At 51.8% G+C, this 109,628-nt stretch overlaps 3 protein-coding genes across 7 annotated transcripts; 2 read left to right on the plus strand and 1 right to left on the minus strand.

Annotated features, from left to right (window-relative positions):
- The first annotated feature begins 29,144 nt into the window (after positions 1 to 29,144).
- On the plus strand, positions 29,145 to 84,584 carry SNX8 (sorting nexin 8). 2 transcript variants are annotated; one of them, XM_003895660.3, is made up of 11 exons: positions 29,145 to 29,287; positions 63,427 to 63,632; positions 65,488 to 65,605; positions 68,909 to 69,030; positions 71,554 to 71,634; positions 75,016 to 75,176; positions 76,454 to 76,586; positions 81,794 to 81,862; positions 82,081 to 82,230; positions 82,566 to 82,715; positions 84,418 to 84,584. In XM_003895660.3, exons 1-11 carry the CDS (start codon positions 29,194 to 29,196, stop codon positions 84,529 to 84,531), a joined length of 1,398 nt encoding a protein of 465 aa, XP_003895709.1. In that variant the 5' UTR covers positions 29,145 to 29,193; the 3' UTR covers positions 84,532 to 84,584. The 2 variants fall into 2 exon arrangements, with proteins under 2 accessions (XP_003895709.1, XP_009200770.1); XM_009202506.4 differs by lacking the exon at positions 29,145 to 29,287 and adding an exon at positions 35,549 to 36,105.
- A 3,752-nt stretch (positions 84,585 to 88,336) lies between these two features.
- Positions 88,337 to 101,665, minus strand: NUDT1 (nudix hydrolase 1). 4 transcript variants are annotated; one of them, XM_003895661.5, is made up of 4 exons: positions 101,596 to 101,665; positions 99,030 to 99,193; positions 89,468 to 89,613; positions 88,337 to 88,653 (listed from the first exon to the last, which is right to left on the minus strand). In XM_003895661.5, the coding sequence occupies exons 2-4, from the start codon at positions 99,179 to 99,181 to the stop codon at positions 88,481 to 88,483; spliced, it is 471 nt and encodes a 156-aa protein (XP_003895710.1). In that variant the 5' UTR covers positions 99,182 to 99,193; positions 101,596 to 101,665; the 3' UTR covers positions 88,337 to 88,480. The 4 variants fall into 4 exon arrangements, with proteins under 4 accessions (XP_003895710.1, XP_009200767.1, XP_009200768.1 ...); XM_009202503.4 differs by lacking the exon at positions 101,596 to 101,665 and adding an exon at positions 100,945 to 101,304; XM_009202504.3 differs by lacking the exon at positions 101,596 to 101,665 and adding an exon at positions 101,136 to 101,156.
- On the plus strand, positions 101,614 to 109,309 carry MRM2 (mitochondrial rRNA methyltransferase 2). Its single transcript, XM_003895657.5, has 3 exons — positions 101,614 to 101,690; positions 104,277 to 104,566; positions 108,734 to 109,309. The coding sequence occupies exons 1-3, from the start codon at positions 101,683 to 101,685 to the stop codon at positions 109,174 to 109,176; spliced, it is 741 nt and encodes a 246-aa protein (XP_003895706.3). The 5' UTR covers positions 101,614 to 101,682; the 3' UTR covers positions 109,177 to 109,309.
- Positions 109,310 to 109,628: the final 319 nt, after the last annotated feature.

The raw sequence follows: 109,628 nt of genomic DNA on the forward strand, positions 1-109,628 counted from the left end.
CACGGGGGGCAGACTCCATGCTAGGTGAGCCCCAGCCTCCACTCCCTTTTTTTCTTTTCTTTCCTTTTCTTCTTCTTCCTCGTCGTCTTCTTCTTCTTTTTTTTTTTTTTTTTGAGATGAAGTCTTGCTCTGTCACCCAGGCTGGAGTGCAGTGGCACAGTCTCGGCTCACTGCAACCTCCGCCTCCCAGGTTCAAGTGATTCTTGTACCTCAGCATCCCAATCCCTGTAACTGGGATTACAGGCCACCATCACACCTGGCTAATTTCTGGATTTTGGATTTTTTGAGACGGAGTTCCGCTTCTCTGTCTCCCCAGGCTAGTGCAGTGGCGTGATCTCAGCTCACTACAAGCTCCCACCTCCTGCCTACCATTCTGCCTTGCCTTCCTGGAGTAGCTGGGACTACAGGTGCCCACCACGCACGCCTTCCAGCTAGCTTTTAGTAGAGACGGGTTTCACCCCGTGAGCAGCTTGTGATGATCTTGATCTCCTCGCACTGCGATCCACCCATCTCGGCCTCCCCAAAGTGCTGGGATTACAGACGGAGTCACTGTAATCTCGGCCTCTAATTTTTAATAAAATAGAGAGGAGATCTTGCTATGTTGCCCAGGCTGGTCTTGAACTCCTGAGGCTCAAGCCATCCTCCCACCTTGGCCTCCCCAAAGTGCTAGACTTTCTTTTTTTTTTTTTTGAGACGGGAGTCTCGCCTGTCGCCCCAGGCTGGAGTGCAGTGGCACAATCTCGCTCACTGCAAGCTCCGCCCCGGTTCATGCCATTCTCCTGCCTCAGCCTTCCCGAAAGAAGCTGGGACTACAGGTGCCTCGCCACCGCCCAGCTAATTTTTCTATTTTAGTAGAGACTGGTTTCACCATGGTCTCGACCTCCTGACCTTGTGATCTCACTTCCGGCCTCGGGCTCCCAAAGTGCTGGGATTGCATGTGAGCCACCGCCCGCCAGGACTTTCTTTTATTTTCCTTTTCTCGTTTTTGAGACCGAGTCTTGCTGTCGCCCAGGCTGGAGTTCAATTACATGATCATGGCTCACTGCAGCCTCGAACTCCTGGGTTCAAGGGATCCTCCCGCCTCAGCCACCCAAACAGCTGGGACTACAGGCACTGCCACCACACCTGGCTAATTTTTTTTTTTTTTTTGAGATGGAGTTTCGTTTTTGTTGCCCAAGCTGGAGTGAAATGGCGCAATCTCGGCTCACCGAAACCTTCCTCCCCAGTTCAAGCGATTCTCCTCCCTCAGCCTCCCGGGTAGCTGGGATTACAGGCCTGCACCACCACACCCGGCTAATTTTGTATTTTTTAGTAGAGATAGGATTTTTTCCATGTTGGTCAGGCTGATCTCGAACTCCTGACCTCAGGTGATCCACCCCTTTTGGCCTCCCAAAGTGCTGGGATTACAGGTATGAACCACTGCATCTGGCTCATATCTGGCATTTTTACCTTCTACAGTGGGAAGATAATCTTTTATTTTATTTGTTTATTTTTTTGAGATGGGATCTCACTGTGTCGCCCAGGCTGGAGTGTGGTGGCACAATCTTGGCTCACTGCACACTCCACCTCCTGGTTTCATGCCATTCTCCCACCTCAGCCTCCCGAGTAGGTGGGACTATAGGTGCCCGCCACCATACCTGGCTAATTTTTTTTTGTCTTTTTAGTAGAGATGGGGTTTCACCATGTTAATCAGGATGATCTTGATCTCCTGACCTCGTGATCCACCCGTCTCGGCCTCCCAAAGTGCTGGGATTACAGGCGTGAGCCACAGTGCCTGGCCTATTTTTAATTTTTTTTCTCACTCTGTCACCCAGACTGGAGTGCAGTGGTGCGATCTCCGCTCACTGCAACCTCCAATTCCTGGGTTCAAGTGATTCTCCTGCCTCAGCCTCCCAAGTAGCTCGGATTACACACCCAGCTAATTTTTGTATTTTTAGTAGAGATGGGGCTTCACCATGTTGGCCAGGCTGGTCTTGAACTCCTGACCTCAGGTGATCTGCCTGCCTCAGCCTCCAAAGTGCTGGGATTACAGGCCTGAGCTGCTGTGCCCGGCCCATCCTTGTTTTTAGTTTTTGGTTTTTGCTTTTGAGACAGGCTCTTCCCTCTATCACCCAGGTTGGAGTGAAGTGGTGAGAACGTGGCTCACTGCAGCCTCTAACTCCTGGGCTCAAGCAATCCTCCCGTCTTGGCCTCCCAAAGTGCTAGGACTGTGGGTGTAAGTCATGGCACCTAGCCTTCAACCTCATTTTTGCTTTTTTTGAGATGGAGTTTTGCTCTTGTTGCCCAGGCTGGAGTGCAGTAGTGCAATCCCAGCTCACTGTAACCTCCGCCTCCTGGGTTCAAGCGATTCTCTTGCTACAGCTTCCTAAGTAGCTGGGAGTACAGACACATGCCACTGTGTCTGTCTGACTTCTGTATTATTAGTAGAGACGGAGTTTCACTATGTTGGCCAGGCTGGTCTTCAACTTCTGACCTCAAGTGACCCTCCCTCCTCAGCCTCCCAAAGTGCTGGGATCACGGGAGTTTTGTGATCCCGGCCTAGTTTTAGAGTTTGACAAATAAAGTGTGCATGCAGTAGTCCCTAAAGAAACCTGTAAAAATACAGAGTGTCCTAGAGTAACCATTAAAAGAACAGAAACAGATGCCGGGCGAGGTGGCTCACGCCTATAGTGAAGCCCAATCTCCACTAAAAATACATAAAAATTAGCCAGGCGTGGTGGCTGGCACCTGTAATCCCAGCAACTCGGGAGGCCGAGGCAGGAGAATAGCCTGAACCCAGGAGGCGGAGGTTGCAGTGAGCTGAGATCGTGCCATTGCACTCCAGCCTGGGCAACAGGAGGGAAAACTCCGTCTCAAAAAAAAAAATAATTAAAAAAAAATAAAAGAACAGAAACAGGGAAAAATAGAATTTTAAAAATTCAAAAAAAAAAAAAAAAGGCAAGAAAAGAGAAAAAACAAAAACAAAACCCTTTCCCACTCTGTGGTCATAAAGCTATTTTCCTCTAAAAGTTTTGTAGTCTAGGCCGGGCACGGTGGCTCACACCTGTAATCCCAGCACTTTGGGAGGCTGAGGTGGGTGGATCACCTGAGGTCGGGAGTTCGAGACCAGCCTGAGCAACATGGAAAAACCCCGTCTCTAATTTTAAAAAATTATGAAAATTAGCCGGGCGTGGTGGTGCATGCCTGTAATCCCAGCTACTCAGGAGGCTGAGGCAGGAGAATTGCTTGAACCCAGGAGGTGGAGGTTGCAGTGAGCTGAGATCATGCCACTGCACTCCAGCCTGGGCAATAAGAGTGAAACTCCATCTCGAAAAAAAAAAAAAAAAAAAAGTTTTGTAGTCTAGCTTTTCATATGTAGATATATAATTCAATTCAAATTTTTTGTTTGTATTTTTGGTGTGCAAGATGGGTCGAATTTTTATTATCTCTTAAAATGGCCAATTATAGAGCACCAGTTGTTCCATAAATAGTGTTTCCAGTGATATGGAAGTGCCAATCTCTGTTATCTAGCAAATGCAGAAAATACATGGTTCCGTTTCTGGGCTCTCTATTTCTGTTCTTTCAAAAATAAATCTACATGTTCTTATTTATCTGTTCTTATATATCTAGTTCTGCCTGTTTTAAATATTATAGCATAATAATTTCTGATATCTGGTAGTGAAAATTCTCCTTATCTTTCTTCTTCAAAATTGCCTTGGCTAATCTTGATTCTATACTCTTTCATATGGATTTAGAATCCGCTCAGTAATTTCCTGATGAGATTTATTAAAAAAACTGAAATTACATTAATTTTCTACATCAATTTGAGGTCAATTGTCATTTTAGATATATTGAATCTTTGTTATCTGTGAACAGTTCTAGGTCTTCGTTTCTTTAGATCTTCTTTTAAGTCTTTTAATAAAGTTTTATAATTTTCTCCCTAAAATGTATATCTTGTTTTGGAGTTATTCCTAAATACTCGATAGTTTGTTGTTATCGTGATGGATATTTTTTACCGATTATGCACTATTGATTTTTGTATGCTACTCTTCAAAAAAAAATTTTTTTTTTGAGACAGAGTCTCGCTCAGTCGCCCAGGCTGGAGGGCAGTGGCACCATGTCTGCTTATTGCAAGCTCCGCCTCCTGGGTTCACGCCATTCTCCTGCCTCAGCCTCCCAAGTAGCTGGGACCATAGGCGCCCGCCACCACACCTGACTAATTTTTTGTATTTTTAGTAAAGACGGGGTTTCACCGTGTTAGCCAGGATGGTCTCGATCACCTGACCTCATGATCCTCCCGCCTCGGCCTCCCACAGTGCTGGGATTACAGGCGTGAGCCACCTTGCCCAGCTGCTACTCTTCAAAATTTTTTGCTGGCCGGGCACGGTGAAGTAGGTGGATCACCTGAGGTCAGGAGTCCGAGACCAGCCTGGCCAACATGGTGAAACCTCATCTCTACTACAAACACACAAAAAAATTACCTGGGTGTTGTGGCACACGCCCAAAATCCCAGCTACTCGGGAGGCTGGGGCAGGAGAATCGCTTGAACCTAGGAGGCAGAGGTTGCAGTGAGCTGAGATCATGCCACTGCACTCCAGCCTGGGTGACAGAGCGAGACTCTGTCTCAAAAACAAAACAAAACAAAAACTGGCCGGGCGCTGCGGGTTCACACCTGTAATCCCAGCACTGGGAGGCCGAGACGGGCGGATCACTTATCAGGAGATCGAGATCCTGGCTAACATGGTGAAACTCCCTGCCTCTACTAAAATACAGGGAATTAGCCAGGCGGTGGTGGCAGGTGCCTGTAGTCCCAGCTACTTGGGAGGTCAAGCAGGAGAATGGCGTAAACCCATGAGGCGGAGCCTGCAGTGAGCTGAGATTGCGCCACTGCACTCCAGCCTGGGCGACAGAGTTAGACTCCATCTCAAAAAAAAAAAAAAAAAGTTTTAATTATAACAGGCATACTTTTCCCCCCCCGATTTTAAAGGGAATAATTTTGAAGTTTAAGCTTTTGATATAATGGTTGCTCTAAGGTTTTTCTTCTCCTTTTTTTTTTTTTACGCGGAGTCTCGCTCTGTCGCCCAGGCTGGAGTGCAGTGGCCGGATTTCGGCTCACTGCAAGCTCCGCCTCCCGGATTTACGCCATTCTCCTGCCTCAGCCTCCTGAGTAGCTGGGACTACAGGCGCCCGCCACCTCGCCCGGCTAGTTTTTTGTGTTTTTTAGTAGAGACGGGGTTTCACCATGTTAGCCAGGATGGTCTCGATCTCCTGACCTCGTGATCCGCCCGTCTCGGCCTCCCAAAGTGCTGGGATTACAGGCTTGAGCCACCACGCCCGGCCTCTTCTCCTTTTTTAAAAAAATTTTTTTTACAAGATACCCTTTTATTTGCTTCAGGAAGTTCCTTTATATTCCTAATTAGCTAAAAGAGGTCTTTTGCATAGGTTTTTTTTTTAAATGTAATAAAGGGTTGACTCTGTGATTCTTTAACATCTAGAATCGACCCTGAGCTAATTAATTTTCAGTCTTTCATGTTTTCTCATATGTGCGTTTCAGAGTATATGTTTCCCTCCAGGCATTGCTCTCTGTCTGCTTCTCTTGAGTTCTGATAAGTAGAACTTTCATTGTCAATTTTAAATAGGCTGTAATTTCATTATGGATTATTATTATCATTACTATTATTACTTTTGAGATGGAGTCTCGCTCTGTCACCCAGGCTGGAGTGCAGTGGCGCGATCTCAGCTCACTGCAAGCTCCACCTCCTGGGTTCACGCCATTCTCCTGCCTCAGCCTCCCGAGTAGCTGGGACCACAGGCGTCCGCCACCGCACCTGGCTGAGTTTTTGAAGTTTTTAGTAGAGACGGGGTTTCACCGTGTTAGCCAGGATGGTCTCGATCTCCTGACCTTGTGATCCGCCCGCCTCGGCCTCCCAAAGTGCTGGGATTATAGGCATGAGCCACCGCGCCTGGCCCATTATGGATTATTTTACATTACCAAATACATCAGAGATTTTTGGCTAGAAATGTATTATTGATTTTTATTAAAGTGTAATTTACATAAGGGAAATGCACAGATTTTTTTGTTTGGTTTGGTTTTGAGACAGGGTCTTGCTATGTCACCTAGGCTGGAGTGCAGGGGTGCAATTACACAGCTCACTGCAACTTCTGCCTCCTGAGCTCAAGTGACCCTCCCTCCTCAGCCTCCCAACTAACTGGGACCACAGTTGCACACCACCACGCCTGGCTAATTGTTTTACTTTTTAGGGTCTCCCTGTGTTGCCTTGGCTGGTCCTGAACTCCTGACCTCAAGCCATCTGCCTGCCTCGGCCTCTCAAAGTGCTGGGATTACAGGCATGACCCATCACACCGGGCCGAATGCACAGATCTTATGTGCTACAAATTACAGAATCTTGACAGCCATACACAGTGGTGTGACCCTTATCAAGAGACAGAACATTTCTGTCACTGGCAAAATTCCCTCACGACCTCCTCCACAATAGGCAACCGCTATACTGATTTCTTTTCTTTTTTTTGAGACAATGTCTCACTCTGTCACCCAGGCTGGAGTGCAGTGACGCAATCTCGGCTCACTGCAACCTCTGCCTTCTGGGTGCAAGCGATTCCCGTGCCTCAGCCTCCCGAGTAGCTGGGATTACAGGCATGCACCACCACACCCTGCTCATTTTTTTGTATTTTTAGTAGAGACTAGGTTTCACCATGTTAGCCAGGCTACTCTCGAACTCCTGACCTCAAATAATCTGCCCTCCTTGGCCTCCTAAAGTGCTGGGATAACAGGGGTGAGCCACTGTACCCAGTCTTTTTTTTTTTTTTTTTTTGAGAAGGAGTCTCACTCTGTAGCCAGGCTGGAGTGCAGTGACACAATCTTGGCTCACTGCAACCTCCGCCTCCCAGGTTCAAGCAATTCTCCTACCTCAGCCTCCCAAGTAGCTGGGATTACAGGTGCCCACCACCACGCCCAGCTAATTTTTTGTATTTTTAGTAGAGAAGGGGTTTCACTGTGTTGGCCAGGCTGGGTTCGAACTCCTGACCATAATGAAACCAAGTCTGCCCACCTTGGCCTCCCAAAGTGCTACAATTACAGGTGTGAGCCACTACGCCCAGCATTTTTTTTTTTTTTTTGAGATGGACGGAGTATTGCTCTCGTTGCCCAGGCTGGAGTGCAGTGGCGCGATCTTGGCTTACCGCAACCTTGCCTCCCAGTTCAAGCGATTCTCCTGCCTCAGCCTCCTGAGTAGCTGGGATTACAGGCCTGCACCACCACGCCCGGCTAATTTTGTATTTTTAGTAGAAACAGGGTTTCTCCATGTTGGTCAGGCTGGTCTCGAACTCCCGACCTCAGGTGATCCGTCTACCTCAGCCTCCCAAAGTGCTGGGATTACAGGTGTGAGCCACTGTGCCCGGCCCTTTTTTTGTTTTGTTTTATTTTCAAGATGGAGTTTCACACTGTCACCCAGGCTGTAGTGCAGTGGTGTGATCTTGGCTCACTGCAACCTCCACGTCCCGGATTCAAACGATTCTCCTGTCTCAGCCTCTCAAGTATCTAGGATGACAGACGCCTGCCACCATGCCCAGCTAATGTTTTGCAATTTTAGTAGAGAAGGAGTTTCACCATGTTGGCCAGGCTGGCACTGTACTGATTTCTTTCACCACAAATTAACATTCATTTTTCAGAAATTCTATAAAGTTTTGCCTATATAGAATTTTATATAAATTTATATAGAATTTTATATAAATTTTTTTCTATATAAATTTATGTAGAATTTTATATAAATGGAAACATATATTTATTTTATGTCTGGCTACTTTCACTCAGCATATTGTTTCTTTCTTTTTTTATTGAGATGGGCTCTGGCTATGTTACCAAGGCTGGTTTCTAACTCCTGGCTTTAAGCAGTCCTGTCGCCTTGGCCTCCCACAGTGGTGGGATTATACGCGTGAGCCACCGCACCCGGCTAGCATGCTGTTTGAGAGGTTTCTCCTTGTTGCCTGTATCTGTAGTTTGCTCCTTTTTACTGCTGAGTAGTATCCATTGTATGAGCATAGAACAATTTGTTTATCTGTTGGCTGTTCATGAACCTCTGGCTTGTTTCCAACCTCTGGCTATTGTTTTTTTGTTGTTGTTTGTTTTTTGTTTTTTTCCTTTTTTCTTTTGAGACAGAATCTCACTCTGTCACCAAGGCTGGAGTGCAGTGGCACAATCTCAGCTCACTGCAACCTCCGCCTCCAGGGTTCAAATGATTCTCCTGCCTCAGCCTCCTTAGTAACTGGGATTACAGGCGCACACAAGCACACCCAACTAATTTATGTATTTTTAGTAGAGACGGGGTTTCACCACTTTGGACAGGCTGGGCTCGAACTCCTTACTTTAGGTGATCCATTCGCCTTGGCCTCCAAAAGTGTACCTCCGGGTGTTGTAAATGAAGCTGCTGTTTCCATACTTGTACAAGTCTTTTTTTTTTTTTTTTTTCCAGAGATGGAGTCTTACTCTGTTGCCTAGGCTGGAGTGCAGTGGTGCAATCATAGCTCACTGCAGCCTCAACTTCTGGGCTCGGGTGATCCTCCTGCCTCAGCCTCCAAGTAGCTGGGACCACAGGCATGTGCCACTACACCCAGCTAATTGTTTTTGTTTTTTGAAACCAAGTCTCACTCTGTCGCCCAGGCTGGAGTGCAGTGCCTCGATCTTGGCTCGCTGCAACCTCCACCTCCTGGGATCATGTGATCCGGCCACCTCAGCCTCCTGAGTAGCTGAGACTACAGGTGCCCGCCACCACACCCAGCTAATTTTTTTTCTGTATTTTTAGTAGAGATGGGGTTTCACTGTGTTGGCCAGGCTGGTCTCAAACTCTTGACCTCAAGTGATCCACCCTGCCTTGGCCTCCCAAAGTGTTGGGATTACAGGTGTGAGCCACTGTGCCCAGTATTTTTTTTTTTTTTTTGACGGAGTCTTGCTCTGTCATCCTGGCTGGAGTGCAGTGGCACGATCTCGGCTCACTGCAACCTCTGCCTCCCGGGTTCAAGCGATTCTTCTGCCTCAGCCTCCCAAGTAGCTGAGACTACAGGCGCCTGCCACCATGCCTGGCTAATTTTTTGTATTTTTAGTAGAGGCGGGGTTTCACCGTGTTAACCAGGATAGTCGCCATCTACTGACCCCGTGATCCACCCGCCTCGGCCTCCCAAAGTGCTGGGATTACAGGCATGAGCCACTGTGCCTGGCCTGCGCCCAGTGTTTTTAAAAATTATTTGTAGAGACCAAGTCTCCCTGTGTTGCCCAAGCTGGTCTGGAACTCCCGGGCTCAAGGGATCCTTGCACCTCGGCTTTCTGAGTAGCTGAGACTACAGGTGTGTGCCCCTCTGCCTGCTAATTTTTAAATTTTTGTAGAGACGAGATCTCCCTGTGTTGCCCAGACTGGTCTCATACTTCCACTCTCAAGTGGTCCTCCCGCCTTGGCCTCCCAAAGTGCTGGGATTATAGGCGTGAGCCAGTGTGCCTGGCCAACTTTTTTGTTTAGACCTATGACTTGCGTTAATATTTGTTTATGGTATCCGGGAAGAGTTGAGGTTCATTTTTTTCTTCAAATCGACATTGATTCATTCAATGAGATGAATTGAATTAATCCTTTACACAATTAAATTACCTTGGCATGTTTATTGAAATTCAATTAACCATATGTGAGTGAGTTAATTTCTGGGCTTTCTGTTCTGTTCCATTGATCTATTTGCGTTTCCCTATGACATTACCACATTATCTTGATGGCTGCTGCTTTATGTATATATTTATTTAGAGACAGGGTCTCACTCTGCCACTCAGGCTGGAGTGCAGTGGCATAATCTTGGCTCACCACAGCCTTGAACTTCTGGGCTCAAGTGATCCTCCTGCCTCAACCTCCCGAGTAGCTGGAACTACAGGCGGGCACCACCATGCCTTTTATTTTATTTTATTTTATTTATTTTGAGACAGAATCTCACTCTGTCGCCAGGCTGGAGTGCAATGGTGCAATCTCGGCTCATGGGAACCTCCGCCTCCTGGGTTCAAGTGATCCTCCTGCCTCAGCCTCCTGAGTAGCTGGGACTACAGGCATGCACCAACTCACCCAGCTAATATTTGTATTTTTAGTAGAGATGGGGTTTCACCATGTTGGCCAGGATGTTCTCGATCTCTTGACCTCATGATCCACCCACCTCAGCCTCCCACTGTGTTGGGATTACAGGCGTGAGCCACCACGCCCGGCCAAATTTTATTTTTTGTAAAGATGGGGCCTCACTATGTTGCCCAGGCTGGTCTCAAACTCCTGGGCTTGGCTGGGTACCGTGGTTCACACCTGTAATCCCGGCACTTTGGGAGGCTGAGGCAGGAGGATTACTTGAGGTCAGGAGTTCAAGACCAGCCTGGGCAACACAGTGAGACCCCATCTCTATTTTTTTAAATGTAAAAGAATGCCTGCCTCACACCCTCCCACCTTAGCCTCCCCAGCAGCACCCAGCCACTGTGCCCAGCCCACTACAGCCAGGTCTTGAACCAGATAGGTGACCCTCCATGTTTGTTCTCTCTTCTCTCTTTCTTTTTCTCTCCTTCTTTCTCCCGACTTTCTTTTTCTTTCTTTCTTTCTTTCTCTTTCTTTTCTTTCTTTTCTTTCTTTCTCTTTCTTCCTTCCTTCCTTTTTCTTTCTTTTCCCTCTTCTCCTTCCTTCCTTCTTTTTCCCTGCCTGGCGGTCGGCCTGTCGGCTCAATACCGATCGGAGCGGTTTGCCTGCCGGTCGCATCGGCCTGCCCGGTCGGCCGGTTTGCCCACCGGGTTTTGGTCGGTCGCACGGTTTGCCGGTCATTTGCCGGTCGTCGGTTTGCGCGAATTTTCTCTCTCTACCGGAGTACAGTGGTCCCATTATAGCTCACAGTGGCCTTGATGTCCCGGGCTTGAGCAGTCCTCCTGCCTCTGCCTCCTAAATTACTGGGACTACAGGTGTCCACCACCACGCCCAGCTGATTTTTAAATTTTTGGGTAGAGATGGGGTCTCATTATAGCTGTCCAGGCTTGTCTCAAACTCCTAGGCTCAAACGATCCTCCCACTTCGACCTCCCTAGGTGCTGGATCACAGGCGTGAGCCACCGCACCCAGCCTTCTCTAAGACTGTGTTGGTTTTCCAAGATGATTTTCTTGTCCGTATCAATGCTAAGGAAATTTGGCTGTTACTACAACATTCAGGGAAAACATGCTAGGATTAGGATCTGGAACCGTAACTGGAGGATACAGATTCATTTCCAAAATTGTTTCTCGACATCCTAATATGTCAATATAAATATGTCATCTTTAATTTCAGCAATGTTTTGTAATTTTCTTTATTTTATATATGTGTGTATGTGTGTGTGTGTATATATATATATATATATTTTTTTTTTTTTTTTTTTGAGACAGGATATGGCTCTGTCACCCAGGCTGGAGTGCAGTGGCGTGATCTTGGCTCACTGCAACCTCTGCTTCCTAGGGTCAAACGATCCTCCCACCTCAGCCTGCCAAGTAGCTGGAACTACAGGTGCAAGCCACCATGCCCATTTAATGTTTGTTTATTTTTTGTAGAGACAGGGTCTTGCTATGTTGCCCACACTGGTCTCGAACTCCTGGTCTTCAAGTGAAGTCCCTCCTGCCTGTTCTAAAGGCGATTGCAGACTGAGCCACCATGTGTCTCAAATCTTTGTAATATCTTTTAAATTTTTATCCTAACATTCCTGTTGTTGTTGTTTTGTTTTTTTTGAGACAGAACCTCGCTGTGTCACCCAGGTTGAGTGCAGTGGCTCTTTGACTCACTTTAACCTCCACCTCCCAGGTTCGGGCAATTGTGCCCCTCAGCTCTGAGTATCTGTATTCCTGCTGTGGTATTTGGCCATTTTGACATTTATTTGTTTACCTATTTTATTTTATATATATATATTTTTGAGATGGAGTCTCACTTCTGTCGCCCAGGCTGGAGTGTAGCAGCTGACCTCGCTCACTGCAAGCTCTGCCTTCTGGGTCTCACACCCATTCTCCTGCCTCTGCCTTCCTCGGAAAGTGGCTGGGACTACAGGTGCCCGGCCACCACACCCAGCCACTTTTTGTATTTTTAGTAGAGACGGGTTTCACAGTATTAGCCAGGATGGTCTTGACCTCGATCCGCCTCCCTCGCCTCCCAAAGTGCTGGGATTACAGGCATGAGCCACCGTGCCCGTACTCCATTTTATCTCCCCTTTTCTTTTATACTGGCATTTCAAGCTTCATTCTCTCCAACAGTACACGCCAGCATGAAGATCGGCATGCCAGGGAAAGCCAAGCTCGTCTCTGAAAGACTTTTGGGAGGTCGGCAGGAAGTGATCATTTTAGCCGAGAGGTCATGACACGTGAACCCCGCTCTCTACTAAATAAATTGTTGGCCAGTCCTCAGTTGTTGGAGCTGAGGCAGGGGAGAATTGAATTGCAGTGAGTTTTTTAGTGAGCTGAGATCTGCTGTTGCACTCCAGAAGTCAGAGCACTCGTTTCAAAAAAAAAAAAAAAAAAAAAAAAAAAAAAAGAAATATGACCAAATTCCATATTTGATGTTGTATCTTGTAATCTGGCTAAATCAGGTTATTAGTCTAGTAGCCTTTCTGGATCTACAATTTTCTATGTATAATATTATATTGATATTGGTTATGAATTAATTCTTTCTTTTCTTTTTTTTTTTTTTTTTTTGAGACGGAGTCTCAGCTTCTCTCTGCTGCCCAGGTTGGCGCAATGGCCGGATCTCACAGCTCACTGCAGTCTCACCCCGGTTCACTTTGCATTCTCCTGCCTCTCAGCCTCCCAAGTAGCTGGGACTACAGGCACCCGCCACCACCGGCTAGTTTTTTGTATTTTTTAGTAGAGATGGGGTTTCAATTGTGTTAGCCAGGATGACCTGATCTCCTGACCCTGTGGATCCAATCTGCCTCGGCCTCCCAAAGTGCTGGGATTTCAGGCTTGAGCCATACCGCCTAATTTTTCTTTTCTTTTATTTTTATTTATTTTTTTTTCTGAGGCAGAGTCTCATTTGGCACCCAGGCTGAGTGCAGTGGTGATCTCACAGCTCACTGCAAGCTCCATCTCCCGGGTTCACACCATTCTCCTGCCTCAGCCTCCAGAGTAGCTGGGACTACAGGGGCCCACCATCACGCCCGGCTAATTTTTAAAAATATTTTTAGTAGAGATGAGGTTTCACGGTGTTAGCCATAATATCTCGATCTCCTGACCTTGTGATCCGCCCGCCTCAGCATCCGAAAGTGCTGAGATTACAGGCGTGAGCCATCGCGCCCAGCCTTTTTTTTTTTTTTTGAGACAGAGTCTTGCTCTGTTGTCAGGCTGGAGGGCAGCAGTGCAATCTTCCTCACTGCAACTTCCGCTTCCTGGGCTCAAGCGATTCTCCTGCCTCAGCCTCCCGAGTAGCTGGGATTACAGGCACCCACCACCACGCCTGGCTGATTTTTGTATTTTTAGTAGACATGGGGTTTCACCATGTTGGCCAGGCTGGTCTTGAACACCTGACCTCAACTGACCCACCCACCCCGGCCTCCCAAAGTGTTGGGATGACAGGCGTGAGCCACCGTGCCTGGCCTCTAGGAATTTTCTTTTTCTTTCTTTTGAGACGGAGTCTCGCTCTGTTGCCCAGGCTGGAATGCAGTGGCCGGATCTCAGCTCACTGCAAGCTCTGCCTCCCGGGTTCACGCCATTCTCCGGCCTCAGCCTCCCGAGTAGCTGGGACTACAGGCGCCCGCCACCTCGCCCGGCTAGTTTTTTTGTATTTCTTAATAGAGACGGGGTTTCACCGTGTTAGCCAGGATGGTCTCGATCTCCTGACCTCGTGATCCGCCCGTCTCGGCCTCCCAAAGTGCTGGGATTACAGGCTTGAGCCACCGCGCCCGGCCAGGAATTTTCTACATATATTACATTGGTTATGATTTAATCTTCATTTTTATCCATATGCATTCTTTTCTTTTTCTTGTTTCACTGTTGTTTTGGGAAAAACTTTTTCCTGCGTTCTCACTCCCCCACAGCAATCAACACAGAGGAAGTCTTCTGTGCCCAAATGTGTGGGGTTTTTCCCACACACCAAGCAGCAGGCACAGCTGGGTATCCTCCACTCAGCTCTGACACTGTCTGCCTGGAGATAGAGTTGGATACCATGGGTTCGGGGCTCAGTTCCCAAGACTACCTATCCCCCCAGACCCTAATCGCAAGTCTGGGCCTCTCAAACTTTTGACTGACTGGCTTCATGTTGAGGTTCCCAGGACCCCCTTTTGGGGTTCCATTAATTTGCTGGCGTGGCTCACAGCACTCCAGGAAATGCATACATTTACTGGTTTATTAGAAAGGATATTGCAAAAGGGACGGGTGCAGTGGCTCACACCTGTAATCCCAGCACTTTGGAGGCCAAGGCGGGCAGATCACTTGAGGTCGGGAGTTCGAGACCAGCCTGGCCAACACGGCGAAACCCCGTATCCCCGTAATTTTTGTATTTTTGTAAAAATACAAAAATTAGCCATGATGGCGCACACCTGTAATCTCAGCTACCTGGGGCAGGGGGGTTGGAGGTGGCGAATTGCTTGAACCCGGGAGGCAGAGGTTGCAGTGAGCCGAGATCACACCACTGCACTCCAGCCTGGGGAACACAGCGAGACTCCGTCTCAAAAAAAAAAAAAGAAAGGACATTGCAAAAGATATGGATGAAGAGCTGACTAGGGCCAGGTCTGGGGCGGGGGGTGGAGCTTCCATACCCCTCCGAGTGCCACTTTCCAGGAACCTTCTGTGTTGTGCATCCGGAAACTCCACCACCCAGTCCTCTTGGATCTTTATGGAGGCTTCATGACGTCAGCATTCCTTCCCCCAGGGAATAGGGCTCTGAGAAGGGTCTTAAGACCCACAGTCGGAGAGGTAGGGGAAGGTTAGACTCCTGCCTTGGGGCAGGCGAAAGGAGACCAGGAGAAGGTCAGAGGCTACCCGAAGCCTAACACAGGCAACGTCATCACGAAAGACTGTAGCAAGGACCATGGAGTTATGAGCCAGGAACCCCGCACGGAAAACGACGTATTTCATAACACCACAACTGTGTGCGGACTAGGCCAGAAATAGTGTGCTGACTATGCGTGATAAGACGCTGTATATCTGATCTGGCCTTGTTGACAAGCATTCAGCATTTCCTTTTTTTTTTTTTTTTTGAGATGGAGTCTTGCCCTGTGGTCCAGGCTGGAATGCAGTGGCGTGATCTTGGCTCACTGCAACCTCTGCATCCTAGGTTCAAGCGATTCTCCTGCCTTGGCCTCCTGAGTAGCTGAGATTACAGGCGCCTGCCACCATGCCTAACTAATTTTTTTTTTTTTTTTGAGACGGAGTTTTGCTCTGTCGCCTAGGCTGGAGTGCAGTGGCACGATCTCGGCTCACTGCAAGCTCTGCCTCTTGGGTTCACGCCATTCTCCTGCCTCAGCCTCCCGAGTAGCTGGGACTACAGGTGCCTGCCACCACACCCAGCTAATTTTTTTGTATTTTTAGTACAGACAGGGTTTCACCGTGTTAGCCAGGATGGTCTCAATCTCCTGACCTCATGATCTGCCCGCCTTGGCCTCCCAAAGTGCTGGGATTACAGGCATGAGCCACCGCACCTGGCCTGCAATTTTTTGTATTTTTAATAGAGATGGTGTTTCGCCATGTTGGCCACACTGGTCTCGGACTGCTGACCTCAAGTGATCTGCTCACCTTGGCCTCCTGAAGTGCTGGGATTACAGGCGTGAGCCACTGTGCTGACCACATTCAGTATTTCAATTCATATATTGAAAGCATTCAGTGGTTGGGCGTGGTGTCTCACGCCTGTGATCCCAACACTTTGGTAGGCCAAGGCAGGAGGATACTTTGAGCCCAGGAGTTCAAGATCAGCCTGGGCAACATAGTGAGACCCTGTCTCTACAGAAAATAAAAAAACAGGCCAGGCGTGGTGGCTCACACCTGTAATCCCAGCACTTTGGGAGGCCAAGGCAGGTGGATCACTTGAAATCAGGAGTTTGAGTCTAGCCTGCCTGGCCAACATGGAGAAACCCCTGTCTCTACTAAAAATAGAAAAATTAGCCGGGCGTGGTGACATGTGCGTGTGCCTGTAGTCGTAGCTACTTGGAAGGCTGAGGCAGGAGAATCACTTGAATCCTTGAAAGACAGAGGTTGCAGTGAGCTGAGATCACACCACAACACTCCAGCGTGGGTGACAGAGTAAGTCTCCATCTTGAAACAAACAAACAAATAAATAAATAAAATGAAAATTAAAAAAAATAAGTTGGGCATGGTGGTGTGCACCTGTGGTCCCAGCTACATGAGAGACTGGGACAGGACGGTCTGTTGAGCCCAGCAGGTCCAGAAAGTTGCAGTGAGCCATGATCGTGCCACTGCACTCCAGCCTGGGTGACAAATGGGGACCTTGTTTTGAAAAAAAAAAAGGAAATAAGAAAAAGAAAATGCCTTGTGAAAACAGACATACAAGGAGAAGGCAGCTGTGTGATGACAGAGGCAGAGACTGGAGTGATGTGTTCACAAACCAGCAACCCCCTAGGAAGCAAACACCAGAAGCTGGAAGAAGCAAGAAAGAATCTTCCCCTAAGAGTTTCAGATTTAGCATGGCCCTGCCAGCAACTTGATTTCAGACTTCTAGCCTCCAGCACTCTGAGACAATATGTTTCTGTTGTTTCAAGCCACCAAGTTTGTAATATTTTTTTTAAAATAATTTTTATATACATATATATATATATATATATATTTTTTTGGAGACGGAGTCTCGCTCTGTCGCCCCAGGCTGGGAGTGCAGTGGCCGGATCTCAGCTCACTGCAAGCTCGGGCCTGGCTCCCGCTTTATTCTCCTGCTCCTCAGCCTCCCGAGTAGCTGGGACTACGCCTGCCACCTCGCCCGGCTAGTTTGTATTTTTTAGTAGAGACGGGTTTCACCTGATAGCTGTGGATGGTCTCCTGATCTCTGATCTTTGATCCACTGGCCTCGGCCTCCCAAAGTGCTGGGATTACAGGCTGAGCCACCGCCTCGCCTATATATATTTTGAGACGGAGTCTCAGCCTGTCACCCAGGCTGGAGTGCAGGCCGATCTCAACTCACTGCAAGCCCGCCTCCCGGCTTTACGCATTCTCCTGCCTCAGCCTCCGGTAGCTGGGACTACAGGCGCCCCACTACCGCTAGTTTTGTATTTTTAGTAGAGACGGGCTCACCGTGTTAGCCAGGATAGTCTCTGATTCTGACCTCGCGATCCGGCCCGGACCGGGCCTCAAAGTGCGCTGGGATTACAGGCTTGAGCCACCGCGGCCCGGCCCATATTGTTTTTGTAGAGACAGGGTTTTACCATATTGCCCAGGCTGGTCTCGAACTTGTGAACTCAACTGATCTGCCTGCCTCGGCCTCCCAAAATGCTAGGGATTATAGGTGTGGGAGCCACGGCTTCAGCTCCCTTGCGGTACTTTTTCTATGGCACCCCAGAAAACTAATATATGGTGAATTACCTTGATTTATTTTGAAATATTAAACCGTTTCTTGCATTTCATTTGGTCACAATATTTTATCCCTTTAATTAAATTAATTAATTAATTAATTATTTTGAGACAGAGTCTCACTCTGTTGCCCAGGCTGGAGTGCAGGGTGTGGATCTCAGCTACTGCAAGCCCGGGCCCCAGGTTCTCATGCCATTCTGCTGCTCAGCCTCGCATGGGACTACAGGCCCGCCACCACGCTAATTTTTGAATGGAGTCTTAGCCTGTCAGCCCAGGCTGGAGTGTAGTGGTGTGATCTCGCCTCACTGCAACCTCTGCCTCCCAGGTTCACACCATTCTCCTGCCTCAGCCTCCCGAGTAGCTGGGACTACAGGTGCCTGCCACCACACCCAGCTAATTTTTTGTATTTAGTAGAGACGGGGTTTCACCATGTTATCCAGGATGGTCTCGATCTCTGACCTCGTGATCCACCCCGCCTCGGTCTCCCAAAGGATTACAGGCGTGAGGCACCGCGCCCAGCCCCTTTTATTTTATTTGTTAAGAGACAGGGTGTCACTCTCTTGCCCGGGCTGGAGTTCAGTGGCATGATCACAGCTCACTGCAACCTCCACCTCCTGGGTTCAAGCAATTCTCTTGCCTCAGCCTCCCGAGTAACTAGGATCACAGACATGTGCCACCATACCTGGCTAATTTTTGTATTTTTTGTAGAGACAGGGGTCTCACTGTTTTGCCCAGGCCGGTCTTGAACTGCTGAATTCCTCCCAGCTCAGCCTCCCAAAGTGCTGGGATTATAGGCATGAGCCACCATGCCTGGCTGATTTATCTCTTTCCTCTTACATTTACTATAAGCAGCAAGAAGAAACCAAGCCTCACTTTCAATACTTTGCTTGGAAATCTCAGTTAAATATCCAAGTTTATCATTTATGAGTTTGGCTTTGCATATAATTCAAAGACACACTCCCACTAAGATTTCTGAGACTTAATAGAGTCCCTTTTTCTCCAGTTTCCAAGACCATAATCCTTATTATCTTCTTTTTTTTTGATTTTTATTAAAAAATTTTTTGAGACAGAGTCTTGCTCTATTGCCAAGGCTGGGGTGCAGTGGCACGATCTTGGCTCACTGCAGTCTCCGCCTCTGGGTTCAAGCAATTCTCATGCCTCAGCTCCTGAGTAGCTGGGATTACCGGCGCTTGCCAACACATCCAGCTAATTTTTTAAAATATATTTTGTAGAGACGGGGTTTTGCCATGTTGCCCAAGCTGGTCTCGAAGTTCTGAGTTCAAGCAGTCCGCCTACCTCAGCCTCCCAAAGTATTGGCAGTACAGACATGAGCCACCCCACCTGGCCTGATATTCCTCATTACCTTCTGAGCCCTCACCAGCAGCACCTTTCATGTCTGTATTGTTACCAAGAGTCTGTTTGTGACCATTTAGGCATCTTCTAAGATGATTTAGGTTTTCTATACCACGTTCTTCATTTCCTTCTAAAAGTCCTCACTAGTAGGGTTTTTAACTTCCCTTTTCCTAGTAACAACCAATTCCAGGAAACCTAAGCTTTTTCTCTATCCACCTCAAAACTTTTCCACTGCCGCTGGCGGGATGGTGCACGCCTACAGTCCTAGCACTTTGGGAGGCTGGGGCAGGAAGATTGCTTGAGCCCAGGAGACTGAGGCTGCACTGAGCTCCGACTGCACCACTGTGCCCTAGCTTAGTCAAGAGAGCAAAACCTTGTCTCTAAAAAAATTTTTTTATAAAAACAGTGGGCCAGTCATGGTGACCCATGCCTGTAATCCCGGCACTTTGGGAGGCCAAGGCAGGAGGATAGCTTGAGTTTGAGACTGGCCTGGGCACTACAGTGAGACACCATTCTACAAAAAATAAAAAGCCTGTAGCTGGGACTACAGGTGTGTGCCACCATGCCTGGCTACATGGCCAATGCCTGCAGTCCCAGCTGCTCGGCAGGCTGAGGAAGGAGGATCTCTTGCCCCCAGGAGATTGAGGCTGCAGTGAGCCATGATCCTACCACTGCACTCCAGCCTGGGTGTCATAGCAAGACCTTGTCTCAAAAAATTAAAAAAAGGAAGAGTGTTGGCCGGGGGCAGTGGCTCAAGCCTGTAATCCCAGCATTTTGGGAGGCTGAGACGGGAGGATCACTCAGGTCAGGAGATCGAGACTGGCTAACACGGTAAAACCTCGGCCTCTACTAAAAATACAAAAAAAAAACCAGCCGGGCTGCAGGTGGCGGCTCGTGTCCCAGCTACTCGGGAGGCTGAGGCAGGACATGGCTGCAAAACCCAGGAGGCGGAGCTCTTCAAGTGAGCTGGAGATCTGGCCACTGCACCCAGCTCACATGAGCCAGACTCTGCCTCAAAAAAAAAAAAAAAAAAAAAAAAGGAAGAGTGTTGAGAAGAAATTGGTAGCTTTGTATCATTACAAGTAAACACTGGTGGGCTTATGAGAATGGTGTCTTGCAGCCTAGGCTAGAATCTCAGCTCTCGGATCTTAGGGGGTTGAACTTTTCTGGTCTTGGTTGTCTGCAAAGTGCTGATCATACCACTTCCTAAATTTTTTTTCTTCTTAGTTATTTTTATTTTTTTTTAAAAAAAGGTCAGGCACAGTGGCTCACTCTTATAATCCTAGCAGTTTAGGAGGCTGAGGTGGACGGATTGCCTGAGCTCAGGAGTTTGAGACCAACCTGGCAACATGGTGAAACCCTGTCTCTACTAAAATACAAAAGTTAGCCAGGCGTGGTGGTGCATGCCTGTAATCCCAGCTATCTGGGGGGCTGAGGCAGGAGAATCGTTTGAACCTGGGAGGTGGAGGTTGTAGTGAGCTGAAGTCATGCCACTGCACTCCTTTTTCAGACGGAGTCTCTGGCTGGGCCACTCCCAGGCTGGAGTGCAGTGGCCGGATCTCAGCTCACTGCAAGCCCGCCTCCTGTTCACGCCGCCATTCCCGCCTCAGCCTCCCGAAGGTTGGGACTACAGGCGCTTGCCACCTCACTCGCTATTTTTGTATTTTAGTAGAGACGGGTTTCACTGCAGTAGCCAGGGATGGTCTCTCACCCCTCCTGACCTCGGATCCCCCATCTCGCCTCCCAAAGTGCTGGGATTACAGGCTTACCGCCCACCGGCCACTGCACTCTAGCCTGGGCCACACAGTGAGACCTGAAGAAAGAAAGAAAGAGAGAGAGAGAGAGAGAAGGGAAGGAAGGAAGGAAGGAACTTAACTAACTAATCCTAAAGAAGAAAGAGATGGGGCTCACTATACGCCCCAGGCTGGTTTTGAATTTGTTCAAGCAGCTCTCCTGCCTTGGCCTCTCAAAGTGCTGTGATTACAGACATGAGCCGCTACGCCCGGCCAGGATGAGAGAAATTCTTTTTTATATAAATTTTTTTTTTTTTTTTTTTTTTTTTTTTTTTTTTTGAGATGGAGTCTTGCCCTTGTTACAGGCTGGAGTACTGTGGCATGATCTTGGCTCACTGCAACCCTCTTCTGGCCGCCTGGGTTCAAGGATTATCCTGCCTCAGGCCTCCTGCTAGACTAGAAGGCAACCACCACGCCCCAGCTGATTTTTGTATTTTCAGTAGAGACAGGTTTTACCATTTGGCTAGGCTGGTCTCAACTTGACCTCAGGTGATCCACCTGCCTCTGCCTCCCAAAGTGCTGAATTACAGGCTTGAACCACTGGGCGCCTCTGGCCAGGATGAGATAAATTCTAAATGGAAGCACTTGAAGAAGGCTCAGTCCTGGTATCGGGGTGGCTCACGCTTGTAATCCCGCACTTTTGAGGCCAAGGTGGGCAGACCACTTAGGTGAGGGAGTTCGAGACCACCCTGGCTAACATGGTGAAACCCTGTTTTACTAAAAATATAAAAAATTAGCTGGGTGTGGTGGTGAGCTGCTGTAATCCTTAGCTATACTTGGGAGCCTGAGGCAGGAGACCGCTTTGAACCCAGGAGGCAGAGGTTGCAGTGAGTCGAGATGGTGCCACTGCACCAAGCCTGGGCAACAGAGCAAGACTCAGTCTCAAAAACAAAAAACAAACAAACAAAAACCAGGAAGACTCCAGTCCCTGGTAGGCATTCAACACGTTAGTGTGGTTAGTGCTTCTGGTGCTTTCCTGGCTTCCTGACGCCAGGCACGTGGTAGTACTGCACTTCTGGTCCTTCTGAGGTTGGAAAGTGGGAGACCCCACATGACTGGTCCTGGCCAATGAGTTGTGAACAGCAGTGTGTTACTTGGCCATAGCATTTAGTGGAAGCCCCCGCAGCATCCTCCAGATCCTTTCTCTCTGTCAACATGGCAGAAATGCAGGATGGTGGCTGCCTGTGATCCTGATCTCTGTGTGCCGGGTGGACAAACATGAACCCCTTTGTGACTTTTAAGCCTCTGAGACTTGAGGATTGTTACTGCAGCACGATACAGCCTATCCTAAACAACTCATTAGGCCATTATTAGTATTTTTTCAAGAGACAAGAGTCTCGGCCTGTCACCTAGGCTGGAGTGTGGCCAGATCTCATGCTCATCAGAACTTCTCCCAGGTTCAAGGCCATTCTTCCCAGCTTTTGTTCCTCCTCGAAAGTTGGGACTACAGGCGCCTGCCATCGCCGCCCGGGCTAGTTTTTTGTATTTTAGTAGAGACGGAGCCACTGGCGGTGCTAGCTGATGTCTCGATCTCCTGACTCCAGGCCCGGCCTCGGCTCCCGCCTCCCAAAGTGATGGGATTATAGCCAGCGAGCTCACCGCGCCCGCCCATTATTAGTATTTTAAGATAAGAATTAAACAATGCATTACCCGCCGGGCGCTGCGGCTCAAGCCTGTAATCCCAGCACTTTGGGAGGCCGAGGTGGGCGGATCACAAGGTCAGGAGATCGAGACTATCCTGAGCACACGAAACCTGCCTTCTAAAATACAAATCTAGCTGGCGTTGCGGGCGCGCTTCTGTGGTCCCATATTGAGGCCGGTGGCAGGAGAATGGCGTGAAACTCGAGGCGGAGTTTTGCAGTGAGTTGATCCGGCCACTGCACTCCAGCCTGGGCGACAGTTATCTCATCTCAAAAAAAAAAAAAAAAAAAAAAATGCATTACCCATTGTTAGTTTTTTGTTTGGTTGCCAGTTTTTTTTGAGATAGACTCTCGCTGTGTTGCCTTTGGCTGAGCGCAGCGGCACAATCTCAGCTCGCTGCAACCTCCAACCCCCAAGTTCAAGTTTTTCCATTCTCATGCCTCTTCAGCTCTCCTGGAGTGATGTGGGATTACAGGCACCTGCCATCATGCCCAGCTAATTTTTGTATTTTTTAGTAGAATGGGTTTCACCATATTGGCCAGGCTGGTCTTGAACTCCTGACCTCAGATGATCCACCGGCCTTGGCCTCCCAAAGTGCTAGGATTACAGGTGTAAGCCACTACACCTGGCCCATACCATTTATTTATTTAGAGATGGAGTCTCCCTCTGTCGCCCAGGCTGGAGTGCAGTGGCAAGATCTTGGCTCACTGCAACCTCTCCCTCCCAGGTTCAAGTAATTCTCTTGCTTCAGCCTCCCAAGTAGCTGGGATAACAGGCGCCCACCACCTCACCCGGCTAATTTTTTAATTTTTAGTAGAGACAGGGTTTTACCATGTTGGCCAGGCTGGTCTTGAACTCCTGACCACAGGTGATCCACATACCTCAGCCTCCCAAAGTGCTGGGATTACAGGCGTGACCCACAGCGCCTGGCCCAAAGCATTTATTTTATTTTATTCTATTTTATTTTATTTTTATTTTTTATTTTTTATTTTTTTTGAGACAGAGTTTCAGCTTCTTTTGCCCAGGCTGGACCGCAGTGGCGCCGATCTCGGGCTTACCGCATCCTCACTCCGGTTCAAGCAATTCTCCTGCCTCAGCCTCCTGAGTAGCTGGGATTACAGTACGCCACCACCCTGGCTAATTTGTATTTTTAGTAGAGACGGGGTTTCTCCATGTTGACTGCTGGTCTTGAACTCCTGACCTCAGGTGATCCACCTGCCTCGGCCTCCCAAAGTGCTGGGATTACAGGCATGAGCCACCATGCCCGCTTATTCTATTTTATTTTACTTTGAGATGGAGTTCCATTCGTCCCAGGCTGGAGTGTAGTGGCACAATTATGGGCTCACTGCAACCTCCACCTCCTGGGTTCAAGCCATTGTCCTGCCTCAGCCTCCCTGAGTAGCTGGACCATGCAGCACCACACCCAGCTAATTTTGTATTTTTTAGTAGATGGGTTTCAAAGTGTTAGGCCAGGCTGGATCTTCAAAACCCCTGACCTCAGGTGATCCCACCCACCTTGGCCTCCCAAAGAAGAGTTCAGGCGAGCCACGGCACCGGGTCACATTTATTTATTTATTTTATTTATTTATTTATTTTGAGACAGAGTCTCTGTCAGCCTAGGCTGGAGGCAGGGCTGGATCTCAGCTCACTGCAAGTCTGGCCTGGTTCATGCCATTCTCCTGCCTCAGCCTCCCAAGTAGCTGGGACTACAGGCGTCTACCCACCTCACGCTTCTGGCTAATTTTTGTATTTTAGTAGAGACGGGTTTCACCCATGTTAGCCGTGATGGTCTCGATCTCCTGATCTGCAGGATCCTCCCGCCTTGGCCTCCCAAAGTGCTGGGATTACAGGCGTGAGCCACTGGGCGCCTGGCTTTTTGAGACAAAGTTCACGCTTTGCTCTGTGGCTGGAGTGCAATGAGGCATCTTGGTCACGTAATCTCCTCCGGCCTCTGCTCAGCTATTCTCTTGCCTCAGCCTCCCAAGTAGTTGGGATGACAGGCACCTGCCGCCAGGCCCGACTAATTTTTGTATTTTTAGTAGAGATGGGGTTTCACCATGTTGGCCAGGCTGGTCTCAAACTCCTGACCTCAAGTGATCTGCCCGCCTCGGCCTCCCAAAGTGCTGGGAGTACAGGTGTGAGCCACTGTGCATGGCCTTGTTTTTATTTTTGGAGCCAGGGCGTCACTCTGTCATCCAGGCTGGAGTGGAGCAGTGCAATCATGGCTTACTGCAGCCTCGACCTCCCAGGTTGAAGCGATCCTCCTACCTCAGCCTTTGGTGTAGCTGGGACTACAGGCACACACCACCACTGGGCTAATTCTTTTGTTTGTATTTTTTGTAGTGTCAGGGTCTTGCTGTGTTGCCAGGCTGGTCTTGAACTCTTGGGCGCCTCATCCTCCTGCCTTGGCTTCCCAAAGTGCTGAGATTGCAGGTGTGAGCTGCCGTGCCCAGCCACTAGCCAAGCAAATTTTGATACATAGTAAATACTCAGGAAATGTTCACAGGAATAAGACAAATTTTTCAATTTAGAGCGGGGTCTTCCAACTGGGCTGCACATTTGAATAATCTGAGGAATTAAAAAAAAAAGTCCTCCACCACAACCTCCGCCTCCCGGGTTCAAGCAAGTCTCCTGCCTCAGTCTCCCAAGTAGTTGGGATTATAGGCATACGACACCACGCCCCGCTAATTTTGTATTTTTAGTAGAGACAGGGTTTCTTCATGTTGGTCAGGTTGGTTTCGAACTCCCGACCTCAGGTGATCCGCCCGCCTTGGCCTCCCACAGTGTTGGGATTACAGGCATGAGCCACTGTGCCTGGCCCTAGCCACTATTATTGTACTTTTATACTTGTATAACGATTTACCTTTTTTTTTTCTTTTTTTGAGACGTAGTCTCCCTCTGTCGCCCAGGCTGGAGTGCAGTGGCGTGATCTTGGCTCACTGCAACCTCCGCCTCCCAGGTTCAAGTGATTCTCCTGCCTCAGCCTCCCAAGTAGCTGATCATGCGGCTCTGTCACCACATCTAGCTAATTTTTATTTATTTATTTATTTTTGAGACGGAGTCTTGCTCTGTCAGCTCGGCTGCGTAGTCACATCTCAGCTCTCACTGCAAGCTCCACCTCCTGGGTCTGGCCCTCCTGCCCCTCAGCCTCCCCACAAGGCCTCGCAGTCCACCACCATGCCCAGCTAATTTCTTTCTTTTTTCGTATTTTTAGTAGAGACGGCTCACCTTGTTAGCCAGGATGGTCTCATCTCCTGACCTTGTGATCCACCTCCCACCTTGGCCTCCCAAAGTGTTGGATTGTTGTATGTAGTTTCCTGTGCCCGGCCCACACCCAGCTAATTTTTGTATTTTTAGTAGAGATGGGGTTTTGGCTGCCAGCCAAGCTTGTCTTGAACTCCTAACCCCAGGTGATCCGCCCGGGCCTCTAAGCCTCCTCCCAAAGTGTTGGGATTACAGCATGAGCCACCATGCCCAGCCACATTTATAGTTTTATTTTGTTTTATTTTTTTTTTGAGGCAGGGTCTTACTCTGTCACCCAGGCTGAGTGCAGGGAGTGATCTCCAGTTCACTGCAAACCTGCCTCCCGCCCATGGTTCTCCCAGCTTCCCCCCAGTAGTTAGATTACAGGCTAAGGCCCACCACACCCAGCTTATTCTTGTATTTTTGTTGAGATGGTTTCTGTGTTGACCAGGCTGGTCTGAGTCCTTGAACTCCAGTGATCTTGCTGGTCTTGGCCTCCCAGTGCTGCTGCCAGGTATTGTTTCACCGCATTCGCCACTTTTATTGTTTAGTGCAACAATTTTTTATTTTTATTTTTTATTTTTAGACAAGTGGACTCGGCCGGTCACTCCAGCCTGGAGGATGCGACCAGCTCACCACAGCCTTGACATCCTGGGCTTAAGCAATCCTCTTGCCTCAGCCTTGATGGTAGCTGGGACTAGAGGTGTGTGCCATTATGCCTGGCTAATTTTTTTTTTTTTTTTTTTTTTTTTTAGAGATGGGGTCTCACTATGTTGCCCAGGCTGGTCTAGAATTCCTGGGCTCAAGTGATCCTCCTGCCTCGACCTCCCAAAGTGCTGGAATTATAGGCAGGAGCCACTGTGCCCACCTGAGTACAATGAATTTAAAAAAATTTTTTTCAACGAAGTCTCCCTCTTTTCGCCCAAGCTGGAGTACAATGGCACAATCTCAGGTCACTGCAATCTCCGCCTCGTGGGTTCAAGTGATTCTCCTGCCTCAGTCTCCCGAGTAGCTGGGATTACAGGTGCCTGCCACCAGATCCAGTTAATTTTTGTATTTTTAATAGAGACTGGGTTTCCCCATGTTGGCCAGGCTGGTCTCAAACTCCTGACCTCAGGTGAACTGCCCGCCTCAGCCTCCCAAAGTGCCGGAGATTACAGGTGTGAGCCATCAAGGCCCCAGCTGTAATTCTATTGGGCAAATACCATAATCTTAATTTGAGACCAAAAATATGTAGCAAACAGCTGGGCATAGTGGCGTGTGCCTTACTCCCAGCTACTTGGGAGGCTGAGGTGGGAGGACTGCTTGAGGCCAGGAGTTTGAGGCCATAGGGAGCTATGATTGGGCCACTAAAGTCCAGCCTGGGCAACACAGCAAGACCCTGCCTCTAATAAAAATATGATCAGGAAATGAGCAGAGTATATATGTGTGCGTGGCATCAGGGAAAGTGCTGAGTACATTATTTGATGGCAACAGCAGCTGGAAGGAAGCGAGGGTGGAGGAAGGAAGCAGCTATCAGATATTGTGGGGAGGTCACAGGATCCTGCCGTGTTCCACTGTGCCTTGGGAAAGCTGTTATGTATCCACTTCAGAAGGACATCTCCATCTTGGCTCACTGCAACCTCAGCCTCACAAGTTATGGTGGAGAGAGCATCACTGGTGTGCCTGCTCACATGGAGGTCCTGGGGTGCTGGGACCCCACAGTGTCCTAGGTGCCGTCATCTGTTACCGAGGCAGGGTCCAGCAGCTATAGCCAGAGGAACTACTTACCTTGTGAGAAGGGGACGCTTCCTAGGACCTGACATGGTTCTGGGCTATTCGTACTGTAATCAACTCCCCGGACATTGTGTGACATCAGTGTTAGATGGTCCAGGATGGCCGGGCGTAGTGGCTCAAGCCTGTAATCCCAGCACTTTGGGAGGCCGAGGTGGGCGGATCACTTGAGGTCAGGAGTTCGAGACCAGCCTGGCCAACATGGTGAAACCCCATCTCTACTAAAAATACAAAAGTTAGCTGGGCATGGTGGCACACGCCTGTAATACTAGCTACACGGGAGGCTGAGACAGGAGAATCGCTTGACCTGGGAGGCGGAGGTTGCAGTGAGCCAAGATCATGTCACTGCCCTCCACTCCAGGCAACAGAGTGAGACTCCGTCTCAAAAAAAAATAAATAAATAAATAAAAAATAAAAAAATAAAAAGAAGGTCGAGGACCCTTTCTTTGGAAACAAGCCCCTTCCTGATGCAGGCCTATCAATCTCCATGCCAACCCCCACACTTTTAGCCTGGAATGACCACAGCATCTGCAGCTGATGTCTCAGAGCCTTCGTGCCCTCCTGCTTAACTCCTCATTCCTCCAGCCCTGACTCCGGTACCACCCATCCAGGGATCCCTTCACCCATGTAGGGAAGGGATTGCCCTTCACCCTTCACCCTCTTCTGCGGTGTGCCCACAGCCGTGCTCCCGTTTTGGAACAGTCAGCACACTTGCTCCACTCTGGCCATCTGTGCCTCCTCCAGATTGAGGAACGCACAGGAAACATCTTTGCATTCTCAGCACCCAGCACAGGGCTTCCTGACCTCCTGGTGGCAGCCAGCAAACCTGAGTGGGCCAGTGGGTGGGTGGATGAATGCAGGATGCAGTGAGTGAGTGAGTGGGTGAATTAATGAATGCAGGATGCAGTGAGTGAGTGAGTGGTTGTGTGAATGAATGCGGATGCAGTGAGTGAGTGAGTGGTTGTGTGAATGAATGCGGGATGCAGTGAGTGAGTGAGTGGGTGAGTGGATGAATGCAGGATGCAGGAGTGAGTGAGTGGTTGTGTGAATGAATGCGGGATGCAGTGAGTGAGTGAGTGGGTGAATGGATGAATGCAGGATGCAGTGAGTGATGTCATGGAATGAAAGCAGGATGAGGAGGAGTGGTGAATGGAATGGAATGGATGAAGTGGGATGGAATGGAATGGATGGAATGGAATGGAATGGACAAGTGGAATGGATGGATGGAATGGAATGGATGGAATGGAATGGTGGATGGAATGGAATGGATGGAATGGAATGGAATGGAATGGAATGGATGGAATGGATGGAATGGAATGGAATGGTGGAATGGAAAGGGAGATGCAGTGAGGAGGAGTGGGTGGAATGAATGCAGGATGGTGAGTGAGGAGGGTGAATGAATGAATGGTGGACAGTGAGTGAGTGAGTGGATGAATGGAAGGATGAAAAGGAGAGGTTGAATGAATGAATGGTGGATGGTGGAGTGGAATGAGTGGAATGAATGGAATGGATGGAATGGTGGTGGAAAGGAATGGAATGGGGTGGACATGGAATGGGACCGGAATGAAGGGAATGGTGGACAAGTGGAGATGGAGTGGAATGGAAGGAAAGAAATGGAGGTGGAAAGCCTGGAGGTTCAACGGAGGGACAAAGAAGCCGTGTCCACGTGGACGGGGAGGGGAATGTGGGCGTGGCTAGGCGAGTTGTAGGCGAGGCGAGGCCGGGCGAGGAGCGTGGCGAGCCCAGCAGGGGCGGGCTGTGGGCGTGGCGCGCCGGGGACGGGGCGTGGCCAGGCGGGGTGTGGGCGGGGCGCGGACGCGGCGCGGCAGGGCGGCGCGGCCGGGCGGCGCGGGAGGAAGTCACGTGGGAGCGCGGGCTCACATGACTGGCCGCGCGATGGACCCGCTGCCTGCGGCTGCAGTTGGGGCGGCAGCTGAGGCGGAGGCTGACGAGGAGGAGGATCCCCCGGCGGCAGGTAGGGCGTGGGGTGACGGTAGCCCCCACCTGCCCTGGGCGCGCGGGCCGACCACCCTCGGCGGACGGGGCTCAGCCGCCGCGCTCGGCCCCCGACTCGTTTCCTGCCCCCGCGCCCCACGTTCGGCCCCGCGCCCCAGTCCCTCGGGGGTCCCCCTGCCCTCCCGCGCGCCTGTCCTTTGGGGGTCCCCGTGCTCTCTCGCGCCTCCGTCCCTCGGGGTCCCCTGCCCTCCTGCGCCGGGAGAGCCCTGTCCAGGTTACAGCTGGCCACGTTCCGAGGCGCGTTCCCTGGGCTCTCAGAGGCGTCCTCGGAGACAGTTTCCTCCTCGCCCCGGTCCTGGGGCTCTGCTCTTCTGCCCTTCCAGGTCACGCTGAGCCATGGCCCTGGGGGCCACTTCCCCGGACTTGGGCTCCTTTCCTAGCCACCTCCTCTCTCCCAAGCTCTTGTCAGTTGTGTGGTCTTGGGCCAGTGATTTCACCTCTCAGGACCTCTGTTTTCTCATCTGTGAACCGAATCTATAGATGTGTAGCTGTTATTTCTCTCTCTTTCAAGTGATCCTCCCGCCTTTGCCTCCCAAAGTGCTGGGAATACGGGCGGGTGCAGTCACGCCCGGTAATTTTTTTATTTGTGTAGAGATGGGATCTTGCTATGTTGCCCAGGCTGGTCTGGAGCTCCCGGCCTCAAGCAGTCCTCCTGCCTTGGCCTCCCAAAGTGCCGGGAGTACAGGCATGAGCCACTGTGCCTGGTCTGTATGTCTTTTTTATGTCTTTTTTTTTTTTTTTGAGACAGATTCTCACTCTGTCACTCAGGCTGGAGTGCAATGGTGCGATCTCATTGCAACCTCCGCCTCCCGGGTTCAAGCGATTCTCCTGCCTCAGCCTTCTGAGTAGCTGGGATTACAGGCACCCACCACGACGCGCGGCTAATTTTTGTATTTTTAGTAGAGATGGGGTTTCACCATGTTGGCCAGGCTGGTCTCGAACTCCTGACCTCGGATGATCCAACCACCTCGGCTTCCCAGAGTGCTGGGATTACAGGCGTGAGCCACTGCACCCGGCCTCCTGTATTTCTCTTTAAGGGATTTGGGTTAATGAGACTAAACATTAGAAGGAATACAGGAGGGTGCCCGTTATTTCTGGATGTTCCTTCCCTGCCAGAGAAGAGATGTAGTTGGGTGTTGGTGTGAATTATGGTTTCTTCTTGATGGGAGCACAAGGAATCCCCTTGCGGGGAGGTCTGGCAAGGTGTCGCTGAGGAGGTGATGACTGAAATGAGTTCTAGAGGGTTGGTAGACAGTTTCTTCGTCAGGGAGAAACGGCAGTGGGGAGCAGGGGAGGGATTGTTGCATTGGGTGGGCATCCTCGAGGCGAAGACTGTGTCTAGAAAGAAGGTCCTTCTAGAATGGGTCTTACTTTTTCCTTTCCGTTGTATCAGTGTAAGGGGGGGCATGTGATAGTTCTCAATGGTTAGAACATTGTGTCCATGAAGTCACATGTTGGAGGCCAGCGTGGGCCCCAGGTGGGACTCCTTCCGAGGAGTCACTTAGGAACGAGGGGTTACTTAGGAACGGTAGGCTGTGATTGGATCATAGGCTGTGATTGGATCGGAATGCGGCTGCTACCTCAGTTTGTAAAGCAATTTGGTGTTGCTGGAGGGGTGGTGGTTCAGGGGTCCTGTGCAGGTATAGGGGACTGTATTTTCTTCAGGACTCACGGAAGTAGACTCCAGAGGCTACCATAATGGTGTGATTTAGAGATAGTCTGAGCTGTGTACGCCCGAGCGAGCTGTGTCTCTGGGAGACTGCCCTCCCTTTGATGTGGCCTGGAATTCCTGTAGGTAGCTGGCTTTTTCTGGGGGCAGTGGTGATTTTATCACGAGTGCTAATGGGATCCACAGATTGGGGTAGCTGGGACAAGGGAGCGCTTCACAGGGCCCTTTCTGGTAACCAGGCAAGTCTGAAAGTGGGGCTCACAGACTCTCAGGACGTAGCCTGTCCTTCTGGTTGAAACTTGGTCATCATCCTGGCAGGGAGGTGAAGTGGTATAGCAGAGGTCTTTTTTTTCTTTTTTTTTTTTTGAGGCGGAGTCTTGCTCTGTCGCCCAGGCTGGAGTTCAGTGGCTGGATCTTGCTCACTGCAAGCTCTGCCTCCCGGGTTCACACCATTCTCCTGCCTCAGCCTCCCGAGTAGCTGGGACTACAGGCGCCCTCCACCACGCCTGGCTACTCTTTTGTATTTTTAGTAGAGACAGGGTTTCACTGTGTTAGCCAGGATGGTCTCGATGTCCTGACCTCATGACCTACCCCCCTCGGCCTCCCAAAGTGCTGGGATTACAGGCGTGAGCCAGTGGGCCTGGCCTAGCAGTCTTTTTACACTGAGAAAACTAAAATCCAGAGGTAAGTAATTTGCCCAAAGCAGGCAATGTCAAGGGAATGTGTGTTGGTGGGGACCCTGATTGGGTGGGCTGCAGTGAGAAAACCTCAGCCTTGAGACCAAGCACTGTGGCTCACGCCTGAAATCACAGCACTTGGGGAAGCTGAGGAGGGAGGATTGCCTGAGCCCAGGTGCTAGAGACCAGCCTGGGCGACATAGCGAAATCCCATCTCAAATTAAAAAAAAAAAAAAAAACAAAAACAGCAAAGAAAAAAGTTAAGTCTTTGAATATCGTCCAGAGACTATGTGTGTGACTTACACATTCACTAAAGTTGGTTTGAAAGAGCGGTTGTTGTGCCTTATAAGTATACACTGAATTTCCTCTTTTTTAGGGTTTTGACCACACAGCCAGAGCCCACTGGTGGTATTCATGTGGGGACTGTGAAATCTCCTGCGTCTTTGGTGTTGCCAGAAAAAAAATGTGCTTGTTGTACTTTTCCGCATTAAGAGTCTCATTCTATTTGAATTATTTGAAGCTTAAGCTGCGAGTGCTCTGTAGGGCAACCCCCTTTATAAAAACTTAACTTTCACTTATGCCATGCAAGGATAAATGTATTTTCTTTAAAAAAGAATAGAACATTGTAGATTAAGTGAAAGTCCCACCCTAACTGCAGTTGTCTCCTGTCTGTACCTGAGAGGTGACCGTTGTTCTTAGTTTGGGATGGATCCTTTTAGTTCTGTTTTCACATTTTATTCATATGTGTACTCAGGAAATATATACTTCCTTGTATAAACGTGCTCATGTTTCCCCAGTGTAGTATAGTCTTTTTTCTTTTCTTTTATTTCTTTTCTTTTATTTTTATTTATTTATTTTTTTGAGACAGAGTTTCACTCTTCTGCCTAGGCTGGTGTGCCATGGCGCGATCTCGGTTCACTGCAACCTCCGCCTGCCAGGTTCAAGTGATTCTCTTGCCTCAGCCTCCCAAGTAGCTGGGATTACAGGCATGTGCCACCACACCTGGCACATTTTTGTATTTTTGGTATTTTTGTATATTTGGTATTTTGTATTTTTGGTAGAGATGTGGTTTCGCCATCTTGGCCAGGCTGGTCTTGACCTCCTGGCCTCAGGTGATCCGCCCACCTTGGCCTCCCAAAGTGCTGGGATTGCGGGCGTTAGCCGCCGCGCCCGGCTTCATCTCCTTTTTTTTTTTTTTTTTTTGAGACAGGGTCTTACTCTGTTGCTCAGGCTGGATGTCATGGCATTACTGCAACCTCAAACTCTGGGGCTAAAGTGTTCCTCCTGCCTCAGCCTCCTGGGTAGCTGGAGCTACAGGCATGCATGATCACGCCTGGCCAGTTTTTTTTTTTTCAGATGGAGTCTTGCTCTGTCACCCAGGCTGGAGTGCAGTGGCGCGATCTCGGCTCACTGCAAGCTCTGCCTCCCGGGTTCACGCCATTCTCCTGCCTTCCTGCCTCAGCCTCCCTAGTTGCTGGGACTACAGGCACCCGCCACCACGCCCGGATAATTTTTTGTATTTTTTAGTAGAGACGGGGTTTCACCGTGTTAGCCAGGATGGTGTTGATCTCCTGACCTCGTGATCCGCCCACCTCGGCCTCCCAGCTTGCTGGGATTACAGGCATGAGCCACCGCGCCGGGCCACGCCTGGCCAATTTTTAAAATTTTTTGCAGAGACAGTCTGGCTGTGTTGCCCAGGCTGGTATGGAACTCCTGGCCTCAAGCAATCCTCCCACCTGGGCCTCCCAAAGTGCTGGGATTACAGGATGAGACACCGAGCCTGGCTGGATTTTATATTGAAACTCTTCCTGTCAAAATATCTGATTGACCGGAACATTCTGTTCTCTGACTATGCTGGACAAGGGTTTTTCAGGGCCTGTTCTTAGGCTATGAAGCTCAATGATTGTGACATCGAGTGAGAACAGCAGTGAGTGTGGTAGGTGTGCTTGGTCGTCCGACCTGATTTCTCGGGATTGATTAATACACGGATAGAAATATGTACAGATGACCTCGGTGTATCCTGGCTCTGCCGTATACAGTCCTGCGGCCCTACACTGACTCTTTAGAACGAGGGCGAGTCACGCTTCACTTGCGGCTCATCCCATGGCATTCCATACATTCCATTCGGTTCCGAAGCTCCGTGCTGTTTGTCTGCGTTGACCTGGCGATGACTTCTTGAGTGTCATTGAGGCAGGTCCAGGGCCTTTGCTGACCCTCAGTGCTCCTTCACCCCTCCCCCAGCCTTCCCCTCTTGCCTGGGCGATTCCATGCACCCTGGGTTCCCACCAGCCCTTACCTGCAGCTGCTCGCTCATGTCAGGTTTGTTCTGTGCGTGAATACGTTGGTCAAAATTCATTGCGCTGTCACTTAAGGTTTATACTTTTTTTTTTTGTGTGTGAGACAGAGTCTCGCTCTTGTTGCCCAGGTTGGAGTGCAATGGCGCGATCTCGGCTCGCCGCAACCTCTTCTTCCCAGGTTCAAGCAATTCTCTTGCCTCAGCCTCCCAAAGTAGCTGGAATTACAGGCATGTGCCATCACGCCCGGCTAATTTTGCATTTTTTAGTAGAGACAGGGTTTCTCCATCTTGGTCAGGCTGGTCTCAAATTCCTGACCTCAGGTGATCTGCCCAACTCTGCCTCCCAAAGTGCTAGAATTCCAGGCATGAGCCACCATGTCGGCCAGCTCTAGTGATTCTTGTGCCTCAGCCTCCCCAGTAGCTGGGATTACAGGCATGTGCCACCACACTTGGCTAATTTTTGTGTTTTTAGTAGAGACGAAGTTTCACCCTGTTGGCCAGGAAGGATGGTCGCTGACTCCTGACCTTGTGTAATCCACCTGCGTTGGCCTCCGAAAGTGCTGGGATTACAGGTGTGAGCTACCCCACCTGGCCTACTTATACATTTTGAGCAGGGTGTGGCAGCTCACGTCTGTCATCTTAACACTTTGGGAGGTTAAGGCAGGAGGATCACTTGAGGCCAGGAGTTTGAGGCCAGCCTGGGTAATAACAAACAGATTTATTTAAAAATCTATTTAAAAAACAGATTTGGGGCTGAGCCTGGTGGTTCACGCCTGTAATCCCAGCACTTTGGGAGGCCGAGGCAGGCGGATCACCTGAGGTCAGGAGTTCAAGACCAGCCTGGCCAACATGGTGAAACCCCATCTGTACAAAAATCCAATAATTAGCTGGGCATGATGGTGAGCGCCTGTAATCCCAGCTACTCGGGAGGCGGAGGTGGGAGAGTTGCATTAAGCTGGAAGGTAGAGGTTGTACTGAGCCGAGATCGTGCCACTGCAGTCTGGTCGACAGAGCAAGACTCCATCTCAAAAAAAAAAAAAAAAAAAAAAGGGTTTGTGCATTTTACGGTGATTAAATTATGCCCTCCCATTTTTTTTTTGATAAGGGAAAAAACCTTTTCCCCCCTTTCCCCCCCTTCCATGACCCCCCTGTTTTTTTTTTTTTTTTTTTGAGACAGAGTCTTACACTCTGTTGCCCAGGCTGGAGTGCAGTGGTGCCATCTAGCCTCAGTGCAACCTCCGTCTCCCGGGTTCAAGTGACTTCTACCTCAGCCTCCCCAGTAGTTGGGATTACAGGTGTGTGCTACCATGCCCAGCTAATTTTTGTATTTTTAGCAGAGTCTGGGTTTTATCACGTTGACCAGGCTGGTTGAACTCCTGACCTCAGGTGATCTGCCCGCCGCAGCCTCCCAAAGTGCTGCGTTACAGGTGTGAACGACCGTGACTGGCCATGACACACATTTTGGTAGTTAACTCCTGATGAGCAAACTTATTTTTATTTTTTTATAAGTTTATTTTATTTATATAGTTTGTTACTTTTTTTTTAAATTCTGATTTTCTCCAGAAAACAGAAACCTTTTTTTCTTTAACCATAGTATCCACAATACTATCTGCTGTGTAGCAGAGTCTCAGATATTTGAATAGAATTACATTTTAATACATTTTTATAAGATATCACATTTCTTATATCATAAGACTTGACAACACCGCAAAGATGTTTTGTTACCTTTTGTTACCAGTCTTTAAACTTGTTCATCCTCTCTCTTTCTCTCTCTGTCACTCTCTCCGTCTCTCTCTCACACACACACACACACTCACACATACACAATTTGCAAGGTAAAACGTGTCCATTTGAAGAAAGAGGAACTAACTGAATCACTGTTATGTAGAACAGATTTTGCCAGAATTTGTGGTTAGCAAGAAAGTGATGTGTTCCGTGTAGGGGAATTCTGTTTTGGTATTATTTTGTCTTTCCTGAGAAAAATGCTTCACAAAAAGAGATGTTTGCCCATCCTGTTTGCTCGGGTGGTGGGAAGAGACCGGGGGTGATGGTGGTGCTGGCTGGATGCGGGTGGCTTCGCAGGACCTGCTGTGTCTGAGAGGAGCCATGTGGTATTAGAAGCTCGGAGGCTGCAGGTAGGAGGCACAGAGCCCGAGAACACATGGAGAGCCTGGCTGTTGGTCACCAGCATTGTCACTGTCACCTTTTTTTTTTTTTTTTTTTTGGGAGACAGAGTTTTTGCTCTTGTTGCCCAGGCTGGAGTGCAATGGTGCAATCTTGGCTCACTGTACCCTCTGCCTCCCGGGTTCAAGTGAGTCTCCTGCCTCAACCTCCTTAGTAGCTGGGATTACACGTGTCCACCACCACACCTGGCTAATTTTTGTATTTTTGGTAGAGATGGGGTTTCACCATGTTGGTCAGGCCGGTCTCGCACTTGGGACCTCAGTGATCCCCCCCCCCGCCCCCGCACCCGGCTTCAGCTTCCCAAAGTGCTGGGATGACAGGTGTGAGCCACCGCACCTGGCCCATTGTCACCCTCTGAGAAACTGGAGCGCCCCCACGCTCTGCGTATTTCTACTATAGAATCACCAAGAACATCACATAACCGGACGTAACGGGCAGAAGTGCGTTGTGAGAAGTGTTTTTGGGAAAATATTGGCATTAAAATATCGGGTAGGATCTGTTTTGGGAGGACTGAGGAGGGCCGTGTGTTCAGCTCCCGGAGAATCTGGTCTCCCTTTCCTGCTGTTTTGTTGACTGCGTTGTAGGAGGCGTGTTGCTGTTTCTGTGGTGTGTTGCAGGGGGTCAATGGGGGTCTTTTTAGCTCCCTATAAGCATTGAAGTTTGTGTGTTACGGAAATTTAAAGTGAAATTATGCAAAGTTTGATTCACCCCAGGAAGTGTTGTAGGGGCCGGAGAAGGTCAGGTTAGGTAATATCTCTCAAGAAGCCCAATTACGTTATTTTCCAGGAATCTTCCAAAACCTGATTTGTGCTGATGTCCTCTAGGAGCCTGATGAGCGAGTTGTAATCAGATCCAGTAACGTGCTATTGCTGTGTGAATTGGCGCTTTCAGAAAATTTTGTTATACAAAGTGATATAACAGCAAGTGCAAAAATTTTATAGACAAATCACCTGTAATTCCACCCCTTTAACAGCCGTTGCATTTTAGTATATTTCCTTTTTTCCTGTGCATTGCTTTTTGTGTAGTTATCATCAGAGTGAATATGTGTCTTTATAGTTAGTTTCTTTCCCTTGACATTTTTCTACACTGCTGAGTAGTTTTCATAATTTTCTACCTAATGTCTGTATAACAGCGCATTAAGGAATATAAAATTTGTGCTTCGAAAGTGCTAATATGATAAAATTTCAGTTAAAAAAAATTTCAGTTAAAGATATTCTTGCCTCATGTGTTCCAGAAAACGATGCGTTAGATGGAATCAATATTAAAACTTGTCCCGGAGGCTGGGCGCGGTGACTCACGCCTGTAATCCCAGCACTTTGGGAGGCTGAGGCGGGTGGATCACAAGGTCAAGAGTTGGAGACCAGCCTGGCCAACAGGGTGAAACCCCATCTCTACTAAAAAAAATACAAAAATAGGCCAGGCGCGGTGGCTCAAGCCTGTAATCCCAGCACTTTGGGAGGCCGAGACGGGCAGATCACGAGGTCAGGAGATTGAGACCATCCTGGCTAACACGGTGAAACCCTGTCTCTACTAAAAAATACAAAAAACTAGCCAGGCGAGGTGGTGGGCACCTGTAGTCCCAGCTACTCGGGAGGCTGAGGCAGGAGAATGGCGTAAACCTGGGAGGCGGAGCTTGCAGTGAACTGAGATCACGCCACTGTACTCCAGCCTGGGCGACAGAGCAAGACTCCGTCTCAAAAAAAAACACAAAAAAACAAAAATTACCCAGGCATGGTGGCATGCGCCTGTAATCCCACCTACTCAGGAGGCTGAGGCAGGAGAATTGCTGGAGGTTGCAGTGAGCTGAGATCGCGCCACTGCACTCCAGCCTGGGCGACAGAACAAGACTCTGTCTCAAAAACAAAAAACAAACCAGAAAACGACTTGTCCCGGGGTGGGCGCAGTAGCTCATGCCTGTAATCCTGGTGCTTTGGGAGGCCAAGGCGGGAGGATCGCTTGAGGCCAGGGTTTTGAGAGCAGCCTGGGTGACATAGGAAGACCTCATCTCTACCAAAATTAAAAAAATTAACTAGGTACAATGGCATGTCCTGCTACTTCCGCCTAGTTGGGCACCTCACATGGGAGGACCACTTGAGCCCAGGAGTTCAAGGTTGCAGTAAGCTACGATTGCATCACTGCACTGCAGCCTGGGTGACAGAGATGCCATGTCAAAAAATAAAAATAAAATATTGTATTATAAAAGAAATTGTCAGGTTGGGCGTGGTGGCTCACGCCTGTAATCCCAGCACTTTGGGTGCTTAAGGTGGGCAGATCACTGGAGCTCAGGAGTTTGAGATCAGCCTGGGCACCATGGTGAAACCCCGTCTCTACCAGGAACTACAAACATTAACTGGGTGTAGTGGCAGGTGCCTGTAATCCCAGCCACTCAGGAGGCTGAGGCAGGAGGATCCATTAAACCCAGGAGGCAGAGGTTGCAGTGAGCCGAGATGGCGCCACCGGACTCTAGCCTGGGTGACAGTTTACGTGAAGCACAAGAGTACGCAGAAATAGACTCTGTTGTGTGGGGTGCTCACATGGGGGATAAGACTGAATGAAAAGTGAGGAAGATGCTGTACGAATTAGGCTGGTAGTTCCCTCTGGTGGGAGGAAGGCACCCAGATCTGTCAGGGGTGCAGTAGAAGGAGTGTTTCCGGGGTGCCGCTGTCTTTATTTTTTATTTTATAGAGACAGGGACTCACGATGTTGCTGAGACTGGTCTTGAACTCCTGGGCTCAAACAGTCCTCCTGCCTCGGCCTCCCAAAGTGCTGGGATTACTGGTGTGAGCCACTGCGCCTAGTCTGGCTGTCTTTAATTCTTGGCCTTGATGGTGGTTACACGTGTTTGATATATAATTTTGTTCAAGTGTTCATAGAAGTTTTATAGCCCTTTCTATGCATGCGTAAAGTATTTCATAATACAAAATAATACAATACAGGCCGGGCATGGTGGCTCATGCCTGTAATCCCAGCACTTAGGGAGGCTGAGGCGGGCGGATCACCTGAGGTCAGGAGTTCGAGACCAGCCTGGCCAACATAGTGAAACCCATCTCTACTAAAAATACAAAAATTAGCCAGGTGTGGTGGTGTGGGCGCCCGTAATCCCAGCTACTCGGGAGGCTGAGACAGGAGAATGGCGTGAACCCAGGAGGCGGAGGTTGCAGTGAGCTGAGATCGCACCACTGCACTCAAGCCCAGGCAACAGAGCAAGACTCTGTCTCAAAAAAAAAAAAAAAAAAGAAAAAAAAAGACACCACCACCAACAAAATAATACAAAATGTTGGGGGGAAACCTGAGATTCCTAAGACAATTTTGTAGGAGTATCTGGACTGACTGCCTTAGTATTCATGCCCCAAGTCCTGTTGGATTTACCCAGAGGGAGGGGCCTTCAGGGTGAAATCCGTTTTCTTGCATCAAGGTCTGCTCCTAACAGAGGGCACTGCGGTTGCTCAGTGGAAGAGCTCCCCTGCCTCCAGCCGTTTCTGAGGCCTGACTGCTGCTGGCTCAGCCCGGTGCTCTGTTAAGTCCAGCTGTTTCGGTGGCCCCCGGCAGCACAGCAAGAAGGAGCACCCAGACCTTCCGGCATCTGCAGGAACAGCAGGGCTTGTCTGGGAACCTCACTCTCAGTCAAAAGCCAAAAGCATCTCTCTGGCCAAGGCTGTCAAGGAGAGTCAGATGATATTCATGACTGGGCACAGTTAATTATCTTCAGACCCGAAATTTCACCTCCCAGCTCCTGAGGAATTCCAGTCCAGGCCGGAGGTGGACCTGTCTTTCAAGAACCGGCCACTTACTGCCGGTGTTTTGCACCAAAAGGAGATTTGAAATTGCATTTTCAGCTCTTCAGAGTCTGGGGAGTGTCTCTGTGTGTGCAGTTCCTTATCTCAGGACGACACATGCGCGGTTAACTTTCCTTCCTTGGCTAGGTAGGAAAGGAGGAAAGCTCCTGGAAGCTTCTGCGAAGTTTAAAGTGATGCTGTGTTATGTGCAAATGGGCGTGCTTCCCTCCAAGGTGGGTTACTCTGTGAGGCGACCCTATTCCCATTTGCCCCAGTCCTTGGGGAGATGGAATTTTTTTTTTTTTTTTTTTTTTTTTTTTCTGAGACAGAGTCTAGCTCTGTGACCCGGGCTGCAGTGCAGTGGTGCGATCTCTGCTCACTGCAAGCTCCGCCTCCCAGGTTCACGCCGTTCTCCTGCCTCAGCCTCCTGAATAGCTAGGACTACAGGCGCCCACCCGCCAGCACGCCCGGCTAATTTTTTTCATTTTTAGTAGAGACGGGATTTCATGGTGTTAGCCAGGATGGTCTCGATCTCCTGACCTCGTGATCTGCCCACCTCGGCCTCCCAGAGTGCTGGGATTCCAGGCGTGAGCCACTACGCCCAGCTAGGGAGATGGATTTGTATGTAGTCGGTCCTTCTTTGCACAGCAGGGGTGGGAGAATGAGTCCCACTGATCCCCAACTCTTTTGCGGCGTGAGCCACCGCGCCTGGCCGATCTCCAACTGTTTGAGAGCCTGGACAGTGTGCTCTGCGTTCTCCTTGGGGTCTGCGTGTGAACTAACAAGCTGAGAAGTAAGTAGTCCTAGCCTCACTTTAGAGGTGAGGAAACTGAGGCACATGGAAGTTTGGTAATGAATTAGGAGACAGAACTTGAGTCTGGAGGCGGGGCCTGGATAGCGGACCACATTGAGGACTAGCTGAAATAGGTCCAGGGCAGAAGCACCTTCCCATAAGACATGCCCACCAGTGTGCCATGTCAGTTTACCATTACCATGGCAACACATGGACGCCCTTTTCCATGACAATGACTGGACAGCCCGGAAGTTACCCCCATTCTAGAAATTTCTGCCTAAATCATCCCTTAGTTTGCATATAATTAAAAGCAGGTATAGGCCGGGCGCGGTGGCTCATGCCTGTAATCCTAGCACTTTGGGAGGCTGAGGCGGGCGGATCACAAGGTCAGGAGATCGAGACCACGGTGAAACCCCGTCTCTACTAAAAATACAAAAAATTAGCCGGGCGCGGTAGTGGGCGCCTGTAGTCCCAGCTACTCGGGAGGCTGAGGCAGGAGAATGGCGTGAACCCGGGAGGCGGAGCTTGCAGTGAGCCGAGATTGCGCCACTGCACTCCAGCCTGGGTGACAGAGCGAGACTCCGTCTCAAAAAAAAAAAAAATAAATAAAAGCAGGTATAAATAGGAGTGCAACACTGCCTCTGAGTTGCTGCTCTGGGTGCCCTGGTAAAGGGGTGGTTCTACTCTGCAAGGAGCAGGACCCTCTGCTGCTGCTGTGCGCGCTGCTGCTTCAATGAAAGTTGCTAACACCAGCGGCTCAGCCTTGAATTCCTTCTAGACAAAGCTTAGAAGCCTCTGGGCTAAGCCTCAATTTGGGGGCTGGCCTGCCTTGTAGTCATATGCCCGTGAGCACATGGCCAATAGGTGGTGGTTCTGAAATTCACACCAGGCTTGCGGCCGCAGCTGGGACGTGGGCAGTGTGACCTGGCCTGTGAGGGTCTCTGCGGGATTTGTGTCTGGCCACGTTAAGCAGCCATTCGTAGGCATGGAGCTTTCCCTCTTCAGATGGTTTTCCTTAGAGGGAGATAGTTGTACAGACCTTTCTCATAAATAACACCCTAGACAATTGTGCTAGGTCCTTTTTATCTTTTCAGAACAGGAATGCACTTTAAAGTTATGAAACAGGGTATAATGAAAGACCATGTAAATTCAGAATGCCTGTGGTGAGTGTCGAAGTCGTTTAGTGGGAGAATGGTTACTTGTCTCGTTCAAGGTTGGGTTTAAGCTCCGCAACAGGGGCTGGGCGCGGTGGCTCATGCCTGTAATCCCAGCACTTTGGGAGGCCAAGGTAGACAGATCACTTGAGGTCAGGAGTTCGAGACCAGCCTGGCCAACATGGTGAAACCCCATCTCTACTAAAAGTACAAAAATTAGCTGGGCGTGGTGGCGGGCGCCTGTAATCCCAGCTACTCGGGAGGCTGAAGCAGGAGAATCATTTGAACCCAGGGGGCGGAGGTTGTAGTGAGCCAAGATTGCACCACTGCACTCCAGCCTGGGTGACAAGAATGAAACTCTGTCTCAATAATTAAAAAAAAAAAAAAAAAGAAAAAAGATCAGTCTGGGCAATATAGTGAGACTTTTTCTCTGCCAAAAAAAAAAAAAGAAAGAGAAAATTAGCCAGGCATGGTGGTACGCATCTGTAGTTCCAGTTACTTGGGAGGCTGAGGCAGGAGGATCGCTTGAACCCAGGAGATTGAGGCTACAGTGAGCTAAGATTGTGCCACTGCACTCCAGCCTAGGTGACAACAGAGCAAGGCTCTGTCTCCAAAAAAAAAGCTTTGCAACGTGTCTACTGAAAATATTTAGTTCATTCTGGACAACTGGGTGTAGACGGTTTGTTTCCAGTTGAGTTGAACATCAAATCTCAAGTTGAACATAAAATCTCCTTGGATTGCCAGCTCTGAAAAACCAAATCACTTCTTGAATTTTGTGAGGCACAGGCTGAGTTCCCTTAAACACGTTAAGATCATCTGAGCATCCTGGTTAACCGCTCTTGGAGTGTTGGGGTCTGTAAGACACCAGATGAGAGTCCAGCCTTCTTTGCATGGAAAACTAGATCTTCATGTTCAGCGCAAATTTAGCCGTGGGGGAAAAACTGACTAAATATTTCTCTTCCTGTGACATTTTTCACAGTTCGTAATTTGTTCTTGCCGACTTCTGAGGTGTTACATTTTCTGGTTGATTAATTGCGTTCCTGGTTGTCTACCCTGAAGGCAGCCAGGAAAAGGAAGCGCAGCTTCTTCCTTGCTATGCTTGCCGTCGATCAATAAAGGTTTGCTTACATGGATTTAGTTGTATCTCACTCGGCTCATCATGCTGGGTGACTTCTTGGAATGTTCTCGGAGCGACCTAAGTTGGTGGCCAATGAAGGTGCTTCTCATTTGGCCTCTGTGAGGATCAAGACAGACTTAGCCCCGTCAGATATTTTGAAATATTTTCACTTTCACATCAGGAGACCCTAGAAAAAATCAGAGTCACTTTCAGACCGAAGCAACCACAGCCAGGAGGAGGGTTAAAAGAGAAAAAGCAATAAGCCAGGAATGGGTGGCATTTAGTTAAACAGAGACGAGGACTCTTTTTGGAACTCCAACCTCCTACTTGGCAAGTTATTCCAAGATTCCCCCAATTTGCTAAAATAGTATTCCTTTTTAACTCTGGAACAAATCGCCAGGCCTCCCCTCGGATAAACGTTCCTGAAATGAGAGACCCGAGAGGTGCTTTGCGGAATGAGCTGAAGTCGAATGGACCCTTTCAGAAGGGGGTTCCGGGGGATTGGTGGGACGGACGGTTCTGATGTCCTTGGCTGGTTCCGCTTGCCCCTTAACTCTGATTTGAGTCAGAGGAAATCATCTGAGTGGTGACTATTTCCAGCACTGCACTTCAGTTTTGTGACGTGGAACCAGTGATTTTTTTTCCCCCCTTTGTGGTCTGGTCTCTTTCATCTCCCATGTCCTGCTTGTGTGTGTGTGGGTGTGTGTGGATGTGTGTGGGTGTGTGGGTGTGTGTGGATATGTGTGGGTGTGTGGATGTGTGTGGGTGTGCGCCTGCATGTGCATGTGTGTGTATGTGGGGTTCATATGCAGTTCCCTGGGTCTCAGCGATGGATGGTCCGTGGTCTGTTTGTGATTATCCATGGAATCTCAGGCGTGGTCTGGTTCCTGATGAGAACAAGATGCCGTTGTCCTGTCGAGGAACCCAGCTCTCTGGGGAGCCCTGACCCTGGTCAGCAGCTTGCTCTGTCTGTGGTTTGCTCTGGGAATTTGGTATCAGGAGTACAGGCCCATTAAAAAAGAAAAGCTCAGGCTGGGCACGGTGGATCATGCGTGTAATCCCAGCCCTTTGGGAGGCCGAGATGGGAGGATCACTTGAGGTCAGGAGTTCGAGACCAGTCTGGCCATCATGGCAAAACCCAATCTCTACCAAAAATACAAAAAATTAGCTAGGTGTGGTAGCTTGCGCCTGTAGTCCCAGCTGCTCAGGAGTCTGAGGTACGAGAATCTCTTGAACCTGGGAGGTGGAGGTTGTAGTGAGCTGGGATCGCACCACAGGACTCCAGCCTGGGGGACAGAGCAAGACTCCATCTCAAAACAAACAAACAAAAAAAGACCCAGGCTGGGTGTGGTGGCTCATGCCTCGAATCCCAGCACTTTGGGAGGCTGAGGCGGGTGGATCACCTGAGGTTAGGAGTTCAAGACCAGCCTGGCCAACATGGTGAAACCCTGTCTCTACTGAAAATACAAAAATTATCTGGGCGTGGTGATGTGTGCCTGTAATCCCAGCTACCCAGGAGGCTGAGGCAGGAGAATCTCTGGAACCTGGGAGGCTGCGGTTGCAGTGAGCCGAGATCGCACCACTGCACTCCAGCATGGGGGACAGAATGAGACTCTGGCTCAAAAAACCAAACCAAACCAAACCACTGCACTCCAGTCTGAAGGTAGAATGAGACTCCGTCTCAAAAAACCAAACCAAACCAAAGCAAACCAAACCAAACCACTGCACTCCAGTCTGAAGGACAGAATGAGACTCCATCTCAAAAAACAAAACAAAACAAAATAACCCAAACCAAAAACAAAACAAAAAAGAAAAGCTCAAAGCCTGGGCGTCATAGTGAGACTCTGCCTCTACAAAAAAATAAAAACTGAGCTGCTCATGATGGCGCATGCCTGTAGCCCCAGCTACTTGGGAGGCTGAGGCAGGAAGATCACCGGAGCCTGGGAGTTCGAGGTTATAGTGAGCTGTGATCGCACTACTGTACTCCAGCCTGTATGACAGAGCGAGATCCTCTCTAAAGATAAGAATAAAGAAAAGCTTGGGCCCTGGGCAGCATGCTAGGTGCTTTCACATTTTTTGTTTTTTTAAAATGTTTCTTTAAAAAAAAAACTTGATTTCAGTAGCTTCAGGGTTGGTTTTTGGTTATGTGGATGAATTGTTGGCTGGTGAAGTCTGGGTTTTTATTGTACCTGTCACCCAAATAATGTCCATTGTGCCCAGTAGGTAAGTTTTCATCCTTCACCCCCTCCCGCCCTCTGAGAGTCCAATGGCCGTTATCCCACCCTGCCTGCTTTTGTGTACCCGTAGTTCAGCTCTCACTTAGAAGTGAGAATATGTGGTATTTGGGTTTCTGATCTGGAGTTACTTCACTGAGGATAATGGCCTCCACTTCCATCCAAGTTGCTGCAAAAGACATTATTTCATTCTTTTCTATGACTGAGTAGAATTCCATGATGTAAGGCCGGGCGCGATGGCTCACGCCTGTAATCCCAGCACTTTGGGAGGCCGAGGCAGGCGGATCACGAGGTCAGAAGATCGAGACCATCCTGGCTAACACGGTGAAACCCCGTCTCTGCTAAAAATACAAAAAAAATTAGTTGGGCATGGTGGTGGGCGCCTGTAGTCCCAGCTACTCGGGAGGCTGAGGCAGGAGAATGGCGTGAACCCGGGTGGTGGAGCTTACAGCGAGCTGAGATCATACCACTGTACTCCAGCCTGGGCGACAGAGCGAGACTCTGTCTCAAAAAAGAAAGAAGGAAAGAATCCCATGGTGTATATGGACCACATTTTCGATATCTACTTATCGGTCGACTGGCACTTAGCTTGATTCCTTTTCTTTGTAATTGTGAATTGTGCTGCGAGAAATGTGCATGTGCAGGTATTTTTTTTTTTTTTTTGAGATGGAGTTTTGCTCTTACTGTCCAGGCTGCAGTGCAGTGCAGTGGCACAATCTCGGCTCACTGCAACCTGTGCCTCCTGGGTTCAAGCGATTCTCCTGCCTCAGCCTCCCAAATAGCTGATACTATAGGCATGTGCCACCACGCCCAGCTAATTTTGTATTTTTAGTAGAGATGGGGTTTCACCATATTGGCCAGGCTGGTCTCGAACTCCTGACCTCAAGTGATCTGCCCGTCTCGGCCTCCCAAAGTGCTGGGATTACAGGTGTGTGCCACCATGCCCGGCCCCTTTTTTATGTAATTATTTCTTTTCTTTTGGGTGATTACTCAGTAGTAGGACTGCTGGATCGAATGATAGATCTGCCTTTAGTTCTCTGGGAAAGCTCCATACTGTTTTCCACAGATGTCGTACTAATTTTATTCCCATCGGTGGCGTATAAACATTCCCTTTGTACCACATCTACACCAACATCTATTGTTCTTTGACTTTTTAATAATAGCCATTCTGGCTGGGGTAAGATACTATCTCATTGTGGTTTTCATTTGCATGTCCCTCTGATGGATTACTGATTTTGAGCATTTTTTGTATATATTTGTTGGCCATTTGTGTATCTTTTTTTTTTTTTTTTTGAGACAGTCTCACTCTTGTCGCCCAGGCTGGAGTGCAGTGGTGTGATCTCAGCTCACTGCAACCTCCGCCTCCCATGTTCAAGTGGTTCTCCTGCCTCAGCCTCCCAAGTAGCTGGGATTACAGGCATCTGCCACCATGCCTGGCTAATTTTTGTATTTTTGCAGAGACGGGGTTTCACCATGTTGGCCAGGCTGGTCTTGAACTCCTGATCTCAGGTGATCCACCCGCCTCAGCCTCCTAAAGTGCTGGGATTACAGGCGTGAGCCACCGCGTCCGGCTGGCCATTTGTGTATCTTTTTTTGAGAAATATCTGTTTATGTCATTTGCCCACTTTTTATTGGGGTTACTTGTTTTTTTTCCTGCTGATTTGTTTGAGTTCCTTGTAGATTCTCGATATTAGTCCTTTATAGGAGGTATAGTTTGCAAATATTTTCTCCCATTCTGTAGGTTTGCGTGAGCCACCTCGCCCGGCCGGAAAATTAAATTTTTAAAAATATATAATCTATAAAAAATTTAAATAAGAAGATAGTCTATATGGCACATTACAACTTTATGCACATGGAAAGTAATATGCAAAAATGAATATAGATGTATACAGGTTGTAGGGATGGAGTGACTTTATTTCAAAATATCTTAATATTACATCACATTAAATAAGGTATTAAATAGGCCCCATTTATATAGCAATCAGGCAAGAGAAATAAAGTGCATCTGGATTGGAAGAGAGGAAGTCAAACTATCCCTGCTGACAATGTGATATTATACCTAGAACACCCTCAAGACTCCTCTAGAAGACTCCTAGATTTGAGAGAAGAATTCAGTGAAGTTTCAGGTTACAAAATCAATGTACACAAATCAGTAGCACTGCTATCTGCTGGCAGCGACCAAGCTGAGAATCAAATCAGGAACTCATTCCCATTTACAACAGCTACAATAACAACCACCAGACACCCTAGGAATATAGTTAACCAAGGATGTGAAAGATCTCTACAAGGAGAACGATGAAACACTGATGAAATAAATCACAGATGACACAAACAAATGGAAAAACTTCCCATGCTCAGGGATTGGGAGAATCAATGTTGTGAAAATGACCATAGTGCCCAAAGCAATCTACAGAGTCAGTGCAATTCCTATCAAAATACCAACATCATTTTTCACAGAATTAGAAAAAAAATCCAAAAGTTCACATGGAAACAATGAGCCCGAGAAGCCAAAGCAATCCTAAGCGAAAAGAATGAATTTGGAGGGATCGTATTGCCTGACTTCAAATTAATCTCTAAGGCTGTAGTAACCAAAATAGCATGGTATTGCTATAAAAGTACACACAGACCCATGGAACAGAATAGAGAACCCAGAAATAAAGCTACATTTTTACAACTGACCAATCTTTGACAAAACATCCAAAAACACAACACTGGCGAGAGGACGCCCTGGTTAATCGGTGGTGTTGGGAAAATTGGATAGCCACATGCACAAGAATGAAACTGGGTTGCTGTCTCTCACCACATGCAAAAATCAACTCAAGATGGATCAAAGACTTAAATCTAAGACCTGAAACTATAACAACTCTAGAAGATAACATTGGGAGAACTCTTCTGGACATAGCCCCAGGCAAAGAATTTATGCCCAAGACGCCAAAAGCAACAGAAACACATTTCCTTTTTTTTTTTTTTTTTGCTGGGATTACAGGCGCCTGCCACCACGCCTGGCTAATTTTTGTATTTTTAGTAGAGACGGGGTTTCACCATGTTGGCCAGGCTAGTCTTGAACTCCTGTCCTCAGGTGATCCACCTGTCTTGGCCTCCCAAAGTGCCGAGATTACAGGTGTGAGCCACTGTGCCCGGTCTGTTTTTTTTTTTTTTTGAGATGGAATATTCCTTTGTTGCGCAGGCTGGAGTGCAATGGCATAATCTCAGCTCACAGCAGCCTCCGCCTCCCGGGTTCAAGCAATTTTCATGCCTCAGCCTCCTGAGCAGTTGGGATTACAGGCACGTACCACCATGTCTAACTAATTTTTGTATTTTTAGTAGATACGGGGTTTCACCATGTTGGTCAGGCTGGTCTCGAACTCCTGACCTCAGGTGATTCACTCGCCTCAGCCTCCCAAAGTGCTGGGATTACAGACATGAGCCACCACGCCTGGCTGAGCATCTTTTCATGTGCCTATTGGCCATTTCTGCATCTTCTTTAGGTAAATGACTATTCAATTTTTTTGTACGTCTTTAAAATTAGGCAATTTTGTCTGGTATAGTGGCTCACTCCTGTAATTCCAGCACTTTGGGAGACCAAGGTGGGTGGATCGCTTAAGCTTAGGAGTTGGAGACCGCCTGGGCAACACCGTTAGACCCCATCTCCACAAAATAAAAAAATTAGCTGGGTGTAGTGGCAGGCACCTGTGTTCCTAGCTACTTGGGAGGCTGAAGTTGGAGGATTGCTTGAACCCAGGAGTTTGAGGCTGCAGTTAGCTGTGATCACACTACTGCATTCCAGCCTGGGTGACAGGGTGAGACCCTGTTCCCCCGACCCCTGCCGAAAAATTTAGGTAATTTGTAATTTTAAAAGAATTGAGTTGTATTCTTTTATTTTTTAAAAGAATTGAGTTGTAATAATTCTTTTTGTTGTTGTCATTTTGTTTTGTTGTTTTTGGAGATGGAGTTTAGCTCTTGTCTCCCAGGCTGAAGTGCAGAGGGGCAATCTCTGCTCACTGCAACCTCCGCCTCCCGGGTTCAAGCGATTCTCATGCCTCAGCCTCCCGAGTAGCTGGGAGCACAGGCATTTGCCATCACACCTGACTAATTTTTTGTATTTTTAGTATAGATGGGGTTTTGCCATGTTGGCCAGGCTGGTCTTGAACTCCTGACCTCAGATGATCCGCTCGTCTCGGCCTCCCAAAGTGCTAGATTACAGGCATGAGCCACTGCGCTGGGCTGAAATTTCTTTAATATATGCTAGATACAAGTCCCTTATCAGTATATAGTTTAAAATATTTTATTTTGTCCCATTCTGGGGGTTGTCTTTTCAGTTTCTTTTTGTTTTTGTTTTTGTTTTTTGTTTTTTTTTTTGAGACAGGGTCTTACTGTGTTGCCCAGGCCAGAGTGTAGTGGCACGATCATAGCTCACTGCAGCCTCAACCTCCTGGGCTCAATCGATCCTCTTGCCTCAGCTTCCTAAGTAGCTGCTACTACAGGCATCACCACACCTGGCTTTTTTTTTTTTTATTTTTTATTTTTAGAAATAGGGTCTTGCTCTGTCACCCAGGCTGATCTCGAATTTCTGGGCTCAAGCAGTCCTCCTGCCTCAGGAGGCGTGAGCCATGGGACCCAGCCTCACTTTCATTCTTTTTTTAAAGTATTAAAAATTTTTTTTGGCATTTCAGGGGGAAAATAAACTAAACAAAAAGTAAAAAGTAATACAAAGAAGATAAAAAGAAAAAAGAAATAAATTTTTTTAGCAATAGGGTCTTGCCATGTTGGCTAGGTTAGCCTTGCACTCTTTGACCTCAAGCAGTCCTCCCACCTCAGCCTCTCAAAATATTAGGATTACAGGTGTGAGCCACTGTGCTTGGTCAATTTTTTTTTGTTTTTGTTTTGTTTTTGTTTGAGGTGGTCTTGCTCTGTCACCTAGGCTGGAATGCAGTGGCGCAATCACAGCTCACTGCAGCTTTGACCTCCTGGGCTCAAATGATCCTCCTGCCTCTGCCTCCCAAGTAGCTGGGATTACAGGTGGGCATCACCATACCTGGCTATTTTTTTTTGTAGAGATGGGGTCTCACAGTGTTGCCCAGGCTGGTCTTGAACTCCTGGGCTAAGTGATCCTCCCACCTCAGCCTCCCAAAAGTGCTATGATTACAGGCGTGAGCCACTGTGCCCAGCCTGGTCTCACTGTCTTGGTGGTGTCTTTTGCAGCACAACAGTTTTAAATTTTGATGAAGTTCAGTTTAGCTGTTTTGTTATGTATTTACTTTTGGTTTTTTTTGATATAAGGTCTTGTTCTGTCACCCAGACTGGAGTACAGTGGCGCAATCGTAGCTCACTGCAGCCTCAATCTGGGCTCAAGTGATTCTTGGGTAGCTCGGCCTCTTGGGTGGCTGGGACTACGAGCATGAGCCACCATGCCTGGCTGATTTTTTATTTTTATTTTGTAGAGGTGGGATCTACAAAATCCTGTGTTGCCCACACTGGTTCCAACTCTAACCTGAAGGAAACCCTCCCACCTCAGCGTCCCAAGTTGCTGAGTATTTTGTTCTTTTGTTGCCGTGCTTTTGGTGTCATACCTAAGAAGTCTTTGCCTGACCCAAGGCCCTGAAGATTTATGCCTATATTTTCTGCTAAGAGTTTTGTAGTGGAAGCTCTTACATTTAGGTCTGTGATCCCATTTTGAGTTAGTTATCATATATGGTGTGAGGGAGGGGTCTGGCTTCATTTTTTTTTTTTTTTTTTTTGAGACAGAGTCTCACTGTGTTGCCCAGGCTGGAGTACAATGGTGGGATCTTGGCTCACTGCAACCTCTGTCTCCTGGGTTCAAGTCATTCTTCTGCCTCGGCCTCCCAAGTAGCTGGGATTACAGGCACGTACCACCACGCCTGGCTAATTTTGTATTCTTAGTAGAGACAGGGTTTCATCATGTTGGTCAGGCCACTGTCAAACTCCTGACCTCAGGGGATCCACCCATCTCGGCCTCCCAGAGTGTTGGGATTACAGGCGTGAGCCAGCATGCCCGGCTGGGCTTCATGCTTTTGAAGGTGGGTACCCAGTTGTCCATCATTAGATGTGTTCTGGGTGCACTTGTGGTGTGCTCCTCCCATGACAGGGAGCAGTGGGAAGCCGCAGCTCTCTAAAGGAGTGTTTGCTTTAGTTTGGGAGAAGCCTGTGAATGAGACAAGTTGAGGAAGGCTCAAAACGGAGAGTCAAGCCAGTTGTGGGAGTGTGAAGGAAGCAAGGACTGATAGACCCTTAACTGGGCTGGGAAGCACTTCAGTGTTGAAGCGGGGTTTGAACTGAGCTTGGAGCCTGGAGAGAACTCATTTCAGAAATTCTTAGTAATCAGGACCAGGGGGTTGGCCCCTTACAAGACTGGTGTCCTTTTTTTTTCCTTTTTGAGATGGAGTCTCGCTCTATCACCCAGGCTAGGGTACAGTGCCACGATCTTGGCTTCCTGCAGCCTCTGCCTCCTGGTTTCAGGTCATTCTCATGCCTCAGCCCTCTGAGTACCTGGGATTACAGTCACGTGCCACCACTCCCAGCTAATTTTTGTATTTTTAGTAGAGACAAGGTTTCGCCATGTTGGCCATGCTGGTCTCGAACTCCTGAGCTCAGGTGATCCGCCCACCTTGGCCTCCCAAAGTGCTGGGATTACAGGTGTAGGCCTCCACATCTGGCCTAGTTTCTTTCTTTCTTTTTTTTTTTTAAGCAGGGTCTCTTCTACTCCCCAGGCTAGACTGCAGTAGCACAGTCATAGCTTATTGTAGCCTTGAACTCCTGGGCTCAAACCACCTCCTGCTTTGGAAGTAGCTTGGACTACAGGTTCATACCACCATGCCTGACTGTTTTTTTTTTTTGGTAGAGATAGGGTCTTGCTATGTTGTCCAGGTTGGTCTCAAACTCCTGGGCTCAAGTGATCCTCTCCAGCCTCAGCCTCCCAAAGTGTTGGGATTACAAACGTGAGCCAGTGCCCAGCTACAAGACTGTTTATACTTTGCTTCAAGGTAGAAACCCTGAGGCCATTGCAGAAAGACAGCAACCTTGTTCTCTGATGGTAGGGTGGTTGTCTGGATGATGCGCCAGTATTTCCTCACCAGGGTTCCTCCTCCTGTTCTTCTAGGGGAAATGGATGTAGCTGAGAGTTGGCAGAGAGGCCGTGGTGGAGGAAGGAAGATTCTCTGCCTCGTACGGAGGTCACTCTCGGGACTCAGCGTGGCAGGGCCTGTTGACCACGTTCTCTTTGTGTCAGCAGCTTTTGCTTGGTGCTGCGGCTGACTGAGGCGCGGTCCCCTCACCACGAGACCTCACAAGCACTGGGAGGGTATGCGGCTGTCGCCCTGCCTTGGCCACCCTCCTGGCCCCCAGTGAAGTTATGTGGCTTTCTTGCTCACGTGAATTAGATTCTTTTCATTCATTCAGCAGGTGTTTATTTAGCATCTGTTACGTGCTGGGCACTGTTATTTTTCTTTTCTTTTCTTTTTTTTTATTGTTTGAGACTGAGTGTCACTGAGGCTGGAGGGCAGTGGCGTGATCTCAGCTCACTGCAACTTCTACCTCGTGGGTTCAAGAGATTCTCGTGCCTCAGCCTCTGGAGTATCTGGGATTGCAGGCATGCACCACCATGCCTGGCTAAGTTTTTTTTGTATTTTTAGTAGAGACTGAGTCTCGCTGTGTTGCCCAGGTTGGTCTCGCACTCCTGGCCTCCAGTGATCCGCCCATCTTGGCCTCCTAAAGTGCTGGGATTACAGGTGTGAGCCATTGTGCTGGCTTTATTTATTTATTTATTCATTTATTTAGAGGCAGAGTTTTGCTCTAACTGTTGCCCAGGTTGGAGTGCCGTGGTGCAATCTTGGCTCACTGCAACCTCTACCTCCTGGGTTCAAGTGATTTTCCTTCCTCAGCCTCCCCAGTAGCTGGATTACAGGTGTGCACTGCCATGCTCGGCTAATTTTTGTATTTTTAGTAGAGATAGGGTATCACCATGTTGGCCAGGCTGGTCTCGAACTCCGGACCTCAGGTTATCCACCCGGCTTAGCCTCTCAAAGTGCTGGGATTACAGGTGTGTGCCATCTCGCTGGCTTTATTTTTATTTTTTGAGATGGAGTCTCGCTCTGTTGCCCAGGCTGGAGTGGAATGGCTCGATCATGGCTCACTGCAGCCTCCGCCTCAGCCTCCCGAATAGCTGAGACTATAGGTGCGTGCCACAGTGCCTGGCCCAAGTGGCTTTTTTATACCCACGTGAACACTACTACATTACTAACAGAAAAGCATCGAGTGAGACTTTTCTTCCGAAACTATGTTCAGAGAGTGGCTGCGGTACTGCCTTGGCAATCTAGGGAATGTATCCTCACAGCATTTTAAAAAAAAAAGAAAAAAGCAGAATTTTTGCTTCCTCCCTGAGGATTGGGAATACGGAACGGTGGTTATAACGTAAAGGGAAAAGCATCTAGATGGAACAGTGAATTAATGGATTGCAACTATGTTAAAAGAGGCACAGGCCTCCCAGAATGAGGGAACACGGAGGGAAAATACTGAATGTTGGCCCGTGTGCGAGGCAGCTGGAGCTCTTGCTGGTGGGAGTGTGAATTGGCTCAGTCACTTTGGAAAACTGAAATATTTACCAAGCTGAACATATGCAGATCCCGTGATCCAGCAACTTCACTTTTAGATATGTTATGGAGCCAACAGAAAGGCGCACATATGTCCACCAAGAGACACGTGCTGGAATGTTCATAACAGCGCCATGTGGAACAGGGAGGCGCTGGAACCCTCCCAGATGCCCCACAGCAGAGGGAGGAGGAGGTGGCGAGGACACAGTCACGCAGCGGCGCCTGCTGCAGGGGCAGCCAGAGCCCTACAGCCACGTGCACGACAGGTGCCACAGCCTGATGCCGAGGGAAAGACGTCAGGAACAAAGGAACTGACTTGTCGAGTGCAGTTACATAATATAAAAACAGGCCAGGCGCAGGGGCTTCCACCTGTAATCCCAGCACTTTTGGAGGCTGAGGAAGGAGGATTGCTTTAGTTTGGGAGTTGGAGACTAGCCTGGGCAACATGGGGAAACCTCATCTCTACAAAAAATACAAAAATTAGCTGGGTGTGGTGGCGTGCATCTGTGGTCCCAGCCACACTCGGGAGGCTGAGGTGGGAGGATTGCTTGAGCCTGGGAGGTCAAGGCTACAGTGAGCTGTGGTTGCACCACTGCACTCCAGCCTTGGTGACAAGAGTGAGACGCTGTCTCAAAAACAAAAACCCCAAAATAGGCAAACCCCCAGCTTGAGAAGTCAGTGGTTACTCTTGGGGTGGTGGCTGACAGGGCCTGAGCGGGCATCCACGCTAATTCTGCTGTTGCTATCTGGGTGCCGTGGCACTGGTGTGCTCATATAGCAAACTCACTGAGCTGAGCAGTCGAGAAAGACCTGCCTGGAAACAGCACCCATCAGTTCTAGAACAGCACTCACTTTGAGAAGGGAAAGGGAGAGGAGGGGAATGACGTGTGTCTGTAACATTGTGTATTGTGTATTTTCACTGCAAATTTAATATCTCCATGACAGAAATGTATCTCTGGATACCATAAAAATGTTCACTAAGATTTTCTGCAAAGACAGTATCTGAATTTCTTTTTTTTTTTTTTTTTTTTTAATAGTCTCCCTCTGTCACCTAGGCTGGAGTGCAGTGGTGCGATCTCGGCTCACAGCAACCTCAACCTCCGCCTCTCAGGTTCAAGTGATTCTCCTTCCTCAGCCTCCCGAGTAGCTAGGATTACAGGCACACACCACCATGCCTGGCTAATTTTTGTATTTTTTGTAGAGTTGGGGTTTCACCATGGTGGCCAGGCTGGTCTTGAACTCCTGACCTCAGATAATCTGCCTGCCTCGGCCTCCCACAGTGCTGGGATTACAGGCATGAGCCACTCTGCCCCGCCAGTAACTGAATTTTGAATTGTAGGCTCCATGGATGGTCCAGAACACATGACACCACCACCAGTGTGTTCAAAAGCACAGTGAACCACACAGCCACACTGAAGAGTGTAGCCAAGTCGAAGGGTTTTTCCCAGAACACCACAAAGCATAGTTTTGTTTGTTTGTTTGTTTTCCCCTGCTCGCCCAGGCAGGAGTGCAATGGTGCTATCCTGGCTCACTGCAATCCCAAAGTATTGGGATTATAGGCATGAGCCACTGCACCCAGCCTTTATATAGGGTTTTGTTGTTGTTGTTGTTTATTTTTATTTTTATTTATTTATTTATTTTTTGAGACGGAGTCTTGCTGTCGCCCAGGCTGGAGTGCAGTGGCGCAGTCTCGGCTCACTGCAAGCTCTGCCTCCCAGGTTCACGCCATTCTCCTGCCTCAGCCTCCCGAGTAGCTGGGACTACAAGCGCCCGCCACCATACCCGGCTAATATTTTTGATATTTTTAGTAGAGACAGGGTTTCACTGTGTTAGCCAGGATGGTCTTGATCTCCTGACCTCGTGATCTGCCCGCCTCGACCTCTCAAAGTGCTGGGATTATAGGCATGAGCCACCATGCCCGGCCTTTTGTTTTTATTTTTTTTTGAGATGGAGTCTCACTCTGTCACCCAGGCTGGAGTGCAGTGGCGTGATCTCAGCTCACTGCAACCTCCACCTTCCAGGTTCAAGCGATTCTCCTGCCTCAGTCTCCTGAGTAGCTGGGACTACAGGCTCCCGCCACCATGTGTAGCTAATTTTTCTATTATTATTATTATTATTTTTGAGACTGAGTTTCGCTCTTGTTGCCCAGGCTGGAATGCAATGGTGTGATCGCCGCTCACTGCAACCTCCACCTCCCAGGTTCAAGTGATTCTCCTGCCTCAGCCTCCCTAGTAGCTGGGATTACAGGCATGCATCACCACATCTGGCTAATTTTTGTATTTTTAGTAGAGATGGGTTTTCTTTATGTTGGCCAGGCTGGTCTCAAACTCCTGACTCAATGGATCTACCCACTTCAGCCTCCCAAAGTACTGGAATTACAGGTGTGAGACACCCCGCCTGGACAATAATCACGTTTAATATTCTTTTCATCAATCTTTTTTTTATTTGAAACAGAGTCTTGCTCTGTTGCCCAGGCTGGATTGCTTGAGCTCAGGAGTTTGAGACTAGCCTGGGCAACATAGCGAGACCCTATCTCTATGAAAAATTATTATTATTATTATTTTTTGTGAGACAGAGTCTCTGTTGCCCAGGCTGGAGTACAGTGGCATAATCTCAGCTCACTGCAACCTCCGCCTCCTGAGTTCAAGCAATTCTCTGCCTCAGCCTCCCGAGTAGCTGGGTTTACAGGCGCCCGCCACCACTCCTGGCTAATTTTTGTATGTTTAGTAGAGACGGGGTTTCACCATCTTGGCCAGGCTGGTCTTGAATTCCTGACCTTGTGATCCACCCACGTCGGCCTCTCAAAGTGCTGGGATCACAGGCATGAGCCACCTCACCCAACCAAAAAATTAATTTTTTAAAAATATAAAATTTAGGCTGGGCACAGTGGGTCATACCTGTAATCCCAGCACTTTGGGAGGCGGAGGCGGGTGAATCATGAGGTCAGGAGATCAAGACCATCCTGGCTAACACGGTGAAATCCAGTCTCTACTGAAAATACAAAAAATTAGCCAGGCGTGGTGGCGGGTGCCTGTAGTCCCAGCTACTCGGGAAGCTGAGGCAGGAGAATTGCTTTAACCGGAAGGCGGAGCTTGCAGTGAGCTGAGATCGTGCCACTGCATTCCAGCCTGGGCAACAGAGCGAGACTCCATCTCAAAAAAAAAAAGGCCGGGCGCGGTGGCTCAAGCCTGTAATCCCAGCACTTTGGGAGGCCGAGACGGGCGGATCACCAGGTCAGGAGATCGAGACCATCCTGGCTAACCCGGTGAAACCCCGTCTCTACTAAAAAATACAAAAAACTAGCCGGGCGAGGTGGTGGGCGCCTGTAGTCCCAGCTACTCGGGAGGCTGAGGCAGGAGAATGGCATGAACCCGGGAAGCGGAGCTTGCAGTGAGCTGAGATCCGGCCACTGCACTCCCGCCTGGGTGACAAAGCGAGACTCCGTCTCAAAAAAAAAAAAAAAATTTTTTTATATATATATATAAATCTATAAAAAGTTTAAATAATAAAATAGTCTATATGGCACATTACAACTTTATGCACATGGAAATGGAAAGTAATCTGCAAAAATGAATATAGATGTATACAGGTTGTAGGGATGGAGTGACTTTATTTCAAAATATTTTAATGTTACATCACATTAAATAAGATATTAAAAATAAACCTTAAGGTTAATGAAATCAAAGCTATGAAAAGTTTCTGTTTAAAGTATACAACCTAGGCTGGGTGCAATGGCTCACGCCTGTAATCCCAGCACTTTGGGAGGCTAAGGCGGGCGGATCATGAGGTCAGGAGATTGACACCAGCCTGACTAACACAGTGAAACCCCATCTCTACTAAAAACACAAAAAATTAGCTGGGCGTGGTGGTGGGCGCCTGTAGTCCCAGCTACTCAGGAGGCTGAGGTAGGAGAATTGCTTAAACCCGGGAGGCAGAGGTTGCAGTGAGCCAAGATTGCACCATTGCACTCCAGCCTGGGCAACAGAGCAAGACTCCATCTCAAAAACAAAAACAAAAACCACACAAAAAAAAGAAGAAATAAAGGCCGTGTTCAGAAACACCTGATTTCCATTCTGCTTCGTGGGAGGGGTTAGGACAAGTGATCTAATTCCTTCTCTCTCTGTTGCCCTATGACAAGGGCTTTCAAACTGTGGCCCCTGACCAGCGGCAGCATCTGGGAACTTGTTAGAAATGCAGATTCCAGACTGAGTATGGTGGCTCACGCCTGTCATCCCAGCACTATGGGAGTCTGAGGCGGGTGGATCACCTGAGGTCAGGAGTTCGAGACCAGCCTGGACAACATGGTGAAACCCCATCTGTACTAAAAATACAAAAATTAGCCGGGTGTGGTGGCGGGCACCTGTAGTTCCAGCAATTTGGGAGGCAGAGGTGGGTAGATTACTTGGGGTCAGGAGTTCAAGACCAGCCTGGACAACATGGTGAAACCCCATCTGTACTAAAAATACAAAAATTAGCCGAGTGTGGTGGCGGGCACCTGTAGTTCCAGCAATTTGGGAGGCAGAGGCGGGTAGATTACTTGAGGTCAGGAGTTCAAGGCCAGCCTGGACAACATGGTGAAACCCCATCTCTACTAAAAATACAAAATTAGCCGGGTGTGGTGGCACACGCCTGTAATCCCAGCTACTTGGGAGGTTGAGGCATGAGAATCGCTTGAACCCTGGACACTGAGGTTGCGTGAGCTGAGATTGTGCCATTGCACTCTAGCTCGGATGACAGAGCAAGACTCCGGCACCCCCTCCAAAAAAAAGCAGATTCCCAGGCCCCACCCCAGCCCTCCTGTTGGAGAGACTCTGGGGGTGGGCCCAGCCCTCTGTGTTCGAAGGGGCCCACCAGGCAATTCTGATATGCACCCACTTTGGAGAATTTAACCCTGGGACGCTGTGCCATCCTCGCTGGTCCTGGTACCCCCTCCGTTCTAGGGAACTGGCAGCTGGGGACAGCAGCCTTGTGTCGTGGAAGAGCATGGAACTTGGAGTTGGAATACGCATTCGGGTCCTCCCCACCACTACACGGGACGGTAGGAGCCACACTCGCGGTCTCTTTGGGAAGGCCCATGCCCTGTCCTGGCTCTGAAAGCACCAGCACTGAAGCCCTCTCCACCGGCACCGGGAACCCCAGGGAGTGCCTGGGCTGCATGGACCCGGAGCTGGAGGTGTCTCCGAGTGCTCAGTGTAGCCCCACCGCTGGGTCAGCAGGAAGCGGTGTGTGGGCCAGTCTGGGGAGGGCTTGGCCTCCAGGCAACAGCTGCAGCTGTGCTGCTTGGGGACCTCCACCGTCTGTCCCGTGCGACCTGCGCCAAGGCTGTCGGAGCCTGTGACTTCTGCCGAGGTCAGCATTTGCAGAAGTTGTGCTCGGATGAAGGGGGAGCGTCTTTGCACAGGGTTCGTCGGCAAATGCTGTTTGTTTGTTTTTTTTTGAGATGGCGTCTTGCTCTGTTGCCCAGGCTGGAGTGCAGTGGCATAATCTCAGTTCACTGCAACTTTCACCTCCTGAGTTCAAGTGATTCTTGTGCCTCAGCCTCCTGAGTAGGTGGGATTACAGGCGCCCGTCACCATGCCCAGCTAATTTTTTTTTTTTTTTTTTTTTTTGAGACAGAGTCTTGCTCTGTCGCCCAGGCTGGAGTGCAGTGGTGCGATCTCTGATCACTGCAAGCTCTGCCTCCCGGGTTCACGCCATTCTGCTACCTCAGCCTCCTGAGTAGCTGGGACTACAGGTTTCCACCATCACGCCTGTCTAGTTTTTTGTATTTTTAGTAGAGATGGGGTTTCACCATGTTGGCCAGGATGGTCTTGATCTCCTGACCTCGTGATCTGCCCACCTTGGCCTCCCAAAGTGCTGGGATGACAGGCATGAGCCACTGCGCCCGGCCATGCCCAGCTAATTTTTCTGTGCTTAGTAGAGATGGAATTTCGCCAAGTTGGCCAGGCAGGCCTCAAACTCCTGACCTCAGGTGATGCACCTGCCTCAGCCTCCCAAAGTGCTGGGAATTCAGGCGTGAGCCACCGCGCCTGGCCAATCCTGTTTGTTTCTAAAGCTGTGGACTCTGGCGCGGGAGGCCCGAGGTGTTGGCTGTGAACAGAATGTGGCGCTCGCCTGCTCTGGGTCGTTACTGTCTGAGGTTCCTGGTGGAAGACACTGGGTGGGAGACAGGGGTGCGTGTGTTTGAAGTTTCGTTGTCTTCTGATTTGTGGATAACTCACTTGGAGATCCACAACCTCGTGAGGCTGAAAGGATCTTGAATATTGCTTGTGGCCTCTTTTCCCTTTTTTTGTTGCAAAGAGGGGTCACAGTAGGCCAGCGGCTGACGTGGGCCTGACTCTGCCCCTCACCGCGTGCCTGGTTCCTGTGACGTCTGCCCAGCCCCCTCTCACAGCCACATCTTTCCTAGTGGAGCATCCACATGTGATCCCCATGCATCGTGTGGAAGGCACCGATTTGTGAGCCAGTCTGGGGAGCTGACCGCCACCGAGAACTTGCTGAGAGGGGAATATCAGTCTGAGTTTTAGCGGGTAGATTTACAGAATCTTTTCGGATTGGAGCGTGGTAAATCTGGAAGGAAGTCAGGGACATTTATTGAATGTTTTCTATTGGCGAGTTATTTTCAGCTCTCCTTCCTCACTGAATTCTGAGGCCCTCGGCCTGGGATCTGAGGGGCCGCTTCCCTCCCGGGGTCTCCCAGATAGCGAGCAGCACTTCAGGGGCAGGACTTCCAAGTCCACGTTCCGGGTTGGGTCTGAAGCCCACAGTAAAGCAGTTTGGTGCCAGAAGGGTTGGAGTGGGGAGGGATGCCGTTCAAGGGGCCTGCTGGGGGTTGCTGCTGTATCAGGACATAGATGGCGATGGCCAGGCCAGGGGGTTGGGCATCCTTACGCCCACCACACGGATTTGAACAGTAAGCTCAGAGGTGGCTGCGAGCTAGGCCACACAGCTAGGAAATGATGGAGGCTGGACTTCAGCCAGGATCTCTCTGCGCCAGATCCCATCCTGCGTCCACAGCTTTTCCAACCCGGGCCCAAGCTGGCCTCTCTCGTCTGATCTGTTTTCTGTCTGTGGGACTGGGTTAGTGTAGGGTGTATCGTCCAGGCGCTGTGTCTTATGGGCTGTGTGCGTAGCTTCAAGGGGTGTCAGTTTGATGAGAATGTTGAAGTCCCATTCGTGAGCGTTAACATTTATTCCCGCAGACAGCCAGGCTCTTCCTCCTGGGGTTTCTGCCCTTTGTGCAGTGCGTGGTCCGTCACCTGGCAGTGTACCCTGTTTGAAATGATGTTTTTTTTTCCTTTTCTTTTTTAGAGACAGGGTCTTACTCTGTCACCCAGGCTGGAGTGCAGTGGCCCAATCTCGGCACACCACAGCCTTGAACTCTTGGGCTCAAGCAATCCTCCTGCCTCAGCCTCCTGAGTAGCTGGGACTACAGGTTGCACCACCATGCCCGTAATTTTATTTTTTGTAGAGATGGCATCTCTACAAAAGACCAGGCTGGTCTTTAACTCCTGGGCTCAAGCGATCCTCTTGCCTCAGCCTCCCAAAGTGCTGGGATTGTAGGCACTAGCCATTGTACCCGGTCTTTTACTTTCTTTTTCTTAATTAAAATTTATTTTGAAAATATGGACATGTGGCCGGGCATAGTGGCTCATGCCTGTAATCCCAGCACTTTGGGAGGCCGAGGTCAGTGGATCATTTGAGGTCAGGAGTTTGAGACCAGCCTGGCCAACATGCTGAAACCCTGTTTCTACTAAAAATAAAAAAATTAGCCGCGCATATTGGTGCACGCCTGTCCTCCAGGTTACTCCGGAGGCTGAGGCAGGAGAATCGCTTAAACCCGGGAGGTGGAGGTTGCAGTGAGCCGAGATCGTGCCACGGCACTCCAGCCTGGGCAACAGAGTGAGACTCTGTCTCTCAAAAAAAAAAAAGGTATGGGTATGCTAGTTTAGTAAACTGACACTTGAAAGCGTAGCTTTCTAATGATTGGAACTTGTACACAGAAGCGGTTAAGATGTTTGAGAGCAATCGAGAGTTGAAGAAGTGTCTGATTTAAAATGTGTTTTTTGAGCTCTTTCAGATTCTCATGCAATCAAAGTTCAAATTCTTCACTAGCATGTGACCACTTGGTAATCATTACTGAGTTTACATTCTTGGAAGATTATCTTTTTTTTTTTTGAGACGGAGTCTGGCTCTGTCCCCCAGGCTGGAGTGCAGTGGCCGGATCTCAGCTCACTGCAAGCTCCGCCTCCCGGGTTTATGCCATTCTTCTGCCTCAGCCTCCGGAGTAGCTGGGACTACAGGCGCCCGCCACCACGCCTGGCTAGTTTTTTGTATTTTTTAGTAGAGACGGGGTTTCACCGTGTTAGCCAGGATGATCTCGATCTCCTGACCTTGTGATCCGCCCGTCTCAGCCTCCCAAAGTGCTGGGACTACAGGCTTGAGCCACCGCACCCAGCCTATCTTATTTTAATGATCAGGAAAATCATACAAATTAATACATGCTTAATAGAGAAAACTTAAACTTTTTTTTTTTGGAGACAGAGTCTCTGTTGCCCAGGCTGGAGTGCAGTGGCGTGATCCTCTGCTTCCTGAGTTTAAGCAATAATTCTCCTGCTTCAGCCTCCTGAGTAGCTGGGATTACAGGCGCGCATCAACATGTCAAAAAAAAAAAAAAAAGGCCGGGCGCGGTGGCTCAAGCCTGTAATCCCAGCACTTTGGGAGGCCGAGACGGGCGGATCACGAGGTCAGGAGATTGAGACCATCCTGGCTAACACGGTAAAACCCCGTCTCTACTAAAAAATACAAAAAACTAGCCCGGCACGGTGGCGGGCACCTGTAGTCCCAGCTACTCGGGAGGCTGAGGCAGGAGAATGGCGTGAACCCGGGAGGCGGAGCTTGCAGTGAGTTGAGATCCGGCCACTGCACTCCAGCCTGGGTGACAGAGCGAGACTCCGTCTCAAAAAAAAAAAAAAAAAAAAAAACCAAACCAAACTTTTTTTTCTATTTAGAACTCACTCTGTATTAAAAACTAAACTGACTTTTTACATATGATTCCTTGTTTTGGTTTCTTCTTTGCAAGCTGGGTGTAGGATCTCTGATTTGCTTTTGCCACCTTGTGCAGGATGCACGGTGACTTCTTGTCCGTAAGGTGGCTGGAGTTTTCTGGCTTAATTCTTCCGTGCGTATGGTCGGGAGTCCTAGCTATAAGCAGGTCGTGTGAGCGAGTCTGGTGTTGACTCTGTAGTGAGAGTGAGTGAGTCTAGCGTTGACTCCGTAGTGTGAGGGAGCGAGTCTGGCCTCGGCTCCGTGGTGTGAGTGAGTGAGTGTGGCTGGCTGAGGATGGGACCTGCTGCGTGACATGGCCAGAGTCCACGTGCTGAGCTAGCACAGAGCAGAGGGAGGCTGCGCTTTTCAATTTATTTTATTTTTTGTACAGACACGGTCTCACCATATTGCCCAGGCTGGTCAAGTGATCCTCCCTCCTCGGCATCCCAAAGTGCTGGGATTACAGGGGTGCACCACCGTGCCTGGCCAAGGCTCCATTTTTTGAGCAGCTGTTCTCACTGGTCATTCGCCCTCTCCACTGCAGATCAGCCGACACCCCAGGCCATCGAGCCCCAGGCCATCGTGCAGCAGGCCGCAGCCCCCAGTCGAATGCAGATGCCGCAGGGGAACCCACTGCTGCTGTCCCACACCCTGCAGGAGCTGCTGGCCAGGGACACTGTGCAGGTGGAGCTCATTCCGGAGAAGAAGGGCCTCTTCCTGAAGCACGTGGAGTATGAGGTTTCCAGCCAGGTAACCGGCAAATTGTGTGTATGTCGGGGCAGGATGGGGAAGAAAGGGTCGCATCTCAGCATCTCAGGGCAGGAGTGGTGTGACAGGAGAAGGCTGAAGGGTGAGTCTGTGCGACTGGCTATAGGCAAGATCCAGAACTCGCAGCAGGGTCAGACTGTGGAGCCGACTTTTCCACACCTTTTTTCCTTGCACCTCGCTCTGGCCCAGCCATGTCCCCACCTGGTCCAGTTCATCCTCCCCACCACTGTGCTCTGCAGTCTTGTCTTTTCTTTTCTTTTCTTTTCCTTTCTTTTCTTTTTTCTTTTCTTTTTCTTTTCTCTTCTCTTCTCCTTTTTCCTTCCTTCCTTCCTCCCTTCCCCACTTCCCTTCCCTTCCCTTTCCCTTCCCTTCCCTTTCCCGTTTCCTTTCCCCTTTCCCCTTTCCTTTCCTTTTTTTTTTTTTTTTTTTTGAGACGGAGTCTCGCTCTGTCACCCAGGCTGGAGTGCAGTGGCCGGATCTCAGCTCACTGCAAGCTCCGCCTCCCAGGTTCACGCCATTCTCCTGCCTCAGCCTCCCGAGTAGCTGGGACCACAGGCACCCGCCATCATACCTGGCTAATTTTTTGCATTTTTAGTAGCGACAGGGTTTCACCATGTTAGCCAGGACGGTCTTGATCTCCTGACCTTGTGATCCGCCCGCCTCGGCCTCCCAAAGTGCTGGGATTACAGGCATGAGCCACCATACCCAGTCTTGTGTTGTTTTTTTTTTTTTTTTAATTACAAACGGAGACTTGCTGTGTTGTCTCAGCTGGTCTCAAACTCCTGGGCCCAAGCATTCCTCTCACATTGGCCTGCCAAAGTGCTTGGCTCACAGGCATGAGCCGCTGCACCTGGCCTTAAGGACGAGCGAGCAGGTCTCCCTACCCTGCCGTCTGCTCTGCTCTGCTTCATTGTGTTCCAGAGCCTGTGGCCACACAGTTCAAATGGTTGTCAGTAAAGGACGAAGGGGGTCAGAGGGGAGGATTCCCTTCGAGGACCGTGTCAAAGCCGCCTTGCTGTCTGGCATTGCCGTGGTTCCTGGCCCTCTGGGCCACAGTCGGAGATGTGGACCAGCCGGTGGGATGCTGTGGGGGAGCGGAGCGAGCCAACCCTTCCTTCTGGGGCCCGGCAGCCTGGGGGCGAGGCAGCTGTGAGGGTGTGGGACGTGCTGTTCCCTGCCAGGAGCCAGCAGCTGGTCTTTCTTCCAGTCTTACTAAGCTGCCCGTCCCTTAAGTAAATTCATTGCCACGCAGGTAGCATTTGTCAAGGAGGCAGTTTGGTCACCCCCGATGTGTGTGTAATGGGCCAGCCACTGACCAGGTGGGAAGCTGCTGTGCCTCATATCGTTTGCTTAATTTTTTTTTTTTTTAATTTTTTTGACACAAAGTCTTGCTTTGTCACCCAGGCTAGAGTGCGGTGGCGCGATCTCGGTTCACTGCAACCTGCGTCTCTGGGGTTCAAGGGATTCTCCTGCCTCAGTCTCCAAAGTAGCTGGGACTACAGCTGCCCACCACCACACCCAGCTAATTTTTGTATTTTTAGTAGAGATGGGATTTTGCCATGTTGGTCAGGCTGGTCTCGAACTCCTGACCTCAGGTGATCCACCTGCCTCGACCTCCCAGAGTGCTGGGAATACAGGCAGGAGCCACCGCGCCCGGCCTAAGAGTTTAAAAGTTGCATTGCCATACACGAAGGCATTACAGGATTTCTCCGTTTAGTAAAGGCCTGGTGAGAGGAGATGCACGTGGTGCTGCTGTTTTCCTGGGCTCTGTTGAGGGGAAGTGATGAGGCGGCGTGGTTTCCAATGTCAGATCTAAGCACCGAACCTTCTCTTGCAGCGCTTCAAGTCCTCCGTGTACAGACGGTACAATGACTTTGTGGTCTTCCAGGAGATGCTCCTGCACAAGTTTCCCTACCGTATGGTGCCTGCCCTGCCACCCAAGAGAATGCTGGGAGGTAAAGCTGGGCGTGCTGCCCACCGGGGGTGGAGGGGGCATGCTGCCCACTGGGGGTGGAGGGGGCGAGCCCACCCTGTGGTCCCAGCTCAGGGATGGAGCCCACTGTGGACTAGGCAGGTGCAGGGCTGCAGGGAAACTCCAGCCTTTTGGCATCTGGGGCAGAGCTATGGCTTGAGTGCAGCCTTGGTGCAGGCAGGGAGACTGGCACCCGGCATCCTTGGCCCACTGGAGCCTTCAACTGCATGACCTGGATGACTGACAGGTGGGAAAGCCCTTGCTGTGCAGGTGTGAAAGAGAACCCCACTTCCCCTCTCCAGAGTGCAGTGGCCAGGGCCCCCGAGAGCTCCCAGGAGGACTGCCAGGAGCACTGTGTACTCACCTGGCTGGCATTGCCCTGCCGGCATCTGCAAAGCCATGGGAGCCTGAGCCTTGGGTACCATGGGAGCACTCGTTGACCTCATGGAAGAGAACAGAAGTTGTGCAAGTAGGAAATGTAAGCTGCGTCTTGCAGGAGAGAAAAGACAGCATGCGGCTGCCTCACCTTCACCTCTGCCTGAAGATGGCCTTGGGCCAGGTGGGAGATCACAGATGACCTGGGAGCCCCTCCCCAGGCCTGTGTCCCCCCGGGCTGCAGAGCACGTGGACCGCGGCTGCCAGCTCTGATCTCACTGGGGGTCTCTCCCTCAGCCCGTTCCTCCAATTCTGAATAAAACATGCTGGGGAGGCAAGTGCTTAGAGCCTGATCCTGGCTTTCCGCCGTTCCCAGCCCTTCCACAGTCACCCTGTCCTGGACGGGGGCGCAGCATCAGAGCTAACACAGTGGCTGGTTCCCCGCATCTGAAATCGTACAATGGTGCATAAGTGCTTCTGCCTCTCGCCGGTCACTGAGCAGCTCGGGGTCTGATGGTGTGATTTTCTCCCCGTCCCGTGTGAACGCCACAGAGCAGATCATTCTGATCACGCTGAAGGGCATGTGGGCGCTCAGGGCAGCAGAGAGCAGAGGACGCAACAGGGATGTGGGACGCTGGCTCAGACCTGGGCATCCGAGTTGCTGAGCGCTGGCTGGTGTTCAGCACCTGGAAACCGCACACACGTGCTGCACCACTTGCGCGTTACGGAAGCGCAGCCTCATCGGAAGAGGCCTGCCAGTCTTGAGCCAGGAGGGAAGCCCCAGCCAACTGTATTTCTTTTCTTTTTTTTTTTTTTTTTTGAGACAGAGTCTCACTCTGTTGCCCAGGTTGGAGTGCAGTGGTGCAATCTCGGCTCACTGCAGCCTCTGTCTCCTGGGTTCAAGTGATTCTCGTGCCTCAGCCTCCCAAGTAGCTGGGATTATAGACACGTGCCGCTGTGCCCAGCTCCTATTTGTATTTTTGTAGTGACAGGTTTCACCACGTGGCCTAGGCTGGTCTTGAACTCCTGATCTCAGGTAATTCACCTGCCTCGGCCTCCCAAAGTGCTAGGATTACAGGCGTGAGCCACTACGCCTGGCCTGTATTTGTTTTCTTTCTTTTCTTTTTTTTTTTTGAGACAGAGTCTTGCTCTGTCGCCCAGGCTGGAGTGCAGTGGTGCAATCTCGGCTCGCTGCAAGCTCTACCTCCTGGGTTCACGCCATTCTCCTGCCTCAGCCTCCCAAGTAGCTGGGACTACAGGCGCCCGCCACCACGCCCGGCTAGTATTTTGTACTTTTAGCAGAGGCGGGGGTTTCACCGTGTTAGCCAGGATGGTCTCAATCTCCTGACCTCGTGATCCGCCTCCCTCGGCCTCCCAAAGTGCTGGGATTACAGGCGTGAGCCACAGTGCCCGGCCTCTTTTATGTCTTTTTTTAGAGACAGGGTTTCGCTACGCTGGCCAGGCTGATGTAGAACTCCTTGGTCTCATGTGATCTGCCCTCCTCAGCCTCCCAAGATGCTGGGATTACAGGCGTGGGCCATCGAACCTGACTGTATTTCTTTTTTTTTTTTTTTTTTTTGAGACGGAGTCTCGCTCTGTCACCCGGGCTGGAGTGCAGTGGCCGGATCTCAGCTCACTGCAAGCTCCGCCTCCCGGGTTCACGCCATTCTCCTGCCTCAGCCTCCCGCGTAGCTGGGACCACAGGCGCCCGCCACCTCGCCCGGCTAGTTTTTTGTATTTTTTAGTAGAGACGGGGTTTCACCGTGTTAGCCAGGATGGTCTGGATCTCTGGACCGCGTGATCCACCTGTCTCGGCCTCCCAAAGTGCTGGGATTACAGGCTTGAGCCACCGCGCCCGGCCCTGACTGTATTTCTTAATACATTAAAGTAGTATTTAAAGGCTGGGTGCTGGTGGCACATGCCTGTAATCCCAGCTAGTTGGGAGACTGAGGCAGGAGAATCCCTTAACCTGGGAGGCGGTGGTTGCAGTGAGCCGAGATGACACCACTGCACTCCAGCCTGGGTGACAAGAGCGAAACTCCGTCTCAAAAAAGAAAAAAAAAGTACTTAAATACCGTTTTTATTTGTGTTCATACTGAAATGTCCTGAATGCATCAGTATATGCTTTTACTTTTTTTCCCTTTAGAGTGAAAATATTTAACCTGAATGAAAGCAATGAGTAATTGGATCCTTTGCAGAGTGAGTTATAAGCACAGTGAATAGAAAAACTCGGCCGGGTACAGTGGCTCACGCCTGTAATCTCAGCACTTTGGGAGGCTGAAGTGGGCAGATCACCTGAGGTCGGGAGTTGGAGACCAGCCTGACCAACATGGTGAAACCCCATCTCTACTAAAAATACAAAAATTAGCCGGGTGTGGTGGCGGGCACCTGTCATCCCAGCTAATTCCAGAGGCTGAGACAGGAGAATCGCTTGAACCTGGGAGGTGGAGGTTGCAGTGAGCCAAGATTGTGCCACTGCACTCCAGCCTGGGCAACAAGAGTGAAACTCTGTCTCAAAAAAAAAAAAACCTGGGTTGCGTTAGTGTTGGAGCGTAGCAAAACCCATTCGTTCGCGGAGAGAAGTGCCAGGAGGGGATTCTGGAGGATGTCTTTAATGGAGGTGATCAAAGCGACCGCTCTCGTGGTTCCCAGGACTCCCGATGGAGACAAGCAGATCTGTGGTTTTCCCTGGCAGCTCCTGGATCCAAGTGTGTGTGGCCGGAGGGGGCATCTGGGAGTGCGGCTCTAGCTTTTTCAGACCCATTGTCCGAGCAGCACTGGGGGCCCGGCCAGTGCCCTCCGCTAGCTGCTGGGCGCTCTGCCGCCTGTAGGGAGAGTTTTGAGAACTCGCCCAGAGCAGATGGGGGCCGGCACCCTGGACTCTGTCCAGTGACCCCGTGCCCTCCTCCAGCCGACAGGGAGTTCATCGAGGCCAGGAGGAGAGCCCTGAAGCGCTTCGTCAACCTGGTGGCACGGCACCCCCTGTTCTCCGAGGATGTGGTCCTCAAGCTCTTCCTGTCCTTCAGTGGCTCGGTGAGTGTGTCTGCCCTGGCCCCGGGAGGTCCCGAGCCTCCAGACCCGCCCTTTCCTTTCTCAGGTTTGGTTTCTTGTCCTCCTGGTCCCTCGTTGGACGCCCAGCAGGAATGACACGGACAAGACTTCTTTCGTCTCCATATAACAGTCTGAATGTGATTTTCAGAGGTGTCCCTGGTGTTGACTTTGCAGGATTTTGTAAATCCGTGTGGAGATCATGGGTCTCTGTGGTCACTTTGAGGATTTAGGCTGGATGTTTTGGAGGGTTTAGGGAGGTGCCAGAGACTCCAGATGGGAAGAAGTGTTTACTTAAAACAAGGCCCTGTCTGACTAGGGACCACTGGAACACAGGCTGAGTCTCCTTGTCAGAGCCACAGCACAGACCTGCAGCCGGGAATTAACTTCTTGTACACGCGCTCCGTCCAGGTCCGAGCGGGGGTTCCTTCCTCCCAGCTGCTGCGGCACAGCTTTAGTGTGTGTCAAGAAGCTATAGCTTGTGGGCACGGTGACCCACGCCTCTCATCCCAGCGCTTTGAGAGGCCGAGGCCAGATGGTCCCTTAAGCCCAGGCGTTTGAGACCAGCCTGGGCAACATAGCGAGACTTTGTCTCTGCCAAAACAAAATGAAACTGGGGCCAGGCATGGTGGTGCACACCTGTAATCCCAGTCACTCGGGAGGTGAGGCATGAGAATCCCTTGAACCCGGGAGGTGGAGCTTGCAGTGAGCTGTGATTGTGCCACTGCACTCCAGCCTGGGCGACAGAGCGAGACCCTGTCTCAAGAAAACAAAAAACAAAACAAAACAAAAATACCAACCCTGCAGCACATCTCCTGTTTCCTGCAGGAGGAAGCAGCCGCCAGCCCCTCCAGGGAAGGCGGGTCAGGTGCTTTTCCTCTGCCTGTGCCTGCAGGACCCTCTCCCTGTGAGCGGAGGGGCGGGGGCTCCACTGGAATAGAGGTTTCCAGGCTCTCCTCTGTTTTCTGGAAAGCCCTTCTTGAATGGGCACCTGAGGGCCCCTGCCCGTGTCCCTGCTGCAGGAAGACACCCCCTCTCCCAGGCTGACTTCACACAAGCCTTGCTTCCTTTTGTCTTCATTTCTCTCGGAGGCAGAGGGGCCTTCGTCCTGTGCCTGGGGTGTCTCTGGGATGTGCCCGGGGATGTCTGGAGCACGCAGTGGGACCTTTTGAGCCCTAGGGGTGGAAACCTTCCTTTGGAAGGCGATCTGGATTGTCAGAAGAGGAATGTGGCAGGACCTGGGAGGGGCGGTGGGGAGGGGTGCCGTGGGTCACAGGCGGGCGATACCCCTGTTCTGGGGGTAGGATGCGCCCTGTGGCCTTTCCACAGGTATCATTCTCTGTCACTTCCCGGCCTCAGTTTTCTTGCTTGCTTTCTGTTTTTAAAGATGGGGTCTCACTATGTTACCCGGGCTGGCCCTGAACTCCTGGGCTCTAAGTGATCCTCCCGCCTCAGGCTCTGAGTAGCTGGTACTACAGGCATGCATCATGCTGGGCCTCAGGTTTTTGTTTTTTGTAAAATGAGAGTTGAGTCAGATGATCATCAAGGCATCTCTGAAATTTGAGAATTCCTGGACACGTCAACAGCTGCCTATTAGGGTTTCCCCTTGTATCTCCTGGGTGGCTCCTGATTTTCAGGCATGGCTTTGCCCAGGAAGCCTCGTTCAGATGAGAGGGCTCCAGTGCTAGTGGCTGGGCCTGTCCTTCCTCTGCCCAGTAGCTCCCTGGGCTCTGGTGTCCCTGGCGCCAGGCATGCATTCCCAGGAAGGAAGACACTTTTGCCCTGTTCTATTGCGCTTTTGGAACCTACCAGGGTCTCAAGTATCTGCCGTCTGTCTCCGGGGCTGATGCCGCCCCCCGTCTGCGGATGGAGGGGCCGTTTCTCTGCAGAGCCGCCTCTGGTCTGTGGATGGAGTGGCTGTTTCTCTGCACAGCCTCCCCTGTCTGCGGATGGAGGTCTGTGGATGGAGGGGTCGTTTCTCTGCAGAGCCGCCCCCCGTCTGCGGATGGAGGTCTGTGGATGGAGGGGCCGTTTCTCTGCAGAGCTGTCCCCCGTCTGTATGGAGGTCTGTGGATGGAGGGGCTGTCTCTCTGGAGAGCTGTCCCCCGTCTGCGGATGGAGGTCTGTGGATGGAGGGGTCGCTTCTCTGCAGAGCCGCCCCCCGTCTGTGGATGGAGGTCTGTGGATGGAGGTCTGTGGATGGAGGTCTGTGAATGGAGGGGCTGTTTCTCTGCAGAGCCGCCCCCCGTCTGTGGATGGAGTGGCTGTGCCTCTGGAGAGAGGCTGCAGGTTTGTGGGGCTTCTGCTGTGAAGCTAGGACATTCTGTTTGGTGAGAAAAACACCTAAGGGAGAGTCAAGAGATTGCGGAATCCTAATGTCAAAGCCAACATATGGAAATGTGTTTCTCCTGAGGAAGGACGGCATTCCGCTGCACAGTGGCCCACGCCCCACAGCCGCTTTCTTGCTGCCTGTAGAAGAGGGTGAAGCTGTCTCTTTTCCTTTTGCAGGATGTGCAGAACAAGTTAAAGGAGTCAGCACAGTGCGTCGGGGACGAATTCATGAACTGTAAGCTGGCTACCAGGGCCAAGGTATTTTTCTAACTTTGAAGAGTCCTTCCCTTTTTAACCAGAGAAACAACAGTTTTAACTGTTTGTAGTGATTCTGCCTCGTCTGCGTGGCAAAGATTATACTGACATCTGTCGCATGGTTTCCTCATTTAACCCTCGTTTCAGCTGCTCTGACACAGGGCTGGGAGGCCTGTTTTACGGATGGAGAAACAGGCTCGGCGAGCCAAGGCCCCGAGCCTCTAAGCAGCAGGGCTGGGATGTGGCTGAGCTCTGACCTCAGGCCCTCCAGGCACCCCGTGCCCTCTGCCCCTTTCTGTGACTCAGACAGCCGGATGCTTGTGTCACTGCCTCTTCAGATTTCTGGGGATTCATTGTTGCATCTGTTTATGATTGAATGTTTGAAATCTGGTCTTTTTCCAAAAAGGACTAAGGTTAGGGTAGTTTTTTTGTTTTTTGTTTTTTCTTTTTAAACCTCTTCTTCAGGCCGGCACGGTGGCTCATGCCTGTAATCCCAGCATTTTGGGAGGCTGAGGCTGTCGGATCACTTGAGGTCAGGAGTCTGAGACCAGCCTGGCCAACATAGCAAAACCCCATCTCTAATAAAAATACAAAAAAACCCCAAAAAACTGGCCAGGCATGGTAGCTCACACCTGTAATCCTAGCACTTTGGGAGGCCGAGGCGGGCGGATCACGAGGTCAGGAGTTCAAGACTAGCCTAACATAGTGAAACCCCGTCTCTACTAAAAATGCAAAAATTAGCCAGGTGCGATGGCGCACACCTGTAATCCCAGCTACTCGGGAGGCTGAGGCAGGAGAATCGCTTTAACCCAGGAGGCAGAGGTTGGAGTGAGCCGAGATCATGTGCCACTGCACTCTAGCCTGGGTGACAGAGACTCCATCAAAAAAAAGAAAAGGCCGGGCGCGGTGGCTCAAGCCTGTAATCCCAGCACTTTGGGAGGCCGAGACGGGCGGATCACGAGGTCAGGAGATCGAGACCATCCTGGCTAACACGGCGAAACCCCGTCTCTACTAAAAAATACAAAAAACTAGCCGGGCGAGGTGGTGGGTGCCTGTAGTCCCAGCTACTCTGGAGGCTGAGGCAGGAGAATGGCGTGAACCTGGGAGGCGGAGCTTGCAGTGAGCTGAGATCCAGCCACTGCACTCCAGCCCGGGTGACAGAGCGAGACTCCGTCTCAAAAAAAAAAAAAAAAAGAAAGAAAAAAAATTAGCTAGGCCTGGTGGCAGGCACCTGTAATCCCAGCTACTTGGGAGACTGAGGCAGGAGGATTACTTGAACCCAGGAGGCGGAGGCTGCAGTGAGCCGAGGTCATGTTACCGCACTCCAGCCTGAGGAACAGACTCAGACTTTGTCTCAAAAACAATAGCGGCCGGGCGCGGTGGCTCAAGCCTGTAATCCCAGCACTTTGGGAGGCCGAGACGGGCGGATCACGAGGTCAGGAGATCGAGACCATCCTGGCTAACACGGTGAAACCCCGTCTCTACTAAAAATACAAAAAACTAGCCGGGCGAGGTGGCGGGCGCCTGTAGTCCCAGCTACTCCGGAGGCTGAGGCAGGAGAATGGCGCAAACCCGGGAGGCGGAGCTTGCAGTGAGCTGAGATCCAGCCACTGCACTCCAGCCTGGGCTACAGAGCAAGACTCCGTCTCAAAAAAAAAAAAAAAAAAAAACAACAATAGCAACAACAAAAAACCCAGAAAAAACCCTGCTTCTTCATACAAAAATAAAAAAATCTAATTTTATTTTATTTTATTTTTTGAGACAAGGTCTTGCTCTGTCCCCAAGGCTGTAGTGCAGTGGCACAATCATAGGTCATTGCAGCCTTGACCTGCCGGGTTCCAGCGATTCTTCCACCTCAGCCTCCCATAACAGCTGGGACTACAGGCGTGTGCCACAACACTTGGCTGATTTGTTTGTTTTTGGTATAGATGAAGTCTCACTATGTTGCCCAGGCTGGCCTTGAACTCTTGGCCTCAAGCAGTCCTCCTGGCATGGCCCCCGCAAAGTACTGGGATTATAGGCATGAGCCACCACGCCTGGCCAGATCTTTTACCTTCATTTTACTCACTGAGCTTTCTGTTTTCTGAACACTGGTAGCTAGTATCAAAGCTTCTAAAAAGTCTTTGGGAATAAGTGAGGCATACAAGAGGCCTTCCCCCCATGTGGAGAGTCTTTCAGGGATTTATGTTCATTGTGTTTCACTTGAAGATTGTTTGTTTTTATTTTTGTTGTTTTCTGGAGACAGGGTCCCCAGGATGGACTGCAGTGTTGTGATCATGGCTCTTTGCAGCCTGGAACTCCTGGGCTCAAGTGATCCTCCTGCTCAGCCCTCTGTAAGCGCCTGGGACCACAGGCGCTCCACCACGCCTGGCTAATTTTTTGATTTTTTGGGAGAGATGGAGTCTCACTGTGTTGCCTAGGCTGTTCTTAAACTCCCAGGCTCTGGCGATCCTCTTGCCTCTCTCCCAGAGTGCTGGGGTACAGGAGTGAGTCACTGTATCTAGCTAAAGATTATTATTATTATTATTTTTTGAGATGGAGTCTCGCTCTGTCGCCCAGGCTGGAGAGCAGTGGCACGATCAAGGCTCACTGCAAGCTCCGCCTCCCGGGTTCACGCCATTCTCCTGCCTCAGCCTCCCGAGTAGCTGGGACTACAGGCGCCCAACACCACGCCTGGCTAATTTTTTGTATTTTTAGTAGAGATGGGGTTTCACTGTGGTCTTGATCTCCTGACCTCGTGATCCACCCACCTCGGCCTCCCAGAGTGCTGGGATTATTTGAGGGTTTTGTTGGTTTGTTTGTTTTGAGACAGAATCTTGCTCTGTCGCCCAGACTGGAGTGCAGTGGTATGATCTCAGCTCACTGCAACCTCTGCCTCCCAGGTTCAAGCAATTTTCCTGTCTCAGCCTCCAGAGTAACTGGGATCACAGGCGCCCGCCACCATGCCCAGCTAATTTTTGTATTTTTTGTAGAGACGGGGTTTCACCATTTTGGTCAGGCTGGTCTTGAACTCCTGACCTCAGGTGATCCACCCGCCTCGGCCTCCCAAAGTGCTGGGATTACAGGCGTGAGTGACCGCCCCTGGCCTTATTTGAGTGTTTTTGGATAGGTCTTCCGGTGTGATGGGATTTCAGTGGACTCTGTGGTCCTCATCCCAGGGCTCATTTGTCTTCGTGTTTGTGGCATGCGGGTGATGACGGTTTTCATTTCTTTTTTGGACGTACAGAGTGATCCCTGCAGGCCTGGAGGAGTTGGGCTCTCGGGGTGGCTCATGGACCTGCTGGGTCTCCCGTGGCTCAGCTTTTGGGGGACTGGCTGCTCCCGTCTGACAGGTGCTCCCCAGCGAGTAACACACAGTCTCTCTCCCCCTCCGCATCACGTCAGGACTTCCTCCCAGCTGACATCCAGGCTCAGTTTGCCATCAGCCGGGAGCTAATCCGGAACATCTACAACAGCTTTCACAAGCTTCGCGACAGGGCTGAGCGGATTGCGTCGCGGGCCATCGACAACGCGGCAGATCTTCTCATATTCGGGAAGGAGCTAAGGCAGGTGACCTTTCAGCTTCTGCAGGGGCACGCACGGTGGGACGGGAATCCACGCTGGTGAAGGGCTTGGGCAGAAAGTGCATTTACTGTAATAACCAGCATCCTGACCTGTTTCACCCCAGAAGGGGCAGAAAGTGGGTCAGGCACATGGGGGGTCGTATTTAGAAGAAACACGGGAGAATTTCAGCCCTGAAACACAGATTTCTGAGCACGAGTAAATGCTCACCAGTTTCTAGTCTGGTAGTTTTCCCACTGTCAGGATGAGACTTTAAAAAAAGATCCCAGGCCAGGCTGGGTGGCTCACGCCTGGGATCCCAGCACTTTGGGAGGCCAAGGTGGGTGGATCACTTGAGGTCAGGAGTTCGAGACCAGCCTGACCAACATGATGAAACCTTGTCTCTGCTAAAAAAGTACAAAATTAGCTGGTCGTGGTGGCACATGCCTATAATCCCAGCTACTCGGGAGGCTGAGGCAGGAGAATTGCTTGAACCCAGGAGGTGGACATCGCAGTGAGCTGAGATTGTGCCATTGCACTCCAGCATGGGCAACAAGAGCGAAACTTCATCTCAAAAAATAAAAAAATTAAAAAAAGAGCCCTGGCTGGGCACGGTGGCTCATGCCTGTAATCTCAGCACTTTGGGAGGCCAAGGCGGGTGGATCATGAGGTCAGGAGTTCAAGACTAGCCTGACCAAGATGGTGAAACTCCCTATCTACTAAAAATACAAACAAAAAAAAAATTAGCTGGGCATGGTGGTGGGCGCCTGTAATCCCAGCTACTTGGGAGGCTGAGGCGGAGAATTGCTTGAACTTGGGAGGCGGAGGTTGCAGTGAGCTGAGATTGTGCCACTGCACTCCAGCCTGGGCGACAGAGCAAGACTCCATCTCAAAAAAAGAAAAAAAGATCCCTTTGACTTGGGGAAGAACAGACCATGGGCTGGCAATGCTTCCTTTGCCTGAGGGGAGGGGAGACCCCACCCAGGACTCTGCTCCCCCCAGCAGTGCCCCTTACCTGTGCACACATGTCACCTGGGGGCTGGTAGGGAAGAACAGATGCAGCAGGGCCTGGGGTGCAGCCTCAGGGCCACTCTTTCTCCTGGGCTTCCAGGGTCCCCACAGGCCACTCTTTGAGCAGCAGGGGCACAGGACGGGGGAGCATGCAGGTTGCCGTGGAGGACGCAGTGTTGAGAGCTGCACGTCTGTGGCGGGGGATGCCAGGCTTGACTGCGGGGTGAGCTCCAGGCCTTGAGTGTCTCCTCTCGTGTGCTTGCTCCCTCAGTGCAATCGGGTCCGACACAACCCCGCTGCCCTCCTGGGCCGCTCTGAACAGCAGCACCTGGGGGTCCCTGAAGCAGGCTCTGAAAGGCCTGTCTGTGGAATTCGCGCTGCTCGCCGATAAGGCCGCACAGCAGGTGAGTGGATTGGTTCTCCCAGGCGCCTGTTCCAGAGAACACACTATGCCTTGGCATGGGGAGCGCCTCCTGCTTACACGGGCTTCACGGTTTGTTTTTGTTTTGTTTTTTTGAGACGGAGTCTCGCTGTGTCACCAGGCTGGAGCGCTGTGGTGCGATCTCGGCTCACTGCAACCTCCGCCTCCCGGGTTCAAGTGATTCTCCTCCCTTAGCCTCCTGAGTAGCTAGGACTACAGGTGTCCACCACCGTGGCTGGCTAATTTTTTGTATTTTTAATAGAGACGAGGTTTCACCATGTTGGTCAGGCTGGTCTCCTGACCTCAGGTGATCCGCCCACCTCAGCCTCCCAAAGTGCTGGGATTACAGGCGTGAGCCACTGCGCCCGGCCGGCTTCCCAGTTGTGAGCTGAGTGAGTGAGCAGCTGTGCCCTGGGTGGGAGCTGCCTGTCCCCATCTGTTCCTGGTGGCTCCCTAGGAGTGTTTATGCTTTCGAGAGGGGTTGCCAGTGACAAAACAGATAGGGCTATAGTCTTGAGTGTTGATTTTGCTGAGGTTGGAAGAGAAGATAGACTCTGTCTTTGAAAAGATCATCTCAGGCTTCCAGGCATACTCCTGGGTGGACCAGATAGTTCCCACTTTGCTGTCTGAATCAACTAGGATTTGGCACTGGAGACTTAACTCATCAGAATGATGATGAAGCCCCAGCACCCAAGAGGCTCCCACCTCCCGCTCCACACACAACCTCAGGAAGTGCTTCTGCTGCATGGGCAGAAGCTGTTTTTAGAAATCCGCCAAGATCTTGGAGTCGTTTGGGATCAGTTTGAAGATACGGTGTTTACTATCACGCTGCAAGGCTCATCTGGGTGCTTTTATGTTAAAAAACTATTAGTGGCTGGGCATGGCGGCTCACACCTATCATCCCAGTGCTTTGGGAGGCCGAGGCAGGAGGACTGCTTGAGCCCAGGAGTTCGAGACCCAGCCTGGGCAACAGAGCAAGATCTCATCTCTATAAAAAAAAAAATTAGCCAGGGGTGGTGGTGCATGCCTGTAGTTCCAGCTACTCAAGAGGCTGAGGTAGGAGGATCACCTGAACCCAAGAGGTAGAGGCTTCAGTGAGCCGTGATGGTGCCACTGCACTCCAGCCTGGGCGACAGAGTGAGACCCGGTCTCAAAAATAAAAAAAAGCTGACGTAGTTGTGAACGTGGGAGCTTGCTACCTAGTTCCTATTTCTTGGGAAAGTGGCCTCCAGGCTGCTTGTATTGGTTTGAAGAAAGTGATCAGATCATGCCCATGAGGGCCGCGCTCCCCGCTGAGCCCCGGAGCTCCTGATGGCTTGGTGAACCCACATGCTGTGGAGTCGGGGCTTTTCAAGCTGGAACCGGGGCGCTCAGGTGCCCGTGACGTTTTTCGTGCTGAAGAGGAAATCTGATGTCTTTGCTGGTGTGGAAAGTCCTGGGTTTTCTTCCTCTTCCGCCCCCGTGCTTGTGTGTTCCCTTTAGAAACGGAGGGAGGGCACTGTTGTTGTCTGTGGATTGGGGCTGAGTCTATTCTGTCTTCAGGTCTGTGTGCCCACTGCCCCCAGGTGGAGGGGACCGAGAACGGGGGGCTGGGGGCTTGTCAGCATAGACACAGAGGAGCTCAGGGCCACCTGCCCTGGGCATCGTGTGTCTGTGCTGTGACTGTGCTCAAGCTACTTTGGTCTCCAGGCCTCAGTTTCCCCATCAATTAAATACAAGGGGGTTGGACTATATTATTAAAAGAGCTATTTCCTTATTTTTATTTATTTATTTTTTTGAGATACAGTCTTGCTCTGTCGCCCAGGCTGGAGTGCAGTGGTGTGATCTCGGCTCACTACAACCTCTGCCTCCTGGGTTCAAGCGATTCTCCTGCCTCAGCCTCCCGAGTAGCTGGGATTACAGGTGCCCACCACCACGCCTGGCTAATTTTTGTATTTTTAGTAGAGACGGGGTTTCACCATGTTGGCTGGGCTGGTCTCAAAACTGCTGACCTCAAGTGATCCGCCCACCTCGACCTCCCAAAGTGCTGGGATGACAGGCACGAGCCTCTGTGCCCGGCCAAAAGAGCTGTTTCTGTAACCTGCTGACCCTTTCCTCCAAACTCCGTGTGCAAAGCATAAAAGGTGTTCCTGTCGTAGGGACCCAGACCCTCGCCACATTCCACTCCCTCTGCAGCAGGTGGCTGCCGGCGGGGACCCAGAGTGCCCCAGGGCTCTGCAGAGCGCAGGATCAGCATCACTCATGAGGTGATTTCCAAGGTTTTTTCTGATTCAGCCCTGGACGCTGCATTTCCACGGTTGAGGCTTCTGGTGCAGTAGGAGTTTGTGGCTTGAGGTTTTGCCCAGCTCTGTGACTCTTGGACATCTCATGAGTTGTGTTTGGGGACTGCAATGTCTGGAGAAGTGCTGTTTCCTGAATCTCTTTCACTGTCCTTGGTTGTGGTGAAATGGAGCTTTTACGTGGAATGAACCTCGAGGCCTTTCATTTGATGCAGCAAAAGTTCCATCTCACCCTTGCTGTTCAGTCAGAGGCAGGGAGGACCGTTTTTCCTAATTCTGCTTGTACTTACACCAGTTTTACTCTCCCCAGACCTATTAGGAGCTGAAGGTAGCCATATCCCAGCAAGACACGTGAGACTCGGAGTAGGGTCTGTGTGTTCCACGGTGATGGGGCCTTCGCCTTGGTTAAAGGCATTGATGGTTACGGGCTGCATGTGGCCCAGGACGGCTTTGAATGTGGCCTAACACAAGTCCGTAAACTTGGCCGGGCACAGTGGCTCACGTCTGTAATCTCAGCACTTTGGGAGGCTGAGATGGGCAGATCACCTGAGGTCAGGAGTTCGAGACCAGCCTGGCCAACATGGTGAAACCCCATCTCTACTAAAAATACAAAAAATCAGCCAGGCACAGTGGCACACACCTGTAATCCCAGCTACTCGGGAGGCTGAGGCAGGAGAATCGCTTGAACCTGGGAGGCGGAGGTTGCAGTGAGCTGAGATCACGCCACTGTATTCCAGCCTGGGTAGCAGAGGAAGACCCTGTCTCAAAAATCCCCAAATCTGTAAACTTTCTGAAAACATGAGATTTATGCACAGACTTCCTTCCTTCCTTCCTTCCTTCCTTCCTTCCTTCCTTCCTTCCTTCCTTCCCTCCCTCCCTCCCTCCCTCCCTCCCTCCCTCGCTCCCTCCCTCTCTCTCTTTTGCTCATCAGCTGTCACAGTGTTAGTGTATTTTATGTGTGGCTCAAGACAATTCTTCTTCTTCCAATGTGGCCCAGGGAAGCCAAAACATTGGACACCCCTGGTTTCGGGCCTTGTCTAGCACTGAACCACAGACGGGACTTGGTGACAAATGACACAAGCAGAGGGACCCCCGAGTTCCCCCCCTTCTGCTGGGTCAGGGAATAAGCCTCCATTCTCCTGAGCCCCTGCCTGGTCAGGTGGGAGCTGGGCATCTGCGGTCAGCTGGCGTTTTCCGTCTTGAGTTTTAGAAACTCTTAGCACACCTCTTCTCCTGGCACATTTTACTGGCTGGAATCCCAGCTGCTTTGGGTGTGGGGTTGTTGGCTGGGGAGCTTCCTTGTTCAGTCGGCCTGAGGTCTGGCCTGGGCCAGTTCCTTCCTCCCAGAGTCAGAGGGGCTCCCCAGAACCACCAGCCAGGTCTGCAGGGGGCCCCCTTCCCCACCAGCCCACCCATGACCAGGCGGAGACGCCTTTGAGCCCAGGAGTCTTGCTGGGAACAAGGCCTGCGTTCCCGCGGTACAGGGGCATCTTAGGGTCCCCTGGGGTACAGCAGAGCCTGGGCAGCACCCCTGGCTCCCAGTCCAGGACTGTGTCCCATAAAACTCCTTCTTGTCATTTCTTCTGCCTGCACCGTCTCCTGCTGAGCTTGACGTGCAGGGCGTGGGGTGAGCTTTCTACCCTGCCACGGGTGGAGCCCGGGGAATCGTGGGGGGAGCGTGGGGGGAGCGTGGTCTCCCTGAACTGCTCAGTGAGCTGTGGGGACTGAGGGCGGGAGCTGTGGGGACCGGAGCCCTTCAGGGCCCGGGTGTGACTGAAGGCGTCGGTGTTGGGGGTTTCCCCAGGATACCTGCCCTCAGCCTGGCTTGGTTGCGGTTGTGGCTGGGGGGTCGGTGGTGAGCTGTGCAGGTCAGTGGTGGATGGGCTGCCCCCTCCACTGCCTTCCCCGGACCCCTGCTGTCTCCAGAGCTTGGATGCTCCCCGCTGTGGCAGCCGGAGCCCCGGGATTTGGACGGACTCTTCATACCGCAGATGCCTCTGAGCACTGTGCGTCCGGCCCTGTGCACTGTGCCTGGCCTGCGCCCCCACCGAGCGCTGCTACCCGTGAAAGCCGGGCCGGCGGAGGCAGTTTCTGCGTGGGGTCCGGCCCGTGGGGGCTACCTCGTGTCCCCGGGTGCTGTGGTGATCCTAGGAGCAGGGCATCCCTCTGCCATGACGGGGCCCCCTTCCACTCCAGGACTGCCCGCCGTTTGCTGTGCACTCACTGCCCTGTTGGGCTCTCTCTGTGGCTGTGCTGCCCGCACAGAGCCTCGTGTGAGGGCCAGTGTCCACCGCCACCCCCGCCGCCGAGTGTGGTGCTTCTGCGTGCAGCCCGAGGCGGCCGCCTCTCTTCCTGCATCAGCAGCACGTCCTGCCTGCAGCTGCCGTCTCTCCTACCCTGCGCCCCCTTCCCAGGCCTGCGTTTCTCTCTCCTGTTACTGATGCGGAGACCACACCCTCGTTCTCCCCCCGTGTCCCTCCCGGACGTCCACGTTTTCCACACAGCTCACAGCGTGCGATGGGAGCTCGGGTTTTCCGCAGTGCTTGATGGAGCCGTAGGAGTGGGGGGTCGGGGGCGCCTGGCTCTCCCAGTGTGTGTCGGGAGGTTCGCCGGCTTTGCGAAGGCCTGAGGCAGGCGCGGCAGGCCGGGCTGATGAGCAGGAGGGCGGGCAGCCGTCCCGCGGGAACGCAGGCCTTGTTCCCATCCAGACTCCTGGGCTCGAAAGCGTCTCTGCCTGGTCATGGGTGGGCCGGTGGGGAAACGGGCCCCCTGCAGACCTGGCTGGTGGTTCTGGGGGGCCCCTCTGACTCTGGGAGGAAGGAACCGGTCCAGGCCAGGCTTGGGTCTGAGTTCCGGGCAGGGGCCGGGTCCTGTATGCATCCGCGTGGGTGAGCTCCCCCTCGCCTTCCAGGGTAAGCAGGAAGAGAATGACGTGGTGGAGAAGCTGAACCTCTTCTTGGATCTGCTGCAGTCCTATAAGGTGAGTCTTGGCTGCTCCTTGGTTGGGGGCAGAACTTTCAGGAATGATCTTAGGATCCTTCAAGGGTCTAACTCCTGGGAGACGGAGGAGGAGCTGAGAAGCCAGGGCTGCAGGGGGAGACGGGGCCTTCCGTCTCGCGGGGCTGCTTCCCTCGGCCGGCTCCGCAGGGCCTGGTGCGGACACTGAGGGCAGCGGCGAATGGCTCCCCTGCCCGGCAGGACCTGTGCGAGCGGCATGAGAAGGGCGTGCTGCACAAGCACCAGCGGGCGCTGCACAAGTACAGCCTGATGAAGAGGCAAATGATGAGCGCCGCCGCGCAGAACCGCGAGCCGGAGTCCGTGGAGCAGCTGGAGTCCCGCATCGTGGAGGTGGGTGGCGTGGCGGCGGAGCAGGCCCGTGGGAGCCTTTCCCTTCCTGGCCATGGTGGGACCACAGCCGTCCTGGTGGGCTCCCCTGGGTTGGCTCCATGTGTCTGGAACAGAGCTGGGGGTGCAGTGGAGGCAGGGAGCCGGCCCGGGTGCCCAGAGTGACGCGGCTCCCTGCCCGGCGCTCCCTCCCCGGCCCTCTCTTACCTCGCCACCTTCCAAATGCCTGGTGAAGGCTGAAGGAGAAGGGGCCGTCCTGGCTCAGGGAGCGCGGTGGTGTTCCGGCCTTGGTGCTCCCGTTGCCGGCTGGGCGCAAAGGGCGGCTGTTTGCTTTGCAGCAGGAGAACGCGATTCAGACAATGGAGCTGCGGAACTACTTCTCCCTGTACTGCCTGCACCAGGAGACGCAGCTCATCCACGTCTACCTGCCCCTCACCTCCCACATCCTCCGCGCCTTCGTCAACTCTCAGATCCAAGGGCACAAGGAGGTGAGTCCGCCCTGCCCTGGCCGCTGTCTCAGCCATGGCCTTTCTTTCTCCCGCCGCCCTTCCTTCCAGCCTGGCAGCGCGGTGGCCGGCCGCCCTCGAGAGGTATTTTAGTGCAGTTGGGGTCCTTATGGGCCTTGGAACACGGTGCTCACCCAGATCTTCTAGTCTCCTGTGTAGCCAAGATCAGAATCGTGAGGGTGTCCCCAGTGATTCCTGCAGGGTGGAGGGAGGCGCAGACAGGGACAGTTTGCCTTCTGGAGGGATTTGAGGAGTCCGAGGCTCCAGCACCCCGAGGCGGAGAGAAGGGTTCTGGGCGCCTGGGAGCGCCGTAGGTGGGTGTTTTTCGAAGATCCCTGGCCAGCCTCCTCCAGATGGCGGTTCCTTCAGCCTGTGAGAAGAAACGCTGCCAAGGTCGTGGGGGAAGCCTCCCTTGATTTCTGGTGGCTAGCTCACGGCAGCGCCGCTGCGATTACAGGCGCGAGCCCCTGTGCCCGGCTGAAACTCTGTTTATTAAGTAGCTGCAAGCAGTTTTGAAGCCGTGGTCTGTGGTTTGTGTTGAACGGCACCGAGTGTCTGGGATGGTCACGAGATTCCACACTGTCCCCGGGAGGTGCTTGGTGCCTTGGGGGCCGTCCGGCAGTTTGGGAATGGCAGGCCGGAGGCGGCCGTGGTGCGGCTGGAGAGGTGGGGACAGCTGCTGTATTAGGAGCATCACTGTGACACGGCCAGGGTCTCAGGGACCAGGTTGGGCTTGGACATGTGAGTGGCTGGGTGTGTTCTCAGTGAAGGAATGTGACCAACAGGCGGGGCCCTGTCCTGCCCGGGGCATGATGCCATAACCCCAGTCCTACCAGGTTTTTTATTGTGATGAGGAATTTCCAGTCCTGTGATGCTGAGATGAGTGTTCTGTGGTCCAGTGACTCAGCCTCCCCTGCAGGCCCCCAGGGTGCGCCCTGCCCTTCTCTGGCCACCTGAGCCCCTGCCCGGCAGGTCTTGGCCTGACCCCTGCCTCACTGCCACGCTCCCCTCCTCCATCCACAGCATCCGTTCCTTACCCTGGTTCCCAAAGTGCTTGGCGAGTGGGGCTGCCGTTTGCATTCGGTTTGGGTGTTACTGATTTGGTGGATGTGGTCTCTGTGTTTCTGGTTTGCTGTTTGGTTTTGAGATGGAGTCTTGCTCTGTCACCCAAGCTGGAGGGCAGTGGTGTCATCATAGCTCACTGCAGCCCCAGCCTTCCGAGTAGCTGGGACACAGGCAGGCGCCACAACGTCCCACTAATATTTCTGATTTTCTGTGGAGACAGGGTGTCCCTATGTTGCCCAGGCTGGCCTTGGTGTTTGACCTGTCAAGGCTTCCATGAGGCCAGTGCCCGCACGGCAGCTAGAGCACGTACTGGCAATGACGCGATAGTAATGTTTCTCACGATTCCACGGCAGGCAGATCTGCGGCCCTTTGGTCCTGGGTGCAGGGACCGAGGCGTGGGCGTCTGTGACCACAGGTCACATGAGGTCGCTGGTCCACTCCTCGTTTGGGCTTTCTCTGTGCAGGATGGGCAGTACTGGTTCTGCCAGAGGTTCGAGCAGCTGATGCACCCGAGGGCCTCTCCCTCCCTGTCACTGGCAGGGGAAGGAATTGGGATTAGAGCGTGAGGAGCAGCCCCGGCCCCGCCTGCTGATGTTGTTCTCTTCGTGTTCCCTTCCAGATGAGCAAGGTGTGGAACGACCTGAGGCCCAAGCTCAGCTGCCTCTTTGCGGGACCACACAGTGCCCTGACCCCACCGTGTTCCCCGCCGGAGGACGGCCTGTGTCCTCACTAGCGCCTGAGGCTGAGGTGGTGCTCCCTGCGGCCGCACTAAAACCTCTTTCCAAACGGTGTGTCCGGTGTAATTCCCTTTGGACGGCAGCTCCCCTCCCCACCACGTGCTGCAGCCGGAGCAGAGGAGCTCACGCCTGCGGGTCGGGAGGGGCATCCATGGACCACAGGGGCAGCTGGGCCACACTGCCCTTCGCCCTGTGGCCTGCTAGCCTGGTGGAGAGGGGTGGTGGGGTTCTCTGGAATGGTTTTCTTCTGATACCCAGAGCCCTGCCAGGAGGCAGGGATCTCTCATCTAATAGAGTTTGTGCTTGGGAGAGCGTGGGGGCGGGGCCTCCAGGTGCTGGAACAGTCGGGAGGGGCAGCGTCATGGTGCTGTCAGCCGAGGAGAGAGAGAGGGCAGGGCCGCCCTGCAGCCCAGGCATGGGACTGACCACGGACAGCAAGGGGACAGCCAGTGGTGCCAAGGCCGGGAGGGAGGGCCGTCGGGCATGGGGCACGCACGGTGAATTTTCTAGGGAACTCGCTGCAGTCAACACCAGGAGCCCTGGTCTGGGAGTGGCCTGTGGGGTCCAGTGGCCTCATGCCCTGTGCCCATACCATGACCCCATGTGTGCCCCTGTGTCCACACCATGACCCTGTGTGTGCTTGTGGTCTCAGGCCTGGAAGACAAAGGCGTGACGGAGAGCTGCGGCTCTGAGCGCGGGTGCTACAGCGGCTCTGTTCTCATCCCCTGGACTCCCTTGATTTCTGGTGACCAGTGTTGGAGTCTGCACCGTGCGGCACTGAGGCTGGATGGGCTGGCAGAGGACAGGTGGGGGCGTGGGGGACGTGTGTTCCATTCCAGCTGGGGCTTTAGAGGAGGGATAGCCCCTTTTTAAGTGGATTTTCTTCTCTGAGGCGCCTAGAGCCCTCCTCCCAGCCTCTTGCTACACACTTGCCGTCCCGGCCACCTGCCCACAGAGGGGACTGGTCTTCCAGGCCCCTTCCCTTCTCTGGATGAGGAAGGCCATTCTCCTGAGCTCTGTGGGGGGTGAAATGTCCACCTCAGGCCTGGGTCTGCTCCTGCCCCAAACCCCTTTTGTGGAAGGCACACGGAGCCAGGCTGGGCTCCTAGACCCCTGCACTTCTCTGGAGCCTGAGGCCCCCCCCTGGCTGGGGGGAGGTGCTGGAAGAGGTCCTCCGGGCTCCAGGCTTTCCGAGGTCCCTCCTTTCTGCAGCTGCTCGCTGGCCTCCGGGGTGTTCTCTCCTCTCACGGAGGACGCTTCCCTTCTGCCTGTACCTATGGGCAGCTCATGGCCCCGGGATGGAAAGGGGACTGTGTGTGCCTCACAGGCAGGGGATCCGTCGTCCACCGTGAGCCAGCCAGAGGGAGCGGCTGTGCTGACTTGGGGGCTGTGGGGCTCGGGCCCAGCCCGTCCTGTGGTTCTGCTGGTGCCTTCCTGCTGTGGGCTGGGCTGCTTCCTCCTGGCCAGATGAGCAGAGGGCATGTTCCCCCTTGGAGCCCAGTGGGTGGGCTGTCCTGTGAGTCCCTAGCCCACTCGAGTCTTGGGCTGTGCTGCCTTCTGACCCCCCTCTGCAGAGACAGGTTCTCAGTTGGCATGAGTGGCACCGTGACACTTGAGCCATGAAGCATGACCCTGTGTGGGCAGAAGGCTGCAAGGACTCTCCGTCCTTCCTGCACCTGCCTGGGGCCTGTCCAGCTGCAGGACCACGGAGGCTGTGGGGAGCCGTGGCGGGTGTCAGGCGCTGTGGCCTCTGTGTCTCCAGAGTAGGCGAGGCACGCGCTCCTGACGCAGCCCTCCAAGGAGAGAGCAAAACTTCAGAATGAGCTTTTCTGAAGGAGCTTTCCTGGCAGGGACTCTGGGGTCAGTGAGTGTATGAGAGGCCACATGCCTGGTGGCATCTCCCTGTGGTGGAAACTTCAGGATCAGGGTCTCAGGGTCCTCGTATCCAGAGGCTGAGGACGGAGCTGGAAAGCAAGAGGGCAGGGGTGAGGAGGGAGCAGGAGGGCAGGGGTGAGGGGGAACAGGAGGGCAGGGGTGAGGTGGAGCAGAAGAGGGGTGAGAGGGAGCAGGAGAGCAGGGGTCGGGGGTACAGAAGGGCAGGGGTGAGGAGAGAGCAAGAGGGCAGGGATGAGGGGGGACAGGAGGGCAGGGGTGAGGAGAGCAAGAGGGCAGGGGTTGGGGGGCAGGAGAGCAGGGGGTGAGGGGGGCAGGAGGGTTAGGAAGGCAGGGGTGAAGGGGGGCTGGAAGGCAGGGGTGAGGGGGGACAGGAGGGCAGGGGTGAGGACAGCAAGAGGGCAGGGGTTGGGGGGCTGGAGAGCGGGTCCTGGAGAGCAGGGGTGCGAGGGTCAGGAGGGCAGGGTGAAGGGGGGGCTGGAGGGCAGCCTGTCTCCCATGTGTGACTGTGGTCACTTCCTGTGTGCCCTGGTGTCGGCTCTGTGGAGGGGTGGGCACTGGCTTTGGAACACCTCCCTCCCAGTGCCTTCTAAAGGGCAGCAGGAAGAGGCCTGCCAGGCAGGGGCAGCAGAGGCCACCTTTCTTCTTCCTCCTGGCCTCCGCCCTGTGCTGCCCGGGCAGGTCCCCAGGCCCAGGCGCTGAGAGGCTGTTTACTGCTGCAGGTGGAGGTCCAGTGCTGGAGGGAGGGGAGTTCCCCGCATGCCTCTCCAGCCCTCCTGCTGCCCATGGCCCAAGCCCAAGCCCAGGCCCAAGCCTGTGCCGGTCATTGCGGCCTCATCCAGCTGGCAGGGACAGCTGTGTGTGATGCTGCTGGAGATGCCAGATGCCATGTGCCCTGCGAGGACGGCTGGCGGGGCCGCGGGAGGGGGACTGCCAATCATGGTGAAAGGGGACATTTTCACTGGGTCTTCCTGGTTCGTGTCCTGCGTACTCGGGGGGCACTGTGCAGACAGCTGCCCTTTGTCTGCCGGAGACAGTGCGGGCAGGGAGACAGGTTTAGGGCTCTGACAAGGGGCACGGGGACTCCGAGCTGAGGGATGTCAGGGCGGCTCTGTGCATCTGAGGCCTTTGCTCTTGCTTTGCGGGTCTGTTCATGTCCAAAGCACTTTAGGAGGCTGCAGGGATCAATACCCAATATACCCAATAAACTGGAATTGTTTACATGTGACCTACATTTTGGACGGTTTATCAATAAACGTGTGAACAACTGTTATTAAACGTGTATGAAAGTTGGGCAGGGGAGGGGACTAGCCTATGAGGCGTTCAGTCTGGGTTTTAGCCTAGAGCCCTTGGCTGAGCCTCAGCTTCCCACACTGTGGAGGGGGTTTTGAGAGGACACATCCCCAGCTTGTGGCTGTGTGTCCGAGCACGTGTGCCCCTGCCCTGGGCCAGCTGCCCGCCTCGGGAGCAGTCTCCATCCTCTCCTACCTCTGTGCAGCAATGTGGGCCGAAGCCCAGCATATCCGGCAGCTTCCTGTGGACCTGGCAGGCTGTGCTGGTGCCCAGAGGAGGACGTTTAAAAGGTTAGAGACCAGCCAGGCGTGGTGGCTCACGCCTGTAATCCCAGCACTTTGGGAGGCTGAGGCGCGTGGATCACCTGAGGTCAGGAGTTCAAGACCAGCCTGGCCCACATGGGGAAACCCCCATCTCTACTAACATACAAATATTAGTTGGGTGTGACAGTGTGCACCTGTAATCCCACCTCTTCAGGAGGCTGAGATGGGAGGATCGCTTGAACCTGGGAGGCGGAGGTTGAAGTGAGCTGAGATCGTGCCACTGCATTCCAGCCTGGGCAACAAAGCGAGACTCCATCTCCAAAAAAAAAAAAAAAAAAAAACAGAAAAAAAAAACTGCTAGAGACCTTTATTTTTCTTTCCATCCAGTCAATTCCAGACGAAACCCAGCTCCGAGCCACTCGGTGCTCCCAGGTGAGGACAGTTTGTGGCTGTTCAGCAGCCACGTCTCCTGCCCAGGGACTGCCCTGGGCTCCTGCTAGACCGTGTCCACCTCACGGAGCGTGTAGTCCAGGATGGTGTCCTGACCCTGGAACTTGAAGTACCCGTGGAATTTCTTCTTCTGAAGCAGGAGTGGAAACCAGTAGCTGTCATCGGGCCACATGTCCTTGAAGGGGATCTGGTCTAGCTGGAACCAGCATGGGCGCATTTCTGTACCGAGGGGGGAAGAGGGGCACTGATATGCAACCCAGACTTCATGCTTAAAAACATGGTTTTTCCGGCTGGGCGCGGCAGCTCACGCCTGGAATCCCAGCACTGTGGGAGGCCGAGGTGGGCGGATCACGAGGTCAGGAGATTGAGACCAGCCTGGCCACCATGGTGAAACCCTGTCTCTACTAAAAATACAAAAAATCAGCCAGGTGTGGTGGCGGGCGCCTGTAGTCCCAGCTACTTGGGAGGCTGAGGCAGGAGAATGGTGTGAACCTGGGAGGCAGAGTTTGCAGTGAGCCGAGATGGCGCCACTGCACTCCAGCCTGGGTGGCAGAGCGAGACTCCGTCTCAACAACAACAACAACAAAAACATGTTTTTTTGTAGAGATGGGGGTCTCATTATATTGCCCAGACTGGTCTTGAACTCCTGAGCTCAAGCGATCCTTCTGCCTCGGCCTCCCAGTGCTGGGATTCCAGGTGTGAGCCCCGGCGTCTGGCCAGCCCAAACTTACACTGACTCTGAGGAGTTCACCGAGTGATCGTGAGGAACTTGACGATCGTTTATATTTAATCCTCATGACCATGTTTCTCATTTTAGGGTAGGAAAATGGGCGCAGAGCAGGGGCGGGTACACTGCTGGAGCCTCAGTGCAGAGACCACTGCTCATGGGCCCCGCACTGGCACTGTGGGGTGGAGGGGGACGCAGGCTGCCCGCTGCCTGGCACTCAGAGATGGTTTGGGCTGATGGCCTTTCTCCCAGACAGGAGATGGGACCCGCAGAGTGGGGAGGGGGAGCAGGCCCCGTGAGACTCACCGTCGCTCTCCGTGGGGGTCCCCTGGATGCTGTCTGTGCAGAAGATATGCACGTCCATGAGCTCAGGCTCGCCCACGAACTCAAACACGATCTGGCCCACCTTGTGCAGGGCATCCACCGTCAGACCGCTCTCCTCCTGCAGCTCCCTGCGGGCAGAGGTGGATGGGGGAGGGAGGCCGTCAGGGCATGGCGCCACGCCCACACGATGGCAGGGAGGAGGAGCTGGGCATCTACACACAGCCCAGGGAGCCACCAGGGTGGATGGGAGACCCAGGAGGATGTCGCCCAGAAGGCGTTAGCTGGTCCTGACCTGGCTGAGCTTCAGAATCAGCTTGAACTGTGAAGACACAGAGTTTGGTTGAGCGGCTCTGGGGAGGGGCCCGGAGGTGGTGTGGAGCCGCTGGTGGGAGGAACACAGTTCTTGTCTGTGCCGTATGTGCACCAGTGACAGCCCAGGCCCAGTGGAGTCAGCCACTTGTCCATGGTCTTGAGACCTGAGGGTGGCAGGGTGGGGACCAACCCCACTTCCTTCCTTCCCGGTTACTTGCTTTTCCACGGCTGAGCATCAGAGCCCACGTAGCGGTAGTTATGACCGCCGGGGCCCTGGGACGCTGGTTCCGGGAACCCGGGCTCTATACTCTGGGCCTGTCTGCCCAAAGAAATGTCTGTCCAGCCTGGTGCCCCTTCTCTGGGAACACAGGATGAAACCACAGGCTTCTGTGATCTCTTTCCTGAGGGAGGAGCTCTGGTTTTAACTCTGGCCCCCGGGCTGCCCACATGGGACACGTGGCCTGGGCCTCTTCCTGCATGTTCTCGGGACACGTTCCCCATAGCTGTGCCTGGAGGAGGTGTGAGGGGCTGACTTCACCACGGAGTGCTCAAGTGCTGCCGTGCCTGGGAACAGGCCCTTCCCTGCTTCCCGCACACAGAGCCAGAAGGCTTCCCCGAAGTAGTCTAATACTGTTGCTAATTTAAAAATTACATATTTGTTGTAGACAACCAGGACACAAAACGCCATAAACTCATCACCCAGGAATGCTACCGTTTCAGTGTTTTTCCTTTGGCTTTCTCCTCTGCTCATCTCTTAGAAAATGCAAACATTAACTCTTTTTTTTTTTTTTTTTTTTTTTAGGGGGGGGGGCTGTTTCGTCCCCGGGGGGGGGTGGTGGCCGGGTCTCCGCTCACTGCAAGCTCCGCCTCCCGGGTTTACGCCATTCTCCTGCCTCAGCCTCCCGAGTAGCTGGGACCACAGGCGCCCGCCACTTCGCCCGGCTAGTTTTTTGTATTTTTTAGTAGAGACGGGGTTTCACCGTGTTAGCCAGGATGGTCTTGATCTCCTGACCTCGTGATCCGCCCGTCTCGGCCTCCCAAAGTGCTGGGATTACAGGCTTGAGCCACCGCGCCCGGCCAACATTAACTCTTAATAGTTTAAAGTTAAAAAATAAAAATGCAAACAGGTTTGGTACAGGGTGGCTCATGCCTGTAATCCCAGCACTTTGGGAGGCCAGGGTGGGAGGATCGCTTGAGCCCAGGAGTTTGAGACCAGCCTGGGCAACATGGCAAAACCCTGTTTCTACAAAAAGAACAACAATTAGCCAGGCATGGTGGCACTCCCCTGTAGTCCCAGCTACTCAGGAGACTGAGGTGGGAGGAATGCTTCAGCCCAGGAGTTGGAGGCTGCAGTGAGGTGTGATCACTGCACTGCATTCCAGCCTGGGCAACCAAGCTAGACTCTGTCTAAAAAAAAAAAAAAAAAAAGGCAAACGTTATACACACTTTATACTTTGGGCTTTCCACACAAGAAAGGAGGAGTGTGTGACATTCTACACCTTAAGGAATCCAGCCGGCTTCTCAACTCCTATTTGGTATGGAAGAATAAAATGTTTCAACTTCGGGTTATGGTGGAAACCTGTGTTGGGCACAGCGGTGCTGCTGACTTCCCATTCTGAGCGTTTGCTTGCTGTGCTCAGTAGGGTTCTTGCTCAGTCCCTCAGCAGAGGCTTCCCGAAGACCCACTCCATGCTGGGAGACCCTGGGGATACACGGGCTGAGCCGCTGGGTACCTCAGTCTGCTTCTGTTACCTTGCCCGGCTAATTTTTCTGTTTTTTTTTTTTTTTTTGTAGAGACGGTCTTGCTATGTTGCCCAGGCTGGTCCTGAACTCCTGGGCTCAAGTGATCCTTCTGCTTTGGCCTCCCAGCGTGCTGGGATTTCAGGTGTGAGCCACCATGCCTGGCCTAAATGGTCAGATTGAAGTGATGCCTCCTCAGCTTAAACTGCAGGGACTAGAGAGGAAGCAGACCTGGAATCGGCATTTATTCATGGAGATGGCTAATGAAAGTTGGACTTGAGCTAAAAAATTAACGTGTGTTTCTACTTGTGGGGTACAAATGGCTCCCCAATTAGATGCAACAGAGATGTTCGGTGGGGCCTCGCCCGCCTCTTGGCGGCCGGCTGTTGCTTGTCTTCAGAAGCGTCACTTCCCAGTGGAATGTTGTGACTGATTTTAGTTCATCTTCCCCAGCTCATGGCAGCGTAGGAAGCATCAAGAATCCTCCGGGAGACAGAGCTGAAGCTCCATTTCCCAGGCGGGGAGCGCTAGGCAGGTGAAGACAACGCTGCTTCAGTTCTGCCCAAGTGTCTGCTCTATCCATGGCACTCGGTTCCCCACACGGCAGACGGGGAAGATGATGAGAAATTGCATGAAACAAACACAGGGTGGTGAGGCCTCTGTGGCGGGGAGGTGGGAGTGGCAGGTTCCGGCGGGCCTGCTTCCCATCGCTGCTCCTGCGTCCCTGGCCTTGCTGGTCTTTGGGGATCAGGGATGCTGTCTAGAAAGGTTGGCTCACACTGTGCACCTAAAGCCCAAATCTGCACGCCCCCATGATTCAGTACGCCCCACGTGCCTGTCCCCTGTCCCGCAGAGGAGGGTCTGAGTCTAGCCCTCGACCCCTGCAGGCGAGCGGGGAGGGCGCCTAAACTGGCTCTTGGCCTGGGAGTTAGGGCCCGTCCTGGGGTCCTCCTGATAGAATAGGGCTGAGTATTGCGTGGATAAAGCAGGGACCAGCCTCCCTGGAGACTGGGCTGCCGAGGCTCCTCCTGAGCAGCAAGGGCCTGGGGTTGCCCCAGGAGCAAACCTGTTCAGACTGGCAGGTACTGCAGCCCAGGGCCATGCTGGTGGCCTGTGGCTGATGGTACCTCATCTCCTGGACACGAGGCTGTTTGCTGCTGGGTTCCCCTAAGCACCAGCCTGTCTGGCTCCAGCGCCCCCGTTCCTCACGCCTGCAGGTGCTCCCCAATGAGGAATTGTTTCTTTTCTTTAAGACGGTCTCGGCCGGGCACAGTGGCTCACGCCTGTAATCACAGCACTTTGGGAAGCCAAGGCGGGTGGATCCCGTGAGGTCAGGCATTCAAGACCAGCCTGGCCAACATGGTGAATCCCCCATATCCACTAAAAATACACAAAAAATGGCCGGGCTGTGGCTCAGTTTTTCCAATCCCAGCACTTTGGGAGGCCAAGGCGGGTGGATCACGAGGTCAGGAGATCGGTGACTATCCTGCATAACATGGTGAAACCCCGCCTCTACTAAAATACAAAAACTAGCCGGGCGTGGTGGCGGGCGCCTGCAGTCTCAGCTACTTGGGAGGCTGGGAGGCTGGTGGGAATGGGCGTGGAACCCGGGAGGCGGAGCTTGCAGTGAGCCGAGATCACGCCACTGCACTCCAGCCTGGGAGAGACAGCGAGACTCCACCTCCTCCTCCTCCTCCTCCCAAAAAAAAAAATACACAAAAAATTAGATGGCATGGTGGTGGGTCCCTGTAATCCCAGCTACTTGGGAGGCTGAGAAGGGAGAATCACTTTGAACCCGGGAGGCGGAGGTTGCAGGAAGGAGATGGCTAAAATAAAATTATGGCCAGGAAGTGCAGCTCACTGTAATCCCAGCACTTTGGGAGGTCAAGGTGGGCTATCATGGAGGGGTTGTGAGATCAAAACTATCCTGGCTAACATGGTGAAACTCTCTGTCTCTACTAAAAATACAAAAATTAGCCGGGCGTGGTGGCAGATGCCTGTAGTCCCAGCTACATGGGAGGCCGAGGCAGGAGAATGGCTGAACTCGGGAGGCGGAGCTTGCAGTGAGCCGAGATTGTACCACTGCACTCCAGCCTGGTGACACAGCTTAGACTCCGCCTCAAAAAATGAAAAAAAATTAAAATTACATATCAGATTATATTAAAATAATAAACTTGTTTATCAAAATATCACAAAGTAGGAGCCACTGAGTAGAAAAATATTTGTAATATATATAGTATCTGACAATTCACATCTACAATGTATAAAGAATTACAAATAAATCAGAAATCGACCAGCCTGGGTAATACAGTGGGACCCCATCTCTTTAAAAAAAAAAAAAAAAAATTCAGAAAAAGGTAACCAAATTCAAACACGGCAAAAGGCTTGAGCAGATACTCACAAAGAAGGATATCCACGCCGCCCCCAGACTCACAAAGAAGATATCTACCGGGCGCTGGTGGCTCAAGCCTGTAATCCCAGCATCTTTGGGAGGCCGAGATGGCTAATCACGAGGTCAGGGAGACGGAGACCATCCTGGCTAACATGGTGAAACCCCGCCTCTACTAAAAATACAAAAACACTAGCCAGGGCGAGGTGGCTGGCGCCTGTAGTCCCAGCTACTCAGGGAGGCTGAGGCAGCAGAATGGTGTGAACCCGGAGGCTGGTTTCTGCAGTGAGCCGAGATCTGGCCACTGCACTCCACCCTGGGCGACAGAGCGAGACTCCGTCTAAAAAAAAAAAAAGATACCGAGGCGGCCTGCAGACTCACAAAGAAGGATGTCCACACGACTTGAAGACTCCCAAAGGATATCAATGCGGCCCGCAGACACTGTGAAGGTGCTCCCCTTCCGCAGTCCTGAGGGCACGCAGAACCTCCGCGAGCTCACCGTCCCTACCAACATGGCAAAGATAAAAAAGAGAGAGTACCAAGTGTGGTTCAGCATTCGTTTGAATTAGCGAAACATCTGTGAAAAGACGCTTGGCAATCTCTGCTGAAGCTGAACATCGAGTTTTCCTCCATGGTAACTGTCCACAGGAAAGGGTGCACACGGGCACCAAAAGACATGTCAGGACCGTTCCTGGCAGTCGCTTGCAACAGCTCCCAAGGGTAAGCCCTGCACGCACACCTGCAGCAGAGCTGGGGTCCTGCTGCAGAGAGGGTGAGCCTGCAGCAAAGCGGGTGAGCTGCAGCACGGGCCTCTGCAGGGCATTACCCAGCAGCTGGAGGAGCCACTGCTGTGGCACATGTGATGCTGAAAAGAAGCCAGACAAGGGCGCAGCCTCTAGGATCCCACACCATATTTGGGAACAGGCCAAAGTCATCAGCTGTGCCGGAAGTCAGGGTGGAGGGCGGGGTCCCACGGTCCACTTCTTTTTCTTTTCTTTCTTTTTTTTTTTGGAGACGGAGTCTGGCTCTGTTGCCCAGGCTGGAGTGCAGTGGCCGGATCTCAGCTCACTGCAAGCTCCGCCTCCTGGGTTCACACCATTCTCCTGCCTCAGCCTCCCGAGTAGCTGGGACTACAGGTGCCCGCCACCTCACCCAGCTAGTTTTTTGTATTTTTTAATAGAGACGGGGTTTCACCGTGTTAGCCAGGATAGTCTCGATCTTCTGACCTCGTGATCCGGCCATCTCGGCCTCCCAAAGTGCTGGGATTACAGGCTTGAGCCACTGTGCCCGGCCCACTTCTTTTTCTTGATCTATATGTTGGTTAAACAGGTGGACCTGCCAGGTGCGGTGGCTCACACCTGTAATTCCAGTACTTTGGGAGGCAGAGGCAGCTGGATCACTTGAGGTCAGTTCGAGACCAGCCTGGACAACATGGTGAAACTCTGTCTCTACCAAAAAATAAAAAAAATAGCCAGATGTGGTGGTGCACACCTGTAGTCCCAGCTACTCAGGAGGCTCAGGCAGGTGAATCGCTTGAACCGAGAGGTGGAGGCTGCAGTGAGCAGAGATCATGCCACTGTACTCCAGCCTGGGCAACAGAGCAAGACTCCATCTCAAAAAAAGAAACAGGTGGCCGGGTGCGGTGGCTCACACCTGTAATCCCAGCACTTTGGGAGGCCGCAGCGGGTGGATCACAAGGTCAGAAGATAAGATACCATCCTGGCCAACATGGTGAAACCCTGTCTCTACTAAAAATACAAAAATTAGCCGGGCATGGTGGCGGCCGCCTATAGTCCCAGCTTCTCAGGAAGCTGAGGCAGGAGAATCGCTTGAACTGGGAGGCGGAGGTTGCAGTGAGCCAAGATCATGCCACTTCACTCCAGCCTGGGTCACAGAGCGAGACTCCATCTCAAAAAACAAAAAAACAAAACAAAAAAAAACCCCACTGTGCAATTTTCTCTATGTGCATGACACTTCAATAAAAGTGCAAGTTACGCTGGGCGCAGTGACTCACGCCTGTAATCCCAGCGCTTTGGGAGGCTGAGATGGGAGGATCGCTTGAGGCCAGGAATTTGACACCAGCCTGGGCAACATGGCAAAACCCTGTCTCTACTAAAAATAAAAAAATTAGCCAGGTGTGTTGGTGTGCACTGGTAGTCTCAGCTACTCGGGAAGATGGCTTGAGCTCAGGAGGTCGAGACAGCCGTGAGCTATGACTGTGTCACCGCACTCTATCCTGGGCAGTCCTGATCTTATAGAATGATTCTGGAGAAAGACTGGCAGGAAGTGAATCATTAAATATGATTAAAAAGGGTGAGAGTGCCATGAAGGAAAGATACAGGATGAGATGTGTTGAGAACGACGGGTGGGGAAGGCACTTTCTTAGCTGTGAAAGCTGTCGGGGTGGGGTAGGGGGACAACCGGATGAACAGCAAGGTGGGCCACAGCTTGGGATGTCCCAGGAGCAGAGACTGGGGAGGGAGGGGGCAAGGCAAGCCCGTGGGGGGCTCAGTGGCTGACACAGGAGGGCGGCTGTAAGTGCACTGAGAGGTGTTAAGGGTTTAATGTGTGAGTATGCGTCTGTGTGTGTTGCGGGTTGGGGGAGACCCAGATGCAGTCTGGGAAGGGCCACCTGGCAGCTGTGTGGAATGGGGACTGCAGAGGGGAGGGTGGAGGCCATGAGGGCCAGCCCAGCTACGGGGCTGCTGCACCTGTCCAGGTGAGGGGGATGGAGCCAGGTTACACCCGAGGATGGAAGTCACAGGCTTCCTGCTCTGTGTCTCAGTTCCCCCACTCAAACCCTGGGCTGAGCGCAAGCCACCGCTGTATTCAGCAGTGAGGGTCTGGAGTGCTGGTGCCTCTGTTTGTGTAATATTTACAGAGGGTAGGAGGAAAGTTCTTTCGACCGTGACAAAGTTCAGAAGAAAATAAATCAGGGCTGCCAAGGGGGCCTGTGCTTTGCTTGTCACCAGCAGGACAAGGAGAAGAAATCCAGCCACGTGGAGCTCCTCCATCCAGCCTCCTCAGCTCTGCCACCTGCTGCCCTCACACCCCCCACTTCTCTGCACAGCTGGCGCTCCTCCAGCCCTCTGTGCTTCTGCGAAGGTCTCCTTCCTCCCTCCCTCCATGCCCTTCCAGCCAACGTCAAGCCCTCAGAGTGTTTTCCTGGTACCCAGTTAATCACCCTTCCTTTCTCCTGGAGGCCCCTGGCCACCAGGTGTGGACCAGACCTCCTTCTGCAGGTCTCCTGAACCCGGCGCCAGACAACACGAGAGCTCCAGAGGCAGGGACTGACCTGTTCCTCCCTGTGTCCCCAAGCCCCACACAGAGCAGCGCTACCGAAATCCATGAGGTGATGGGTGGTCTTACCAGATCAAAGACAAAGGGCTGGGCAGGAGAACCCCCAGGGCCACCTCTCCTGCCTGTTTCCTGTGCTGTTGTTGCTCTGCACACACTCCTGGCATGGACACGCTGGATGCCCAATTCACACCCAGTGGTCCTCCTCCCCAGCTGCGGCCCCCAGCACAGCCTATCGCACTGGCACCTGCCACGGTGACTGATCAAATGTGTCTGCATGGCTGGAGCCCGGGGTCCCAGGCCTTAGAGGGGAAGCACACGCAGGGCTCTCCAAATTGAGGGTTGGGACCCACATGATCCGGGAAATCAGCTTAGTGGATTACAATTGAAAAAAAGGGTCAAGCCAGTGGCTCACGCCTGCAATCTCAGCACTCTGGGAGGCCCAGGAGGGAGGATCGCTTGAGCCCAGGAGTTAATGAGACCCCATGTCTACGAAGAATTAAAAAACTGAGCATGGTGGCATGTGTCTGTGGTCCCAGCTATTTGCGAGACTGAGGCAGGAGGATCGTTTGAGCCCAGGACTTTGAGGCTGCAGTGAGCCATGAGGGTGCCACTGCACTCCCGCCTGGGTGAGATCCCATCTCTGGAGAAAAAAAGAGACATGAATCGGAAAAGTAGAGTGCCCTTTGATGTAATAAGGGCAGCTACTGCAACTTATTTTAGCTGTACCTGCATACCTGAGTGTGTATATTCTATCATATAAAACGTTTCTTACTGCAGGTTGTGATGAAAAAATTGGAAAGCCACTGGGGTCCTGGCTTTCTTGCGTGCCAGGACCCTCTTTACTCTGTAGTTCTCCTCTCCAGGGAAGCTGGCCTACCTTTCTCAGAACAAAAACATGAATGGGGGCTAACATCTGTGCAGCGATGTTTACACAGATGATCTCATGTACCCTGTGAGGGGTGAGGGGTGTCTGGAGGACTGTGTGATCTTGGGTAAACGGCTCAACCTCTCTGGGCTGCAGTTCCTTCCTAGGTGAAGCTGGCTGTGTTGAGGATGCAGACTTTGTGTACACTGGGTGTGAGATAAAAGCAATCATCAGCGCCACTGAACAGACAGAGGAACCAAGTGACTGACGAGCCCTTCGGTGACAGTGAGGGTGCTGGGAGGGTTCAATTCAAGCCATGATGCACAGAAGCTTCCAGATACACCCTGAAGCCCCCAGCACCACCACGCCACAACAGCTAACACGCACTCAGCACTCACTACACACCATGCACAACAGCTAACACACACTCAACACGCACCACACACTACACACAACAGCTAACACACACTCAGCACTCACTACACACCACGCACAACAGCTAACACACTCAACATGCATCACACACCACGCACAACAGCTAACACGCACTCAGCACTCACCACACACCACACACAACAGCTAACACACTCAACACGCACCACACTACACACAACAGCTCACACTCAACATGCACCACACACCACAGCTAACACACACTCAACACTCACCACACACCACACACAACAGCTAACACACACTCAGCACTCACTACGCACTGTTCTAAGTCCTTTGTGTTCATTTCCTCATTTAATCTTCACAAGAGTCCTAAGGGCTGCGGACTGGTCTTCATTCTGAGATGAAGACACTGAGGCTCACAGGTTAACTCCCTGCTCCGGGTCACTTAGCTCTAAGTGGTGAAACCAAGGGTGTGGCCCTACAGCCCAAATCCCTGTGCCCTGGGAAAGCCGGTTCCACGGCCAGACCTGCCCTGTCCTTACCTCCTGGCCCCATCCTCGATGGTCTCTCCTTCTTGCACTTTGCCCCCGAAACCATTCCACCGGCCGGCCCCGAAGCCTCGCTTTTTCATGCCCAGGAGAACTCGCTGAGGCTGCAGGACCAGCACCAGGGTATAGAGCCTGGAGGCGCCCATGGTCCCTGGGTTCTGAAACGAAGGCGAGAGGGCAGTCAGTTATGATGCGCGTGGAGGAAGCACGTGCCAGGGGCCAGGAGGACTGGGATGTGCTCTGGGAGGCAGGGTTGGGGGGGGGTACGCTATAATTCCCCAGCCCTGCCACGTGTGGCTTCCCTTGTGGCAGGTGGAAACCTGCCATAGAACCAATGATTTTCTGGGGTAGAAACAGAACCCAGTGGTCAGCAGGGCTGATCAAGCAGAACACAGGCTGGCGCTACCTTCCTTCTCCACAACTCAGCCCTCAGGTGCAGAGGACATGACCTTTCCAGACTGCACTCTTGCTCCTGCGTCTACCCCCAGGAACGCCCTCCCATAGGCACACAGTGGGGAACAACGGTCCCCGTGCCTGACTAGCACCAAAATAACCACAGTTTATCCTGTGGTTCTCAGGTCAGGCTTCAACTCTGGCCTTTTGATTAATAGGAGCTTCTTTCAGTCTAGTGGGACCTGGCCTCTCTGTAGCAGGCTTCCAGATCCCCAGGAAATGTGTGGTTGTAGACACAGGTCCACCCAACAGGGCCTGGCTAGTCCTCCCTCCTGTGACAGGAGTTTATACCCCACTCACTCTGCTCCTACTGTGGCTACTGTAGGACCTGGCACCCAGGGGGGCCACTGGAAGTCGCAAGGGCCCTTCCTGCTCCCATAGGTGTACAGGTTCAGGTTTAGAGGACTCCCAGGGTGATGCCTCAGCCAGGTCCCTGATGGAAAAAGGACCCTGGAGAAATGCTGGAGGGCCAGGACCAACTTTCCTTTATTTATTTTGAGACGAGATCCTGCTCTGTTGCCCAGGCTGGAGGAGAGTGGCATGATCTCGGTTCGCTGTAATCTCAGCCTCCCTGGCTGAAGCCATCCTCCTGTCTCAGCATCCCACATAGCTGGGACCACAGGCATGAGCCACCACACCCAGCTAATTGCTGTATTTTTAGTAGAGATGGGGTTTTGTCATGTTGCCCAGGCTGGTCATGAACTCCTGAGCTCAAGCAATCCACCCACCTCAGCCTCCCAAAGTGCTGAGATTACGGGCGTGAGCCATTGTGCCCAGCCAGGACCAACTTTTCTGGGGTCCACACCTGGCTGAGACACAGGATTCAGGACCAGTGATCCTCCTTGGAAGCTGTGGTGTCTGAGAAAAGGGACTCGATGGTAAGCAAAGAGGGCAGGGAAGTGCTGGGTAGAGGAGGGCGTGGTCTCTGGCTAGGGCTCCACCCCCAGGCCTGTGCCCAGGGACCTAGGTGAGGACAGGCATTTCTGTTTTCCTGCCCAAATGTTGCATTTCCCAAGCCTGCCACATCCCAGTCCTGTGCCTATAAAACCCCCCAGACCCTAGTGGGCAGATACACAAGCTGCTGGATGTCAAGAGGACGTGGAAAGCACAACAGGCACCAGCAGGGAATCAACTGGAAGAAGCATGAGTTTGGCACGGGCGTCAGAGGAGAGCCCACGCTGCTCAGGAGAATCACCTTCCCACTCCAGCTCCCTTCTGGCTCCCCCATCTGCTGAGGGCGAATTCCACTTATAAAACCTTGCACTCTCTCTCCAAGCCGCCCTGTGATCTGATTGCTCCGGTACATCAAGGCAAGAAACGCGGGGACACAGAAAGCCCTTTGTCCTTGCGATAAGGCAGGGAGTCTAACAGCTAACACAAGCCACCTACAAGGCTGAACTTTCAGAGTACCCTCTAACACACGCCCACGGGGGCTTCAGGAGCCGCAGATATTCACCCCCAGACACTGCCTGCCCGTCTCTATGCTCCCCTAGAGGCTTGAGCAGCGGGGCACTGAAGAAGTGAGCCACATCCCCATCGCAGGCCCTTCGAGGAGGACAAGGGAACCTTTCCCCTGTCACTGAGACTGGGTCCTGGTGGCGGAGGCAGGTCAGACAGGGTAAGTGGGTTTGTGGCTGAGCTTCACACCAGGTCCGTGTACTTTGTCCCGACACTGATCTGTTCCTGCCAGAAGCCACGGTTTCCAAAGTAAATTTCTGTGATGATTTACTCCTGGTCTCCCCCAAGCCCCCGGCCCCGCTCTCCTCGTCTCTCCCCCAAGCCCCCGGCCCCGCTCTCCTGGTCTCCCCCGAGCCCCCGGCCCCGCTCTCCTGGTCTCCCCCAAGCCCCCGGCCCCGCTCTCCTTTTCTCTCCCCCAAGCCCCCGACCCCGCTCTCCTGGTCTCCCTCAAGCCCCCGGTCTCCCTCTTCTGGTCTCCCTCGAGCCCCCGACCCCGCTCTTCTGGTCTCCCCCGAGTTCCCGGCCCCGCTCTCCTGGTCTCCCCCAAGCTCATGACTTGGCTCCCCCGTTCTCCTGCCGCCCGCTGGACCGGCTCCCCTCCCTCCCTGGTCACCACCACTCCTGGGATCCTCGCGCGCGCTTTTCATACCTGCACCGCCGCTTCCGGGGGCCGGGCCTCTGGTCGGAAGTGAGGTCAGGCACTTCCGGCAGCGCGCTGCCGACGTGGGGAAAATCCATGGCGGGGTGAGCGGGGCGTTACTTCCTTGTGTGCAAGTTACGGGAGTGGTTGGGGGTCCGCCCCGTCGCCTTCCTTGGTCCTGGCCTCGGGGCTGGGTGACGAGCGCTGGGCACTGTGGCCGCACTTAGGGAGCGCGACACGGACGAGGCCGGGGTTCCTGGTCGCAGTTTCCCGGGAGGAGGGCGCCCTCAGGTCTCCAGAGGCAGGGCCGGCTGGGCCGTGGGGAGGCTGGGGCCGGGGGCAGAGTCCAGGTGCGGGGGGCAGCGCCGGGGCGCAGATCCGAGGCGCCAGGGGCGAGCCGGGGGCGAGAGTTCGTTTCGTGGGCGGGGTAGCTCCATTGCCCACGCTTCCTGGGCTGTCGAGTGGGTTCTGGCCCCCGAGACCGGCCTGTGCCATTTTCCCGGGAGACCCCTTAAGCCAGGTGAAGACAGCGACTCACGGTCAGCCGTCAGTGCCTCCTGGCTGGTCAGCACGCTTTGGTGCTGCAGAAGCTGGAAGCTTTGGCCTTGGAGCCATGGGGTAGTAACTTTTATTTATTTATTTAAATCAGAAAGACATAGAGACCGGGCTTGGTGGCCCACACCTGTCATCCCAGCACTGTGGGAGTCTGAGGCAGGAGGATCCTTTGAGCCTAGGAGTTCGAGACCAGCCTAACCAATATAGTGAGATGCCATCTCTAAAAAAAGTTTTTAAAAATTAAAAAAAAAAAATTAGTCCAGGCATGGTGGTGCACACCTGTAGTCCCAGCTACTCAGGAGGCTGAGGTGGAAGGTTCACTTGAGACCCAGAGGTTATGGCAGCAATCAGCTGTGATTGTGCCACTGCACTCCAGCCTGGGTGATGGCGAAAAAGAAAAAAAAAGAAAAATGGCTGGGTGAGGTGGTTCACGCCTGTAATCCCAGCACTTTGGGAGGCCAAAGTGGGTGGATCGCCCGAGGTCAGGAGTTTGAGACCAGCTTGGAAAACATGGTGAAACCCCATCTCTCCTGAAAATAGAAAAATTAGCCGGAAGTGGTGGCACACACCTGTAGTCCCAGCTACTCAGGAGGCTGAGGTGGGAGGTTCACTTGAGCCCCAGAGGTTGTGGCTACAGTCAGCTGTGATCGTGCCACTGCACTCCAGCCTGGGTAATAGCAAAACCCTGTCTCTAAAAAAACAAAAAGAAAAAAGAAAAATGGCCGGGTGCAGTGGCTCACACCTGTAATCCCAGCACTTTGGGAGGCCAATGTGGGCGGATCACCTGAGGTCAGAAGTTTGAGACCAGCCTGGCCAACGTGGTGAAACCCATGTATACTGAAAATACAAAAATTAGCTGGACGTGGTAGCAGATGCACGCCTGTAATTCCAGCTACTTGGGAGGCTGAGGCAGGAGAATTGCTTGAACCCGGGAGTTGGAGGTTGCAGTGAGCCACCACTACACTCCAGCCTGGGGGCCAGAGTGAGACTCTGTCTCAAAAAAAGAAAAAACGACATAGAACTTACTTGGTAAGGTTGTTCTCAGAGTTAAATGAGGGGAGGTGTGTATAGCTTCCTGCTTAGCTATTGTGGGCTGTGAACAAATTGTTACAGCATAGCTTGTCCAGAGAGTGTTGGAAATTGTCCTTCAATGATTCACACAGGTTTAGTTCAATTTTATGTTAAGACATGTAGGTGAGAGGATTGTTTGAGCCCAGGAGTTCCAGTCTGCGTTGAGCTGTGACCTCACCACTGCACTCCAGCCTGGGCTATAGAGACCCTGTCTCAAAAAAAAAAAAAAAAAAAAGGAAGGAAAAGAAATATGACAGGCCAGTCCCCCCGTATTATTGCCAAAGCCCTGAACTAGGTAACTAAGGCAAGGATCTGTCCTTAGGAGGTTTTCTTGCAGTCTCTCAGAACTCAATGAACATTTTTGCCACATGAGAAAAGAATATTACTTTAATTAATTAATTTACATATTTACTTATTTTTTGAGACAGAGTCTTGCTCTGTCACCCAGGCTGGAGTGCAGTGGCGCAATCTCGGCTCACTGCAACCTCTGCCTCCTGGGTTCAGGTGATTCTCCTGCCTCAGCCTCCCGAGTAGCTGAGTTTACAGGCATGTGCCACCACGCCCGGCTAATTTTTGCATTTTGGTAGAGACGGGGTTTCACCATGTTGGCCATGGTTGGCCAGGCTGGTCTCGAACTCCTGACCTCAGGGGATCCACCTGCCTTGGTCTCCAAGAGTGCTGGAATTACAGGTGTGGGCCACCATACCTGGCCCCCTAATCTCTTTTTATAAGGACATCAGTGCTATTGGAATAGGGTCTACCCATATGACCTTGTTTTAACTTGGTCACCTCTTTCAGGTGTGTGGGTGTATTTGGGTCCTGTCTCCGAATACACCCATATTCTGAGGTACCAAGGGTTAGGACATCAACACATGAATTTTGTGGGGACACAGTTTGGCCTGTGATGCCTGCTTTTCGGCTGTGTAGCCTTGTCAGTTCACCTCCCCTCCTGGGCCTTGGTGCCCCATCTCTAGAAATGAATGAGTTGATCCGAGGGTCCCCCCAGCTTGTGGCCTGCCATTGTGTGTGATGCCAACCTGCCTTCTCCTCTTCTCTCCCACCAGGTACTTGAAGCTGGTGTGTGCTTCCTTTCAGCGCCAAGGGTTCCATACTGCTGGGAGTCGCTGCAAGAATCGGACAGGCGCTGAGCACCTGTGGCTGACTCGGCATCTCAGGGACCCGTTTGTGAAGGCTGCGAAGGTGGCGAGCTACCGGTGTCGAAGCGCCTTCAAGCTCCTGGAGGTGAATGAGAGGCACCAGATTCTGCGACCTGGCCTTCGGGTATTAGACTGCGGAGCAGCTCCTGGGGCCTGGAGTCAGGTGGCGGTGCAGAAGGTCAATGCCGCAGGCACAGGTGGGGCCTCTGCACTGCTGTTGGCACCTTCTGGCTACCCTGAGGTTGAGTGGGCATGGGCAAGCTGCCTCTGCCAGTGGATGCAAGATGCTGGAGCCCTTTTCTAAGGCGTGCGCTTCTGAGTGGGTGGTTTAGTAGGGGTGATGATAAAAATAGGATGCTGCCATTTTCAAAATGAAAGACAAAGTAGAAAGGTGCGGTGAAAATGGAAATCACCTCGCATGAGACCGCCCGGATGTACCAGCACCAGCACGGTGGTGTGCATCCTTCCAGGCTTGTGTTTGCATAGATCCCTCACATTTTCAAAAGCGATGTTGTTCCATACTCTTCTTGCTAATTTGCAGCCTTACTGGAGCTATTTTTGCTTAATAATACATACATACATATATACATACATACATAGATACATATATATTTTTGTTTTGTTTTGTTTTTGTTTTTCCCCACCCTAGAGGGAATCTTCCTCTGTTGCCCAGACTGGAGTGCAATGGTGTGATCTCAGTTCACTGCAACCTCCGCCTCCCGAGTTCAAGCGATTCTCCGGCCTCAGCCTCCTGAGTAGCTGGGATTACAGGTGCCTGCCACCACACCTGGCTAATTTTTTGTTTTTGTTTTTTTAAGTAGAGACAAAGATTTCACCGTGTTGGCCAGGCTGATCTCAAACTCTTGACTTCAGGTGATCCGCCCACCTTGGCCTCCCAAAGTGCTGGGATTACAGATGTGAGCCACGGCGCCCGGCTACTCTTGATGTATTGACATCTCTTCCCAACAGCCCAGCTAAATTTCCAAGTCCCGTAAGCCCTGGAGCTTCCTGGTGGCCCCACTGGGGCTGCTCCCTCCAGAACCTAGAAGAGGCTTCATGGCCAGGGCTATGGATTCGCCACTCTGGGTGAAGCTGAGACGCAGTTTTCAATCTGTTTTATATCTTAGGGTTTTGAGTAAGATTTTCTGTATAGAAAGGTTCCCCTGAATAATGAGATCAGCCAGCTGCCCATACGACAGAAGACATCATTGCGAAAGTTTCATCCTGTTCCATGTAGTGCTTGCACCATAGGCTCTTTAGCCAGCTCCCTCACTGTGGGCGTCAAGCTTACTTTTGGCTTTTTGCTGGGATGCGTGTGCTGTGGAGAATATCCTTGCCGTTTATGTTTCCTGCTGTAAAGCCAGGGTAGCTGCATGCACTGGCATTTGAACAGGGTGAGACAGTCCACCCAGAGCTCTCCCAAATCTCTCCCAAATACCTTAGAGTAGGGACACTGGTCCCCATTTTTTGGTGAGAAAACTGAGGCTCAGGGTTTCATGACTTGTTGAAAGTGCAGACCTGGAATGCTGGTACATCTGCCCCACTGCTGGTTTGCGGTAGGTTTGCCGTGAACTCTCAGTGTCTACCTGCATCCGCTTGGGTGGCCCCTGCCCAGACTTAGGCTGGGATATGCCTCTTCTGGCTTTTGAACAGCCCTTTTTTTTTTTTTTTTTTTGAGATGGAGTCTCACTCTGTTGCTCAGGCTGGAGCGCAGTGGCGCCATCTCGGCTCACTGTAATCTCCACCTCCTGGGTTTAAGTGATTTCCAGCTAATTTTTGTATTTTTAGTAGAGATGGGGTTTAGCCACGTTGGCCAGGCTGGTCTCGAACTCCAGACCTCAGGTGATCCTCCTGTCTCTGCCTCCCAGCATCCTCGAGGTGCTTCCTGGTGCGTCCATCGTGGTCGGCCTGAACAGCCTTTTTATTGTTTTTCAGCTCAGCATTTATTGACTAAATAAGTGGATTTGTGTTGGAAATGTCAGTTCCTTTTCTCATTGCTGAGCTTATCACCGTGGAGTCCTCCTAGTAACTGATTTCAGTGGTTTCTGTTCCCCTAAGTGCTCCTCAGATGAAGCAGGAGAGTGGCTCAGCGTGCCTTGTAGGAAGAAGTGACAGAAGGAGACAGCATGAGCGTGATCTGCCTGGGCTTGTCTTCCTGGAAGTCACAAGCATGCAGCCAAAGCTGTTTGCCTTTGGTGGAAATTTCCCAAGGTTGTAACATATTGGATATTATAGGAGCGAAAGCTCAGGAGCATTAAGTGAGGCATGAGGCCGGGCGCGGGGGCTCGCGCCTGTAACCCCAGCACTTTGGGAGACTGAGGTGGGAGGATCACCCGAGGTCAGGAGTTCGAGACCAGCCTGGGCAATGTGGTGAAACCCCGTCTCTACAAAAAATTAGCCAGGCGTGGTGGCATGTGCCTGTGGTCCCAGCTACTTGGGAGACTGAGGTGGGAGGGGTCGCTTGAGCCTGGGGAAGTCGAGGCTGCAGTGAGCTGAGGCCATGCAGTGGAGTGAGACCCTATCTCTCTCTCACACGCACACACACAAAAGGATAACTTGCTGATATTTGAGTAACGCCAGTTGTAAAACTAAAAAGGTGCCATTGTGTCACTTTAACCTAAAACAAGACTTGTTTCCTATAACTGATGTCAGCGTCTGCCTCCCTCTCTTCTCACTCTGTACCTACATTCAAAGCCCCTCTCACAAGCCCAACACCCCCATCTCCCCAGCAGTCCCCTCCACTGAGGAGAGCCGTAGTTCTGTTGAGAAGTGTCGGAGTTGATAAGCTAAGGGTAGAGTCACAGATGTTCTTGTTCAGTCTGCTTAACAGAAAGGCTGTTCCAACGGTAGGGGGCCAGGAAGAGACCATGTTTCATTCCTAGTTTAAACATTGGAAGTCCAGGTATTTTGAAGATTACCTCATTTTTCAAAGGTAAAACCCCTCAATCTTCAGCCCAGGAAAATGGGACGCCTCACGCCTCATTTTTTTTTTTTTTTTGAGACGGAGTCTCGCTCTGTCGCCCAGGCTGGAGTGCAGTGGCTAGATCTCAGCTCACTGCAAGCTCCGCCTCCCGGGTTCACGCCATTCTGCTGCCTCAGCCTCTTCTGAGCTGGGACTACAGGCGCCCGCCACCTCGCCCGGCTAGTTTTTTGTATTTTTTAGTAGAGATGGGGTTTCACTGTGTTAGCCAGGATGGTCTTGATCTCCTGACCTCGTGATCTGCCCGCCTCAGCCTCCCAAAGTGCTGGGATTACACGCTTGAGCCACCGCGCCCAGCCTCATGCCTCATTTTAGCTGGGTCTCCTGAGTAGCTGAGACTACAGCTAATTTTTATATTTTTTTGTAGAGACAGGATCTTGCTATGTTGCCCAGGCTGGACTAGAACTCCTGGGCTCTAGCAGTTCTCCTCAGCCTCCCAAAGTGCTGAGATTTTAGGTGTGAGCCACCGCACCTAGCTGGTGTCAGTTTTTGTACATTATTTTGTATGTGTTCATTTTCCTCATCTCTTGACTTATTTCCAGTAGTTTCTACATTGGAAGCAATTGGATTAAGGTGGAGAAGGAGAATGGATTTATTGATTTAATCCAGAGGCACTTTATGCACTAGTATATTATTTTCTTTTTCTTTTTTTTTTTGAGATGGAGTCTCGCTCTGTTGCTGAGGCTGGAGTGTAGTGCTCTTGAGATGAAGCAAGAGCATGCCTTGTAGGAGAAAGTGACAGAAGGAGAGAGCGTGAACGTGATCTTGGCTCACCGCAACCTCTGCCTCCTGGGTTCAAGAGATTCTCCTGTCTCAGCCTCCCGACTAGCTGGGATTACAGGCATGTGCCACCACACCTGCCTGAGTTTTGTAGTTTTAGTGGAGACAGCATTTCCCCATGTTGGCCAGGCTGGTCTCGAACTCCTGACCTCAGGTGATCCATCTGTGTCAGCCTCCCAGAGTGCTGGGATTATAGTTGTGAGCCACTGCGACTGGCCTATTTTCTATTTTAGTTTATCAAAAAGAGCACTCAGAGATAAGAACCCTTTCACAGAGAGTGAGCCTTGGGTAGTGAAATGATACCAGATTCGGAATCAGAAGTCCTGGCACTTGGCACAGGTCTGCCCATGGCTGAGGATGACTCTAGGACAGTTACTTGCTGTCTGGGCCTCAGCTTCTCAGATGTTAAGGCCCACGACCTCCCCCACCACGTGTCTTTATAGGATGTATAGATAGAAAAGGCCTGTGTTTACCTATTTGCACATTAGCTCTTTGCATTGGTCTTGACATTTTACTTTTATTTCATCATTTTGTTGCATGTACTATATTTTTGTGAAAACATTCAGGGTGTAAATAAATAACACATTCACCATTTCTTCCATAGATCCCAGCTCTCCTGTTGGCTTCGTGCTTGGGGTAGATCTTCTTCACATATTCCCCCTGGAAGGAGCAACTTTTCTGTGCCCTGCTGATGTGACTGACCCGAGAACCTCACAGAGAATCCTCGAGGTGCTTCCTGGTGGGAGAGCAGATGTGATTCTGAGCGACATGGCGCCCAATGCCACAGGGTTCCGGGACCTCGATCATGACAGGCTCATCAGCCTGTGCCTGACCCTTCTCAGCATGACCCCAGACATCCTGCAACCTCGGGGAACATTCCTTTGTAAAACCTGGGCTGGAAGTCAAAGCCATCGGTTACAGAGGAGACTGACAGAGGAATTCCAGAATGTAAGGATCATCAAACCTGAAGCCAGCAGGAAAGAGTCATCAGAAGTGTACTTCTTGGCCACACAGTACCAGGGAAAGAAGGGCGCTGTGAAGCAGTGAGGATTTCTTGTGCCATTTTCATAATGGTCATTAGCTTCTTTTAAGCTCGAAACGTAGCCTGAGCTCCTTCCGGAAGAGTTCCTGGGAGATCTGAGCTGATTTTGGAGATGGAACAGGACAAGTGGGGAGTCTCTTTTTTTTTTTTTTTGAGACGGAGTCTCGCTCTGTCTTCCAGGCTGGAGTGCAGTGGCGTGTTCTCCACTCACTGCAAGCTCCGCCTCCCGGGTTCACGCCATTCTCCTGCCTCAGGCTCCCGTGTGGCTGGGACTACAGGCGCCTGCCACCGCGCCCGGCTAATTTTTGTATTTTTAGTATTTGGGGTTTCACCGTGTTAGTCAGGATGGTCTCGATCTCCTGACCTCGTGATCCGCCCATCTCGGCCTCCCAAAGTGCTGGGATTACAGGTGTGAGCCACCGCGCCCGGCTGGGAGTCTCTTTCTTTCTCGCTGTCT

Source organism: Papio anubis, chromosome 4 (assembly GCF_008728515.1).
Source record: "Papio anubis isolate 15944 chromosome 4, Panubis1.0, whole genome shotgun sequence".
Taxonomy (NCBI): domain Eukaryota; kingdom Metazoa; phylum Chordata; class Mammalia; order Primates; family Cercopithecidae; genus Papio; species Papio anubis.

Bases quoted from the DNA above. Each gene is read 5' to 3' on its own strand.
- NUDT1 (XM_003895662.4), bottom strand. From the start codon at position 100,794: ATGTACCGGAGCAATCAGATCACAGGGCGGCTTGGAGAGAGAGTGCAA. The intron at 99,194-100,683 runs GTGATTCTCCTG...CCTTCGTTTCAG, and splicing joins AAGGGAGCTGGAGTGGGAAG to AACCCAGGGACCATGGGCGC. The intron at 89,614-99,029 runs GTAAGGACAGGG...CTCTGCCCGCAG, and splicing joins ATCGAGGATGGGGCCAGGAG to GGAGCTGCAGGAGGAGAGCG.
- SNX8 (XM_003895660.3), top strand. From the start codon at position 29,194: ATGACTGGCCGCGCGATGGACCCGCTGCCTGCGGCTGCAGTTGGGGCG. The intron at 29,288-63,426 runs GTAGGGCGTGGG...TCTCCACTGCAG, and splicing joins GGAGGATCCCCCGGCGGCAG to ATCAGCCGACACCCCAGGCC. The intron at 82,231-82,565 runs GTGGGTGGCGTG...TTTGCTTTGCAG, and splicing joins TGGAGTCCCGCATCGTGGAG to CAGGAGAACGCGATTCAGAC.
- MRM2 (XM_003895657.5), top strand. The intron at 104,567-108,733 runs GTGGGGCCTCTG...TTTCTTCCATAG, and splicing joins GGTCAATGCCGCAGGCACAG to ATCCCAGCTCTCCTGTTGGC.